This window comes from Dasypus novemcinctus, chromosome 21, assembly GCF_030445035.2.
Source record: "Dasypus novemcinctus isolate mDasNov1 chromosome 21, mDasNov1.1.hap2, whole genome shotgun sequence".
Taxonomy (NCBI): domain Eukaryota; kingdom Metazoa; phylum Chordata; class Mammalia; order Cingulata; family Dasypodidae; genus Dasypus; species Dasypus novemcinctus.
This window is the reverse complement of record NC_080693.1, coordinates 81,468,874-81,613,052: the sequence shown is the minus strand read 5'-3', so window position 1 is coordinate 81,613,052 and position 144,179 is coordinate 81,468,874. Positions and strand designations below refer to the sequence as shown.

Here is a 144,179-nt window from a genome sequence, read left to right as displayed (position 1 = left end):
AGCGGTTCCAAACTGGAAGCTCCCAGAAGTCCACTGGCAGAAGGGAGAAATGAATGGCGGTGTGTTCCCCCGGTGGGGCAACACATCACAGTGAAAGTTAGCAAACTGCGCATGGCAACACGATGACTCTCCACACCGTGCGGACCCGGAAAAGCCGGCAAAACGCCCCGGTGCCCTTAGCAGTGCAGGCAGGGCTTGGCTCTGGGGAGCGGAGCGCCTGCCCGAGAGCGATCTCACGAACCTTGCGTGCTGGTTACAGAAGCGTGTTCCCTCATGTCCACACAGAGACCTACGGGCCAGTCATTTGTTAGCTTCAGCCTGAAGTTAAAACGACCTGTTAGAACCGACTGCCCTCGTGCTGGGAGGAAGGCGCTGACCAGTAACCTCTTACGGGAGCGTTTCCGCTGCTCAGACGTGGCCCTCACAGGACGCTCTGATGTGGCATGACCCACAGAGGCTCGCCCCAGCTGGACAGCTGGAGGGCGAGTTGGGGGCAGCGTCGTTGGAGAAGGCGGCTTGCGGCCCGGGGCGCGCTGCGCCAGCACCGAGTGCCAGCCCCGGCCTCAGGTGTCCGAGGGTGCCCCATGCGCTGTTTCTTGGAGCTAGGGCCCTCTGGTCAGGGCTTAAGGGTGGTGGGGGCTGCCTCGACCTCCCTGGGGGCCCAGGAGGAGTTAGGATGCCTGGAGGAAGGCAGAAGCTGGGGGCTGGAGGTTACACCCGCCCTGGCTGGATCTGCTCTCCTCATGGGGTAGGTGTGGCCCATCTGACTTCACAGCACACACCAGCACCTTCCAGAACATTCCGTGGGCTAAGTGCTCTGCGTGGATGGACAGAGGCAGAGATGCTGGGACAGGAGGAAGACGTCACGGGGTGGCACGAAGCCTGCTCGGGCGCAGAGGGACACGAAGGGGCACCTGCTAAGATCTTGGTGGGGGGTGGGGCGCTTGAACACAACGACCTGGTGGAAAGTCCGCTGGGCTCGGGGCGCCGGGAAGGAGAGGGGCCTGGGCTCCCCCCGCCACGCAAATCCCTTGACCAATAACTTAGTGCCTGGAGGAAAAAGGGACACCACGGAGGCCGCGGGGAGCTGTGCACGCGACATTCAGAGGCAACAAAGAAGAAATCAACTTGTCCCCCGGCTCCCTCCAAGAACAGCTGTCTACTGCAAAACGGGGAGCCCGGGATCTCCTGTGTGACCAGCCGGCGAGCGCACGGTCGTGGGTGCGGCAGGGGCGGCAGCGAGGACTGAGGCAGGGGCCTTCTGGCATGGGGAGAAGGAGAGCTAAGGAGAGGCACAGAGGCAGCAGAAGGGGGCAGGGGGAGGCCCCCCAAGGGCGGCCTGGCCATGCAGCCGAGCCCGGTCACCCGGCCCTGATAAGAGCCTCACACACATGCCTTTGCCAGACCCTTCTCCTGGTGGAGGTGGGCAGCCTGGCCCATGGGCATCTCTCGCAGACCCCACCCACCCCAGCCAAGTCGAAGGCAGGCCCGTTGAGGGGAGAGGGAGAGGAGGACGGCCCCTGAGCCACTGGTGGTCTCCAGGGGGGTCTCCAAGCACACAGTGGGAACCTTCTAGAAGCGGCAGAATGTGTGCTCCTAGAGGCTCAGCCTGGGCTGGGGCTGGCACCTCTTTAGGAGCAGTCAGACCATGCAGCCTGGAGGAGGGCACAGACCAACACCTAGGGCTGCCCCCGGAAGCCGTGGTCCCCAGAGCCTGGGTGGCCCCTGCCCCATGGCCCCCTTCTCCTCTCCCGCAGCGTCTCCTGTTGGATGCTCCACCCACTGGCGAAGGCACCTGGGCACAGGCTCTGGAGAGAGAGCTCCACAGGGAGCCGAGCCCTGCACCGCCAACGCTGGCAAGAGGGGATGTGGGCAGCGACATCCGGGGAACACGTGCTCGCCGTGCTTCCCCCAGACCTGAGGATCTGGGAGGGCAGGGGGCAGGGGCAGGGGCAGGAGGAGGGGCAGGGGGCAGGGGCAGGGGCAGGAGGAAGGCCAGGGGGCAGGAGGAGGGCTGGGGGCAGGGGCAGGGGCAGGAGGAGGGGCAGGGGGCAGGAGGAGGGCTGGGGGCAGGGGCAGGAGGAGGGCCAGGGGCAGGGGCAGGGGCAGGAGGAAGGCCAGGGGGCAGGAGGAGGGCTGGGAGCAGGGGCAGGAGGAGGGCCAGGGGCAGGGGCAGGGGGCAGGGGTAGTCCCATCTTGCTCCCCTCTTGCTCCCAGGGCAGTGCTCGTCCCAAGCAGGCCCCGAAGGTCCTGGTGAAAAGTCGCGATGGTGGCAGTTCCCTCCGGCCCTGCCACTGCCCGTTCCCATTGGGGCCCCTCCACTCCCTGCACAGTGGGGCAGCCTTGGGGTGCCCTCTGAGCACAGGGCCACCTTCCCCACAGGCCAGGGGGCAGGGGTGCCCAGGACCCATTCTACTGCTAGGGCCCCACATCAATGCTTTAGTTTTCACGTCTTTTATTTAATTACTTTATTTTTTATGCACACTATCAATGGTTTATTTAACAGCCGCAGATGCCTCCATGGGCCTGGCCAGACATACAGGACCAAGCAGGCTCAGCGCAGCCTCTAAGCCTCTGGTTCAGACTCCAATCGAGTGAGCTCGCGGCGCCCTCCCTCCCAGGGCCTGTCACGATGCGGGTGCTGGAGCGGCTCGTGTCATCCATGAGTTCCACACGGACCTGCGCGTCTGTCCCTGTGAGCACCTTGGTGGCCCGGGCCAATCTGACAGGCTGCACACGACCGGTATCCTCGATGGCGTCGGTTGGGCGGGTGGTTTCTTTTAAATTAAAGTAAATTAAGACTTCTGGGAAGATGGTGGACTAGAAAGACACGGGACTGTCTTTCCCTCCAGAAAAATGGCTACAGGACAGGCTGAAGCAGCCTGGAAAAAGACCTTCTAGGGTTTAGGACACCAGGCAAAGGCTGGACACTGTCCAGGGGAGAGGGGGACAAAGGAGGGAAAGTGCAAGGACAGAACTGGGAGCTGAAACCAGGGGCTGCTGCTGCCGGCACCCCCACACACACCAAAGAGCTTCAGGATTCTCAGGCCTCTGGGCCTGCGGCTACAGACAAAGGGGGCTCCGGGGATCCACCAGCCCAGGAAAGGGGAGACACAGCCTAAGGCTGACTCTGCTTCTGACCCACAAATCTGCTCTGCTGTGTCCCAGGAGCCCTTCCAGGCCAGGGGGGAACACACCCTGGTTTGCCTTGGAGTCTGCAAGAGGCTAAAGATACACAACCCTTCCAATCTCCTCTTCTACTAACCGGGACTGATTGCTGAGGACCCAGAGGGGGGTGGAAATATTTCCTAGCCAGGGAAAGGGAGGGGGCTGCCAGAGAAGGCTGGAGAACTGTCTCTGAGAAAGTTTGAATTACGAGGCTTTTAGCCTCCAGGCAGGAAGCTCTAGCACATCGATCCTGTCTGTGTTGCAAAAAATACACTCCACCCAGGCATTGAACTGAGAGCTGCCAAAGAGCGCCATCTGCTGGCAGACCAAGGAAGTGCACCCAAGAAAATTAAAAGTAAGCAGGAGAGGCTTTTTCCACCCTCTATAGCCTCCCTCCCCAAGGCCCCAGGAACCAAGTCTACAACCAATTACTGGGTCCAGCCCCCAGATTTGAGCAATCAGCAGTATCATCCTAATAATCTAGGTTGAGCCAAGAATCAAAGAGCAGTGGTAGCACACAGCCTCCTGCCATTAAATCCCTACAAAAAGAAAGAAATTGAGCTTCTGAGCAAACTACATCCTAATCAGATGCCTAGATATCAGCAAAAAATTACGAGTTATACTAAGAAAATGGAAGACATGGTCTAAGAAAAGGAATATATCGAAGCCCCAGAAGAGATGCAGGATTTGAGAGAACTAAGTGAGTTGTGTACAAATTTTCAAAATCAAATTAATGAGTTGAAACACAATATAGTTAAAGAGATAAATGACATCAGAAAGACATTGGGAGGAGCAGACTTGGCCCAGTGTTTAGGGCTTCCATCTACCACATGGGAGGTCTGCGGTTCAAACCCAGGGCCTCCTTGTCCATTGTGAAGCTAGCCCATGTGCAGTGCTGATGCGCGCAAGGAGTGCTGTGCCACGCAGAGGAGTCCCCCGCATAGGGGAGCCCCATGCACAAGGAGTGTGCCCCATAAGGAGAGCCGCCCAGTGCGAAAGAAAGTGCAGCCTGCCTAAGAATGGCACCGCACACACGGAGAGCTGACACAAGAGGATGCAACAAAAAGAAACACAGATTCCTGTGCCACTAACAACAACAGAAGCGGACAAAGAAGAAGATGCAGCAAATAGACACAGAGAACAGACAACCGGGGTGGGGGGGAAGGATGGGAAATAAATAAATCTTTAAAAAAAATAATAAAGTAACTGTTTTTTCAAAAAAAAAAAAAATTGAGCAAGCAAAAAGAATTTGAAATCCTGAACAGAAAAGTAACAGAGCTCATAGGAATGAAAGACACAATAGGTGAGAAAAAAACACATTTGAGGCATACAACAGCAGACTCAAAATGAGAGAAGAAAGAATAATGATACTGAAGATGGAACAGCTAAAATTGAAGACAGAAAAGAATGGAAAAAAAGATGAGCAGGAGCTCAGTGTTAAATGACAACAACATACGTGTTTGGGAGTTTCAGGAGGAAAAGAAAAGGGAAAGGGGGCAGAAAGAGTATTTGAGGAAATAATAGCTGAAAATTTCCCAACTCTCATGAAAGAAATGAACTTAATGTCCAAGAAACACACCATAACCCAATCAGAATAAATCCAAATAGACCTACTCCAAGACACATACTACTCAGAATGTCAAATGTCAAAGATAAACAGAAAATTCTCAGAGCAGCAAGGGAGAAGCAAATCATTACATACAAGGGGTGCCCAGTAAGACAGTGCAGATTTCTCTTCAGAAACCACAGAGTTGAGAAGACAGTGGTGTGATACAATTAGGATACTGAAAGAGAAAAACTGCCAGCCAAGGCTTCTTTATCCAGCAAAATTGTACTTCAAATATGAAGGTGAGTATAAAACATTCACAAACAAACAGAAGCGAAGAGAGTTTGCAAAAAAGAATCCACCTTTGCAAGAAATATGAAAGGAAATCTTAGAACCTGAAAGAAAAAGACAGGAGAGACAGGCTTGGAGGAGAGTATAGAAGAAAGAATAGCAGAAAGGATAACCAAAAGAGTAAAAAGACAGGCAAAAATAAGATATGACATATGAAAATCAAAGAATAAAATGGGAGTAAACAGTGTATTTACAGTAATATTATTGAATGTGAATGGATTAAACTCCCCAATCAAAAGATATAGGCTGGCAGAATGGGTGAATAAACATGAGCCATCCATGTGCTGCTTATAAGAAACTCACCTTAGACCCAGGGATACAAACTGGCTGAAAATGAAAGGTTGGAAAAAGATACTCCACGTGAATAGTAGCCAAAAAAGAGCAGAGATAGTTTTACTAATATCAGACAAAACAGACTTTAAATGCAAAAAAGTTATGAGATACAGAAGGCGATTCTATATTAATAAAAGGGACAACTGACCAGGAAGAAATAACAGTCATAAATGTCTATGCACCTAGCCAGAGTGCCCCAAACTACATAAGACAAACTCTGGCGAAACTGAAGGGAGAAATAGACGTCACTACAATAATCGTTGAGAATTTCAACACCCCACTGACATCATTAGCTAGAAAAACTAGTTAGAAGATCAACAAGGAAACAGAGAAGTTGAACAATATGATAAACAAGTTAGACCGAACAGACATATTTGGAACACTGCATCCAAATTCAGTGGGTTATACATTGTTCTCAAGTGCCTATGGATCTTTCTCCAGGATAGACCAGTGTAGGGCACAATGCAGCTCTCAATAAATATAAAAAGACTGAAATTATACAAAGCACTTTCTCAGATCATAATGGAATGAAACTGGAAATCAATACTAGACAGGAAAAAAGTAAATTCACAAGTGTGTGGAGGCTGAACAACACACTCCTAAATAATCAGTGGGTCAAAGAAGAAACTGCAAGTGAAATCAGTAAATATACTGAGACAAATGAAAGCAAGAACACTGCTTATCAAAACCTAAGGGATACAGTGAAGGCAGTCTTGAGAGCTAAACTCAAAAGGTTTAACTGAATAGCTAGAGAAACTAGAAAAAGAACAGTAAACTAATCCCAAAGCAAGCAGAAAGAAATAATAAATATAAATAATAAAATAATAAAGATTAGAGAAGAAATAAATGAAATTGAGAACAAAAAAACAACAGAGGAAATCAACAAAACCAAAAGCTGCCTCTTCGAGATGATCAATAAAATTGACAAACCCCTAGCTAAAGGAACAAAGGAAAAAAGAGAGGAGATGCAAATAAAAACAATCAGAAATAAAAGGGGGAAAGTTATGATTGACCCCACAGAAATAAAAATAATCAAAGGGGATATTATGACACAAAATTGACAACCTAGACAACGTAGATGAAATGGACAAATTCCTAGAAATGCACAACCTTCACTGACACTACAAGAAATACAAAAACTTAACAAGCCAATCACATTTAAGGAGATTGAATCCATCATCAAAACTCTCCCAGCAAAGAAAAGTCCAGGACCAGATGGCGTCACAGGTGAATTCTACCAAGCATTTGGAAAAGAATTAACACCAATCCTGTTTAAACTCTTCCAAAAAATTGAGGAAGAGGAAAAATTACCCAGCACATTTTATGAAGCCAACTTCACCCTAATACCAAGGCCAGATAAAGATATTACAAGAAAAGAAAATTATAGACCAATCTCTCTAATGAACATAGATAAATTCTCAACAAAATTCTCAACAAAATACTTGCAAATCAAATCCAACAGTATATCAAAAGACTTAAACATCACAACCAAGTGGGATTGATTCCTGGTATGCAAGTCCAGTTCAACATAAGAAAGTCAATCAATGTAACACGCATTAACAAATTGAAGGGAAAAAAACAAGTGAATATCTCAATTGACACAGAAAAGGCATTCAACAAAATCCAGCATCCTGTTTTGATAAAAAACACTTCAAAAGACAGGAATAGAAGGAAAATTCCTCAATCTGTTAAAAGGTATATACGAAAAACACACAGTCAATATCCTACTCAATGGGAAAAGGTTGAAAGTTTTCCCTCTAAGATCCAGAACAAGACAAGGATGCCCACTGTCGTTGTTATTCAATATTGCACTAGAAGTTCTAGCTAGGACAATTAGACAAGAAAAAAACTATAGGCATCCAAATTGGAAAAGAGGGGGTAAAACTCTCACTGTTTGCAGATGACATGATTCTGTGCTTAGAAAATCCTGAAGTATTCACAACAAAGCTACTTGAACTAATAAATGAGTTCAGCAAAGTGGCAAAATACAAGATCAACATGCAAAAAATCAGTAATGTTTTTGTACTCTAGTACTGAACAATCTGAGGAGGAAATCAGGGGAAATTCCATTTTCAATAGCAACAAAAAGACTCAAATACCTAGGAATTAATTTAACCAAAGTACTGAGCCTAAATACAGAAAATACAAACAATGTTAAAAGAAATTTTAAAAGACCTAAGCAAATGGAAAGACATTCCATGTTCATAGATTGGAAGAATAAATATCATGAAGATGTCAACCTTACCCAAACTGATTTATAGACTCACTGCCAATACCAATCAAAATCCCAAAAGCTTACTTTACAGAAACAGAAAAGGCAATTAACAAATTCATTTGGAAGGGAAAGTACACCCAAATAGCCAAAAGCATTCTGAAAAGGAAGAACGATGTGGAAGGAATTTCACTGCCTGACCTTGAAACATATTACAAAGCTACAGAGGTCAAAACAGCATGATACTGGCATAAAGACAGACACATTGATCAGAGGAATAGAATTGAGAATGCGGAAATAAACCCTCACCTATATAGTCAACTTGTTTTTGACAAACTGACTAAGTTAATGTTAATGGGACAAAACAGTCTCTTCAACAAATGGTGCTGGGACAACCGGATATCTATAAGCAAAAGAATGAAAGAGGACCCCTATCTCACTCCCTATACAAGAATCAACCAAAATGGTTTCAAAGACCTAAATATAAAAGCCAGGACCATAAAAGTAATAGAAGAAAATGTAGGAAACATCTTCAAGACCTTGTGGTAGAAGGCGGTTTCTTGGACCTTATACCCAAAGCACATGCAACCAATGAAAAAATAGATAAATGGGACCTCCTCAAAATTAAACACTTTTGCACCTCATAGGACTTTCTCAAAAGGGTGAAAAAGCAGCCAACTCATTGGGAGAAAACATCTGTAAATCAAATATCTGGTAAGTGTTTAATATCCAGGATATATAAAGAGTTGTTACAGCTTGACAATAAAAAGACAAACGACCCAATTTTAAAATGGGCCAAAGACTTGAACAGACATCTGTCCAAAGAAGAAATACAAATAACAAAAAAACACGTGAAGAAATGCTCAACATCACTAGTGATTAGGGAAATGCAAATTAAAACTACAATGAGATATCATTTCATACCTATCAGAATTGCCACTATTAAAAAGGCAGAGAACTGCAAGTGTTGGAGAGGATGTGGAGAGATAGGAACACTTATTCACTGTAGGAGGGAATGCAGAATGGTACACCCCTGTGGAGGACTGTTTGGCAGTTCCTAAGGAAGTTTGAATATAGACTTGCCACGTGACCCTGCAAAACCATTACTGGATATATATACCCAGAAGAACTGAGAGCAGTGACACAAACATACATCTGCACACTGAGGTTCATAGCGGTGCTATTCACGATGGCCAAAAGCTGGAAACAACCCAGGTGTCCACCAACTGATGAACGGATAAACAAACTGTGGTCTATTCACACGATGGAATACTATGCAGCCGTAAGAAGAAATGAGGTTGTGAAGCATATGACAACATGGATGAACCTGGAGGACATTATGTTGAGTGAAGCAAGCCAGACACAAAAGACAAATACTGTATGACTGCATTACTATGAACCAAATATATTGTGTAACATATTGTATGATTCAAAAAAAAATTTATACCTATCCAGTAAAAAAATAAAAAATAAAGTAAATTAAGGTTGTCCTGGGCCCTGGACAGGCTAATGCAGATTGCAGAGCAAAGAGCCCCTGGCTGGCTGAGCTCTGCTCAGAGGGTGGCATGTGCAGACAACAGAGGCGAGAAGATGCCAGAAGGCACTCGGGGCCACCGTCCCTTCCACAGCCCCTGACCCACATCTGGGGCGTTTGCCCCAGCACGCAGTCTGCCCTGGGGTCCATGGGCTCTGTAGCTTCATGCCCATCCTCTATGGTTGAGAGAGTTTCACCCTCTTCCCATTTTCCCTCCTAAAGACGGAGGTACATTTATCATAAAACTTGGCTGATTTTAACTTGCAGTTTTTCCTGATCTCTCCTTGGTGGCTCACTGCCCTCCAAGCTGCCCCTCCCTCAGAGGGCTCAGCTTTCCCAAAGAACCTGCCTCTGGGGCGGCGGCAGGTGGGCAGGTGCGTCCAGCCTCGGGCCAGGGCACAGGGCTGGGCTCCCACATCCTCTGCAAGCCTCAATTGTCCCCAAATCCTCCTGTTTTAGGAGTACCTGGAAGTGTACAAAGCGTTCTAACAACTGATAAAATTATATAGAGAATGCCCTGGGACCCTTGGAGCTAAAAGGAAAAAAACAAAACAAAACAAACAAAAAACCCATGCCCTCCTTCCTCTTTGAACTCCCTCTTGAGTTTCCTCTTATTTTTTTAAAAAAAGATTTTTATTTTCATTTATTTCTCTCCCCATCCTCCCCCCACCCTCATTGTTTGCTCTCTTGTGTCCATTCACTGCGTGTTCTTCTGCATCTGCTTGCATTCATGGCAACACCAGGAATCTGTGTCTCTTTGTTGCATCATCTTGCTGCGTTAGTTCTGTGTGTGAGGTGCCTCTCCTGGGCAGGCTGCGCTTTTTTTGTGCAGGGCGCACTCCTTGCACGTGGGGCACACCTACGAGGGGGACGCCCCTGCGTGGCAGGGCACTCCTTGCACGCATCAGCACTGCGCGTGGGCCAGCTCCACACGGGTCAAGGAGGCCCTGGGTTTGAACCTTGGCCCTCCTACGTGGTAGGCGGACGCCCTATCAGTTGAGCCACATCCACTCCCCCCTTGAGTTTCCTCTTTAGCTTTTGAAATTTGAAATCCCCACCAAGTCGGCTCCTAGATCATTACGATTGTCCTAATACAAAATAAAGGTCGCCTGCCCTAAACCCACCCCTCTAAGGGGGAGAAACCCTTGTTCAATCAAAGGGGTCAAGCTACTTCCTTTTTGTCTATAAAAACCATTGGCGGCAGACTTGACCCAGTGGTTAGGGCATCTGCCGCTTATCCATTGGGCCAAATCTGCTTCCCCTCCACTGACACTTGAGAAGCCTGAGGCGGGGGAGGCTCTGTGGCCCCGAGGCCACCAGCAGCCGCATGTGGAGGGCTTGCCCCAGGCCGCTCCTAAGCTGTCCTCCCATCCCCACGGTCCATAATCTTATGCTTGATCAGAAAGGTACTCCTGCTGAAGGGGAAAAACACACAAGCCAAAAGGCACCCGCATACACGTCCACGCCAGCCAGGAGAAAGGAGCCCATGTCAAGCAGGTTTTTAAAGCTCCGAGGTTTTACAAGTCCAGGTTTTGGACGAACACCCCCTTCGAGGGAAGACTTCAGCCCCCGAGGGCTGGAGGAGCACCTCCCGGCGCCACATGGAGGCAGCCAGGGCTCCGGGGAGCCGCAGCTCCGAAAGCTTCAGCCCCGACGGGAGCCTGTGTCCCCGCGTGCCCCAAGACAGCGCCCAGGGAGGCAGTGCATGAGGACAAAGCCGCCACCCCTCGGCGGGCTGGAGAACGGGGGGGCTCCGCGGCTGTGGCTCTTGGGGACTGTCAGATGGCGGGTGCAGACAGGCCTTGCCCAGCGGGAGAAGCCGGGCATGGCAGCCCAACGGGCTAAGGTTGCAGCTCACCTGAGCCCGCGGGCACAGAGTCTGGGCGGCTCTGCAGGGTGTCCCCCTGCAGCTCGCTGCGTCCCGGCTGCCAGCCTCGCCACCAGAAACCCAGCAGCCTGGTTGGCGCCCAGGCCCGGCCCAGCCGCGCAGGCAGCGGCTTTCTCTCCTTCGGGTCTCTACTTTGGACATCAAGGTCAGGGCTAGTGCACGGAGCTGTATGATTTGACTGTCCCAGACAGGGTCCCGGTGACCAGGTTCTTAGCCCGCAGGCCAGGTCGGGGCCGGCAGCAGTCCAGGTACTTCTGGAAGAGGAGAGAGGAGGGTCTCGGGCAGAATGAAGGACACAGGGAGCACGTGGAGCCTCTGGGGCCAGCTGGTGTGAGCTGCTCTGCTGCCCTCAGCCCGGCCACAACCAGCGCCCGTGACCCAGAGGCCTGTGCGCCACCCCCACCCTCGCCTCCACCCCACTCATGACTAAGGTCCACGGAGGAAACCTGGGTTTCCTGTGGGTTATTTTCCTCCAAGGCAAATGAGCATGTCTAGAGCCCTGCCTAAACACAAGAGCAAAACGCTTTTTACTGTAAAATATAGCACAGATCTAGAAAAGCCACACAAGTTAGACAATCAGAAGAGAGCTGGGCCCCGCAACTCCAGAAGCACAGCGCTCCCCAGGGAGCCCCCTAAGGGACCACCGTCCTGACCTGTTGTGGCCTTCACTGCCATGCGTTTTAAAATCGTTTCAGGGAAGTGGACTTGGCCCAGTGGTTAGGGCGTCCGCCTACCACATGGGAGGTCCACAGTTCAAACCCCCGGCCTCCTTGACCCAGTACAGCTGGCCCATGCACAGTGCTGATGCACTCAAGGAGTGCCCTGCCATGCAGGGTGTCCCCCGCGTAGGGGAGCCCCATGTGTAGGGATTGCACCCTGTAAAGAGAGCCGCCCAGCGCGAAAGCAAGTGCAGCCTGCCCAGGAATGGCACCACACACGGAGAGCTGATGCTGCAAGATGACACAACTAAAAGAGACACAGATTCCCGGTGCCACTGACAAGAATACAAGCGAACACAGAAGAACACACAGTGAATGGACACAGAGAGCAGACAACTGGGGAGGGAGAAACAAATAAAAAATAAATCTTAAAAAAAAAATAAAATAAAATTGTTTCATCACCCAAATATGCATCTCTAGAGAATTCCCTAGATAATGGAGTTTAGTCTTGCCCATTTATTAAAAATTTGGTAGGTCTCTTTTACTCTGGAATTTCCCCCTCCCCCTTCCTTTCTTTTCCTTATAATTTATCCGGTGAAGCACCTCCAGCCTTCTGACCTTGAGCTTCCCCCAGTGTGGCCGATGTGGTCCTCTGTATTTCCTGCAAGTCGGCAGCTGGATCCAGAGACTGAATCAACCCCGGTGGGGTCACTTTGGCCAAACCGCAGGTCTCCGGGCGGCACACACGACCTGGCTGGCTCCACTGTGACCTGAGCGGCCGACGAGGCCTAACAACTAACACCTAACACCTGTATCCATCCCTTGGGCTTCATTTATTAGCTGGATACTTCCCCATCAGCCATGCATTCAGGAAAAGCAGGATGTCCACGTCTTTCCTTTTATTTACGAATTCTTCAAAATGATGAATTGCTTCCCTATCACCTTCCGAAGGTGACCAATGTCATACTTAAATTACTTTACAGTAAAGTGATGAGCCCGTGGACGTTGGCACGCCCGGTGGGTTTCAGTCCATGGCACTTATCACGGAAGCTCAAATGGGCTCATCCCGGCCAGGGAGAGGCTGGGCAAGGCGGCTCCTGCCACCTGCTGCCGAGGCCCCGGGGGTCCTTGCTCACTTGCTCCCTGGTATGACAAGACACCCCAGGCTCCTCTTGTACACTCCCTCCCCAGACCTGCACCTGCTGCTTCTCCAAGAAGGCCTGGTCCCTTTTAGCGAGAGACGCAGGGCGCTAGCGAGGCCAGCGGGACTCATAGCTGCTGCTTCGGGCCTTGTTTCCAGGCGTAGAAGCAGACGAGGATAAATACATAGCTAAAGACAAAAAATCTACTTTGCAAGTTCACATTAGCCCTTCCAAGCAAATTCAAGACTCTACAGCTTTTACTTAACCTCTTCTCTGCTACCTCTTTCCAAGAGAATCCTGGGCACAGGGCACCGGGGCTGCTGAAATTAGAACATCCCGTGATGACTCCTTTGTTTTCTCCCACATTTCGTACCACGCCCTCAAAATATCTCCTGGAAGGCGGCCCCCACCGTGATTACTACAAACCTGAAGCCGTTCGCCTCTAGTGTAAACTGCGGACTTTAGTTAACAACCTAATTATCACTGGTTCATCAGATTAGCCAATGACCCGCACTACGCCGATGTTAACAGCAGGGACCACTGCCTGCGAGAGGTGAGCACGCAGGCACGCTGCACCTTGCCTGAGCTTTCTGTAAACCTGCAACTGCTCTAAAAAAGAAAACAAAAACAATAGACCTGCCGAAGAAATTCTCTACGACCAATCAGCTGTGTGCTCTTAGGCGAGTTCCACGGCCTGCCTAAGCTCCACCATTTCCTTTTCTATAAAATGAAGATATTAATTTAAAAAAAATTTTTGCATATGCTCTTCCCAGTCTCCCCCCATTTAAAAAACGTTGTGCACCTCTTCAGATCACGCAGCCAGTGCAAACCGCACTTTCCCCCGGCCTTCCTTCCGCTGCCCAGCGCAGGCTCGAGGGGTTCAGCCGGGAGGCTGAAGCTGCTTCTCCAGATGCCTGGGGGGCAAAGGGGGCGCTGGTCCTGAGCTGTTGCACAATGAGAACTTTCTCTGGGCTCTTTGTACTTGAAGTCAGTTTTGCTGAATATAAAATCCTTGGCTCACTCTTTCTTTCCTTGAAAACCTAAAATAAATTGCTCCATTTCCTTCTGGCATAAAGTGTAGCTGTCAAAAAGTCTGATTTGCCCCCTCAGAAGCTGAAAGGATTTTTCGTTTTCTTTAAAGTCCAGTACTTTGGCAGAATATTTCTTGGTGTCGATCCTACTTTGGGCCTTGATATTTCAATGTTCTGCCTGTGTTGGACCTTTGCTTATCTTCAGTGTCTGTCACTTTCTCTCTTGTAATCTTTTTCTTACCCTTTGATTCATAAAATCTTCCTCTTTTTTCAAATTTCATTTCTCTTGGGGCTCTGTTGTGTTTATTCAACCTTGCTTTCCTTTTAATTTAGAATTAATTTCTGAAATGAACTTATCCTCCATTTCTAATTCTTTCTTGGGTTGTCACCTCATTTTTTGAGCCTTTTCTAATTTTGATTTATGCTTTTATTTCATGCCTTATATTATTTTCTTAATGTCTTTTAGTTCATTAAAAATAGGTTTCAGTTTTTAATCTGTTTACAGGCACGTCTTTCTGGTTTGTTTTCATTTCTCACTGTCGGTTATTCTGCTCCTTATTTTAATTTCTCATTTCATAAGCACATCATAGTGTTTGTAATTAGCAGTGCTAATATACGGGTATGACAGTGGTCAAAAAGGGAGATTGAGAATGGATTATTAGGGGGTTTGTCTGCTTTTTTGTTTTTACTATTATTACTGGAATAATGAAAATGCTGTAATAATGATTGAAGTGATGAATGCACAACTATGTGATTACACCAAATATCACTGATTTTACACTTTGGATGGATTGTATGTCTTATGAATATGTATTAATAAAAATAAATATCCACCATACCAGGGAACCGAGAGAGTCTACAACTGGTCTACAACTGTGAGCAGGGGAATCACATCCAACAGCCATGTGGGTCTAAGCCCCCTCTCGATTTAGAGGTGGAGGGGACATCACCATCCCGGGGTCCTCAGGATGGAGGAATAAAATATGGACTAGAGTGGACTTACTGGTATTCTGCTATAGAATTATTGTGACTCTAGCAATGTATCATTGATGTGGAGACAGTGGCCACAAGAGTTGCTGAGGGCAGGGAGAGGGAAGAAGAGGTGTGATATGGGGGCGTTTTTGTGACATGGGGTTGTCCTGAATGATGTGGGGACAGATGCAGGACATTGTATGTCCTGCTGTGGTCCACTAGATGGAATGGGGGAGAGTGTAGACTACAATGTAAACTGTAGTCCAGGCGGCGTAGCAGTGCTGCAAAATGTATTCACCAAATGCAATGAGTGTGCCACAATGATGAAAGAGGGTGTTGATGTGGGAGGCGTGGAGGGCGTTGGGGAGTGGGGTATATGGGAACCTCTTATATTTTTTAATGTACCATTTTGTCTGGTCTATGTATCTTTTTTTTAAAAAGGACAATAAAATTTTTTTCAAAAAAGTTTTCATAAACTTTTGGAATAAGGTGGCTTCAAGAAAGCTTTCCTAATTTCCCAGAGCCCCCTCCTCTGCTGCTCTGTGCAGCGTTCAGTTACCACGGGCAGAGCTGGCTGGCTGCCCCCTCCCCAGCTTCGGCCTGGACCTTCTCTTTCCTTCCTGTCTCGTTTCTCCCTTGCTTAATTTTTTCTTTTTCATTTCTGAGGAACCAGGTATTAAAAAGACCCTCGGCTGCCCACTGCCTTAGGTTTTGAATAACAATTCTAATAGTAAGATTGTTTAACTCACAGTCGAGAGTAAGATTTTTTTTTTTTTGGCAAACAATTTTGCTGGATAGTAATTTACCTATTTTTCTTATTAGCACAGTTGTAAGTTTACAGAAAAATCATGCAGAAAGTAGAGTTCCCTATGCCCCCCCGCCACAGTTTTCCCTATTAACATTTTGCATTAGTGTGGTACTTTTGTTATAACTAATGAAACTATTATTATAACCATGCTATTAACTTTAGCCCACTATTTACATTTAGGGTTCACTCTTCATATCGAACAGTTCTATGTTGTTTTGTTGCATTTTTTTTTAATGGTAACTTATATATAACCTAAAATTTCCCTTTTTATCCTTTTTCAAAAATGTACTTCAGTGGTGTTAATTACATTCAGAGTTATGCCTACATCACTGTCATCTGCTGTTGAAACTTTTCCATCTCCCCAGACAGAAACTCTGTATGATTTAAACATTATCCCTCTATTCTCCCTCCCACACAGCTCCTGCTAACGGGCATTCTAGTTTCTGACATTATGAATTTGCATATTCTGCTTACTGCATATAAGTGAGGTCATACAGTATTTGTCCTTTTGTGCCTGGCTTATTTCACTCAAATGACCTTCTCAAGGTTCACCCATGCTGTAGCAGGTATCAGGACTTCATTCCTTTTCATGGCTGAGTAATACTCCATTGCATGTGTGCATCAATCACATTTTGTGTATCAGTTCATCTCTTGATGGACACTTGGATTGCTTCCACCTTTGGGTGAATTATGCCGCTGTCAACATTGGTGGGCAAATATCAGTTCAGTCCCTGACTGCAATTCTTTGGGACATACACCTAGAAGTGGAACTGCCAAGTCATGTGGTAAATCTACGCTTAACTTTCTGAGGAATAACCAAACTATTTTCCATGGCAGCTGCACTGTTTTACCTTTTCACCACCAATCAACCTATTTCCCCACATCCTCACCAACACTTGCTATTTCCTGGTTTTGTTGGTTTTTTTTGTTGTTGTTTTTGAATAGTGGCCAAACTAGTGGGCGTGAGATGGCATTTTGTGCTTTTGATTTGCATTTCCCTGATGGCTAATGACATTGTACATCTTTTTGTATATTTATTGGCCATTTATATATCTCCTTTGGAGAAAGGTCTACTCAAGTCTTTTGTACAATTTTTAATTGGGATGTTTGTCTTTTTTGGTGTTAAGTTGTAGGAGTTTTTTTTTTTTTCAAGATTTATTTTTATTTATTTCTCTCCCATCCCCCTCCATTGTCTGTTCTCTTCTGTCCATTCACTGTGTGTTCTTCTGTGTCCACTCAGCGGCACCAGGAATTTGTGTCTCTTTTTTGTTGCATCTTCTTGCTGCATCAGCTCTGTGTGTGTGCGGTGCCACTCCTGGGCAGGCTGCGCTTTTTTCGCACAGGGCAGCTCTCCTTGAGGGGCACACTCCTTGCATATGGGACACCCCTACGCGGGGGGCATCCCTGCATGGGAAGGCACTCCTTGCATGCAGCAGCACTGCACATGGGCCAGCTTACCACATGGGCCAGGAGGCCCTGGGTTTGAACCTTGAACCTCCTATATGGTAGGCGGACAATCTATCAGTTGAGCCACATCCGCTTCCCTGTAGGAGTTCTTTATATATTCTGGATGCTCATCAGAAATAAGGTTTCCAAATATTTTCTCCCATTCTTTTGTCTTTTTATTTTTTTGATAAAGTCCTTTAATGCATGCAAGTGTTAAATTTTTTTTTTTTTTAAAGATTTATTTTTATTTATTTCTCTCTGCCCCGCCCCCCCCCCCCCAGTTGTCTGCTCTTTGTGTCCCTTCGCTGTGTGTTCTTCTGTGACCGCTTCTATCCTTATCAGTGGCACTGGGAATCTGTGTTTCTTTTTTGTTGCGTCATCTTGCTACATCAGCTCTCCTTGTGTGTGGCGCCATTCTTGGGCAAGCCAGACTTTCTTTCGCGCTGGGCGGCTCTCCTTATGGGGCGCATTCCTTGAGTGATGTGGCATTCCCTGTGTGCATCAGCACTGTGCATGGGCCAGCTCCACACAGGTCAACGAGGACCGGGGTTTGAACTGGGCAGCTCTCCTTACAGGGTGCACTCCTTGCGCGTGGGGCTCCCCTACGCGGGGGACACCCCTGCGTGGCACTGCACTCCTTGTGTGCATCAGCACTGCGCGTGGGCCAGCTCCACACGGGTCAAGGAGGCCCGGGGTTTGAACCACGGACCTCCCATGTGGTAGACGGACGCCCCAACCACTGGGCTGAGTCTGCTTCCCGACACATTTTGATTACTGTAGCTTTGTGATAAGTTTTTATTGTTTTTATTTATTTATTTATTTTTTTAGGTACTAGGGCTTGGGATCGAGCCTGGGATCTCGTATGTGGGAAGCCAGCACTCAACTGAGCCACATCAGCTCTCCTGAGTTGTTTTGTTTGCTTGTTGTTTGGGGTTTTTTTGTTTTGTTTTGTTTTTAGGAGGCACCAGAAACTGAACTCGGGACCTCCCATGTGGGAAGCAGATGCTCAATGGCTTAACCCACATCTGCTCCCTTTGTAGTAAGTTTTAAAATCAGAAAGTGTGATCCAACTTTGTTCTTTTTCAAGACAGTTTTGGCTATTTGGGGCCATGTAACCTTCCATGTGATTTTGATGGTTGGCTTTTCCATTTCTCTGAAGAAGTTGGCTGAAATTTTGATTGGGATTGTACTGAATCTGTGTATTGCTTTGGGTAGAATTGACATCCTAACAATATTTAGTCTTCCAATCCATGAACACAGAATGTCCTTCCATTTATTTCTTTCAGCAATATTTTGTAGTTTTCTGTGTACAAGCATCCTTGGTTAAATTTATTCCTAGATATTCGATTCTTTTACTTACTATTATAAATAGAATACTTTTTCTTGATTTTTTTCTTGATTGTACTTTAGTAGTGTATAGAAATACCACTGATTTTTGTGGATTATCTCATATTCTACTACTTTGCTCAATTTATTAGCTCTAGTAGCTTTGTTGTGGATTTTTCAGAATTTTCTGTGTATAGGATCATGTCATCTGCAAATAGGGAGAGTTTTACTTCTTCCTTTCCAATCTGAATGCCTTTTATTTCTTTTTCTTGCCTAGTTTCTCTGGGTAGAACTTACAGCACGATGTTGAGTAACAATGTTAATAGTGGGCGTCAAGGGCATCCTTGTTTCAGAGGGAAAGCTTTCGCCATCAGGTTAGCTGCAGGGTTTTCACATATGCCCTTTATCATGGCAAGGTATTTTCTACTATTCCTACTTTTCCGAGTGCTTTTATCAGGAAGCGGTGCCATATTTTGTCAAGTGGCTTTTCTGCATCAGTTGAGATGATCATGTGATTTCCTCCTTTCATTCTATTAATGTGGTGTATTATATTAAGCTCTTTTAAGAAATGTTGAACTATCCTTGTATACTTGGATAAATCATGGTGTATAATTCTTTTAATTTGCTGTTGGTTTCAGTTTGCTAGTATTTTGTTGTAGATTTTTGTATTTATAGTTATGAGGGGTATTGGTCTGTAATTTTCTTTTCTTGTGATGTCTTAGCTGGTATTAGGGTGACACTGGCCTCATAGAATGAGTTATGAAGTGTTCCTTCCTCTTGAGTTTTTTGGAGGAGCTTGAACAGGATTCGTATTCTTCCTGGAATGTTTGGTGAAATTCACCTGTGAAGCCATCTGGTCCTGGGCTTTTCTTTGTTGGGAGATTTTTTATTACTGATCCAATCTCTTTACTTTTTATTGGTCTTTTTTTTTTTAGATGTTTTCTTTCTCTCACCCCGCCCCACCCTGCTGCCCCAGTCGTCTGTTCTCTGTGTCTATTTGCTGCGTATTTGCTGCGTCTTTGTCTGCTTCTGTTGTTGTCAGCGGCATGGGAATCTGTGTTTCCTTTTGTTGCGTCATCTTGTTGTGTCAGCTCTTCATGTGGGAGGTGCCATTCTTAGGCAGGCTGCACTTTCTTTGGCGCTGGGCGGCCCTCCTTATGGGGTGCACTCCTTGCGCATGGGGCTCCCCTACGCGGGGGGCAGCCCTGCGTGGCAGGGCACTCCTTGCGCACATCAGCACTGCGCATGGGCCAGCTGCACACGGGTCAAGGAGGCCCGGGATTTGAACCGCGGACCTCCCATGTGGTAGACGGACGCCGTAACCACTGGGCCAAGTCCGCTTCCCTTTATTGGTCTTTTGAGACCTGTATCTTCTTGAGTCAGTGTAGGTAATTTGTGTGCTTCTAGGCATTTGTCCATTTCATCCATGTTATCCAGTCTGTTGGCATACAGTTATCTACAGTCTTTTCTTATAATCCTTTTTATTTCTGTGGGGCCAGTAGTATGACCCCTTTCATTCCCAATTTCAGGACTGACTCAGTTCTACCCTTGTGCCCTGTTTCTTATATGTGTTATATCCTGGTTTCAGTTACTTGGATCTTCTTTCCTTTGTCAGACTAAAGGTTTGTAGATTTTATTGACCTTTTCAAAGAACGAACATTTGGTTTTATTGAGTCTCTATTTCTTATATTCTCTATTTCATTTATCTCTGCTCTATTCTTTGTTACTTCTTTCTTTCCTTTGGCTCAGTTTGGGTTTATTTTGCTCTTCTATTCTAGTTCCTCTAAGGGTGGTTAGGTCTGTAATTTGAGCTTTCTTCTTTTTTAATGTAAGTTTTTAGAGCTATAAATTTCCCCCTGAGCACCGTTTTCACGGCATCCCATGTTTTAATATGTTGTTTTTATTTTAATTTCTCATGAGATTTCCTGATTTCCCTTTGATTTCTCTTTGACCTATTGACTAAGAGTGAGTTGTTTAACTTCCATAATTTGTGGATGTGCCAATCCTCGCTGTTATTGATTTCTAGCTTCATTCCTTTGTGGTCAAAGATACTTTGTGTAATTTCAATCTTATTAAATTTATTGAGACTTGTTTATGACCTCACATGTCGTTCATCCTGGAGAACGATTACATTCACTTGAGAATGTGTATTCTGCTGTTTTGGGAGTGTAGTGTTCTGAATGTGCCTGTTAGGTCTAGTTCACTTATACTATTATTCAAGTTCTGTTTCCTTATTAGTCTTCTGTCAAGATGATCTCTCTATTGATGAACATGGTGTATTGAAGTCTCCAACTATTATTACAGAGATGTCTATTTCTCCCTTCCATTTTGTTAATGTTTGCTTTGTGTTTTGGGAGCAATGCGGTTAGGTGAATAAATGTTTGGGATTATTACTTCTTGGTGGATTGACCCTTTTTATTAATAAATAGCATCTTTCTTTCTCTTGTAACAGTTAAACTTTGTCCAATATTAGTATAGCTGCCTCAACTCTCTGCTGGTTACTGTTTACATGGACTTTTTCCATCTTTTCCCTTGCAACCTGTGTCTTTGGGTCTAAGGTGTGTCTCTCATAACATATAGTTGGTGCTTTTTTACTCATTCTGCCAACCTGCATCTCTTCATTGGGGACTTTAATCCATTTACATTCGGTGTGATTACTGATAAGGCAGGACTTCCCTCACAGCCATTTTGTCCTGTTTCTTATGTATCTTCTATCTTTTTGTGCTTCCTCTTCTTTTGTGTATAGTTGATCTTTTGTGATGTAAACGATTGGGCCCTTTCTCATTACCTTTTCTGTACACATTTAAAACACTTTCGGGAAACGGACTTTGGCCCAGTGGTTAGGGCTTCCGTCTACCACATGGGAGGTCCGCGGTTCAAACCCCGGGCCTCCTTGACCCGTGTGGAGCTGGCCATGCGCAGCGCTGATGCGCGCAAGGAGTGCCGTGCCACGCAAGGGTGTCCCACGCGCAAGGAGTGCGCCCGTGAGGAAAGCCGCCCAGTGCCCAGCGTGAAAAGAAAGAGCAGCCTGCCCAGGAATGGCGCCGCCCACACTTCCCATGCCGCTGACGACAACAGAAGCGGACAAAGAAACAAGACGCAGCAAACAGACACAGAGAACAGAACAGACAACCGGGGGGGGGGGGGGGGGGGGGAATTAAATAAATAAATAAATCTTTAAAAAATATAAAACACTTTCTTTATGGTTGGTTACCTTGGGGTTTGTATTAAACAATCTGTCTTTAACCTACAACATAACTTCAATTGTATACAGTCTGTTCTTATATCCCTTTGCTATTCTTGTCAAACATTGCCTCTTTATAGTCTGTGTGCCCATAACATGGAAATATGATTATTTCTTATTCAATTGCATCCTACTTAGTTTTTATTCCACCCCAAGCAGGTTTTCCTTGGGGGTGAGGGGGGGGGTCCTTTCTTACAAGGGAACCCGGGAAGGGCAGTTTGGGAGTTTCTAGGGGCTAGACTGTGCCGAGCCCTTCTTTTTTTTTTTTAAAGATTTATTTATTTATTTAATTTCCCCCCCCTCCCCTGGTTGTCTGTTCTTGGTGTCTATTTGCTGCGTCTTGTTTCTTTGTCCGCTTCTGTTTGTCGTCAGCGGCACGGGAAGTGTGGGCGGCGCCATTCCTGGGCAGGCTGCTCTTTCTTTTCACGCTGGGCGGCTCTCCTCACGGGCGCACTCCTTGCGCGTGGGGCTCCCCCACACGGGGGACACCCTTGCGTGGCACGGCACTCCTTGCGCGCATCAGCGCTGCGCATGGCCAGCTCCACACGGGTCAAGGAGGCCCGGGGTTTGAACCGCGGACCTCCCATATGGTAGACAGACGCCCTAACCACTGGGCCAAAGTCCGTTTCCCTGTGCCAAGCCCTTCTGACCTTTCCACTGTGGGTCCTCTGTACTCACCCACTATGGGGATGGGCAAAATCCTTTCCTGTTCCCCTGCGTTCTCAGATTAGCTGTGATGCTTCCCACTAAGTCCCCATCGGTTCCTATCAGATTCTCCTGTTCTTGGATGTATCAGAAATCCCATTGTGTGAGCTGTGCTTTCTCCCTCACAAACACTGATGACACGTGGGTCTTTTGAGGATCATGGTTTGTCTCCAGGCACTTCTATTTTGGAGTTTGGGGGATATACTATTCCCTAGTTTTGGTGTAAATGATGCCCACAGATTTTTTGGTTTTGCAGTTGAGCTGCTCTCCTTAAGTGGGGATTTAAAGAGACTGAATTCTCAGTCCACCACCATCCTCCCAGAAACCCCTGCTTTCCAAAGCCTTAACTTATCAAACAAAACCAACGCATAATTATTTCATGGCAACGTTTTAATGAGAATGCCTCTGCTAAAACTCAGGAAACTATTTATGGTTTAGGTTTTGTCAGTGTTTTATAGTAACCAGATAGTAAAGGAGACCATACATTTAAGGAAAAGTGTATTAAAGACTCGGTGGATTAAAACAAAAGCCCGATGACCCTTGTTAGGACAGTCCACTTCACCTTGACACTTACTGTGGGCAGCAAAGAAACAGAAGGCAGCTGACAGGTGTTCACTACCCCCGCCTGTGCATCATGTTGCCCTGACTTCTACCGTGAGAATCGGACTCAAGTTAAACCACAGGCCTGACACCAGGAGGTCTCACTTGACAACAAGCACAAAGACATTACAGAGGAAAAGGAACCCAGGAAAAAGGCCCTCTCCTTCCTTCAATAACAGGCTGGCAAAGCGATCAATGAAGCAATGCAGGCGCGGCTGAGGCTGGGCATGCAGACTGCTTACCTCGCATGCTTGTGGCTGAGGTCGCTGCCCAGGATGAATCGCAGGCAGGCGGGGAATGTTCCTGCCAGATCCCCTCGGCAGGGTCTCGCCAAGGACAGACCTCGACTAGGAAGGCTCCTGATGGGGACAGAACTGGCTTCCTGGCCCCGGCAAGGCTGCAACTAGTGTCCTGCGGTGTTGCGCCTGTACCTCACCGAGACAGCTGGCATCCTGCCCTCCTGAGCTGCGCTCCGCTGCAGACACGATCCGATGGGCTGGGAAGCCAGAGCCAAGGAAACCCAGGATTCTGAAGGTCTACAGCCTGCGTGTTTTATTTTCTCTGAGGCCACTGGTTTAGAGAGATTCACATTAAAACTAAAGAAACATCCCACCAGGTGTCGCATTCTAAGGTTCGTAGTTTGGGAGGAAATATGGCACATCACAAGCACTGGGTCTCTCCTATGTAACAGCAACCGTATAGCTGTGATTCTGTTCGCAGGACGGATCCACACCCTGCAAAAACCCACTCCTGCACCAGCTAAGCCTTTTTTAGGCCTTCTGGAATGTGTAACTGGGTACTCTAGCTCCAGAATCCCATTCCTTCCATCTCCAAAGGTCCCTCTCTAGAATTTCAGTCTTCAAGGGAAAATGACGTTTCACAATAAGAAATAGACACTCTCTTTTCTTTAAACAGTTCACATTTATTATTGATAACAATAAAAAAATCTTTTAAAGACTATCAGTATTGTATTACCAAGAGTGAGGTAATATGTTTACAAAACATTTACAGATTTCGATATGCAAATAATGGATTTAGAAAGGAAAGTAAATGAGGACACCAGCAGGGGAAAAGCAAAAGATCATCAGTGCTGAGAGGAAGGGGAAATGACAGCAGCATTTTAAAAAGAGTGGCAGGGTACTAAAAGTAAAGAGACGTAATGCAAACAGCAAAATCAAATTATATACGCCCCAAACTTTCCTTACAAGGAGACTTAGGTGTTGTTTAACTCATGAGTAAACCCTGTAAGCGTTTGTGCAGCAATGTGCTTTGAACTCTTAAAGATGCATTCAGCTCTTTGGGGATAAAACAGTGCCACTTTTGAATCAATTAAAAAAAATAGATCTTCAGACTGGGGGTGGGGGAGTGGCTGCAATTCAAATAGTTCTACAAACATCTCTGGGCAGATGTGGGTTGTTGAGTGGAGTGTTTTCTTTGCAGCTGTCAGCAAAGTCGCCATCTGAGACACAGAGAAAGAGAGAAAGAAAGAAAAGAAGGGACCCTCTTCAGGTCCTTATAATTGGGAAACAAGAAGCACTGACTGGAAGCAGCACAAATGCATTACATCACCCTATCGTGCGTCCTGGAAACAAGGCTTCAGGTGCCAAAGAAGAGCTCGTCCTTCCAGAGGAAATCCGGAGCCGTGGCCCAGGAAGCCGCTCAGGGCGGCTGAGCACGGGGCTGGCCGCTGAGGGCATGGCAGACTGCACCGAGGGGCTGGCTTTCTCAGCCGCCTGCTCGGTTTCTCCCCAGCCCTCCCACACCCCCACGTGGGACGCACACACCTCCACGCAGCTCTCCTTCGCAAGGCCCCCAGCGGATACCTGAGGGTGGTTTTCCTACCACGTGGTCGAGGACCTGCGTGCCCACCACACACCCGGGTGAGAGTTGCCTGGGGCTTGCTCGGTACACATTGTTGAAAGACAGCCTCTGTCACACAGCACACAGCACATGTCTCCACCACGGAGACGAGTCCTACGAACCTCCAGGACAGATCTGCACATGACCTGCTTTCCCCACAACAAGCTGAAATGAGGGCCCATGGAAGACAGAGTGGGCTTTGTAACTCATAATCAAAACAAAAATGTAAAAATGTGAAAGGTGAAAGAATCTTATTGTGATTTGCTTCTATGAAGAATCCTTTGTTGCATGAACTAAATTTCTACTTGACCCACCCTCCGACAGCACCCACTGCCACCCACCCACCCACACATACACACACAGGTGCGCGCCCCCAATCTACGGTGAGGATGCTGCTTGGCTACAGCGCACAGTGCAACAGCCTCACACTGGCAACTGCGGCTGTTTTCAGAACGCTCTTCTGTTTTGACAGGGGCTCTGATGACTCACTGCTCCAAGGAGCAGAGGGGCAGCAGAGCTCCAGGGGCTCAGAGCAGGCATGCTGCAGGCAGAACAACGCACCAGCAGAGAAAAGAAGAGGCCCTGCCAGCTAAGCGTATGCAAAGGAGCACAAAGATTTGTAAAAGGAGAAAGAGAAAGCAACATTTGCTGAGGTCCTGAGGAGTCTCCTCAAGTCCTCCCTGATCCACTAGGACCCACTTTAGAACACTGGAGGAGTCTGGGCACCAGAAGCAGGGCTGGGTGCTCCAGATGCTGCCTCCAAATTGTTCAGATTCAAAGACTGAGACAGCGGCTGATCAGGGGAAAGGGTCCCAGCGGGCTGCCACCTGGCCAGCAGGACGTCTCGAATAACCAAGAGAGAGCAGGAGGCGGCCAGAGTCTGTGGGAAGCAGGCTGGCGGGCTTCTGCTCCCTTAGAGAGGGGGTGGGGCTCATCTGGCAGCTGACAGGAGAATCCAGTCACTAACGTACAATGAAATGAGGGGTGGAGTTTGTTGAAAACATTTTTTGCATCAACATTTGAGACAAAGTCAACCTCTTAATTGATATATAAACTATTTTTCTTTCAAGAGAGCCCTTGTGCTCTGGTTTGATTCTGTGCACACTGTATACAAAAACTATGGCTATAGAGTTAAAGGTAGGGTTAGTGAGAGTTAAAACTACCTGTCGAGATGGTTTCAGGATCAAAATGACTACATTTACCACTGGAGAGCTACTTTGCTACCTAGAGGGTGAGAGGAGGCTGCACAAGGGTCGCCGGGGGCGGGGCGGGGCGGAGCTGCTGGCAGTCCGGAGGCGGCGCGGCCATCCCCTCGGGCACTGGGCACAGGCGTCGCTGCACTACCTGGAAATCATGGAGCTGGAGTGCGACTGGCTGGAAGAGGTGGTGGCGGCGCTCAGCTGGGAAAACCCACTGTGGCTGGACTCCAGGCTGGTCATGGAGCCTCTGAAGACAGCGGAAGGAGAAGGGGTGAGGGGGCCTGCCGCGCCCTGGGAAGCAGCAGCCCCCCCGTTCCTACCCGCCGGCCCCACCGCCTGCTCAGCTCACTCCTTCCCAGGCTCGCTCCGCACCACAAAGGTGGCCCCAGGGCCGCAGCTCACACTGGAGCCAGGCACGCTCCATGTCTCCACTCGTCCACTACACACAGGCAGAGCCACTGAGCCAAGCAACCTCAGACCCATGGCAGGTGTTGGTCCTGCACAGGGCGTGGACTGCGCCGCGCGCCTTCCCCGGAGCACACGCCCACCCGCCACGAGACCGTCGCGGTGGCGAGGGCAGCCGCACCTGAAGTCCTCGGATCCGATCACTTCTGTGTAGTACATCACTTTACACTTGTGAGAAGACACCTGCAGGGAGGCCAGGACGTCGTCCACCCGGGGCAGGTTGGTGGCAGCGCACGCCGGCATGCTGTGGAACTTCCACTGCAGGATGTAGAAGCCCGGCCACCGTGTCACGTGCGAGCCCTAGGAACAAGGAAGCCGTGATAGCCAAGGAGGACTCATCTCCCAAGTCCTTGTCCTTTCTGGGCCTGACAAATGCCAAGGGTGATGTCTCCAGGTCTCACTAGTAGTTAGCAGTAATTACGTGATAAGCCAATGGGATTAAAGACCTACTATTTTGGTTCGCTCTTAGGAATCAGTTCAACAGTCTCCTGCCATCTACAGAGTGCCAACTCACGGCCCTCTGCCAGGAGCTGGGCCGGCCCTGCGGAGGGAGGACCCATGCCCGCCCTCAAGGGCTGCGCAGGGAGAACGCCCTGCACGGCCAGCGCTGGGTACGGAGCACGGCCGGGGAGGAGCACTTCATCTGGCCCTGGGCATCCACAAAAGTTCTCTGAACCAGGCAGTGTTCTCTGTGACACACTTCCAATGACCTTACTGGAGTATTCTGGGTTAAAACCATGGCATTCTGTAAAAGCTACTATTTCCATTAATTTGGAATTAAAGACTGTGGTATTTTAAAAACAGAATAAAACGCTTCAACTCTTCTTTACTCTGCTTCTTAGACCGAAGCACTGACAAGCGTGTCCCTGAAAACTAGTGGCAGCAGAATGAAGCATCTGCTGTGAAGGCCAGGACATCCGGGGAGTTCCAGCCTGAGCACAGGCCCTAGAACAACTGGCCACAATTTAAAACATGAACTGACAGCATTTTAAAATAAATTAGCACCTCTCCTAACCGTAGTTAACAGTTCCCTAAGTACTTGCTTCTCTCACTTCTATTTAGGGTGATTTTCTTTGAAGGAGACAAATGCACACGGTCAAATTATTCCTCGGGGGAGTTCTGGGTTCCCAGAGGCCTCTGTGCACATAATGCTTTTTCCTTCCTCTCCTATGCTGCTTCTGTGAAAACACTTCTAGAGAGAATGGAAGCGCTTGCAACGGAAATCATGGATGGGTCCAGACCGTGGCTTTCGTGTGAGTTCTTTCCTTCTGCAACTCCCTTGGCTTTCTGAATTGCTCTGACAGCCAAGAAACAGCACAACTAAAACTGACCCACCTAACTGCTCTGCCACAGACAACCTGCACCTTGTGAAACTGCACACAGTGTGGGCGAAGCAAAGGACAGGCTGCCTGAGCCCCAGGGACCGAGCTGCAGAGAGGTGCAGGTGTGGCTCTCACCTGCACACTTTCCCCTTCCTTGCAAATGAGCGGTGACTCCACCATGCTGTAGTCCCTGCCTGGCTGCCAAGCTTTGTCTATCAGCTGCGTGTTATTCCCTCCCGGGGAAGTGATGCTGTGCGCTCCCAGGGAGTCCTTCTTGGGAGGCTGCGGCGACCTCTTGGAGTGATAGATGTTGAAGACAATGTCCCCTTTGCACACGTCAAAATCCCAAGTGATCACTGAAGAGGCTTCCACGATCTGAATGAGAATCTGGAAAAAGGTTTCAACAACAAACCAAGGTTCATGAGCACGAAGCCCCAGCTGCGGCGGGGGCAGCAGCGCCCGGCAGGTCAGCTTCCCAACGCGGACCGCGGGGGCGGGGGCGGGGAGTGGCTATTCGTCAGCGCTCTCTTCAGACTCCTAACTGAACGACTGAGGTTCCCCACTCACTCTTCCCCTTCTTTCAACCAACAGTCCCTGCTCATGTCACATGCCAGGCCCTGTGCCCTCTGTCACCTCCTGCACACGAGCTCCCCCAACCACCTGACCCACCACACTCTGAAATACTCAGTCTTGGGTGTAAAAATGTCTGCGTGGTGTAAGAGTGTATGTAAGCGGTTTAGTAGGTCACTGCAGACCAGAGAGCCCAGGGGAGGCCCCCAGGAAGGCAAAAGCTAAGCAGCACACACAAGAAGGGAAAGAATGTTTTCCAAGCAAGGAGAGGGGCACGCGCCACGGCAGCCAGCAGAGCGAGCCAGCCCGCCCGCAGCTTCTGATGAGGGAGCAGAGGTCGGCAGCTGGAGAGGAAAGGGAGGGTGACATGGCACAGGGGCCGAGTGGCAACCTAAAAACTACACTCCATGCTGCTATGAAGTATAAAGCACTAGAGTACACTGCTAAAAGCTTCCCAGCAGGGCACAATCAAGTTATACTTCTAATAGACGACTGTGGGAGGGATGTGAGAATGCAAACCAGCTGGAAGAAGTTATGTTACCACTAAGAAGTGGAAGCCAGCCGAGCAGCAGGAGCAGGAGAGTGTGCCTCCTTCGCCCTTCCTCTCCACTGCCTGCCCCGCCCTCCGTGTGGAACCTGCTGCGCTCCTCGGTGCCTCCGCGCTCCACAAGTCCGGCTCTTTTTCAAGTAGCCTGAAGGGCTGTCTCACTACACTCCTGCCTCTTAGCACCACTAAGGTACCACTTCGGAATCCCCTTCAACAGCAGACCCAAGAAAGGACAATGGGGCATCCAAGAGCATCCGGGACACAGCTGTGGCTCTTCAGAGCAGCTTTAGACAGAGACCTCGGCCAGGCACCACCTCTTCCCGCCTTCCCAAGGTACACAGAACTCAGTCTTCATTTGAGGCACACTGCCATCCTTAAGTTATGTGTTACTTAGCCCCAGAGTGGGACTGAAGTTCTTTACCGTTTTGGTGGAGGAGACTTGGCTAAACATTCCTATAAATGCCCTGTGACTCATGTGAAACCTAAAAAGCGGCTAAATTTCTTAATGTGGGTAAGATCAATGGTTACCTAATAAAAGGCGAAGACTCAGCCTCTGCAAGTCTGTCCCCAGACATAACAAGGATAGAAAGAGCCCACCGTACACAACAATGAGACATATAGCCACTGCTTTGAAAGGTAAGAAATTAATACAAAGCATCCTCAAGACACATTTATGAAAATGTCTCTGCCTGGTCAAACCGCAGCACAGTACTCCCTTCACCTATTTGCCCTGCAAGTCCTAGGAGACGCAGCAGCAATGGCGACTGGCAGGTGGCCGTGCTGGACAGCTGCTATGGCACAAAGCAGCATGGGGCCCGCTCCCAGCCGCCCCCAGCAGCCCAGCCAACACCCTGTTTCTACAACTACCGACCTCTCCAGCCGCTGTGAGCCACAAGCCTTGCCCCAGGGGTAGCAAGAGCAAAGGCGTGATGCCACTGGGAGGCCCTCATGCTTGAGGCCACTCGTGACGCCGGAGGACACACAGAAGTACAGGAACACTCGTGCCTCAGCACCACATTGTGAGAGCAAGAAGGGAAAACAGAGATGGGCTGCCTCTTCCTTACTCCAGAAATAACCAAAACCGAGGCAAGAAAAAATAGAATATGCAACTGGCTCTATAAAACCCTTAAATAAACTAAATTCAGGAATTAATCTCCCACAAGAAAAGACTGGCTATTCCTGCTTCTGCTCAGGGTCACGAGGGCGAGGGCTGGTGCCCCTCAAGGCCCTCTGGTGAAGCACATCTATCTCCTACTCTTGAGAGAACTGCTCTTCAACGCTGACATTTACTGACATTATCAAGTGTAAAAGAAAGGAATGTAAAAACAAAGTCCAGAAAAAGTAGTTGATTCTTCTCAACTAAATCCCTAGAGACCAGCTTCTCCGGTGACAGGGGAGTGGGCTTGGATGCCCTGGGTGGCACCTCCAGCTAGAGGGGTACCTCGTGCGGGGCTCCTTTGAAGACACTGGCAGACTGGTAGATGGTTTCGGTCCAGAGCTTTAGGTCTTCGTTCTCCAGCTCCTCCGCGGTCCTGTACAGAGATTTGGGAACCAGTCCACCCTCTGGCACGTCACACTGCAAATGTAAGCATACCATTGAAAGCTGTGCAAACACAAACTAACCCTCAGAAAAGCAAACATACTGGCAAGCACCGCATCCCGATATGCTCAACTCCTTGGAGCTGGTTAGAAAGTGGAAAACATTGGCAATGTCGCAAAATATTCTGTGCTACTTAGCAAAACATTCTTTAAAAACCACTTAAATGCATGTGTTTTGCTTAGAATAAATGAGAACTTGAAGCTGATTTATTGCAGAATTCACACTAATATTCATGTGACCGGACTCAATTACTAAAGCCGGTTTATGTAAGAATTAGAAGTATTTACATCGCCCATAAAGGAAAAAAGAAGTATGTCAAGAAAAGAATCTATTCTCAACAGCTGCAGGCATTATTTTTATTATGTGCGATTATAGTCAAGATACATCATCAGTGAAGAAAGGAAGAAAGCCTTGTGTCTGACCAAAGTCAGGTGGTGGCCCAGAACACCGTCCTGTGTGGAATAAAGGAGAACTTCTTTTGGATTTGCTTGAGACTGGCTAGGCTGAATTAGAATTTGTGTATGTCATAATATTCCTAGTTGACCTTGATATAATGGCACAATACTCAAGTTCATGAAATTCAAGTACTCTCTCCATAACCAGTCTGCAGAGCAACTACTCAAGGAATAAACACAGCAGTCTTCAACTCACAGTGTGTGCGAATGGAGACATGACACAGCAATGACCTAAAGTTAGAAAATACCCAACTGACACGGCTTAAAACCCTCAGGCCGCATCACCTCTTCAACAATTCATCAGGAGCTCTTAACATCATGAATACAGCATCACGGTGGTCGCTGCGTGACAAATGCAGACATGATTGACTGGGAGTCAAGACTCCTACTCCAGCTTGTCCTTCCAATCACAATTAGAAGGGGCAATGACACTTTCATTATCATATATAATGAAAGTAGTTTATGGGTTTCTACAAACCTAACCTCATGGTTTAACCTCATGGGCAGCTGATAAGCTAATGGTCCTGTAATTTAGCTTCTTGCCAAAGTACTGCTATTATGCCTGCAATTTTCTTAAAGCAGGACTGATGAACTGAGAGCTGAACTCAAGTGCTTTCTAAATTCCTCTAACCATTTGGGAAGATTTCCCTGAAAGTGCAATTCATTAGCTAAAATATATGAGCTAAGCGCAGTGTGTACACATCACAAAAGGATAACCTTCTTACCTACTAAGGATGACTAGAGATCCTTTCCCTAGTAAGAACCAGATACGATACCACAGAAAAGTCCCAATGCCAGCTGACTTCAGCTGCTACAGTATGCCATGGACCAAACCAGACCTCGAAAGGCTTCAGTTTCCTTAACCACTGGATCGGGGAGTTGGTGCCCGTCCCCCCCCCACACACACAGGGTTAAAAGGTTCTCAAGGTCCTACCCATCTCAGAGTCCCTCATAATGGGACAGGTACCAAAGTAGAGGTGTTTGCCTGATTATCCAGCAATTCAATATATAAAAAAAAACCAAATTTACATGAAAGAATCGGACCCCTGAATATTTCCACTTTTAAAATGTTATCCTGATACTGTCAAGGAGGCAATCTTTCTGAGAATAAATACAACTCCTCTAGAACAGTTGAAAGATCTGACTCACACAAAACTGTGAAGAGAGCAAGCTACAATTATATTAGATTTTATAACAAATTCTCATTAGTATTTAACAATGACGACGTTAAACAATTACCTAGACGGTTCTATTTAGTTTAACCCTGGAATGGAGAAATGACAGCCAAAAAACAAGAACAATCTAAAACAAATACTCCGACCCAAAAATTCTGGAAATTATTCGTGCAAACCAGCCCACATGGCCTTCTCCTGTTAAGTAGTCGAATGTGCGTCAATTCACCTCAGTACATACCATGCACTCTCCACTCAGGAAATCTGGAATGATCTCTTTATCAATGTAATCCAGCAGGCCTCCAGGACCCTGATAGTCATTTCCTGCATAAATAAGGAATTTCCTTCTGGTGTTGTCATCAATGAATGGACTAACCTGTAAGTCATGGGAAAAGGCCATTTGGTCACATGTGCTATACTGTCTGATTTTCGAAGATTACAATTACAATGTGATACTGGGAGTGGGTGGGTGGCAGGGAGGAAAGGCAATCTGAGTTTAATATACTTTTCTGTAAAGTCCATCTAAATGGCATGGGGACACTTGGAAAATGTTTGCTTTTTGTTTCCCTTATAATTAGAGAAATGCTATATCCTTCCACGCTTATTTGGGTTTTTCCTCCTGCAGAAAGACGTCGGAACCCACCAGCGTCCAGAGGACAGGAAACACCCTGGGAGCCCTCAGGATGAGCAGGCGGCCCAGGGTTTCGGGATAGTTGGCTTCTACTACTTCGATGATCCGAAGCAGGGCCTTGACCCCCGGTCTCCACAGGTGGCGCATGTTCAGTCCCTCCAGATCCACCAGGCACGTCCACGAGCTGCAGGTGTGACGGACATGGGCTTTAGTCTATAGGTGGCATGATTAGCATTTTTTTCCTTTTTGATATTATAAAAGTCATTTACATCCACTTCTAAAAATACACAGTTTTTTAAAACTACAGTTTTATGAACTATATTTTTATTTCAAACGTTATTCATATAAAGCATAGAAGATCCATGTGGCAGCACCAACTGCTGAAATATCAAAGCAGCCAACAGCTGATGGACAGTGAATAAAAACTTCAGCTGTGCTCAGGGGTCCAGCAAGTGAGGCGACAATGTGCTGTCCTTACGTGCTCTGTCACCCGAGCTGCTCCACCATCAACAGGGCACGCAGCTGGCATTTTAACATGCAGTGCAGCTGTACCACAATAAGCCATTCTTCAACAAATATTTGAATTGAGCACTGTCTTAGGAGTTGAAGGCATGGCAGTGAACAGAAATTCCTCCAGATCCCTGCACACACAGAGTTACATTCTGGTGAGCCATCTGTACCCTTCTCAAATGTCAACCTCTGTGAGTTACTGCACATTTTTAAGACAGTTCACCATAATTACAAGTATGGTTTAGGAACACAGAATCTTTTTTCTCTTTTTTCCTCTTTTTTTTTTTGCAAAAATGTATTAACCATGCCTCAAACTTGCAACCTTGGGCAAATAAGGGTACTGAAGACTACCCAGATAAGTCACCCCATTCAGGCTGACATGCCAGCAATGCCAAATGCAGAAAGAAACACTAAAACCCAGCAACTGTCCCTCACGACTGATCATGTTATATTTTTATCTACCTTCTACCACTTAGAACACTATGGAAAACAGCAGACCATCAGATTTTGGTTCTAAAAAATTAACTAGAAACACTTAGCTCATATACTTAATAAGCTGGAAGAAAAAACAAAAAGGCACATCTACCTGATAGGCCGACCAAAGACTTTTGTATTTTCTTCACATCGTCTTAAACCTTCTTCATTAATAGAGAGAACCTGCACATAAAAGGGCCATAAAAATTCACCATGATTGTCTCAATGGGTGGAAACATCAGGACCAAGCTATGAAAGACACTGATATCAACAAAGCATATTACAGCTAGGCATGCAAACCACCATGGTCAGATATGTGGATTTTTTGCCACATTTATACGTGTAAAACATACAATCGACCAAGAAGAACCTTTTACTCTCCAAAGAAAACAAACACCATCATCTATGGCCAAGGTCCTGGCCATTCTAAGTAAAGTAATAGAGAAGTTGCCAGATAAACCAGGGAGGACATACTCTGTCGATGTGTCTTGAGAACAAACACATTTGGATCTGGTATAGTAGGCGAGAAGTATCTGTTGGGGGGGGAATATTTTGATACTAAATGTACCAGCCAAGAGACAGGACAGTCTTAAAGAACCCTTCTATTTGGATTAACAAACTTCTTCCCCTACAGAAATGCGTCCACATATTTCTATCTCTATGTACGTATGTGGATACATATGGATACGTACATACATATGTACAAGCACATACACACGTGTAGTGGGGGGTTAACAGAATATACAAAATGTTAACAGTGGGTAATTTAGAATAATGGGATTACGCATGTACTCTTGAAGTTTGTTTGTTTGTAAGGAGAGTATTCTTCTCTGGGGTGGGGGCATGGTAAGTGCCACAGGACCGAGGCTGCACTGGAAAGGGGTGAGGCTGGAGCCAGGCAGACAAGTCAGGTCCTGTTAATGACACTAAGAGCCTGATTCCAAAACACCAAGAGTGGTATGAAGAGGCCTCCTTGAGGGGCCTGTGGGCGTTGACATGGAACCCCCCAGGAAGTCCTCTTGAGTGATGTACTGATTCCATGGTAAAAAACATTTTATGACCTTTGTCTTCTTTTGAATTTTTCAAATATATTAATAGATTTTCCTTTCCAACTACAAAAAATAACAAATGTTGTTACAGCAGGTCAATCTACCTAAGAATGTAAAGATAAAGATAAAGATCACATAATCTCCCTCTTCCGCCCTGCTCCCACTCTCCTGGGTAATCGCTGATAAGTTTGTATATGTCTGTGCTCACAGAAATATATGCATGTATCTGTAAATATCAAAAATGAGATGATTTTAAATTTGTTTTTTTTTCTCTTCCCCTCCTCCTCCCCCGCCCTGCTGTTTTTGCTGTCTGTGTCCATTCGCGAATTACATTCTTGGGCAGGCTGCACTTTCTTTCGCACTGGGCGGCTCTCCCTCCGGGGCGCACTCCTTGCACGTGGGGCTCCCCTACACGGGGGACACCCCTGCGTGGCAGGGCACTCCTTGCGTGCATCAGTGCTGCACATGGGCCAGCTCCGCAAGGGTCAAAGAGGCCCGGGGTTTGAACCCTGGACCTCCCATGTGATAGACGGATGCCCTATCCATTGGGCCAAGTCCACTTCCCCTCAACCATTCTACTATTAATGGACATTCAGATTACTCCCTTTCTTAACATTAAAATAATGTTGCAATAAAGACCCTTTTACACTTGTCTTTCTAGTTCTGTAGGAGAGAAGCCCAAAAGTGAGATTCCTGGGTAAAAAGGTATGAATATTTTAAATTTTAATATACATTTGCCAACTAACCTTCTCAGAAGGTGATAACAAAGCACAGACTACTGGACAAGCATTAGTCCCTGCTTCTTCATACCCTAGCCAGCACTGAACACCATCAATGTTTTTAAAATTTTTACTAACCCTGAAAGATAAAAAATGGTCTTGGTCTTGTTCTGATGTTTATCTCTCCAGCTGCTCGTAAGATTGCAGTTTCCATGAATGTTACTGCCCTTTCATGTTTCCTCTTCTGTAAACTGCCTCTTTATAATCCTTATCAATTTTTCTACTGGGATGTCTTTTTCTTAAACTTGTGGGAATTCTTTTTTTTTTAGGCAGTACCAGAGATTGAACCCAGGACCTCATACATGGGAAGCAGGCACTCAATCACTTGAGTGACATATGCTCCCCTGTAGGAATTCTTTGTACTTTAGGAACACTTACTGTTTGTCCAGTAAAATACATGTTAAAAATACTCCCTTCAAGGATGACTTCTGCCCTAACTGTGGGTACAGGTATTTTACCACGGAGAAATCTTTACACATTACACAGTCAAATCCATTTTTTTCTGCTAGAGCTTCTTGGTTTCCTACCTTGCTTAAGGACCAACCCCATGCTATTTAGATCTTTCATCCTCTTGGAATTTATTGTCATACACAGTATGAGGCAGAGGTTCGATTATTTCATCTAGAAAGTTAACTATACCCGCATCAATTATGAAATATTATTTATTTTTTCTCTAGATTTATTTATTTCTCTCTCCCTTCCCCCCATTGTCTGCTCTCTCTGCCCATTCACTGTGTGTTCTTTTGTGTCTGCTTGCATTCTCATCAGGTGGCATTGGGGATCTGTGTCTCTTTTTGTTGCATCATCTTGCTGCACTAGCTCTCTGTGTGTGTGGCACCACTCCTGGATGGACTGCAGTTTCACACGGGGCAGCTCTCCTTGCACAGGGGCCACTCCTTGCATGGGGGGGCACCCTTACATGGGGGCATTCCTGCATGGGCCAGCACTCCTTATGCACAGCAGCACTGCATGTGGGCCAGCTCACCAGAGCCAGGAGGCCCTAGGTATCAAACCCTTGGACCTCCCATATGATAGGTGGATGCCCTAGCTATTGGGCCACATCTGCTTCCTTCAACTACGAAATAAAACATCATTTTCCCACTGTATTTAAATGCTAATTTAGCTTATTTTAATAGATATTAGACCTACTATCTGTTCCAACAATTTATTTATGTATTCTATGCCAACATCAGCTTTGCTCCCAACTGCTTTTATAAGTTTTATTATCAGATAAGGCAAGTTCCCAAAAAATTATTTTTCTTAAAAGACAAGAGTTGGGCAATCCTGCACATTTATTCTTCTGTAGGACCTTCAAAACTTTGTTTTTTTCCCTAAAACAAACATTAACAATGTGACTGAAATAGCATTAGATTTATATGCTCTTATAAGACAACTTTTTACACTATTATTCTTCCCATCTACGAATATTGTATGTTTCTCCATTTAACCAGTTTTCTTGGTTTTATGACATTCGATAACATTTTATATTTTCTTTATGCAACTCTTTTATCTCTAATGCTATAAAATTCTTGGATAATTTATATTTCAGACATTAATATGATTTTTTAAAATTTCCAAATATTTGTTGCTAATATAAAGAAAATCCATTCACTTTTTAACATTTACTAAACTCTTAATGACAGTTTCAATAGCACATTGGGTTTCTCTGATACACAATCTTATCCACAAAAAAGGCAATTCTGTCTTATTCCCAATGTTGAAGCCATGCTTTTCAATTTGTCTTACTGCATCAGTGAGAAGCTCCACCCAGTACTGAAAGAGAAGCTGAGAGAACACTTGCCTAATTCATTTCCATTTTAATGGAACTAGCTTTAGCATGTTACAATCACAATGTTTTCAGCATGTTGGTTTTTATTAACTCATCTTTAAAATGTTTATATGTTTTCAATTTATCCTTTTTACTTAAGTTTTTATTAGGCATGGCTACATGCTGAATTTTATCAGATTCTTCTTCAGCAGCCTGCAATGGAAATATATGGCTTTTTTTCTTTTATCTTGATATAAGGAATTACGTTTATAGAGCCAGATCATTTATATTTTCCTCTTTATAATGATTTATATTTACCACATTTTCTACAAAATAATTTTGTGTTTTTGTGTTGTTTTTTGTAACCAGAAAAATTAAGATGTTTTGAAAAAGTATTCCATAACAACTAGAATATGTCAAAATTTGTTCACATTGTGACTATGCGCTGTTAGGAAAACTTCATTGTAATATCCCAGTCGTGTTCGTGGAGAAAGACCACGGAAAGGCAGAGGAGCCGGAGGCCGTGTGGGCCGAGCACTTACATATCTCAGCAGGGCTTCCTCTCCCAGGGCCCGCACCAAGCCTTTGGTGTCCATCTGCCCGAGCCTGAGCACATACAGGGGCCGGCCGTCTGCGGGAAAGAGGGGGAAAGACTACATCAGCACCACTCCTGACATGAAGCCAAGCACACAGAGCTAAGAAACCTAAAAAGGAAATAGGCTCCATACTCTGGATGAGCGTCTCCTATCTGAGAATTTTTGTAACTTCATTTCTTAGATTAACAAAAAGTTATGGTGAAGATTTGTAAAAGGTCAGCTCTCGATGCACGCAAGGAGTGCCATGCCACACGGGTGTCCCGCATGTAGGGGAGACCCACACGCAAGGAGTATGCCCCGTATGGAGAGCCCCCTCACGCAAAAAAAGTGCAGCTGGCCCAGGGTGGCGATGCACACACCGAGAGCTGACGCAGCAAGATGACACAATAAAGAGAGACGCAGATTCCCGGTGCTGCGGACAAGAATACAAGTGGACACAGAAGAACACACAGTGAATGAACACAGAGAGCAGACAACTGAGAGGGCGGGAAAGAGAGAGAGAGAGAGAGAGAGAGAGAGATAGAAGACCAACTTTCCTCAATTCCCACCCTAAGGGCCAAGGATAAATGAGGGCTTCTTAGAAATCTTTAAATTCATACCAGCCAGTAAATTGTGGCCCTACTTCTTTATAGCCTGGCAGTCTGGCAGTCTATGGGGTGGAGCTTGAAAGGAACCTAACTCATGACATAAACTCCATGTCACCATGGGCCGTGGCACATGGGAAGGTCCTCAATGGCCAGAGTTGTGTCCTGAGACTCGTGCCACTCAGATTCAAAACACAGCAGTGGAGAGGAAACTGGCTGACAATGCTCCTGAAAAGCAACAAAGATGTGTCTTCTGTTGTTAATGGAGGATCAGTGGCTTCATCTTGACAAAGGGACCTTCTATTTATCACCTGGTAAACTTCACCTCCTTGGAGAATCTGCTTCTAGGTCTGTTTTACCTAAAGTAAAAAGTTTTTGTGCCCCAAAATTTTGTCGAAAGGCAGATTTACATGAAAAGTTTTCCCCAGCCTTTAATAAGAGACCTTTGTCAATGTCTCATTACCAATCTTTTTACTCTCATAAGAGTTGCAAATTGGAATAAATATAAATATTATATGCTTTTAGTGAAAATTAGTAAAGCTACAATTATTCCGGAAAAATATACAAGATGAAGTCAGAAAAATAAACAAATGGGAACACTTCAGTTTTGAAAGGACCTGGTCAGATGTGGACGAGGCAGCCAGGTTTATGTAATGCCCTGTGGCTTCTCTCCAATGCTGCAATTCCATTCTGTCCAGCTACCAAATCCTGACTCAGGAAATAGCATACCTTTGACAATGCAGGATTTCCTGCAAGGTGTAAATGTGAAAAGCAATCCCAATGAATTGTGTTTTAAAATTCTCATTTAAACCATTACATTTTAGACACACTACTCTCCTTGATTTATGTTTCACAAAGTAGAACCAAAGTTCTTCACTGTTTTTGGTTTTTTTTAAAGACTTATTTATTTCTCCCCCCTCCCTCCACTGACTGCTCTGTGTCCATTCACTGTGTGTTCTTCTGTGTCTGCTTATATTCTCATTAGGCGGCTCTGGGAACCGATCCTGGGACCTTCCAGAGTGGGAGAGAGGTGATCATTCTTTTCTACCACCTGAGCTCCCTGCTCTGCTGCATCTCTTATTATCTCTTCTCTGTGTCTCTTTTTGTTGTGTTATCTTGCTGTACCAGCTCTCTGCTTGGGCCAGCACTCCTACATGGGGCAGCACTCTGAGCGGGCCAGCTAGCCTTACCAGGAGGCCCTGGGTATCAAACCCTGGACCTCCTATATGGCAAATGGGAGCCCAACTGCTTGAGCCACGTCCACCTCCTCTTCACTGTTTTGCTATGGAAAAGTTGACTAAACATTTTCACAGATGTGGCAGGGGTTGAAGTCATTGAAAACCCCGTTACCAGCACTACTGGGAAAGCTCTGCCTGACGCTGCAGAGCATTTGTTTAGTAAGTCTAAACTATTTTTGGCCTTGCTCTTTATTCAGGGAAGCCAACCCAGTGATGGCCAGTAGTGTAGTCTACAGTATTTTGTTAATAGGTCTAAACTATTTTTTAGCAGTGACTTGCCCACAGACTGTATGAGTCCCTGAGGAAAATGCTCAGTCGCAGGCCCTTCCTTGGCTCCTTCATGGGGACTTCCAGGATGGTCTAGGAATGTGGCACTGGCTGTGCCACTTACAGGAGGGAGAGGAGCAGGAAAATGCAGCAACACTTGTGTCTAGTTGGGAAGTTTCTCAGTCCTCTGTGTGAGGAGGGGCGATGCACTCATAGGGCCCTACTTATTCTCTAGTCATCCCTGAGCATGTTTTTAATGACCTATCAAGACAGAAAAAGATGGAAATGCAGACATTTCCCAGGTTACCAATCACCTTTGTCATGGTGGTGCCAGCCGCCTGCATAGTAATCTTGAAGGACCTGGGGAGGGTTCCAGGTGTCGAGAATGTAGTCCACCTGGTGCTGCTTTCGCCAAGTCAAAGACTGACACATTATCTCTCTGGCTTTGTCAATATTAAAGTCCCGAGCGCGCAAGAACCGAAGAATGTGTTCATCCTTTGGGATCTAATAAAAGAAAAAGATGTTTCAAGCAATGTTAAAAGTTGCTAAGGGGGAAAAATATACAAGGTGCTGAGGGAAAAGACTTTAAAACTCCCACTTTCTAAGCTGCATTATTATGCCATCTAAAATTACTCCTTAGAAGAAAAATCCTCCTTAATGCATTAGAAAATCAGCACTATTCTGGGAACTGGATGTGGCTCAAGCAGTTGAGTGCCTGCCTACCACATGGGAGGTCCCAGGTTCAGTTCCTAGTGCCCCCTAAAGAACAGGGGCTGGCAGGTGAGCTGCTGCAACAAGATGACAACCCAACAAGTTGACGATGAACAGACACAAAAAGCAGAAAGTTAGTGCAAAAACAATGGGGGGAGGGGATAAATAAAACAAATCTTAATTTAAAAAAATATATTTAGGGAAGTGGACTTGGCTCAATGGATAGAATGTCCGCCTACCACATGGGAGGTCCGCGGTTCAAACCCCAGACCTCCTTGACCCGTGTGGAGCTGGCCCATGCGCAGTGCTGATGCGCGCAAGGAGTGCCCTGCCACGCGTAGGGGAGCCCCACTTGCAAGGAGTGCGCCCTGTTAGGAGAGCCACCCAGCGTGAAAGAAATTCCAGCCTGCCCAGGAGTGGCACCGCACATATGGAGAGGTGGCACAGAGAGATGACGCAACAAAAAGAGACACAGATTCCTGGGCCGGTGACAAGAATAGAAGCGACACAAAAGAACACACAGCAAATGGACACAGAGAGCAGACAACTGGGGGGGTGGGAGGGAACAAGAAATAAATACAAAATAAATAAATCTTTAAAAAAATACACTATATGAAAAAAATGAAGTTAAAAAACAGAAAAAAAGAAAATCAGCATTATTAATATGAAAAATATAGCATTTTGTTTTCAGCAGAGTAGAGTGAAGGCACAAAGAATTTCTTAAACATCAAATGCTTCAATTCACTTTACTCATCTATGAATTACTATGATCTGTGCGCTTTTCCGTGTTTTAAAGTATATGTTATACACATTTATATTACACTTAATTAAAAAGCAAAAACACAAAACATGTCAGCTTTGACGCTGGTGCTGGTGCTGGTGGCAGTGTGGTGGTGGCAGGGCTGGTGCTGGGCAGTGCTAACACACAGGAACCTTCTCCAGACTGCACTACTGGCCATCACTAGGTCGGCTGCCCTGACTAAAGAACGAGGTCAAAACCACGCCTGAGCCTCCTCCGGACCGAGGTCCTCCTCCACGGCCACGTTCTCACAGATGCACGCTGCTGGCTCCCGAGACACCGAGGTCCTCCTCCACGGCCACGTTCTCACAGATGCACGCTGCTGGCTCCCGAGACACCGAGGTCCTCCTCCACGGCCACGTTCTCACAGATGCACGCTGCTGGCTCCCAAGACACCGAGGGCCTCCTCCACGGCCACGCGCTCACAGATGCACGCTGCTGGCTCCCGAGACACCGAGGTCCTCCTCCACGGCCACGCGCTCACAGATGCACGCTGCTGGCTCCTGAGACACCGAGGGCCTCCTCCACGGCCACGTTCTCACAGATGCACGCTGCTGGCTCCAGAGACACCGAGGCGAGTGGGAGGACACGCCTACTCACCACCCCAAAGCATGCGGCTGACCGCTGTGGCAGCACCTTCGTTCAGGAAGCACTACACAGTTCCAGCTCACAGAAGTGATTAGGAATGTGAGTTTGGGACCCAAATAGCTTAGGTTCAAACCATGGGCCCAGCACTCATGAGCAAGCTGCTTAATTTCCCTGTGCCTCAGTTTCCTCATGTTAAATGGCAGTGAAAAATGGCACCCACCTCACAGGTCGCTTGGAAGGATTTAAAGAAGCACTGACGACTGTGTCTAGCACGTGGGAAGTACCCGACAGATGGCAGCTATTATTACTGTGGTCGTTTTCAGTAGGCCTCAAACAGTAAACAGGACTGACAGAATTTGAAGGCAGCCAACTTCATGCAATGCCTGGCCCTCTTACACTAAGTCCAGTAACTAAAGACAAACCTGCCTCTGCTTACTACCAGTCTCCATTAGTATAAGACCCACTACAAAAATCTAATTCCTTAAAAAAGCCAGAATTTCACAAAGAATCTAAAAATTAAAGCTCAATAATTTGTTTTTTTGCCTTTATTTTTTTAATGTTACATTAAAAAAATATGAGGTCCCTGTATACCCTCCACCCCCTCACCCCACTCCTCCCTCCGTAACAACCTCCTCCATCATCATGAGACATTCACTGCACTTGGTGAATACATCTCTGAGCACCGCTGCACCTCATGGTCAATGGTCCACACCACAGCCCACACTCTCCCACAGTCCACCCAGTGGGCCATGGGAGGACACACAATGTCCGGTAACTGTCCCTGCAGCACCACCCAGGACAACTCCAACCCCCGAAAATGCCCCCACATCACATCTCTTCCTCCCACTCCCTACCCCCAGCAGCCACCATGGCCACTTTCTCCACACCAATGCCACATTTTCTTCGATTACGAATCTCAATAGTTCATGAATAGAATATGAGTAAGTCCACTCTAATCCATACTCTATTCCTCCATCCTGGACCTTATAGAATGGTTGTGTCCACTCCACATCTATATCAAGAGGGAGCTTAGATTCCACATGGATGTTGGATGCAATTCTCCTGCTTTCAGTTGCAGGCACTCTTGGCTCCCTGGTGTGGTGGTTGACCTCCTTCACCTCCATGTTAAAAAGCTCAATAATTTAAATATAAATAAACCAGCTGTGAAGACCTCTCAAACCTTCTGAAAATTAAAATGTGTGACTACTTGGAACACAACATTACTCTGTAACTTGACACAAGTGCTCCTGCCCTCAACGATTTCCTGTAAAACCTAGAAAAACTGCCGCTAATTACTGATCCAAGGGCATCCTAACTGCCATGAAGGACTGAGAGGCCACCAACAAGACATACAAACTCAGCTCCTTCTAGGTTGAAGGAACACTCCCAGCTCCAGGACTCAGGAATATTCACTTTTTTTAAGGAGACACCAGAGATTGAATCTGGGACCCTGTATATGGGAAGCAGTTGCTCAACCTCCGAGCAAAATCCACTCCCCAATATTCACTCTTAACAACTATGAACAGAAAGGCTGGGACAGGTTAGGTCTCCGGCCAGTCTCCAGGTATTCCATGATTTCACACAAAGGAGAGCTCTGCACACTGAGCGGTGATTCTTACTTTGCCTTTGTGAGTTTCCTGGAGCCACTGGCGAAGTCTGATCAGGCAGCTCTCCTGTAGTGGAGTCAAGTCACCCAGGTATCTCTTGATGTAATCTGCATCTAATTTGTCTGGAATATAAGTCACACAACATTATTTGCAATTAGAAACACTGGGATTGGAAGGCTTCCAAAGTTCTACCATGCAGTGAAGTTAATGTGTGGCCCCAGAGTCTTAGAAGCAAATGGGATTATAGGGACGGCAGATTTAAACCACCCACACTTGAGAAATTCAATGACAGTCTTTAAAATCAAGCCGCTGACCAACCACAGGTAAACTTTCTGACTGAATTCTCTTTCCCTGATTACCATTCTACTTGCAGAACCTCAATACTGACCATGATCAAATGAATAAAAAGATATTTAATGACTGGTTTAATTAAGTCATATAAAGAAGTTATACATGACATAAAAACCATGAAATAAAACAAAGAAGTGGATCTACAGCTATTCTGGATAGAGCTACCCTGTTCAAGATTATAAGAAGACTTCTTTTCCATGATACTATACCATAAACTGGAAAAGTAAGAAGCAAAAGCATATATACCACAAAGAAAAAGGTGAAAAGTAAAATGTAGCCACAGACCAATTAAAATGGTTGCTACCTGGTACCTTACAAAGGCAACAAATGGCAAAGTTAAGCTGAAGAGAGAAACATGAAAAGATATATACCAATGTTTTAACTTCTGAATGGTAGAATTTTCTTACAGTTTCTTATTTTTTTGTGTTCTAACTTTTGACAAAAAAAAAGGTTTGTTCGTCTGCCCAGTAAACATAAAGGTGGCACATGACAGTGGGCTCAGGGGCCAGCCTACTGGGGTGGTCCCAGCTCTGCCCTAACCGGCTGTGGGAGTGAGCCAGTCACTCACTCTCTGGGAGTCAGTTCACCTGTGTGTAACATGAGAGTAATAAATGTCTCCTACCTCAAAGGAGCCATCATGAAATGCGTGACTGTCCCTACAGGGCTTAGAGCAGTGCCTGGCACATACTTGGCATAAAAAGTGTCTGAGGAAGATGATGATACAGTAATTGTATGTTAGAAGGATTAACTGCTGCCTTAATGTTCCCTAAAGATAATTTCAACTAAAACAAACGAAAAACATTTCCTGGTCTCACTAAAAGAATAACTTTTAATATAAACTTCCCTGCCTATTAAAAAAGAAATTCTATGTTTTTTTCATTCTAAGAAAAAAATAAAATGAATGTGTTATATAAGCTAGAGGACAGGAGCAAGAACGATAAGACCAATGTGTTTCTTTGTGGAATCTCTAAAGGCCCAAAGGAAAGAAGAGAAGGTAAGAGAGAGAAAACGACTCCATATACTCGACTAGTTGTGCTGTAAGAACAAAGCATCTTTCAGACTCACCATCAGGGGTCCCCACCACCAGCTCAGGGACTGCAGCGGAGTTGCTGAAGGCCTCACAGCTCAACCCTTCGTCCAGGGCAGCATCTGGGGTGACCGCAGCCATGGACGCCGCTTGTTTCTTGCATGATGAAGACGTCTCTGGGGAGGGCGTGATGGAAGGTGGAGTCCAGCGGGGCACAAAGGTTATGCCTTCTTCTTCTAACTGACGAAGATAATACTCGATTATCTCCTTTCCCTGTAAAACAAACCAATGTTAGGATTAGTATGTATACAATATGCAAATTATTGATTCCTCAAGGTTTTAAAAAATTTAAATCAAATCTACATTGCTACAGAATAAATAGGAAAAAAGTCAACTGCCTTGATCTTTTGTATTCCTTAATTTTTTCCTTAATATTTCCTCTTCTCTAAAGATCCAGGAAACAGTATCTAAAGAGAAAGAATTTTTATATGACTAATTTAAAACACCGATTCACCCGATTTGTACTCAATAAGTGCTTTATATCTCAATCTAAATTGCTTCCAATACAACACCCTGAAAATAAAGCAAGCCTTCCAACAGCACTCCACAGTCCTGCACTGATACATTTCAAAAAAAAATCTCCAGCAGGGATGAGCAACAGCATTAAGAATGAGAGTCCCCAGGCAACAAAGTTGGTAACCCACTAGCCAGGGAGCCCCGAGAGCCCAGAGAGCAAGTATTTCGTCAGTACAATAGCACCTCTATCAGCAGACCCACGGGCAGAACCGGGGGCTTTAAGCCAGCTGCTACTGCCTCACCCCAACTTTAACCTTTCCCAGTAATTCAAGCAGAGAACGCCAAGGCCAGGAGCTCCATACTCCTGCTTGCCTCCCTTGGCATCTGACATTGTCTGTACCCCATCTCCTCCCTCCACTCCCAGGATACAAGATGCTAGAAGGACAAAGCAAGTGGCTAGGAATCCCTGACTAGCTCCTTCCCATCTTCCAGAAAGACTGCCAACTCAGATCACCTCAGAGACTCCTCTTCACCCTTTTCCATAAAATCCCAAGACAGACTCACTTTTTTAATGTTGCTAGTATATTGCTTCATTGCAATTTTTTCCACTGTGCTTTCAAAACCAAAGAAAGACTTAATATCTAAACTTGCAGACTGTTCAAAACAGGTCCAGTCTTCATTTTCAGGGTGAACCTGCAGATACAAGAAAAAGTATTCCCATTAATTATACTGACAACTGAGACTACTAGTAACCAGAAGGAAACATTTATTAACGATGTTATCATCACAAAAATAGCAGATGGAAAAATTAGAGAGGTTCAAAATCATGAAGGGTCCAAATAATATTCTCAAAATATGCTACAAAATGACTACAAAGGAGAGCTTCATTTTTGGTTCATTCCTTCAACTTATTGAGTACTGCTTGACAAGCACTGATCTCCATCATCAACAAAACACAGGTTCCTGCCTCGTGAAGTTACAGTCTAGCAGGGGAAGACAGTCACTGTATGTCCAACCACATAGTGGTTGGACAATGAGTGCTGTGGAAAAATGGAAAGGCAGAGCAGGGTTAGAAGGATGGGGAGGGGGTGTCTGCAGGTTGCAGAACTCAATAGTGATCAGTGCTGGCATCATAGAGAAGGGGAAATTTGGGAAAAGACAGAAGGGGGCCAGGGAGGGAGTCTAGCCAGTATCTGGGGAGGAGTGTTTCCAGCAGAGTGAGCACTTACAGCCAAGGTTCTTGGGGGAAGGGGTCCACATGATCAGACAGTAGGAGGGTCATGCAGTTGTGCACAATGGAGGAGGCACAGGAGAGCTGGGTTAAGAGAGAACACAGGGCCCTGTGAGGCTCAGAGGGCTCTGGGCTTTTACTAGAGTGAAATGTGGATACACTGCAGGGTTTCTAGCCTTGAGAGACATATCTGACATATTTTATTTTATTAAAGATTTTATTTATGTATTTCTCCCTACCCCCTTTGTTCACACTTGCTGTGCCTGCTCATCTAGTTTCTTTAGGAGGCACCTGGAACCGAACCCAGGAATTTCAATATGGGAGGGAAGAGACTTATCACTTGAGCCACTCTGTTCCCTGATTTTGTGGTATCTCTCACTGTGTTTTTCTCCTTGTATCTCCTGATGCGTTATCTTGTTGCATCAGCTTGCCATGCCTGCCTGTCACGACAGCTTGCTGTCTTCTTCAGGAGGCACTTTCAGGAACCAAACCAAGGACCTCCCATATGGTAGGCGGGCGCGCAATCACTTGAGCCACATCCGCTTCCCCTGACATATTTTAAATGAATCACTTTAGTTTCAGTGTTGAGAATATATTGTAGGATGATAAAAGGAGAAGCAGAGAGACTATTAAGAGGCTAGTCTAATAATCTAGTAATAAAAATATCTTGAAACAGGGTGGTAAAATGAACAGGGTAAAACAAAGATGGTGAAAGAGATAACTGCTCTTAGTTCTAATCAAAACGGTAAACAATATCTTGGGTACTTCAGTATATATTTCTAGAGTGTTAAGACTGGGACCAGAAAAGAAGTGACATAGTAAAGCAATATTAAAAAATATATCACCTTATGTAGCAATTTGATACGGTTTATGAATTCCAAAAACAGATACTGGATTATGTTTGTAAACTGGTCTGTACCTGGGCACGATTAAACTATGATTAGGGCTTTGATTGGGCCATGTCAGTAGGATGTTGAGTCCCTGCCCCCTTGGTGGGTGAGGACTCACAGTTAAACTACATGGCAAAGCAGAGGAGTTAGTTGGAGTTTTGATGTTGGAGTTTTGGTGCTGGAGTCTTGAGCTGGAGCCCCAGAAAGTAAGCACACAGAAGAGCTTGGTCATGAGGAAAGAGAGAAGGCCTCGGGAAGAGAAACAAGCCATTCACCTAATAGCCTACAGCTGGCCTTGTGGCGATAACAGAGCAGCTGAGGCCAGAGACAGACAAGCCCCGGGAAGAGAGGAACCCAGGAAGCCTGAGCCCTTACATATGTTGGCAGCCATCTTGCTCCAACACAGGGCAATAAACTTTGGTGAAGGAGGTAACTTGTGACTTACGCCTGGTAACTGTAAGCTTCTACCCCAATAAATACCTTTTATAGAAACTAACCAATTTCTGGTATTTTGTATCAGCATCCCTTTGGCTGAACTAATATATCTTATCACTAGGCTACTTTGCCACAACAAAGCAATCCAGTCTGAGCATAGAGAGATTGAGAAGTGAAGAATCTTCACCTGTCTGTTTTTTCTTTAAAAAAATGAAAATGCTCTAATAATGATTGAAGTAATGAATGCACAACTATGTGATTATACCAAATATACTGATTGTACACTTTGGGTGAATGGTATGCTTTATTAACATGTACCAATAAAATTGATTCATTAAAAAAAAAAAAGCAACCCAATCCCAATCTGCAATGAACCACCCCTGCCACTCTCCTCATCTGAAATAAGTGACAGTATTTGATGAAGAACTGCCCTCTAAGGCTAAGAACTACTTTGCTTCAAATCATGGCCAAACAATTCTTGGAAGCAACTTATCAGCACGTCTCTCACTGCATGCCAAATACTCACGGTGTAGCAGCAGTGCTCATTAATGATGACCCGATTAGAAAACGTTTCATTATGGGCCTCTATATGCAGAGTGCGGTCCCGAGAATTCAGTGAGTTTTTCTGGACAAAATAAACATAGTCAACTCCTGCAATCTGTACAGAAATAAAGAGAAAAAGGGTTTATTAAGAAAACCCACTTGCAAGAAAAGCTATAGGTATTTTGGTTTGGGGGGAGTTGCCTTTTAAGTGTCTCTGGTTACCTTTTTCAGCAGTCTGGGTGCATCTATGTCCAGTTTGCAGCGCCGCTCAATAACGTGAACAGCCCCATCTTCACTCTTGAATTCATTCACGGTGTCACTATCCACAAACATCGGAATCAAAGGACAAGTCGGAAACCTCCTTTCATAGGCCTGTATATGAATGAATTTTAAAAAAGAGAGAAACTGAAAAAAGATACAATCTGATAGTTTGTCATTGATATTCTCTGTGGAACAATATGTATATATATGGAAAGGCAAAGGAATTACAATAGCTAAAACAATTTTTAAAAAGGAAAACAGGAGAAAGGGTGCAGGGTTTGAAATACAGCGGATGATGTGGACCACAACAAAGCACCACAGCAGAGGAGCCCTGGATTTTACGAGGCTCAGCCAGGATGACCGAATTTCCGTGAAAAAGAGAAACAACCCAGACTCTGAGGCAGAGTACAGTGTGCTCACAATCAACATTTAAATATGATATTGGGAGATGTGGAAGAAACTGTGACCGCAATAGAAACTGATGAAGAAACATGAAAAGAGATAGCTAAATCAACAAAATGGAATATTCCCATGCCTTCTGTACGAGGCGATGGATGGTGTTGTACTAGTTGCCCCTCCACTGAGAGTTGGCTGAAATAAAAGAATTTGTCCTGTGTGAAAAGTAGGGGACTCTGTACTGTTACCTCTTTAAATACCAAAGACAGTGAAAGAAGTCTGTGTAAATTTTGATATTAAGAAATAACCAAGTATCCTTCATGATTTGTAGATAACTCGCAAATTTTTAAGCTAAACAGTATTTTTATTTTTTGCAACCTTACAAAAACATGTAATTTAAAAAATGTAATCACAAGATGCAGAGCTCTTTTTCAGGATTTGATATGCTCTGTTATTTTTTTAGACAATTTCTGATTTTTTTTCTCTTCAAATTAAATCTGACTTTTCCTTTTAAAAAAAAAGGAAAATAAATTGGGAAGAATCATGTTACCTGAAATTAGGGTTTACTCTATAGTTACAGTAATCAAGACTGAGTGGCACTGGCAGAGGGACAGACACACAGATCAATGGGACAGAAAAGGGACACAAGAAAGAGACCCACACAAACATGCCCAACCAATTTTTGAAAAAGGTGCAAAAGCTATTCAATGGAGGAATGATAGCTTTTTCAAAAACTAGTGCTGGAGTAATTAGACATTCACAGGTAAAAAAAGAAAAGAGAAAAAGAAATTAACCTCAATCTAAGTAAGTGTCACACCTTATACAAAAATTAAACTCAATCACGGACTTAGAAGTAAAACACAAAACTGTAAAGCTTTTAGGAAAAAAAATAGGAGAAAATATTTGTAGTCTAGGGCTAGTCAAAGAGTTCTGAGACTTGACACCAAAATCACAAAACATAAAAGGAAAAGTATGGGAAACGGACTTGGCCCAGTGGTTAGGGCGTCCGTCTACCACATGGGAGGTCCGCGGTTCAAATCCCGGGCCTCCTTGATCTGTGTGGAGCTGGCCTATGTGCAGTGCTGATGCGCGCAAGGAGTGCACCACCACCCCCACGTAGAGAAGCCCCACGCGCAAGGAGTGCACCCGTAAGAAGACGCCCGGCTCGAAAGAAAGTGCAGCCTGCCCAGGAATGGCGCCGCCGCACACTTCCTGTGCCGCTGACGACAACAGAAGCAAGCGGACAAAAGAAACAAGACGCAGAGAAACAGTCACAGAGAACAGACAACCGGGGGAGCGGGGAAATTAAATAAATAAATCTTTTTAAAAATAAATAAAAGGAAAAGTAGATAAAATAGACTTTATCAAAATTAAAAACTTTGGCTCTGTTAAAGTTAAAAGGACTTCAAAAAGAAAAGCTAGGGGGAAGCAGATGTGGCTCAGGCAACTGCTCCCACCTACCACACGGGAGGTCTGGGTTCAGTTCCCAGTGCCTCCTGGAGAGGATGAGCAAGCCAGTGAGCTGATGAAGAAAGGTGACACAACAGGATGACAGAGGAGACAATGCAACCAAGAGATCCAGAGAGGAAACAAAATGGGAGGCGCAGCAAAATGGGGAGAGGAGGTGGCTCAGGCGATCCGCTTCCCTCCTGCATGGGAGATCCCAGGGTCAGCTCCTGGTGCCTCCTAGAGAGAGAAGACAGCACAGAGCAAACGTCACAGCGAATGCAAACAACAAGGAGGTGGGGAGAAATAAGTAAATAAGATAAATCTTTTTTAAAAAAAGAGAAAAGCTATGGACTGGGAAAAAATATTTGCAAACTGCATATATGACAAAAACGTATATCTATAATCTATAAAGAACTCTCAAAATAAAACAACTAAAAAACCCAGGTATAAAGTGGGCAAAAGATATGAATGGACACTTCACCAAAGAGAATATATAGATGGCAGATAAGCCCACACAAAGATGCTCATTAAACTAGCCAGTACCCATCAGGAAAAGGCAAATGAAAACCACAAGGAGTATCACTAATACACCTATTAGAATGGCTAAAATTAAAAACTGTCACCATACCAACGCTGGCAGGGACACAGAAACCAGATCACTCATACATGGCTGGCAGGAATAAAAAATGGAACGACTGCTCTGGAAAAGAGTTTGGCAGTCTCTGAAAGTCAACTATCATACTACCCAGCATTGGCACTCACGGCATTTATCCTCAAGAAACGAAGACTTATGCCCCCACAAATACCTGTAGATGAATGCTCACCGCAGGTTTACTCATAAGAGTTCCAAACTAGAAACAACCCAGATGTCCTTCTACTAGTGACTGGTTGAACAAACTGTGGTCCACCCAGACCATGGGATACTGCTTGCACTAGAAAGGAATGGCCCACAACGGCTTGGCTGGCTCTCCAGAATGACATGCTGAGTGAAAAAAGCCTAAAAGCTTCTGTGCTACAAAAAATTACTGAAATGGCCAATGGATTAGTGGTTGCCGGAGGTCAAGGAAGGGTAAGGGCAGGAAGGAAGTAGGTGTGGCGATAAAAGTGCAACAAGAGGGCCATTTTAGATTGACTGTATCGTTTTCACTATCCTGTTTGTCATATTTACTGGTTTAGCAGGATGTTACCATTGGGGAAATGGGAAAAGGGCACATGGGATCTCTCTGTGGTATTTTCATAACTAAAGGTGAATCTATAATCTCAAAATAAAAACTTTAATTAAAAAAATAAAAGATTGACTATATAATGCATTAAAACTCTTAGAGAGGAGCGGATGTAGCTCAGTGGTTGAGTGCCTGCTTCCCATTCACAAGGTCCTGGGTTCAATCCCTGGTACCTCCTAAAACAAAACAAACAAAAAAACACTTCCTTATAATATGAACTGGAGTGAACTTGCTGGTATTCTACTATAGACCTGTAGTGACTCTAGCAATGGAAGAAATTGTAGCATTGATGTGGAGACAGTGGCCACGGGAGTGCTGAGGGCAGGGAGAGGGAGGAAGAGGTGTGATAGGGGCCATTTTCGGGACTTGGAGTCGTCCTGAATGACACTGCAGGGACAGATGCAGGACACTGTATATCCTGTCAAAACCCACTAGATGGACTGGGGAAGAGTGTGAACTACAATGGAAACTACGGTCCATGCAGTGTGGCAGTGCTCCAGGATGTATTCCCCAAATGCAATGAGTGTGCCTTACTGATGAAAGGGGAAGTTGAGGGAAGTAGATGTGACTTAAAAAGAAAAGAAAGGGGATGCTGATGTGGGAGGAGCGGGGGTGGGGTGGGGAGTGGGATATATGGGAACCTCCTAGGTTTTATTTTTTAAAGATTTATTTATTTTTATTTCTTTCTCTCCTCTTTCCCTCCCTACCGTTGTCTGCTCTCTGTGTCCATTCGCTGTGTGTTCTTCTGTGTCCACTTGCATTCCTGGCAGCACAGGGAATCTGTGTCTCTTTTAGTGGTGTCATCTTGCTGCGTCAGCTCTCCGTGTGTGCTGCGCCACACCTGGGCAAGCTGTGCTTTTTTCACGCGAGGCGGCTCTTTGTGGGGCGCACTCCTTGTATGTAGGGGCCTCCCCTACGCAGGGGACACCCCTGCATGGCACGGCACTCCTTGCACACATCAGCACTGAGTGTGGGCCAGCTAACTACATGGGTCAGGAGGCCCTGGGTTTGAACCCTAGACATCCCATGTGGTAGGTGGATGCTCTATCAGTTGAGCCGAATCTGCTTTCCCCTACATTTTTTACAGTAACATTTTATGTGATCTATTTATCTTTTTTTAAAAAGACAATAAAAATTTAAAAACCTACAAAAAAAAAGGTCCTAAAATAAAAATTTTCTTAAAACAAACAAACAAAATACCTCTTGGAAATCACACCTGAAATCTAGATTTAGCTTGCTCTGTGCAATCCACAAAGATTACTGAACTAAGACGTTGTTGAATGCACACTAAAACATAAGCCACCCAGCGCTCAGGAGAGCACGACCACGGGACACTGAGCTCGAAGGCTGGGAGCAGGGGTGTGAAAAAGGAAGCCCAAGACGCTCGCTGGCCCTGGCAGTTCTGCTCCCACCACGGGGAAGGGGCTGGAAGGAGGTACTTAGATTCAGATGCCCCTCCTATATTTTATCTTTTCATTTTTAGTCTAGTAACATATATACAACCTAAAATTTATTCTTTTAACCACATTCATATACATAATTCTGAAGTGCCTGGGGGAGGGGGGACATCTATGACTTCCACCTTAACAGGTTTAAGAAAATAACTTACAGTGTTAAAAACACTAATGAAAATAGCACAATTGCTGTACTTTCACTCTCACAAGGGGCAAGTCGTCCTGGAGCACCATCATACTGAAAACCCTGCCTTTCACGGAGAAGCTCCCTGACGTCCACCTGCTCGACCACCTGAATACAGGCTTCACTTGTATCACAGAAGCTACCCTGAAGACCCCCAGCACCGTGCAGTGGCCCACCAGGGCAGTCACTTCAAGTCTGCTCACAGCAGCCTGCGTTTCCGCACGCGGGTCTCGTCTTCCCTCCGCAGCGCTGCGATCGGGAGCGCTGGTGCCGAGCTCCCCTGCCTGCTTACAAGGCACGGTGCTAGGCAGCAGAACACGAGGGGGCAAAAGAGAGGGGAAGCAGCACGTCAGCAGGGGAGACGTGAACAGGACGCAGGGCAAAAAGGACCCGCCAGCGTGGAGGGACAGAGGCTTGGGAGAGGCCTCACCAGGGAGGAGGTACTTACGCTGGACCTCAAAGCACAGCAAGGCTAGTTTACAGGCCGCGATGCTGGGCAGAGCACTCCAGAGGAGCTCCTGCAACGGGGGACGAGGGGCTAACGGTCCAGACGCCGAGAGCCCGGCTGGCCACAGCTGGCGCTCCCCCAGCAGAGGGGAGAGGGCAGCACGCATCAGTCAGGTGTGCAGAAAATGGACCGGAGCGCGCGTGCGGGTCAGGACCGGGGAGGCTAACCCTCATGCAGTGACTTCCCGCATCTGCGGGTTAAAATGTTTTTACTCTGGCAGTTGAAAACACATTCTTCCACGTTTATCTATTTCCCTCTCCTCGCAAAGACAGTCTGAGTTCCATCACTGCCACAGTCTTGATAAATCACACATTACATGCTTTTTTTTTCCTCACGAGAAAGGCTTTATTTATGATTATTCCTAAATATTTGCTTCTTAATGCATATTATAATAAAAAAGCATTTAAGAAGTTGATTCAGTGGCTCAGATCATACCAAAGGTCAGTCACATGAGGCTCTAATAATTTTTTTAGCATTAAGTACCAAACACAAGTACAACTAGTTCTAAACAAAAATTGCCGATTATCACTTTTTGTACAACGACAGTGAAAACTGTCTAAAGTGCCTTTTTAAAAATTGGACTCTATTCAAGGGAAAAAAAGCTGGCTTTGTACATTCTAGCACTATGAAGTACCAAGAAATTGAGAATACAAGAACTTCAAACAAACAAAATTGCTAACTCACAGTGAGGGAAGAGACAACAGGTAAACACTGACCAAGAAACAGCCTAAGCTGTTTAAGTATCTGAGTTAGACTATTTTCAAAATACCCACGACTTCCTTTAAATTCTTTTTTTTTTCCTTTAAATTCTTGAGAAGTTGTCAGCATAAGACATTACCCACACAGCTTCCCCTTGAATTTAAAATATACTAAAAATTTTCCATTCCCTGTAAAAGTACCCATCCGTGGAAACTCATGTCTGCAGTCACCCAATTTTATCCTGGTTTACCCCAACCTCACGACATTTAAGGCATCCAGGGTAAAGAGCGACTAACGCCGGGACTCAGTATATGCCTCTCCAAAGCTCTGCCAGTGGAAAAAGGGGTCAGTAAGCATGTCCACTCCTCCCTCTGCTGCCTCCTCTGAATCCTGTCATCGTGCTTCCACATGTGTCACTCAGCCCCAGAGCAGAGACAAGCCCATTTCTCCTTGTATCTCCAGGACTTAGCCAGTACCTGGAACAAAGCCGCTACTCAATAAACATTCTTTTAAATTACAGAATAAACGCTCACTAAATAAACAAATGAATCCAGCCTTTTGTTTCTGTGTTCCCTGTTCCCTCACCATGACTTATCTTTCAGAGATATGTAAGGTTAATAAATTCTGCAGCTTGTTAGCAGATAAAACCATAGCTTCTTAGAGGGTTATGGAAAAGGAATTGCTTGTAGATACCAGTACTCCGGCTTTTCAGCATAAACTACAATCTATATAAGTATCTACAAGGCATGTTAACAGCCCCTGAAAAACAGGAGCATTCTAATTCTATAAAGAACATTATTATATGCCCTCGTTCTAGCCACCAGAGGGGATTAGAAATGATAACACCTCAGCAGCAATGAGCAAACTTGGCAACCAGATTTTGATATCTAAATAACATTCAGTACCAAAAAGGAATCAGGATTCCTTGGAGAATGGCTGATTACAAGTCTGGTACAAGGAAAGTTCAAAATGAGTGAAACATTTTTTTTACCAGAAAACAAGGAAGTGCTCAGTGCCTGACAGGGACATGTTGACAGTAAGGCACAGGCCACCGCCTGGAGGGTTCCTCCAGCCCATTCTGGTGTGAACACCAGAAGGAAACAAAAAGAAGAAGAAAGATGGAAAGATTATAAACCACAGTGAAAGTCAAGACTGGGTCAGGGTGGGGTGGGGTGGGGGGAGGGGGTGGGTAGCTTTACAAAAAAATGCCCATTAGTGACAAAGAAGGAATGAAAGATCAGAAAAATTACCACTTTGCAACAACCAAGGTAAAATAACTGACTGGGTCAAGGATCATCAATTGGTGCTAAAACCACAGTAAAGACTGTTAGAATACCAAAATCTCAAATTATCGTTCTTCAGATTATTGGTTACAAAGGGACAAAGGGCATTTATAATGGAAAGATCCTACAGGAGCTGCCCTAACCAAAGGATCCAACTTAGGATCAATGGTGGGACAATCTGACAATCTAGTATGATGAACACAAGACCTCAGTGGACATCTTAACAGAAATGCTTAACCTGAAAGTAATCCTGAGGACACAATCAGATAAATCCAAATTTTGGAACATTTACAAACAACTGGCCTGGACTCTAATAAAAGAAAAAAAAAATCAGTGTCTTGGAGAAAACCTATAATTTGTAGTGTTTTTTGCAAATAACCAATGAAGTACTACGTTGTCACATTTTATATTCCCAAAGCCCTAGCCCCCCGTGGAGGGTGGCACCAGGTCTGCAGTGTGGGGACTGGCACCCTTCTCTGGCAGGCCCTGCTCAGTTCCAACTCACTACGGCTCTGAGGAGATGCAGGCCCAGAGGGGTCCAGCAAGAGGAAGCTCAAATAAGCCAGCAACCTGGATTTTTATGTGAAACTTCCCTATTTTTAAAATTTTAAAGCCTTATTTGGGCCAAAGAGCCCATGTCAAGCAGGCACTCAATTTTTATCTCTGTGCCAAGTCTCTAGGTAAGAACGTATAGGGAGAAGCCCATTTTTCGACTCTCACCAGGTTCAAATCAACGGGCGATAAAAGAAGCATCACTTTCCAAATGCCTGTGTTTCTTGCCTTTTTTTTTTTGCAAACTATCTGCCATTTGTATGTAGACATTTCCTAATCATACCCAACATTCGTCAAATACGAAAATCAAGAAGGGCCGAACAAAAGGAAATCTTCCAGAAGTAATTTCTTCAGAGAAGGAGAAATGTTCTTTGATGACTCCCTTCTAAAGGAAAAAATTATTTTTGTAAGAGAAAAAAAAAACAACATATTTTTGTTTAACATATCAGTTGTTTCAACAGTAAAAACAAAACCAGGGCCTTACCAACTTGCCACTGAAAGGAAAGCTGCCTTTTGGGTAAGTTGGCTTTCTCCTCCTTTCCTACACCCACTCTTCCTCTTTCAAGAGACTTCTGAGCCTGCAATTTGGGAACTTGACAACAGCACTTTGTTTTTAACCAAACTCTGAATGCAATTTTGACATATTAAAAGCTAGTACTGTGCTCCAGAAAATCATATTTTAGTGAAGGCGTTTCAACTTGGGAATTAATGCACTTAACACCATATTCTGCCAGGAAAAGCTCTTGAAGAGAAATCCCATTTAAAGATCCTACTGTTCAACTGAACTAGATTAATACCCAATTGAGCCAACAAGCCAGCAGCTTCCCTGTAACAGCCTGGATAAATCTGATCATCAAACTCGTTTACAAACAGATCTGGTTTTACACTGGGAAGATCAGCAAGTGAAAAAATTAACTATAGTGGAGTGGGTGCAGCTCTGTGGTTGAGTGCAGACTTCGCATGCACAAGGTCCCAGGTTCAATCCCCAGTACCTCCCAAGATAAAACAAAGCAAAAAACACCTAACTATAGTTTAAGGCCCTCTTAGAGGTTGCCAGGGCTCAAAGAAACAAATAATATTCCATATATCAAGAAAATGTGGCAAACTGACCAACTGTCCAAAGTCCCTCAGGCTTGTAGTGTTTTAATTCATTAACCATCAAAAGAGCAGGCAGGAGGTGAGTCATTGTCAAATGAGCTAGACTGACAACACAATCGCTTAAGATATTCAGGGAAAGTCACTTCAGGTCAGGATGGCTAAAGGCTTTCTTCAGTAATGCCCACAGGGTCTGAAAATCTGACAGCTTTAGAGAAGTAGCCCAGAGAGCAGGGAACAATTCTGGTGGGAGGAACAGGAGCAAAAGGGAACCAAGCAACGATGGACTCCTGGCAACACTTTCAGAACTGTTGACAAAATGTCAGTTCACTCAGAAGCTGGCTCGACACAGGGTCTGGCCATGAAAAGCTCCAGGTGCCATGGTCTGCTGATGAAAGCCAAAAGATGTCAACATCTAAGCTAATTCTTGATATTAAAAGTGACAATTACCCAGAGACCCTGAGGGTTCCACCAGTGTACCTTATCACAGTTCAGCCCTTTGTGGGCGCTGCATCCCACTTCTTATTTCTATCACAGACTAAGAAAGCACCCAGGCATCAAAGTATATGCTATTTGTGAATAGTTGTGTTCACACTTAATAAAGGATTTATAAAAACTTAAAATTCTAAAAACATGAACCCCTTTAAGAAAAATTATAACCCAGTGAGTTATGGCCCACATGGGTCGCTCAAACACTTGAGGCACCCACAAGAGCTGGATTCACCGAAGCCATTCTCCTCTACCACCACCAGTCTCCAGGGGGACCAATAAATTAAGTCCTAATAGCAACCTGGAATACCCAATGGTAAAACCAAACAAGGAAACATCATAAAGACTACACTGAAACTGGGAAGAAATAGGCAAAAATTTGATAGACATCCAAGCCATTCCCTTCTAAGCTCAAAAACGTTTCGAGTTTAAATTATTAACTTCATCTAAGAAAATCTCCAATTCCATGGTCCTAATAAAACACTCTTTCCAGAGGTAATTTTGACTCCATCTGTGGTACTCTAAGGTCTAAAGAAGGGGCATCTAAGAGCATGACAGAGGCCAAAGTAACCCAATAAAAAAGGCTGAGGTGCTCTTCCAGGGCCTTCTCGTGAAAGCGTGGTTGTTCTGAGGAACACTGCGGATGCTGAGGGAGCAGACGGTGAATGTGCTACTCATGTAGCATGCACCAAAACGTCGGCAATTCCAAGCACATTTTAGACCAGGAACACATTCCTTTCACCCTCCCTCTCTCCTACGCCCACTGAAATTTCAGTTTATCACACAATGGTATAAACCAGTTATATTTACTTTTGATAAATGAGCCTTTCAATATATATTCCACTACACAACAGAAAAGGAATTAGTCAAACACAGGTAAGAAATGTGAGGAATTTTGCCTCTACATATCATAGTTTCTATCATTCATATACTCACTCCTTTGCTCCAGGAGTTAAAAACATGAAATATTTTTTATATAGGATAAGAGAAAAAAACTTTAGAATTTCTTTTGAAGTTCAAATATTTTCTTTAAGGAAATAGCACAATAACCCAGGGCACTGATGCCAATCCTGGTGCTGGACCTGCATCAAAGAGACTTCCCTATTTCCAGTAAGTGTTTGCCTCTCTGCCCTCCAGCCTGCACTGACCCCCACCCAGCCCTCCTTTCCTCTAACACCTGCATATGACTTCACTGGCTGCAAACTATAAGGCAATTCTAAAGGAACCAGGAAAACTCAGCCACACTTTAGCAGACTGCATGTGTGAAATGCTTTAATTATACAGAAAGGTCAGTATCTGACTTATCTATGCTATTTTTAAATTGTCTCAAAATCAAAACAAAACAAAACAAAAAACCCTATACTAGTAGGTTTTTCTTCTGACCTCTTAAAATAATTTGGGTTATTGATACTCAAATTGTGCTTGCAGCTCTGATTAACAAGTAGGATGGAACTGCTCCCCACGAAAATGAAAAACAATGGTCTCTTCCTGAAGGGCAAAAGAACTGTGACTAAATAAGGTTTCATCCATTTTAAGATTTTCTGCCATAACTTCTTCCTAACCCTTTGGATTGGGGGGGGGGGGGGACGGGAATCAGCAAGCAAAGGAGTGGGTAGCAAAGGAAGCAAGCAAATCTGAGCAAAACCTGCAACCACATGCCAGGGCCTAATTTGACAGCTTTGTGTCCCCTCCTCCCAAGATACCCCACCAAGAGATCATCAGCTTGTGGTTGTAAAAACACACAGGTGGCAGGACATGGCTTGCCCACCCCTGACTTAAAGAGATCAAGTGTAACAGTTAACTATTTTCTCACAAAAATTCAAAAGTTATTTTAAATTCCAATCAGTCAAAACTGTAAAGGACAAAAAATATTAAATAAAATAAAACGGATATAAAGCCAATGGATCTCACCCTATTATATTTCTATCTAACTAAAGTGTTTTCTCTATTACACAGAAAGGACTAAACTACACAGCAAGGCCCAGCAAATGCCCATCTAACTTACATGACCAAATTGAACTACACACACTTCAGCCCAAAAAGAAGTGGGTGGGAGAAAAGAATGGAGGGAACCAATTTGAATAGTGAGCACACTGGCCATTCCACTCAATCAACAGGTGCTCCAGACCTGGCTATCCCAACAGCAGCCACTAACTATACAAGGCTATATCCCATACAGAAGCCACTAACCACAAGGCTATTTAAAGTTAAATGTCGGGAAGCGAACTTGGCCCAATGGTTAGGGCGTCCGCCTACCACATGGGAGGTCCTTGGTTCAAACCCTGGGCCTCCTTGACCCGTGTGGAGCTGGCCCATGCGCAGCGCTGATGCATGCAAGGAGTGCCACGCCACACAGGGGTGTCCCTCGCGCAGGGGAGCCCCACGCACAAGGAGTGTGCCCCATAAGGAGAGCCGCCCAGCGCGAAAGTGCAGCCTGCCCAAGAATGGTGCCTCACACATGGAGAGCTGACACAGCAAGATGACGCAACAAAAAGAGACACAGATTCCCAGTGCTGCTGATAAGGATAGAAGCGGTCACAGAAGAACACACAGTGAATGGACACAGAGAGCAGACACTGGGGGGGGGGGGGGGCGGAGGGGGAGGGAGAAAAATAAATAAAACATAAAAAAATAAAAATAAAAAAAATAAAAAATAAAAAAAAAAATAAATAAAAAAAAAATATAAAAAAAAAAATAAAAAATAAAAATAAAGTTAAATATAATTATAATTTATAAATAACACTAAAATTCAGTTCCTCAGCCTCACTAGCCACATTCCAAGGTCAAGAAGTTGCTCTGATATTCTCGGCTGACTCAAAACAAATAACTTAATTTTATAATAACATTTTGACCCAACAACACATCTTTGTTCTAGCTGTCCTTAGAATTTCTGTAGGCCCATGATGGTAGATGTCCTAATAAGTCTTATAATAAATTTCTTCTCCCCCATGAAACCCAGAAGGACCCAAGAGTCATTCCTATTTATTAGATAAACTAATTATTTCAGTATGAGATTCAACTCGGCTCTATTATTTAAAGCCTGCTGTCTAGACACAGAATGGGTAGATGCACAATCAAGGGTTATATACCCAGTCCAAAAATGTCAGGCATCAGAAAAGGGAGGGAATTTTTTTAAACAACAGCCAGCCTCTGAAATCACAGCAATCTTTGGGCTGAGGGTAAATGCCAGTTTTAAGGACAACTTCCTAAGACAGCTCAAAGAGGCCATTCTGAAGAGATGCTGGAAGCAGAGGCAATGTTTTCAGGCCCTAGACCCCTCCCTGGCCCGGAAGCTTGAAGCTTTGAAAGCAGCCCTGAGTGCAACGTCCTCTGGTTCACCCCCTCCAGCCAGCTTCATTCCTCCCCTAATTTGGTCCTAAGATTTGCAGATCTGGTTTTGTTTTCTGCCCAGAATATAACATTAGTAACTATCTTTTGCTCCTATTTTGTTTTGTTTTTGCTGACAACCTGAAAAGATCCCTTTGTTTTTAGTTTATAAATACTGACTGAGATTTTCAAATAAACCATAGGCTTTACTCTTGACTCTAAAAGATCCAAAAATCATAGAAAAATACTGTGGAATCAAAAAGTATCATCTTTTTTCATGCCAAAATATTCTGCTGCAATATATAAAGATAAACTAATTGCAGTCTACCTACCCAATGGGGCATTTCTCAGCAATAAAAATGAATGAACTACTGATGCACATAATAACATGGATAAATCCTAAATCATCATGCTGAGTGAAGAAGGCTGGCAAAAAAAGAGTATATACAATTCCATTTGTGTAAAATTCTAGAAAAAATTCACTACCTTACAGTGATGGAAAGCAGAGCAGTGGGGGTAGAAGTGAGTCAGGGGTGGCAAAGAGAAAGGAATTGCAACAGAACATGAGGAACTTTGGGAGGGGTGATGGAGTTTGTGTTTTATCTTAATTGTGGTGATGGGTTCATAGGTATATAGATATGTCAGAACTGATCCAGGGAAGTGGATGTAGCTCAGTGGTTGAGCCTGCTTCCTATGCACAAGGTCCCGGGTTCAATGCCTGTACCACCTAAAAAAAAAAAAAAAAAAAAAAAAAAACTGATCCAACTGTATACTTCAAAATGGACAGCTTTCCATTTGTCATTTACATCTCAGGAAAGCTATCGATAATGCATACAGTAAGGTCCAGGGTCTCCTGATGAAGAAGCCTGACTTGCCACCACTCAGCACAGAGCAGGGGAACCTCAGGGCGCTTGAAAGGGAATGTGGCGGGAAAGGTACCAGGGAACCCCAGGGCCAAGGGCAGAACCGTACTGACTGTTCATGCTCTAACAGAAAGAAAAAGACAAACCGCATGCTGGAAAGCAGCCTTTAGGAGATCCTCGAGAAACCTGCACCATCGTTCACTGAACAAGCAGTGCAGGAGCACAAGGCCAGACCCTCTCTGGAAGGGCTGAACCCCAGCACCCAACGCGGAGCACATCCGGAGAGCACAGCGCCAAGCCAGCACCCACAGCCCACGACGCAGGCCGTTAGTGTTTCCCGGAGATGAACCCGATTAGCAGGCATCACATTTCTATGAATCAAGTGTTCCTCCCCATTCTAGAAATAAGGAAATAGAGACTGAGAGGGGTTAAACGAATTTCCCAGCCTTTGAACCCAGGTCTGGCCCCCAGTCCCCCCCAGATAGAGTCAATAAAATGCTATTTCAGAAAAGAAAAATCATTTTTAAAAAATCCTACTCCAGAGCACAAGCTTTGGCAGAGGAAGGCCTGGAGTCAAATACCAGTTCCACTATTAGACGCTGCTCTTGGGCAGGTTACTTAATATTGTTGAGTCTTAATTTCTTCACCTTCAATTCACAAGGTTGTTGGAAGATTAAGTAAGAAAACATAAAATCTCTGGCAGGCCCTGACATTGAATAAATATAACACTCAATTGTTCCATGCTGCATATGAACTTCTCAAAGGGGAACAGTCATTTGACACTAAATAAAGATACTGCCACTTCATGAACCAATAGTTCATGAACCAACTTGGCTCTGCACAAAAAAAGGAGGACATCTTAATACACTAGTTTGTCATTTGACACAAATCTTTTCTACTATACTTTGAAAATATACCCAAAAAAATCCATGTGTTCATCAGACAAAAATGATAAACAGCTGCCCTGCGACTCTAGAAACATAAGACGTAAATCTCATGAGGCTTTATTGGAAACCAAATATTTTATTATAATTAGCCAACTAATAAAAAGGAACTGAGTTTAAATAATATCACACAGGTCTCCTTCCTTCTGTAAGGCAAAGAAAAAGCCAACAAAAGACAAATCTAGAAATCACCTTATTTCAATTTAGGCAATGAAAGTAAAATGCCCCAATTCTAAGACAAGAAATACATGGATTTAGTTAGGCATATGCTTCATTAATAGCTAAATAGACTGTATGCAGTTGCTGCAAGCAGAAAACAGGGCCCTGAAGATAAACTTTACAGTAACTGGGAAGAGAACTTTCATAAAAAGGGAGGAAGAGGAGGTACTGAACAATCAGAGGTTCTCTGAAAAGGATTCCAGTTACAGGTAGCCCTGACTCAGGACTGATGCTAATGGAATTAATATTTTCCACAGCACAAAGAAACACAATATACTTGGAAGAGAAAGGGCTCAAGTCGGGAAACTAATCACTCTGCTCCCACTGGGGCCTGCATCAACGTAAACATTAGACTCTTGTTCCCGCAGTCCAGGGAGAGGTGTCTACTGTTTTTGGCACAAAAGCCTTCTCTGGATGATCTTGCATAATTACCAACTAAAGATAAGACACTGGCAGGATTGACGGCCTTTGTCTGACTATTTTAAACTCAGGTGCTCTACTTTCCATCCATTCCCCCATCACCACCCACCCAGCTACCTTGTGTGCGATTCAAGCTACCTACCAGTGTGCTGTCCCTCCTCTCCTAGAGCACCGGCATTTTAGACTAAAATGTAAACCAGGGAGGCAACCAGGGCTTCAGAAATTGGAAACAATTTTTGTTAAAGAAAACTGACCGTTAGCCACCAGAGATGGAGTGGGTAAAGAAAAATGTTTTAACCCAGCAGAGAAACGGATAAGAGACTCTGAAGTAGGGGGCATCACGGTGGTGGAGGCGAAAAGGAGAGGTCTCCCCTCAACGAAGATTAATTTTATTTATTTCTCACGCGCCCCGCCCCCCACCCCGTTGTTTATACTCGCCATTTGCTCTCTGTGTCTGTTCATTGTGTACTTTTTAAGAGGCACCTGTAATCGAACCCAACACCTCCCATGTGGGAGGGAGGCAGCCAACAGCTTGAGCCACCTCTGCTCCCAAGGAGAGGTCTTTTAAAGCCAACGCTGCTAGCTGCTTCTGCCCAGGAACTGGGAAAGCCAGGATGGAGCTCTGCAGGCTCACCCGTGAGAGCCGGGTTTGCCCAGGAAGTGAGTGTCATGTGCGCTGGAGACACAGCCTGCTGGGTTTATGGGAGGCATCTGGGGACTGCACTCCCGGCCGGCCTGCACCTCTGTCAGCAGGCCAGGAAGCCAGGCCAGGGATTGCTTGACGAGCTATTTCAATCTCGGTTTCCTCATTTGTAAAGTGGGAGCAAAGAAGAGCCTACCCCACCAAATAAGAGGAAGCAATATCTGAGACTGTGACACCCCCAAAATACCAGCTGTTGGTCTGGGACCTCGTAAGTGGTCTTTACCTGTCGTGCACATGGGGGCTGGTCACAGGGTCCTGTCTGCCACCAGGAGCCCAGGCTCAACTCAGGCCCAGCAGTGATGTCATCTCATTGGCCCGTGCCTGGTACACGGCCACAACATCTTTCAGAGAAATTATTTTAGAAGGTTGAAACTTTCTTAGTTCAAAACATAGCAGAGTTGTAATTGAGGATCTTAACATCATTTATAAAGCACTTAACATTCTCATCATGAAAAAGAAAATACGACCAGGAGAATTCACAAACAAAGACATTTTTTTAAAGTAGAGCGACAGGGCTGAGCCCACATGCATCCAGGCGTTACTTCTCACAGATCTGTCTAGGTTCAGGGATCCGAGCTCTCCCTGGAGAAGTTCGGGCCCTGACATCCCTATTTTCCTCTCTCGTCCTCACCAGTCAATATCAACCATAATTAAAAGACTGTCAAAGGACTATCGCTACTTATTAGTGTTTAAAGTACTTGAGCCAACAAACCACTCATGTTAAGCACACACGGGAAAATATAAGAATGTTTATTTTACCCCTTAACCTCGAGTTTTCAACAAAACTCAATTTAAGGACATGGCCATTTTGGATTCATGAAGGTAGAGCAAAATCTCTATGAGTTAGAGAAATGATTAAACTTGAGTAATGTACAAGCGCCTTTTAAAAGTGAAAAGTTTTCTTTGACCTTTACTATTGACATCAGTTTTTATTATTATATTATAATGTTACTTAAATATGTCAAACTAGGTAAAAGCTCACATAATTACAAAATCAAAGCAGATTTACAAATGAAACTAACAACACAATTGAAAGGAACAACACAATTGAAACGAACAACATAGATGTGATGGGAAGGCTGACAGTTTGTTGAAAGCAAATTCCCCCTCCAACAGGCTCATGGGCCTCAAAGGGCCAGCACAGCTGCTCTCAGGCCAGGCAGGCCCACCCAGCAAGCTGGGTGACTCACACTGCTCCCACCACTTTTCTCTATTTAAATCTTTATTGGTGCAGCTCTCTGTGAAGTAATTTGGCCTACACTTTGCTCAAACACAGGATTTACATTATTAAGTCCAACCCTTTTCTTTTTGCATTTGCTTTCAACCCTGAAAATAGTATTATTTGCTATCCACAAAGTAAACACAAAAGCAAGCCACTCTGAAATGTCTAAGGGTACTTGGCTAGAAATTTGAACTCAAAGGGATCTCAGATAATTCATTTGTTTTTTAACTATCAAAATAAAAGCACAGAATTAACCAATTCCCATCAGAGAATTAAAGGACACTAGTTTGAAAACATAAAGGTATACACACCTTTAAGTAGATCCCTATACTTAAGATATTTTATCTGTTAACAAATCGTGAAGGTGAAATGCTTCACATGCCATAATGACTTAAGACCTTGGCAAACAAGAAGGTCTGAGCACCAAGAGAGGTTTCACTTAGTTTGTCATGTACTGAATTTTGTATTGAAAGCAGTCACATGAGGCTGAAAAGATCTGATGGAATCCAAAACAGAGGATTTCCAAAATCTATTCCTAATCCATAAATTTCTGTCTACTCAAGAGCAACCTAAGTATAAATGTATCTGAGACAACAAAATAGCAGCTTTGCATATTCCTCCTCAAATCTAGTTGCCTTTGGCAGAGTGCTGTTTTACTTTCCAGAGTGTAGAAAATGAATTTGTGGATCAGAAAGCATTTGGTATTCCAGGGAATTGCAGCTGTCAGCTTTTAAAGACGCCATATGTTTGTCCACATAAGAGAATGCAATGAGCTATGGAAATATGATCTGGTTTAAGAGTCAGCAGGCGGGTAGTATGAGTTGGTTTAATCCATCAGGAAAATAGCTATCATATATTATTTATCAAATGCCCAAACTACAAGTATAAGTATCACAGACTTTGAAGTGTTCACGATTTAAATCACACTGGGAAAAACAAAGAAAAGAAAAGTAGGCCTAATGCTGAGGCTCAAACATTAACAACTGGACAGGGTGGCCAAGAGCACTCCCATCTCCCCCACCACGTCCACCCCGTAGCAGGCACGCACCATTCCCAGAAAGGGATCAGCTGACAGTTCACTGCTCTGCTCTCCCTACACCTGCTTTTCAGATGCTATTCTACTCAGAAACCCATAGCAATGGCAATCATGAGATGTAAAAGTATATTTTGACTAGGTGTAATAAAATCCAGTGTCAGATTTCTCAAGGAACTTTTGTTTTTTATCTGGAATCTAGCAAATACAAAATACAAAAAATATCCCTAGAAACATATACAATTACTTTTGGTTGATACAATAGTAAAAAACTAGACTTTAAAAATATACAGAATAAATCTACTCTCCTTGAAAATTAGCAAATAAAATCATTCAAATAATCAAATTAAGACAAGTTCAAGGAAGCACATGCTTGTTAACTTTGGTATCACTAAATAAACTCAAGAACAGCAGTCTGGAGAAGCTCATAAAGCAAACAATCTCCCTCTAGTAAATGTCAAATCCTTCAAAAGAAAGTATAATTTAATAAAAGAGTCTCTGTTACACTGCCTGTTAAAGGATCTATGCCTTTGGAAATTTTTAAATTAAAAAAATATATATATATAACTGAAACCAACTTCCTTTTCTTCTTACTCAATTTCCTGCAAATTCAAATTAGGAGATCTAAACCAGTCCTTCTCAAGCTTGAGCATGCATCAGCATCATCTGGAGGGCTTGTTAAAACAGACTACTTCTCCCCACCTGCAGAGCTACAGGTTCCTTAGAGAATCAGAATTAAAATTGTTAGAATTTGCATTCCAAATCCAATTTGTTTTAAATTTAAAATGATAATAAGTGTTTGGGGAAGAGCTTTCTAAATATCTATAACATAAATCCTGCAAAACAATCAAGCTCTAAAATTAATTTACTTTTTGAAATATGTACCTTGTAACTTTAAGTTCTGGCCTCGGTTTTTAATATATACAAACAGGCATTAAACTAGGAAAAGAGAAAAAAAAACAGGTGTTACAATTAGGAACAACTAATGCAAAGGGTTCTTAACCTTTTTTGTTCCACAGACCCCTTTGCCAGTCAGGTAAAAACCATGGACCCCTTACTAAGTCCATATTATACAGTGTATTATTTAATAAATATATCACACCCAAGCCAACACATCCCCACAAGAAAACTGTTTTTTCTGAATTTCAATTCAAGCTCACAGACCCCTTGCTAAGAACCCCTAACCTAATGTGACAGAACATATTCATTAAGGAAAAAAGAATAAGTGACCTCTCAGTTGCAGAGATCGCAAAAAGAAAATTTGATTACCATCCTATCAGGGTCAAGAATTTTACCTGAAAATGAATTCTATGCTCTGTAGAAAAACCAAAGAAATGGGATTTTCATTATACTTGGTATTCATCACTAGTGGAGAAAAACCACTAGTGATACAGAAACCAGGACGTGATTGTCAGTCAATTTTAGTAATTATAAGCTTCAGTTCACTGAACATAAACTCTATTTTACTCACAAAACATGATTTGCACCAGATTCCTTCAAAATACACTACCACCAACCAAAAGAATATGTTCAAATATGACCTTTTCTCAAAATTTTCATTTCCTTTTGTGCAGCAAAAGACATGATCAAGAAAATGAAAAGAAAACCTACAGGATGGGAAAAAAATAGTTTAAAATCATGAATATGATAAAGGTTTAATATCTTGAATATAAAAATTATTCTAACAACTCAACAAAAAGGCAATCCAATTAAAAAATAGGCAAAGGGCTCGACTGGACATTTCTCCAAAGATAAACAAATGGCCAATAAGCACAATGAAAAGATGTTCAAAATCAGTCATTAGGGAATTCCAATCAAAACCACTTCATACCTACTAAAATGGGTATTATTTTACATTATGAAAAGCAAGTGTTAGCAGGAATGTACAGAATGTAAAATGGTGCAGCTACTGTGTGAAACAGTTTGGCGGTTCCTCAAAAAGTTACAGAACTACTGCACGATCCAGTAATCCCACTCCTAGGTATAGTCCCAAAATAAGTGAAAATGGGGACTTGGACAGAGACTTGTACACCGATGTTGACTGCAGCAATATTTTCAATAGCCAAAGGTGTAAATAACCCGAGTGTCTAGCAACAGATAAACAAAATGTGGTCTATTCATAAAATGGAATATTATTCAGTTACAAAAAGGAATGAAGTTCTGATACATGCTATAACATGGATGAAACGTGAAACCTTACGCTACATGAAATAAATCAGATGCAAAAGATAAATATCTAGAACTACCAAATTCATAGACAAAAAGTAGATTAAAAGTTACTAGGGGTTGAAGAAAGGGGGAATGGTGCATTATCATTTAATGCGTCCAGAGTTTCTGTTGAGGTAATGACAAAGTTTTAGTAAGGGACCATTTAGTAATGGTATGAGCACAACACTGTAAACGTAATTAAAGCCATTAAATCATACATTTAAAAATGGTTACAATGGCAAATTGTATGTTATATATATGTTACCACAACTAAAAAAAAGATTCAATTAAAATTTCTTTTTGTTACCAAATGTAGAAGTAACACAGGACTACATTCCCAGACTCACTTACTATTCATTAAACAAACATATTTTTGAGGGCTTAACAGATGCTCATGATAAAAAGCAAAATAACTTTACTCCCACCTTCGAGATGCTCACAGTGGGAGGGGAAGTAGACAAGCAGACTGGCCATGGCTAGGTGGGGTGACAAGTGAGGTGACAGAGGGCCCTGTAGCGGTCGTCAGAGCACAGGGAAGGAATTCCTACTCAGAGCAAGTGAATCTTGTAGGGGACCAGTCAGTTAGCCAGGTAAGAACGAGGGTTAAAAATATTCCAGGTAAGTATGTACAGGCACAAGGGGATGAAAAATACAGTACAGTTAGGAAACTGAAAGTAATTCAAGACCGTGGAGTATACGTGAGAGCCTCTCATGGGGAGCAGGTGAGGGACAGGGGCACCACTGAAGAACCTGGGGCAGGGAGGCCAAAGGGAAGCCTGGGATTCTGTGGTGGTACCATTTGCCAAAGAAACTCAGGAAGAAAGATCAAGCTTCTGAGTAGCATTTTACTGACTTGGCTTTCACTAGTTTGGTTTTTGGGGTGTAGTGCGTGCGTACATGTGTGCATTTCTTGTTGGAGTGTGTGTTCTTAGGGAGGCAGGAGGAGGGGTGAGTTGAGTTTCAGATGCAGTGAACCTGCCTTGGCTAGTCAAATGGCTGCTGGCTAGGAGTCTAGGCTGAAGATGAAGCTTGAGATCTTGTGTTTGTAAGTGACAGGTGCCCAGGAAGAGACGTTTCTAAAACAGCATTAGCTTCTAATTAAACCAATACCTATGATGGCCAGAAAACAGAAAATATGCAACTGGGGATCCCAGAGTAGCAAAATAAATAACAGGGGGGAGGAAGAGGATGGGCTCATCTGTTCTAAGATAGCAAGGAGGAAGAGAAGAGAAGGGGAACGAAGAATGAGAAGAAGGCAGGCCAGAGACCTGAGGGCAGAGGAGAACTAAGCATGGAGCCACAGAATCAAATGCAAGACGGTTCCCAACTGCATGTGTATGGAGAATTCAAAGGGGCCTGGTGCTCCACAGCAGAAACAGGGCTGGAGGGTCTACGACACAGCATGTCTCGGAAGGAAAAACCCATTTGTTCACATAATAAACTCCTACTTGTAAGGCTTATGATAAAGCTAGGATACAGTACATATAAAGGACACATGGCAATTATAGAGTGATACATGATTAGATTTACACAAAGACTTTTGTTTTAACAGGCTAGTAGTCCTCATACCAAATTGAACCTTTCTTGAGAATTAAATTATATGCTTTCTGTCACAAGCAGAATTATTTCACTAGAGATATAAAAAACTGTCCTACTCTCGGACAGTTAAGAATCAAGAAAGAAGATTCAATGATAATACTTGCCTAACAAAGACATCTCTGCAGGAACCATGCCACCCCCACCCCAGCCTGCCATCCCTACCCAGGGCTCTAATGACAGAAGCCCAGACAGAGAGTGACTGACCAGCACCCCCTCGTCAGCCTGGAGCTGGGCCTCGGCCAAGCACTGGCTCAGGTGCTACACAGAAACCCTCTCCTTCACACCCTGCCAGCAAATTAAGTCCTCGTCCACTTAACTGCTTTCTACAAGAAATACCAGGACCAATTCAGTGGGTCAAAAAGTCACGATAAATAGAAAGACTTAGTTGAGACTGAGAAAAAATATTTGGCATTTTTATTTGCAGCTCAGAATTACCTGTGACAATCAAAGAGACAAAAGGAAGCATCCTTCTGAAGCATCAGCTTCAGTCTCCATCAGCAAATGTCCATCAGAACATGCTAACCATGGCTGGACTCGCCAAGTTTAGGGCTGCACCTTCTCCTTGCGCCTATCTGCTGTTATGAACTGAGCCACCAACGGTTAAGGTAATTTTATAGGACAAAAAACCCAGAGTTTCTCTAACAAATCAAAGACTTGAAGGGAAACAAAAGGGAAGGGGAATGGAAACTTTAAGAAAATAAGGAAGACTCTAAAGCCATGGCCAGACACAAGGTAAAGATCTTGGTTTTCTTTGAAGTAGAATCCAAACAAATTATTTTTGAAGTTTTTATACAATTGGGACAATCTGAACATGGATTCAGTGTCAGACGACATTTAGGAATCCTTAGCAATGTTGTTAGGTGTGATAATGACAGGTTGGTTATGTTTAAAAAAGAAGGTCTTTAATGTTACAGGTACATGCTGAAGTATCTATGGCTAAATTAACAAGACGTGTGTATGAAATCTGCCTTAAATACCCAGGGGAAAAAAGTGGGGGTGGGGGAATAGACAAAACAAGATTGGCAAAATGTGGCTAATATTGCAGCTGGGCGATGAGTATAAGGGGCATTTATTCTGCTATCCTCTCCACTTGTTTCTGCTTGAAAGTGTCCATACCAGATTTTGGTTTTGTTTTGTTTCTTACAAAAACAGTCAAGGTAAATCAGAGAGGCAATAACCTGAACTTGATCCAGCTTTATTTCTCCTTGAAATATTTTTCTACTGCACCACAGCTTTCCTCAAGCTAGCACATTAAAAATAATTCAGAATATTTAATGTTTGGGAAGAGTAGGAGTGAGAGAAGGGAAAAATGCCTGCATCTGTACAAAGTAGCTTTTAATGAAAGCAGACTATAATTGTCAATTTTCAAAACCAAGTAAATTTGACTAATTACACCCTAGCCTTTATTAAATCAGACAGGACTCACACTATGGCATTCAAAAACATCCCCCCACTAAGTATCAACCAGGATCCTAAATATGCCATCTGAGAAAGTGAACATTTTCTTCCACTCCCAGACTTGAACAAAATTGGGTTTTAAGACAGTTACCCCAACATGTAAACAGCCTGTTCATTCTGAATAAAAATGAGCTCTGTTGCATATTAAGCTGCTTGAAGATGTACCAATACCTCTGTTAAGGAAAAGGATATATTTCAATATCACTCAAACCACAGAAATCTGGAAACCAGTGTCAGAAATACAAACACTCGAAGGATGAATTCCAGAATCAGAGAAAGAAGAAATGCTTTAAGAGAAAAAATGAAAGATCGGATGAAAATATTTTACAGTGACTAAAATAATATGGAGGGAAGCAGACTTGGCTCAATAGATAGAGCATTCACCTACCACATGGAAGGTTCACGGTTCAAACCCAGGGCCTCCTTGACCCGTGTGGAGCTGGCCCACATGCAGTGCTGATATGCGTAAGGAGTGCCATGCCACACAGGGGTGTCCCCCGTGTAGGGGAGCCCCACGCGCAAGGAGTGCACCCCATAAGGAGAGCCGCTCAGCGTGAAAGAAAGTCCAGCCTGCCCAGGAGTGGCGCCGCACACACGGAGAGCTGATACAGCAAAATAACGCCAACAACAACAAAAAAGAGAGACACAGATTCCCACTGACACTGACAAGGATACAAGTGGACACAGAAGAACACACAGAGAATGGACACAGAGAACAAACCACTGGGGCTGGGGGTGGGGAGGAAGGGGTGAGAAATAAATAAAAAATAAATCTTTAAAAAATAATAACAATAATATGGAAAACCTGATATGAATGAGATTTTTAGATCAAAGAAAGAAATCAGAGTTGGGGGGAAAAAGGGATAGATAGTTCAAAATATTTTTAGACAAGACAGAGACGTGTGCTTCTCTGCTCTAATCAAGCAGAGGAACAATCTGGAAACAGTTGAACATGGGACAAGCATTTGTCCCAAAGCCCTCTCCTCAGAAGGCTCTCTCTCAAGTTTCTGCACACCTTACTCCAAAAAGGCCAGATTCGATTTAACCGAGAGTAGGTAGCCTCACTCTGTATTAAGTCTATCCTGTTTCCCTATACTTCCCCCTAGCTATTTTGACATATGAAATCTGACTGGATGAAATAAAGCTTAAATGCAATTACAAATGCTTATTTGACTTATCAGGTTTAAACACTGTCATATAAAGTCACTGACATATATATAATCTGACTCATTTCACCTCTATCTGGAGGTAGGAAAAGGGCTGGTATCAGAAAGGGGTGGAAGGCAAGACATGGACTTCCCCATCCGCCCTTCTGAATCCCAACACATCCTCACACCAGCCTTACGCTGGTCACCCCCTGAGCTTGTAAAGCTAGGTCCTGAGCTTTCAGGGCCAGGATTCACACCTCATCCCCAGACAAATCTCTTTCCTTCCTTTCATCCTCTCTTTTAGTGGGAGGACATCACAAACCTGAGAGGAAAGGGAAAAGGGCCTAAAACACAAAAATGAAATGAACAAGCAAGAATAAAACGGGAGACTGAGGAGAGCAAGAACAAATTTTGCCATGGTAGCTCATGTAACAATGACAGCAGTCTGGCAAATCACTGTTTTCAGCCTGCAAAAGTACTCAAACCACTATCGTGATGTTGGCCAGCATGACTGCGTAATTTAGGACTATGTAAAAAAAAAAAAATTACTTAGCCAACTTCATCACCAAAGGGCTTTGCTCCTAGAAGTACTGGTCAAGGGCATCCTCTCTATGGAAAAAAAAGAGACCGCCTGACTAAAGGGATCACCGAACAACATCGCAGATCTGAATTTCCATCAAACCCATTTACCAGGTCCTTCAGACTCAAGTTTATGTGAACAAGTAGAAACCTTTGTGAGTGCCTATTACATGGTTAGCAGGGACATTGGAGGGAGACGAGAGGAATAACAGACAAGTCACTGTCCTTGAGGAACATGCAAAACAGATGGAGGGCAACCCTCAGGTACCTCTGAGAATAAAAGAAACTCTAAGATTAAGAAAGGACCAGAGAATGGGGAGAGAAACATGAATGAAAGTTGCTCCCAACTCTGGAGTTATGACAGAAGTGGGACAGACCTGGGTCTCAAAAGATGAATGAGGGAAGCAGATGTGGCTCAAGTGATAAGGCCTCCACCTACCATATGGGAGGACCCAGGTTTGATCCCTGGGGCCTCCTTATGAAAAAGAAGAGAAAGCACGTGGCAAGCCTGCACGTCTGCAAGTCTGCATGGCGAGCCGAGTGCCCATGCAGTGAACCAAGTCCCATGCGGCGAGCTGAGTGCCCACATGGTGAGCTAAGTGCCCATGCTGAGTACCCACACGGCGAGCTAAGTGCCCATGTGGTTAGCCAAGTGCCCACACAGTGAAACAAGTGCCCACAAGGCAAGCTGAGTGCCCACATAAGTGCCTGTGTGGCGAGTCAAGTGCCTGTGTGGTGAGCCAAGTGCCCGTATAAGTACATATATGGTGAGCCAGTGCCTGCGCAGCAAGCCAGTACCCGTATGGCGAGTTGAATGCCAGCTGAGTGCCCATCTAAGTGTTTACATGGTGAGCCAGTGCCCATGGGGCAAGTCAGAGACCGTGTGGTGAGCCAAGTGCCTATGCAGTAAGTCAAGTGCCCGTGCAGTGAGCCAGTGCCCGTGCAAGTGAGTCACGCTGCAAGATGATGATGCAACAAAAGAGACGAAGGGGAGAGTCAAGGCAAAGCGTAGCAGAGACCAGGAACTGAGACGGTACAATTGACAGGGAACCTCTCTTCACATCAGGAGGTCCCCAGATCAAATCCCAGTGAATCCTAGAGGAGGAAGACAAGAAGAGAAGACAAAAAAAAAAAAAAAAAGAAATAGGTACAGAAGATCACACAGTGAATGGACACAGAGAGCAAAAACAGCAGGTCGGGGGAAGGGGAAGAAAATGCTAACTTTTACTTAGTAGTTAATGAAAATAAATGTCATTAAAAAAGAAAAAGATGAATGAGATCTAAAGAGACAGACAAGAAAAGGCAAACATTTAAGGCAAGGTTAAGTAAGTATCATAAGAAAAATGGGGACAGTGGGGACAGGAAAAGGAACTGTACGTAGCCAACCAGGATAGTATGAAAATGGATTTCAAGGCTCAGGTTGGGAAGTTTGCATAATTTGTGAAATAAGATTAAACAGAGTATGACACAGCTATGAAAGTCTTGAAGAAAAAACGAAGGCATTTAGAAATGCTCTAACAGATCACAGGAAATCACTTAGAAGACTGACAAGATGGAAAGAGTGCCTACTAGTAGAATGCAGGTTGACCTAAAGGAAAAAAACGCCGTAAAGTATGAAAACAAACAAGTCAACTCCTGTGCTATCCCTCCAAAGAGGGGAGGCCTTAGGCTAGAACGACGGTGATGACTGGGAGAGAAAAGGGATGGAAACGCATGACATCGAGAGGCACAATCTAAGGGCTGTGTCTGCTGAGGGGACACAGATGACAAGGGGGGACCGCAGGAGAAGGAGAACGCCACTGAGAGAAACGGGGAAACTGCGGATGAGGCCAGGAAAGGCCCAGGTAGAATGGGGACTGGATGGGATATGATTTCTGGGATGTTGCGGCAAGCCTGTGTTCCAGCGAATCAGAAAGGCAGCGAAAGGATCAGGGCCCAGGCTGCCGCCTCCCGACCGCCCTACGGAGGCTATTCCAGAGCCCTACGGAGGCTATTCCAGAGCCCTACGGAGGCTATTCCAGAGCCGCGTGGCCGCGCAGGCTTCTCCTTCTCCTTCTCTGACCACAGTAAGAACGCCCTGCCCCCTGCCGCTTCGCACCCGCACCGCCCCCTACGTGGAACTTCTGTTCATTTGCACGGCATTTATTTTTCCTTTGTATCCTTTATTAAGAGGCCATTAACATCAGGAAAGAAAGCTGCACTTGAAATTGCTCAAGTTTTAAAACTTGTATTTTATCACAGAAATTTCAAAATGAAACATTCCAACCCAACCATTTCCAATGTGCACCTCCCATTCCTGGTTCCTGCTCTGGGGGACCACATCTTCTGCCCACATGGGACCAGAAACCCTTCCAGGCCCAATCAGCGCGAGTCCTTCGCTGATTAATTTCTCCTCCACAAGCCAGGCAGAAGAGCCCCAAGAAATGTTTCTGGCTGTGCCTTGAAAGAGTTGAAGACATCGTCCTGGACAGGAACCTTCATAAAAAGCTTCGAGGAGGTGCGGTGTATGGGAGGGAGCATGGCATGACAGAAAGAACACTCAACTCCAGAATCAGAAGACCTTGACCACTAGCTGATCTGTGTAGGCGTTAACTTCTCTGAGTCTCAGATTCCTTGCCCTCAAAAGGGGAGCTGGGCTAAGGTGATTTCTGCAACTCACCGAAGCTGGAACATTATGTTTCTAGGTTAATATCTAACAAGGGAACACCCATGAAATCTCACAACTGCCTATTAAAAAATCTACATTCCAATTCTGCTTATTTAAGTACCACTTTGAATTCAAGTGAGTTAATGCGAGGACTAGCATGATTTCTTGCTGCAACCAGAAGGACCCCAAAACGAATGGCCAGTTTCTATCAAATCAGCCAAAATGCAATTAAGGTATTTGATACCCCCTGAGTACCTATTACCCTGAGCACTTTCTACCTACACTTTCCTGGCAATATGAATCACAATAAAACCCTAGGCTAAAATAAACAAGCAAACAGGGCATTAAGTTGAGTGAGCAGCAGTTTCTCCAACCGTGTTCCTCCTCACAGGACCCTTGTAAATTAGGATTTGGAGCCTCCGTCCAATGACCTCATGCCTATACCCGCCAAACACACGACACTGTCATGGACTGTGGTTCCTGAAGTGTAGCTTCTCATAAATACTTAGGGTGAAGCTATTCGTTCTATTCTCGCCTTAACTGTATACCTCCTTCCTCATTCTGAATGATGACCTGAAAAGGACATTTTCAGAGTAACTCTCTTACACTCTTGTTTTACCTCAATAGGTAAAATGTAAAGCAAGGTACACACTGAGGATTTTTCTGTCCTACAATTAACAGTCAGAAAAGGGGGTAAATGACACCACACAAAAATCACTAAAGGTAACTAATTCTGGAAGGAAAAAGGCAACAAAGATTTCATTTCCAGATTAAACAGTATTTCCTAACAACACGGAAGTAAACCACCCAGTCACACCGCGTCACACAGGATTGCCTTTCTGCCTCCCCCACTCCCCACCCCCACCCCCCCACCTAGGCCACTAAGGGATAGGACAAGGGTTAGGCAGAGGCCCCGGGAGGGTCAGCACCCACTGGCTGGATCCCCGGGGTGGGAGTGGGGGTGTGGAAACGAACAAGACCAAATTTCTCTCAAGAAAGGTGATAAGACTTGGTCACTTAGAAACTGAACGAACGAAACCTGAATGTTGAGCTGGGGTCAGGGGGCTTCAGCCAACTGCAAAAGCTCCTGTGACCTGAGGCCACAGGGCACGGAAAACTAAGTGTCAGCGCAGGCAGCCAGGAGAGGTGGGAGGGAAGGGCCCTGGCCCAGGGAGCCAGGCAGTCACAGGAGGCCAAGTTAACCGGCACCTGCTGCCAACCCCTGCCCCGGGGCCTGGAATCACACCCTACCCCCCACCCCCCCCCAGTGCCTGCTCCCCAAGCTTAGCCTCCCCGCAGCAGAGCTCAGCCTACCGCAGCAGAAAGGCCAGGATTTCTGTGCAGAGTGTCCTGTCACACCACGTGTCCCCCTAATCGACCCCCTAAACTAGCTGCAGCGAAGCTTTGCAAACTAGCCCACACAGCCTGCGAATCAGATGATACTTCACATTATGATATTACGACCAACAGGCCTTTCTGAGAACACATTAACTCTTTAGTCCTAGTCATACTTTGTTCAAAGGAAATACAGAACTAAAAAACAATCCTCCATCCCTATCCCCCACCGTACCCCACCCCGCAGAAAAACTTCACGCCTGACAGAAGGTGCACAAGGGAACTTTCTGGACTGACAGATGAAAACGTTCTCCATCTTGATAGTGACATGGTCCCGAGTAGATGCTTTTGTCACAACTGATCAAAAGGTACCCCTAACGTGACCATTTCATTATATGTAAACTGTACTTCAACTAAGGAGAAAAAAAACCCACCACCTCTCTAAATTTAAATTGTTCCCTTGAGAGAACTTGCATTTTTATGCTGTCTTTCAAAATTTTATTGATCTGGATAAATCTCACAAACATAATGCTGACCAGAAGAAGCCAGATGCAAAAGAGCACATTCCAGTCCTGAGTTTCTATTTATACAAAGAACAGAAATAGGAAAGATTCCCCCCCAGTGTCAGAAGTCAGGGTAGTGGCTGCCTTTGAGAGGGCTGGGAGCAGGGTCCCGGGGGGACTTCTTGCTGGGCTGGCACTGGGAACAGGGTGTGTGCCCTTTGAAGTATGCTCCCCAGGGCAGGGAAGGGGTTAGGAAGGATGGAAAAGGGGAAGGGATCCCCAATATTGATCTAAAGCTGACTAGAAAACGGGGTGTGTATCTGTTTGCTTGTTTTACATCTAGTGAAATGCTTATTTTCAGTCAAACTTTTCAGATAAATAACAAAGAAATTTAAAATTTTAGTTAGCTCATCTGTGGAATTCTAATTTGACTCATGAATTTGATATAAGGAGGGAACTCATTTCAACAGTTGTGTGAATAATAAGAGTTAGACTCCATCCTGTAAGGTTCAGTTCTAAAACAACCTAAAGCGAATCCACCCAAAACCACAGTACCCTTCCAAAGAAACAGGAGAGGGAAGAAACTATACTTCAAATCCCTTTTCTATTTTAGCAACAACAAAAAGTAAAACCCAGAGAGAGAAGTATTAGTGAGCTACTTCTGTGTTTTCCAAGGGAGAATTAACTAAAATTTATACATTACTCTAACACACATTTTTAAAAAGCAAACGTGAAGATTTTTATTTTCAGAGGCTTAAACTTTGAAAACATTTTAAGCACTCTAAATAAGATTCACAGCGTACAAGCAGAATATGTAAATGTGGAGTGATGGAGACAACAAAACAGACATAAATGTACATACAGATCATCACATTTTAATAAAAAGAAGCTAAAGAGTAAGCTGAAATATGAAGTACTTACAGCCATAATTAATTCAAAGGGGTATTTATACACCCTCACTGGTGACTGGTATTTTTGCACCATGATTGTAATATAATAGCAATCCTCTCACACCTGCAAAACAGAACAAATGTAATAAATGCCACTGTTTGGGGGTGGGGAAGTCTGTGTTTACATATCACTGCAAAAATGGAAGTGTAGGAAGGGAACTCAATAGGTAATAACTCTATGCACACAAAATTTCAAAAGATGACACAACACAAAGGCAGGGAGAGCAAGAAGAGGGAAGAAAAGGTGCAGAGAGACCCAGTGCAAAGAAGGGCACTGGTCTGAGGACCAAGGACCCAGCCTCAGCTCTGCCATCCCTGCTGCTGCTGGTCCCACTTCCCCATCCCCATCTCAGACCCTCAAAAGTGCCTGCGCTGGATTAGGTGACCTCCCCGTTCTTTTCCGATATGAAATGTTATGATTTGATTATACCTTTAAACAACGGAATTAGTTCTTGAATGATTTTCTCTTCAATAATGTCTACTAGGAGCCAAATAAAAATGTCTACAGTACACCTGGGGATGCACAAATATAAAAGTGGGGAAAAAAAACTACTGTATTTCAAATTACGGAATATCTCAAAACCAGCTAAAAGGAAACTTTTATCTAACCCTGTTTTCCAACTACTTACACTACAATTTCAGGCACTTGTCTGCCCATGACAACGATGCCAAGCACTCTGGCTGAAAAGGTTCAGCTGACATCTCCAGTTTAAATAGTTGTAATATTTGCAAGTAACCAATGAAACCCTCTATCTTAATTCATATGCCAAGGAATTCGTCTGCCAGGTACATAATCCCACTCTAGTTTAAGGGCTCACTCCAAGCCTATGTAGATTGTTCTGAAATCATGCTTTTATTTGTAATCCTCTGTGGGACTATTTACTTCCCTGTATAAAAGTGAGGGAAAAATAAATAAATCCAATGAACCTATCTGTCCTGCCAAGGATAATCACAGGAATTTATTTTATGTAAGAATGTGGTGAGAGGATATTCAAAAGTACAAAACTCAGTGACTTCAAGGAGCCCAAAGTCTAGCTGGACAAGAAAAAAATTTACAAAGTATCTTTTATCTCAGAAAACTCCTATTTCTATTATTACATTTAATAGGTCTGGAATTTTCTCTGTTTTCTTTATGATGCCTGTCAGAAGGCACCGATTATGGCGGAAAACAGCACCATGGGACAGTCTGAAAACTGTTAATAACTCTGGGTGACCTCAGGCAAGTCACTAACTTCTCTGGGACTCCATTTCAGCTCAGAGATTTGGAGTGAGATGATCTTGAAAGATGAAAAAATCATGAGAATCAAAGCTAAACTCCTGAATTCTCTTCCAACTTCCATTTGAAGCCTTTGTTTAATCTTGATTCTGTGATTGAATCACAGAATCCTGGTGCACCGGGACCACAGTTTTGCATACCTTCCAATGCTGGTACACAGCATTTCTATCTTTTCAAGATTTAATTGGGAAGATAGTAACCACTTTTAGGGTATCTCCCTGACCAAGGGAGGGTGATTACTGGGTATAAAAAAGGGGGGAGGGAGCTTGCAAAAAAGGAAGAATACTCGTTTACATCCACGGAGGATTCCACTGCCTGGAAGATCCCAGAGTGACTACACTACAGAACCTGCAGGTTCACAAGTTTCTGAACTCCTGCCAATTCCCGGCTTCGGATGCTCTGGTCCAGACAACCGTCCTACGCGGGAATCCGGTGTTACAATGGCCAAGTGGCATCCTGGACTGGGCTGCCTCTATTGCATGACAATCGGCGTTTAAAACTGAGCCAATGGCCAGACCCAGCAAATACATCCCGAGCGGGCTCAAGGGGTGGCCGGGCATCCGGGATCGAGCAAGAGGGGTCCAGGGTGGCTCGTCCCGACTGGACTCCCCATCCCAATTCCCGGTCCGGGGTAGGGGGACCCCCGAGGGCCCGCGACTGGCTCCGGACTCTAAACTCTGTTTCCCGCAGTAAGGGGCTCCGGGGAGTGGGGAGACGGGCGGTGGGGGAGGGACGGGGGGAAGGGGTGACTAGTAAAGTCGGAGGAGCGAGGGGCGACGAAGGGGCGGGGGCCGCGCGGCCCGAGGGTGGGGCGGCGGGAGGAGGACCCGCTCCCCGCGTGGGGCCCGCGGGGGCGGCCCAGGGGCCGGGGGCGGGTCGGCGCAGGACGGGGAGAGCGGCCTGAGAGTCCCAGCCGGAGCCGGACCCCCGCCGGCGGCCGGGGACCCGGGGGGCGCGCACGGGGGCCCGCCGCGGGGACGCGCGCATACCTCTTGTCAGAAAGGCCGGGCCGGGGACGCGGGGCGGCGGGGGGCGCTCATGCCAGCGACTCGCCGGTGCCGTCGCCGTTCCACTGCTCGGGCGGCCGCCGCTCGACCGCCGGTTCCGGGGAGTGGGCTGAGTGGGGGCGGGAGCAAGGAGGGGCGCGGCGAGGGCACGAGTGGTTGTTACGGGTGACGGGGAGGGCGGGGCCCCGGAGCCGGAAGAGGCGCGCGTGCGCGAGCGGGCGGAGGCGGGGGCGAGCCACGGTTGCCAAGGAGGGGGAAGGGGGTGACAACCCGGGCCGGGCCCAAATGCGCAGGCGCGGAATCCAGCTCAGCGGGCGGAGGCGGAGTTCGGAGAAGGCGTCGGTCCTGGCGCCAGGCTGGCCTCGCCCAGGCGCCTGTGGCTCCTCCTAGTTCTTGCGTGCCAGGGGGCGGGCCGCGCGCGGGGGCGGGGCTCGGCGAGGGTGGGGCGAGGCGCCAAAGGGCTCGGGAGGCGGCCCTGAGGCGGGAACGCGGGCGGCGAGCGAAGCGAGGACCCTCGTAGCCTCCTTCGCTGCGGTCCCGGGGACGCGGGCTCGACGGGCTGCCGAGGCCTTACCCCTGGTCCGCTCTAGAGGTTCCTCCCCGTGCTTCCTCATTTTCTGTTGACTGCTCAGAAGCAGGCTTCCCCCTCCAGTGCCCTGACCGCATTCTCCCCGAGTGAGGGGGATGAGGCAAACGCCAGGGCTGGGCGGCCGGGGGCGTGGGCTGGGAGGACCCTGCGGCAGCTTCCTCGTCCAGACGTGTCAGGAGAGCCCGACTGCGGTCCAGCTAAGACAGGAGCCCAGCGTCTGCCCATTAGAAAAAGGAGGTGGTCCTCAGAGGGGCTGCTGAGTGGCTCTCGCGTTAAAGAGAGCAGCAGCTCCAGCTCCAATTTTAAAATGAAAGCATGAGGCACACTGAGGCGTTGGGGGTTCTTAAGAGGAGCCAATGGCTAGAGAGGGACGCCACGCACATCCGACCCCACAGCAAAACCGGCTTCTTAGCCAACATACAATTTCTCCATCCATGTCACTGTTGTTCCGTTCACATTAGTCACCTTGGGTAGCTATACATTTATTCCACTGATGCTGCCCTTGCACACAACACTTTTGAAACTTTTGGAATTTCCTTCAGGGTCAGTTTACCAGTCACACAAGAAAATGATTCATTGCTTGACCACACCTGGTTTTTTATTGTGTTTTTTTTTTTGGTTTGGTTTGGTTTTTTAAAATTATTTTTATTTATTTTTTAAAAATACTTTGATACAATATAGAGGACTCCCATATGCCCCACTCCCCACACTTCCCACTTTTCCCACATTAACAACTTTTTTCATTAGTGTGGTGCATTCACTGCAATGACCACATTTTGGAACATTGCCGCAGCATGGATTATACTTTACATTGTAGTTTACACTCCCTTTCACCCAGTTCTGTGTGTTATGGCAGAATATATAGTGGCCTGTATTTGTCATTGCAATGTCATTTAGGACAATTCCAAGTCCTGAAAATGCCCCAATATTATACCTCTTTTTCCCTCTTCCTGCCTTCAGCAACTCCAGTGGCCACTGTCTCTACATCAACGATGTAATTTCTTCCATTGCTAGAATCACAATAAGTCTATAGTAGAATACCAATAAGTCCACTGTAGCAGTCTGATATTATTGATGAATTCCAAAAAGAAATATTGGATTATTTTTGTAAACTAATCTTTTCTTCTGGGCATATTAGATTATATTGGATTCAGAGGTTTACTTGATTAAGTAATTATGTAAACCTCTTGTGCCAGTAGGACGTTGAATCCCCACCCTTTGGTGGGTGGGGTCTCACAGATAAGAGGCATGGCAAAGGAGTTGAGGGTTTTTGATGTTCGAGTTTAATGCTGAAGCCTTAAGCTGGAGCCCCACGAAGAGAGGAACCCTGAACCCAGAGAGAAGCAAGACCTGAGCCCAGAGGAACCCAGGAAGCCTGAACCCTCGCAGACGTTGGCAGCCATCTTACTCCAACACGTGAAAATAAACTTTGGTGAGGGAAGTAACTTATGCTTATGACCTGGTATCTGTAAGCTCCTACTCCAAATAAATACCCTTTATAAAAACCAACCAATTTCTGGTTTTGCATCAGCACCCCTTTGGCTGACTAATACATCCATGCTAGTTCATATTTTATTCCCCATTCCTGAGGATTCTGGGATGATGATACCCACTCCACCTCTAATTGAGAAGGTTTTGTTTTTGTTTTTGTTTTTGTTTTTTATCAAACCGTGCTTTTCCAGCTTGATCACCCTCATCCACTGGACTCGGCTCTGTCTAGTTTTTGCCAGTTTGTAGAAATCACACACCCTTTCAAAAGATGCTTTGAAAAAGAGACAACTCGGGTATGATGAGCCTCCTATCTGATGGAAATGCCTATAAAACGGTCTTGCTAAAAAAAATTGACCTGAGCTTATAAACCTCAAGATGTAATGACCAATTTATAGGAAATACAGAAAAGCAGAGGAACATGTTAAATGACACGTGGGAAAACAAGCAGCAAAGTACAGACCATGAGAAATGCTATAAGACAAGCGTATTCTTTATCAAATAAGTTGCAAAGGAAAAAAGAGAAAGGGAGGAAAGATTTATAGATTAAAAGAGATTGGGGAGGGAAGTGGGAGTAGCTCTGTGATTTGAGCACCCGCTTCCCATGTAAGAGGTACTGGTTTCAATCCCCAGTACCTCATAAAAAATACATAAGATCGGTCCTAAATTGCTCATTGCTCATTGTACTATTCTATCAACTTTTTTATACGTTTGAAATTATACATAATAAAAAACTTTTACCAAAAAAGATGGTTTGTCACCACCAAAGATGACAAATCAAAAGGCAATTACAAAAAGAAGTATTCTAAAACATCTCAAAAATGGCAGTATGATTAGGATACAAATTTTCAAGGCAAATAATTTGAAGAAAACAACACTCGTTTAGATTGTATAAATTATGGTATATTTCTTTTTTTTTTTTCCAAATCAGTTCTATTGGGCAGATGTCCAAAGTCTGCAAGAATCTCTACCAAGCAACCTGCTACAGACTTAAACGAAAAGATCTGATCCCTGTTCTTTGAGCACATGCCACAGAGCCCTTCTTATGTCTTATTAGACACGTGAGGCCCACAGAGGTGAGTATGGCATGGAGGGGGAAGTGCATCGGGGTTGGGGCTTCCAGTGACCAAAACCCAAACCAGAATTGTCCTGAGAGGAAGACTTTTATGGGCCTCTCATGTGACTGAAGTCCACGTCCATGATCACTATCAAAAGACCACCAGGTTAACCTACCGGTGACCCGAAGCCAGGATGACCAAACCACCTGCAGTGGAGGAAAGCACCGCCTTGAACAGAGCCTTACTGAAGACACTCTTGGTGTGCCAGAAAGGGAGGTCCAGGGGGATATTTCAGGGTCTGGGAATCTTGGCTCAGGTGTTCGAGGCAGGCATCTCATGCAGGGATCTGGGCAGGATTGGGCCAAGTTGGTGATGTGATAGTTTAGGCCTGGTAGGCACAGAAAGCACGACATCTTGATGAGTAACAGTTGTTTGCTGAGTAATCCATTTGCCCAGGTGAGCCATCTATCATCCTGAGAAGGGGGTTGTCCATCAAAAGATCAATCTTCTATCAGATTAAATTATTTTTCACGAATTTCCTGAAGTAAATGGTGAAGTTATTTATTGGTTTACAGTCTTATCTTCCTGAGTCAGAATTTCCTGGGTCATCCTCGTGCATTGCTGGTGAGAAGGTAAAATGGTGCAGCTACTGGGGAAAACTATTTGGAGGTTCCTCAAAAAGTTAAACATAGAATTACCCTATGGAATCCCAGGTCCACAAGATGGAGGAATAGAGTATGGATTAGAGTGGACTTACTGGTGTTCTGTTGGGGAGCTATCATGATTACTAAGGGAAGAAATTGTAGTAGTGATGTGGAGAGGGTGGCCACGGTGGCTGCTGATGGTTGGGAGAGGGAAGAAGAGATATGGTGTGGGGGCATTTTCAGGATTTGGAGTTGTCCTAGGTGGTGCTGCAGGGACAGATGCTGGATGTTGTGTGTCCTGTCGTGGCCCACTGGGTGGACTGGGGGAGAGTGTGGACTACAATGTGGACCACTGTCCATGTGCTGCAGCAGTTCTCCAGAATGTATTCGCCGGGTGCAGTGGATGTGCTGCAATGATGGAAGAGTTTGTTGATGAGGGTGGGGTGGGGTGGGGGTTATATGGGGACCTCATATACTTTGAATTTAACATTTAAAAGAAAATAAAGAAAAAAATGGAAAAAAAAGAAAAAGAATTACCCTATGGCCTGGCAATTCTACTCCTACGTATATATCCAAAAAGATTGAAAACAAGGACTCAGATCCTTGTACACCAATGCTCATAGCAGCACTATTCTCAAGAGCCAAAAGGCAGAAACAACCCAGGTGTCCATCAAATATGAGTAGATGTCTCCTCATACAATGGAATACTATTCTGCCATTAAAAAGAATGAAGTTATGATACATGCCACCATATAGATGAGACTTGAAAACACTTCTACTGAAAGAAACCAAACATAAAAGGACAAATATTGTGTGATTCCATTTATATGAAAGATATCTAGAATAAGCAAAGTCATAGAAGAAGAAAGTAGATTAGAGATTACCAGGTTCAGGTAGGGAGAGGGGAAGGGAAGGGGAGTTATGACTTAATGGGTACAAAGTTTCTGTTTGGGATGATGGAAAAGTTTTGATAATGAACGGTGGTGATGGTGGCACAAAATTTGAATACAACCACTGGCACTGAACTGTGCATTAAAAATGGTTACTATGGTTTAATGGCAAGTGTATATGTCACCATATATGTTCACATACTGGCTGAGCCCTGAATCTCAGCAGAGTTGCAGCCAACACCTACTCTCCCGTTCACTGAACTCACCCAGGACAACTAACAAAAGGATGATGATGGACAACACCCATTCCAAAAAACAGAGAGTATCTACAACTGCAAGCAAGACAGTTCCATCTATCTGTCCCATGGGCTCTAAGCCCCCTTTCAATTGGAAGCAGAGTGGGCTTCCCCATCCCAACATCCTCAAGACTGAGGAATGAACAAATGTTAAGGGGGTAATGCAACTATGGACCACAGTAGACTTATTATTATTCTAGTAATAGAAGAACTTGTAACATTGATATAAAGACAGTGGTCACCAGAGGTTCTGAGGGGAGGGAGAGGGAAAAATATCTGCAATATGGGGCATTTTGGGGACATTGGAATTGTTCTGCAGGATATTGCATTGACAAATACAGGCCATTATATATTTTGTCAAAACCTATAAAATTGTGCAGTGCAAAGTGTAAACTATAATGTAAACTATAGGCCATGGTCAGTAGCAATGCTTCAGTATGTGCTCCTCAATTGTAATAAATGTACTCCACTAAGGAAAGATGTTGTTGACGTGGAAAAGTGTGGGAGGGGGAGGGGAGGGGGTATATGGGAATCTGTTGTGGGAAGCTGGCTTACCTGTTCCCTATTTGTTGCACTTGTCCCCAATTATTGTAAATGTTGCTGTGCTGATGAGGAACAGCTGCTTTGAAGTTCCTAATAAATATGATGTGGAAACTAGGGTCCAGGCTCTCAGTTCCAGAAGCTGTGAGTTCCCTGGTCCCATCTCTACTCCTCTCTTGGGTCTCTCTCTCTGTCCTTTTATTTCTCTAAGTTCTACACTGCCTTCCCTTCAAGCCAACTTATCGCTGAAGTGATTGCAGCAGGAATCCCCTATATTTTCAATGTAACTTTTATGTAATCTAAAACATCTTTTAAAATGGATAAATGAATGAATGAATGATTTCCTGGATCCGATAGAAAGCTATGTGGTCTCATTTCTCATCATCCGGGACTCATCCTCTTGCTGCTTTGCCATCAACACAATGTGTGGGAAGAAAGGGGGAGAAGATCCAGCCTCCTCTGAATCATTTTGCGCTTGCCCCTGCCTTAATGAGCACGCCCCCCGCCTGACTGCTGTCACCCCACTTGGCCTGGACAGACGTCCTGAGGATGGAGACTGGGATTCCCAAGTCCCAGCCTCCATAGCAATGCCCACTGGTGCCCTCGGGGTGCTCAGCTGGGTCCCTGTTCGGCGCCTGGCCTGAAGCTGCTGCTCCTGGGTTTGGCCGCCTCTGGCTGACTGTCACGGTGCAGCGTCCACAGCCTGTTCACACACGCGTGGCCCCCCCACTGGCTCATTGCCTCTTCCCTTTTCCTGGTATCTCAGACCACACTTCTCTGTTGCTCCACTGCGATATTTGGAGTCATCTTGAGAAAAGCTTGGGGGACTTGGTAACACCAGTAGGGTTGGGGGCATAGATCAGGGGGAGGGTCCCTGCAGGAAAAACAATGGGAGGTAGGAGACAGCCTTAGCTAAAACATCAGCCTCCAGAGCCCAACCTCTTCCTACCACAGCAAAAGAAGCAAGAGATCAATCCGAGCAATCCCTTTGAACATTACAGAGACTCAGGTTCAATTCATGATCTAGGCTGTGCCGAGAGATCCACTGGTACTTCTCAGTGTGATGCCACCCCCTGGCAGTGTGCTTTTTACTTTGGTCAGTGTTACGGGACCTGTCAGAGGCCGCTTCTGGAAGAGGCCACTTTCTCATTTGGTAGTAAAAAGGTAAAAGATGCCCTTGCAAGGTATATTAGTCAGCCAAAGGGGTGCTGATGCCAGAAATCAGTTGGTTTTTATAAAGGATACTTATTTGGAGTAGAAGCTTACAGATACCAGGTCACAAAGCACAAGTTACTTCCCCCACCAAAGTCTACCTCCACGTGTTGGAGCAAGATGGCCACCAACGTCTGCCAGGGTTCAGGCTTCCTGGGTTCCTCTCCTCCCAGGGCTTGTCTCTTTCTGGGTTCAGGGTCCCTCTCTTTCCTTCGTGTACTCACTTCCCTGGGCTCCAGCTCAAGACTTCAGCATCAAACTCCAACATCAAAACTCCAACATTAAAAACCCCCAACTCTGTCCTTTGCCATGTCTTTTATTGGTGAGTCCCCACCCACCAGTGGGCAGAGACTCAACGCCCTACAGGCACAAGAAGTTTACATAATTACTTAATCAAGTAAACCTCTGAATCCAATATAATCTAATATGCCCAGAGGAAAAGACCAATTTACAAACATAATCCAATATTTCTTTTTGGAATTCATCAGTAATATCAAACTGCTACACAAGGCATGGTGAAGTTTCCTGACATGGGCCATTGGGCAAAGTTTTCAATCTGGAAAAGTACAGAAAATGTAGGTTACCCTGCAGGCACAGTTTCCTAATCAAACTCTCCCAATAATCCAGTGGCCTTGAGCTAACACCACTTCATCATTCCCAGCCTGGGAAAACTTCAGGCCAAGAAGCCAGGTCTGCAAAAGTTATCATCTGACCTTATACATTCCTATAATATTTCACTTCAGTATGGAGAAACAAGACTCCCTCTCACTTAAGCGGCTTCCCTACCTAAAAGCCTTCCTTCTGCCAGTCTACTCTTCCTGCTGCTGGCAAAATACTCTTTCAAAAACACAAATAAAACACAAACTCACATCTGCACTCAACAACTACATCATTAACAGACTTACATTTACACATCAAAGCCTACCATTCAAGAACTCTATAAATCATGTTTCCAACTTGCCCTTGTCCAGAATGATTTTATTTTCATTTCCACTTTATTTGTTCATTTATTCATTCATTCCTTTGTTAATTCAACAAAACATTTATTTAACCCCTTAATAAACCAGGCATTATGGCAAGCACTAGTGAGTAGGAGGCTATGCTATATTAAAGCGGGATTTTCCTTCAAGGTGCTCAGTCCACTCTGAAGGCTGCTTGAATAGTTAAAACACAGCTTACTTACTGGAGCAGCTCGTTACTGCTCCTTCCGAAGCTCTACCTGGTCACCGCTCTTTTCTCCACCTGCCACTGCACTTTGTACCTCCATTATTAGACGTGCATCTTCAATTCGATTGACTGTAAAAGAATCCGACTGTCTCTCCCATCAGACTGTAAGTTGCCTGTGGGCAGCCCATATCCTGCTCGTGTTTTTCTACCTTTCCTAGCACCTGGCATTTATCAGAAACCCATTAAATATTGAGGGTTGGGTTGAACTGAATACGACTTGGTCTAGGCCATTATTCTGAGTGCATTACCTGCCTCGCCCCCTCTTGCCGACTGAGCGGAAGCATCCTGGGGGAGACGCCCTCAGTCCCCCTGCCGTAGGCAGCTGTTCTATACCCCGTGTCAGCAAACAAGAGCACCAAGTCTAGGAAAACAGGCAGCTAAGGCGGAGAATTGCTGCGAGGGACCCTGGGACATGTGGCATGCTTCTGATGAGATTTAAGACGACAAAGGATGACCAGAGGCCTTTCAGCTTCCAGCTCAGAGAAATAAAAATAGCCAACCCAATCATATTTCTTTTTGGCCTGTTTGTTGCACAAAACACAGCCCTGGCTTCCGCCTGTTTTGCAGCAGCTGTGTGGCACTTTCATATGCCAAATCCGGCCTTAGCGGAGCAAGCCCAGCAATTAGTCCCCAGACGGCGCAGCTGCCAATCACACAGCTGGGGGTGGGGGGGGTGGGGGGGGTGGGGCTGTCCCTGCCTGGTTTCAATTGGCCTCGTGGAAGGCATGGAAACCTAACCCGTGCCAGACCAAGGACCACAGATCAAGGGACACACCGGTGGGAATAAAGAGCAGAGCTTCTTAAATAGTTAAGGCCATTTTCCCAAGGCTAAATATGGAAAAGAAATTCCTCCTCCCACTTCAGTTCTATGGGCAAAGATCAGACCCCATAGAGAAGAGGCAGACAAGGGCCCTTAGGGTCCAGCACTCCCCTCCTCTCTTCTGACACAGTGGAGGAGAGGGTCTGCCCACCCCACCACCCCCATCGCCCCCTCCGAATCTCCAGTCATCCCTCGCCTCCACGCCCACTTTGGCCTGGCCTGGGCGCCTGATTGAGCTGCATCAGCACCTTTTAAGGTTTATTTCTACTACAAGGAAAAATAAATTTAATTGCACGTGCATGGAATCCGGTGTCAACAAAACTTACCTCCCAGCGTTGCTAAGCTTGGATGAAAAAATGTTCTGTGGATGGCCAGGCTCTAGGTCAGAGCTACCTAGGGACCTTCATTCCTCTCCTGCCTTCCCTCTGGTTGCCTGCCAGCATCCTCTTCTATTTGCTTAGATAGGTCCATCCCTAACTGAAATTGCCCCCACACAAAAAACAATGTGAAGGGCACTTACCGAAAGAACAGTCGTTACCTTGAATGGCCCCAGGCACACACGCTGGAACAATCCAGGGGTCTTTCTGGTAAAATACATTCTATCATTTCAAGCTACGCAAGTTCCAAACGATGGCCAGCGTCAGGCAACACGCAGTCATCTGGCCTAGCTGGGCACAGCGGTCTCCGCACCCTCCAAGACGAACGCACACCTGCTCCTCAAAGGACTCTGCCACCCCCCACCCCCCAGTACCAAGCTCAGGCCAAGGCCAGCCGCCAGCTGCCTCTAGGCCCTTAGCTCTGAAATGGGCCAAGCCAAGCACCCGGCTGAGCTTTCTCCTTGCCCCAGGGAGGTTTTCACCGTGCACTGCTCCGGAGTTAGAAAACAAGCTCCTGTGAGAGGGAAGGGGCCCGCGCGGCTGCTTGCTCACCTCTCACGCCCGTGCACGGTTTCGGGGAGACTCGTGAAGAAAGGGCCTGGCAGGCCCGGTGGCCTGACGCGCCAACCCCGCTGCCCCCTAAGGCCAAGGCCGGCCGGTTCTGCCCTCACAGGCCCCGGACTGCGAAAGGGCCAGCGAACAACGACACTGCTGTCCTCGGCGGCAGAGGCTGGCCTTGTGGGAACGCCATCACGTGCACCTGGACAAAAGGTCGACTGGCCTGACATGGCCGGGCACACAAAGGGCTTCTGTGGAGCAGGCCTCCGGGCAGTTCTGGGAAAGCTTCCAAGGCCACTGGAGCTGGAACCTGAGCTCATCCCACACTCGGGGAGACTGAGGTACAAGAGGCCTGGCGGTTTCATCTCTGTTGGTAATTCAGAACCTCGGTGCCCGCTCACGGTTCCTCTCTCCCTGTGTGACATTTTTAAATGATACCCTGCTCTCCAGGGTTGGTGACCCATCCCTCTGAGAACAAGGAGAGCTTCCTCTATTGTGTACCAACTGCATCAGGCCTGGGATGTCAGCACTGACTTTCATAAAGCCCCACTTTACAGATGGGGACACCAAGGTAAAAACGGGTAAATGACCTCAGGACAGAGAATTTGATCCTAATGCTGTTTGACTCCAGCACCCCGGGGGTGGGAGGAGGGCGGGGTTCTGTTGCAACAAGTTCTCTTGGTTTAACTCACAGGTTTTATTTTTTTATTTTTATTTTTTAAAGCTTTATTTACTCATTTATTCCCCCCCATTCCTCGTTGTTTTGTACTTGCCATCCGTTCTCTGTACATTCTTCTGTGTCTGTCCGTCTTCTCTTTAGGCAGCACCAGGAACCGATGCTGAGACCTTCTGGAGAGGAAAGAGACGCTCAATCTCTTGTACCACCTCAGCTCCCTGGTCTGCTCTGTCTCTTATTCTCTCTCCTCTGTGTCTCTTTTCATTGTGTCATCTTGCTGTTCCAGCTCTCTGTGTGGGCCACTACCCCATGTGGGCCAGCACTCCTGCGTGGGCCAGCACTCCATGCGGGCCAGCTCACCGTGCAGGCCAGCTTGCTTTTCAGCAGGAGGCCCCAGGAATTGAACCCTGCATCTCCTATATGGTAGACGGGAGCCCAATCACTTGAGGCACATCTGCTTCCCAACTCACAGTTTTTTTCTCTTTGTTCTTTCACCCAGTCTACTAGTTTCAGGATTTGTAAGCCCAAATGTCAGGGGGGAAAACCAGTCTCCCATAAGCATAGAAGGCATGTGATGTGACCCGGTGGCATCTGGCGCAAGAAGGCCTGGGTGATTACCCCATGGTGTGGATGCCTGAGCAGCCTTGGTCAGCAGGCAAACCAAGAACATAATTTGTGAAAAGACAGCCTACAGAATAGGAGAAAATATTTGCAAACTAAATATTTGATTAAAAGTTTATTACCCGGATTTTATATATATATATGTACTCCTTCAATTCAACCACAAAAACACAACCCAATTAAAAAATGAGCCAAGAGAACTTGACTTGATAGACATTTCTCCAAAGAAGATATGTGTGTGTGTATATATATATATATACACACACACACATATTTATATATGGCCAATAAGCATATGAAAAGATGCACAAAATCATTAACCATCAGGGAAATGCAAATCAAAAACCACAGTGGGAAGTGGATGTGGCTCAACTGATAGAGCTTCTGCCTACCATATGGGAGGACTTGGGTTCAATCCCTGGGGCCTCCTGGTGAAAAAGGAGAAGAGAAAGTGAGCCCACATGGCAAGCCAGTGCCCACGCAAGTGCCCACGTGGTGAGCCAGTGCCTGCATGAGTGCCTGTGTGGGGAGCCAGTGCCCCGTGCAAGTGAGTCTCGCAGCACTATGATGACACATCAAAAGAGAGACAAGGGGAGAGTCAAGGTGAAGCACAGTAGAAATCAGGAACTGAGGTGGCACAATCAACAGGGAACCTCTCTCGCCATCAGAGGTCTCCAGGATCTAATCCCGGTGAATCCTAGAGGAGAAAGACGAGAAGAGAAGACAACACAGACAGCAAAAACAGCAGGGCGGGAGGAGGGGAAGGGGGGGTGATAAGTAAATAAATCTTCAAAAAAAAAAAAACACAGTGAGACAAATGCTAAAATGTGAAAATAGCCCAAGTGTCCATCAACCAATGAATGAACAAACAAAATGGAGTATATACATACAAAAGAATACTATTTAACTGTAAGAAGAAATGAAATTTGGACACATATGACGACATAGATGAACCTAGAAGATATGTTGAGTGAAATAAACCAGACATGAAAAGACAAACATTTATGGTCTCACTAATATGAACTAAATACGATGTGTAAAACCATGGAGGTAAACTATAGAGTATAGGTTACTAGGAAATGAGAATGGGAGTTGATGCTTAATGTATGTTACATTGTTAATAAGGTTAATTGTAGAAGAGTGGAAATGAATAAAGTTGAGAGTAACGCATTATAACAAGTATAACTAATGCTGCTGATTTTTTTTTTAAGATTTATTTATTTTTAATTGATTTCTTTCCCCTTCCTCCCCCACCCCCATTGTCTGCTGTCTGTGTCCATTTGTTGTGTATTCTTCTGTATCTGGTAGTACCCATCAGCGGCACGGGAATCTGTGTCTCATTGTTGCGTCATCTTGCTGCGTCACCTCTCCGTGTGTGTGGCGCCACTCCTGGGCAGGCTGCACTTTTTTCGCTCAGGGCGGTTCTCCTTGCAGGGTGCACTCCTTGCACGTGGGGCTCCCTTATGCGGGGGACACCCCTGCGTGGCACGGCACTCCATGCGTGCATCAGCACTGTGTGTGGGCCAGCTCACCACACGGGCCAGGAGGCCCTGGGTTTGAATCCTGGACCTCCCATGTGGTAGGCGGGCACTCTTATCAGTTGAACGAAATCTGCTTCCCACACTGCTGATTTATAATGTGATTATGGCTGAAGGGGGTAGTCTGTGGACATAAATGTCAAGTGAAAGGAAACTAGAGAATAATATGGAGAATGTATAACCTAGTGATTTGGGTGGTGGATGAAGATTGTGGTTAATAGGACAAATTAAGAATGCTCTTCTTTTAAAGTACTAAGAATATGGTGATACACGGGAAAATTACAACTAACGTAACTTTTTGACAATAATTAACAGTAATACTGTGATATCTTGCAGCAGTGGCAAGAAGATATTTCAATACTAAAGGACAACAACAGGGAGGCATAAGGGGGCATGGGACTTTTCCTTTGGGAGTAATAAAATGTTCTAAAATTGACTGAGGTGAAGACTGCACAACTCTGTGATGAATGTACACTTTGAAGAGACTGTATAAAGCATGGACTGTGTAACACAGGGAATCCAGGGGTGGGTGATGGACTGTGCTTAACAGAACAAACATGAGAATGTTTTCTCCTGAATTATAACAAATATAAAATACTAATACAGGGTGTTCATAATTGGTTGGGTTAGGGGGAAAATGCACCAAATGTAATATATGGGTTATAGTTTGTAGTAATATTTTGATGATGCTCTTTCATAGTTTGTAACAAATGTTTCACAACAATGCAAGGTGGTAGGGAGATGTATGGGAGCTTTATGTGATGATGGCATGTTTTATAAATTCACAAGTTTTACTTCCATTATTGCTTATGTATGTTCATATATTACTGATATACCTCAGTAACATTTTATTTAAAAAAAAACAGTGAGATACTATCTCACACCTATTAGAATGGGTATTATTTAAAGAATGGAAAATAACTAGTGTTGGCGAGCATATGGAGAAATAGAAAGACATGTGATTTGCTGGTGGAATTATAAAATGGCACAGCTGCTATGGAAAACAGTTTGTCAGTTCCTCAAAAAGTTCAACAGAGAACTACCATATAACTTGGCAATCTTACTACACGATATACACTCAAAAGAATTGAAAGCAGGGACTTGAACAGATATTTGTACGATGTTCATAGCAGCATTATTCACAGTAGCTGGAAGATAGAAACAACCGAAATATCTGTCAGTCGATGAGTGGGTAAACAAATGTGGTATATATATACAATAGAATAGTATTAAGCAAAAAAAAAGAATGACAACATGGATGAAACTTGAAGATATCATGTATGAAATGAGGTAGATACAAAAAGACAAATATTGTGTGACCTCACTGATACGAAATAATTAGAATATGAAAATTCACAGAGCCAGGGTGGGCATAGGAAATGGGGAGTTAACGCAGGATTTCTATTTGGGGTGATGGAAAAGTTTTGGTGATGGATGGTGGTGAAGGTAGCACAATGTTGTAAATGTCACACCGTTGAAATGTATACTTGAAAGTGATTGAAATGGGAAATTTTAATTCATATATATGTTACCAGAATAAAATTTTTTAAAAAACCATAGAACTGTACCCCTCAAACTGAATTTAATGTAAACTATGGACTAGTATAATTATAATAATATTGTGTCATCGATTATAACAAAGGTACCATACTAATGCTGTGCTAATATTAGGGGAAAACTGTCATGAGGGAGGATGTAATATGGGAACGTTGTACTTTCTGTATGATTTTTCTGTAAACCTACAACTGCTCTACTAAAAATATATTTAAAAAGATTAAGTCCTGATACATGCCACAGCGTGGATGAACTTTGATAACATCATGTTGAGTGAAACTAGCTAGATACGAAAGGGCAAACATTATATGATCTCCCTGATATGAAATAACTAGAATAGCCAAACTCATAGATACAGAAATCAGAGCACAGGTTACCAGGGCAGGGGTGGGGCAAGGAATGGGGAATTAATGCTTAATGGGTTCAGAGTTACTCTTTGAGGTGATAGAAAATTTTGGAACAGATGATGGTGGTGGCAGCACAACATTGTGATGTAATTACCACCACTGAATTGTATACTTGAAGTGGTTAAAATGGGAGAGTTTAATGTTGCATACATGGTAGCACAATAGCATTTTTGAAAAGAAAGAACATGTATTTGGCCTTAATATATTTCATATGGCCCCTGAATAGCAGCCGTCTTGACGTGGCTCATAAATTCTTTTAACGGCAAGTGGCGATAACCTGTAAAACATACTAAAGTTCTATTTATTCTTCCATCTGATCAGTTTCCTGAGATTTATAATAACAGTTCCTGACTGCCTAGCACAGTGGGTGGGGGTAGAAATGAACCTGCAAACTTTGAAATCCAGGGCTTGGTTCAAAATGTAGAATGCCGGAATGAAAATAAAGATACTGTTAACTTTGGAAAAATAATATGTTTTTGGTTTTTCAAAAAATCCATACTCTAATGTCCACAGCAAAGGCTGCTCGGTTAGTGTGCATCTCGATACAAAGTAAAGCTTACCCTCTGTTGGAAGATCAATCAACTGTCTTAATTGTTGTGCCCCTTGCTTTCAAGAGTTAAACAACTGTGCAACAAGCTGAACAAATAAATGATTTCCCCTCCGTAACCAGTTAGGACCTGTTGAAAGAACCACTGAGAGTAACTGGAGGTGCTTGGAAATGGCTCGTGCTCACGCCAGACCTCAGGCGTGCGGTGCCAGGATCCCAGGCGCCTTTCAAGACCATGCCATTGACCTTGGCCAAGTCTTAAGGAAGACTGAAGCCCGCATCAGATATGTCCAAGGCAATTGCCCCTTTCCATCACTGGAGACAAAACTTCACTTTTAGTCAAGACGAGCATATTAAGCCAAGAAGCCCCGCCCAGCAGCCTGGCCGGGGAGACCCACGTGATATACCACCTGAGGAAATCCGGGCCCCACACCTGCCTGCTGGGAACCGTTCCACTGCTGATGTCCCCGGAGATAAAACAATAACCTGAAGCGGGAGCAGGACAGGGCTTTTTGTTGGTGGTTATGCCGTGATTATTTTCCATTAGGAGCAGAAAGCTTTTAGAACCCTCAACACAGCTCATGCCAAAGCCCTCAACTACGGCTCTGATGCAACGAGCGCGATTTTTTTTTTACATGTTCAAAATGTATGTAATATTTTAAATTACAAAATAATACGTGCCAGAGCAAATGTTGCTGACTGCCTACCTGGCATCCATTTCCCCGCTTCTCCCTTCCCCGGGCCCCTGCTTTGTTCGGACAGCCAGCCCCCTCCAGGGGACGTGGGCCCTTCCCCCAGCTCCAGCAGGTAAACTGAGTCCAAGGCGGCTGTAGCAATCACCTCGATCTTCCCTGGGGATGATTTAGGAGTGAGCATGTGACCCAGCTGGACTAATGAGCCTAGAGGGAAAGTTAGGGTAGGGGGAGGTGGGGAGGAAAGAAAGTTCTGGGAAGGGTTTCACAAAAGAAAATTTTTTTAGGCGAAATTCATGTAACATAAAATCGACTATATTAAAGAGAACAATTCAGTGGCATTTGGTAGGTTCACAGTCTCAAAACATTTTCATTACCAGCGAAGAAAACTCCGCACCCATCAAGCGGTGACAGTCCCCCTTTCGTCTCCCCAGGACCTGGCGACCACCTATCTGCTCTTTGTCATGTGGATGTGCCTATCCTGGCCATTTCGTCTAAGGGGAATCCTACACCAGGTGACCAGCTGTGCCTGACTTCTCTCACTCAGCGTCTCGGCTTCAAGGCTCATGCGTGTCCTAGAGCATATCGGGACTTCACTCCTTTTCATGGCTGCATAATATGCCATTGTGAGTATTGGCCACATTGCACTCATCCACTGATGGGCATTTGAGGAGGGTGCTGCTACATCCACACTCTTAAAAGGATACACCAAAAAAAAGTGGGTCCGCGTTTCTGCTTGGGGGCACTGTTTGCCTGCCCTGACTCTGGGCCTGTCCAGCTGGTGTGTGCCCACGGGAGAACCAGCCGCCGGTGGAGGGGCTGCCGAGGCCACTGAGGGGAGAGGTGGAAGAAGCCAAGCGGGGCTGGGGTGGCCCTCCTTCTGCCAGGCTGCCGGGCATGTGAATAACAAATGTCCTCGCTCATCGTGCATTCCAGCAGAGTCAGGGATTTCTGCTCCTTGTAGCTAACAGCAACAGGCACACGTCCATTTGAGAAATACATTTAAATGCAGAAAAGTGTGAAGAAAGAATAAAACCGTCTGTAATTTCATCCACCAACAACCACGGCTTACATTTTGTTGCTCTGCTGTTTCTCTCCAGCCACTGCTTTGGTGGCTCAAATTGTGGTATAAGATTACAGGTCACTGAACTAGCATAGTCGAAGGCAGTAAATACATTGCCTCTTAGTGGTAGACTTTGCAGTTCGTCATCTGTTCTGGAATTTCCCCCCACTCGCTCAGGGTTTTTCTAAGGTATGGACCGTCCCAAACTAATGAATGCCCATGACACTGATCAGCCCGTCCAAAGTAAGCCGTAGGGTTCCTCCAGCCCGCTGGACCTCTGGGCCCTGGGGATGGGAAGCCAAAGGGAGAAAGGCGCTCCCCCTCCTTTCTGCAGGCAGGGCTGGACTGGGCAGCGTGGAGAGAACGCATGCACATAGGAACTGGGTTCGAATTCCTGCTTCCCCGTTACTAGCCGTATGACCTTGGACTGTGTGACCTTAACCATTCTGAACCTATTTCCTCATCTGTAAAATGGGAATAATAACGCCTGACAGAATTGTAAGGGTTAGAGGTAATGCACATGGTACGGCCTCAGTAAATGGTAGCCACCATTCAAGAATATTTTTGCCAGCTTCCCATAACCCTTTCCAGATCCTTCTACCACTTTCCAGTGTTGCTTCCCCCACCCCCTGCTGCCTTGGCTCATTCCATCATAGCCAAGCGGTTCTTCGTTGCAGACGACACGATCCGCTCTAGCTGGTTTCAACCGAAGGGAATGACGAAGGGGCCCGGGGAGCCCGTGGAGCTGCGGGAGCGGGCAGAGGCTCAGGGGCTCAGCAGGCTTCCAGGAACAGCCGGCTCCCTGGACCACACCGAGGAACCGGCTCCGCCAGGGGGCCGCCACCTCCCCGGGAGGAGGAAGCGGCCAAGTCACGACGGCGCCGCCCTGGCTCGCGTCCCAGAACCGTGCGCCCTCTGCCACCGTCCGTGCCAACGACAAAAGAGATGCCCTGCTGCCGACTTGTTCTTCCCAGAACGCAGTGCTGAGTCGAAGCCTCCGGCGGGGCCGTGTGCTTGGCTGAATCTGAACCCTGCACTTGCCCCCCGCCGTCTCCACTTCCCTGTTGGAAAGGTGAGACGGTGCGATGCACACGGCATCTCCTGCCTGACGGAGGGATGACCCCCACCCACCTCGGGCCTCCCTCCCCGAGAGTCCCCGGAAGCCCCGCAGGCTCTGGCCGCTGTAACCGTGAACCCTGTCCACCCGAGCACAGCTTGTTCCCGGAAAAGAGCGCGTGTCCAGACATTTTCCCAAAACCTGCATGCAAGCTTTGGCCCTTGCCCACCATTGGTCCCCAGACCCGTACAGCTAAAGGGCAGTTGCCAGAGGTGCGGACTTCCTTGAGTGAACTTCCTGCTGTCTGTGCGTATAAGTTCCCCTAATAAATGCTTACCAACTGATCGCCCTGGGGTGCAGTCCTCTTTCTTTGGAATCTCAGCAGGCCCCGTTGTGGGGTGGTTTGGGGCAGTCCTGCCTGGGTTCCCCCCATTTCATCTTTTGGGGTGAGTCCTGTTGCTGGGTCAGTGAGAAGAAGCAGAGACTGACAGTTTGGAGAAGGTCAGAATGAATAGAGATGGTTCAAAACTTGGGGGACAGGGAAGCAGCTGTGGCTCAAGCAATTGGGCTCCTGTCTACCACATGGGAGGTCCAGGGTTTGATTCCTGGGGCCTGCGTGGTGAGCTGGCCTGCACAGGAGTGCTGACCCGTGCAGTGAGCTGGCCCATGTGGCGAGCTGGCCTGAGCAGAGAGCTGACCCACGTGGAGTGCTGGCCCACGCAGGAGTGCTGGCCCAAGTGGAAAGCTGGCGCAGCAAGATGACGCAACAAAAAGAGACACAGAGGAGAGACAATAAGAGATACAACAGACCAGGGAGCTAAGGTGGCACAAGAATTTGAGCACCTCTCTCCCACTCCAGAAGGTCCCAGGATCGGTTCCCAGTGGTGCCTAAAGAGAATACAAAGAGACACAGAAGAACTCACAACGAGTGGACACAGAGAGCAGACAATGGGAGGTGTGGGATGTGGAGATAAATAAATAAATAAATCTTAAAAAAAAACAAAACTTGGGGGGCAGCTTCGGATTATAGATGCGTTCCTGCTTGGGGAGGGGACCAAGGACACATCCGGGGAAGGCTGTGCCTCGGTCCCTATCTACCCAAGCGGTGTGATATGCTTAAGGCACATCCATAGCTGAGCTCAGCTGGGAGCCTCGCAGGGCACATGTCTGATGGGCCCTTTGTATGGCCAGATGTTTTACATGTTTAAGAAAATGAAATCTTCAGCTGATGAACTCTCAGGCAGTATAACAAATGAGCTGAAGTTGTTTTTGGTGCAACAAAAGAAAAGATCTTTAATACGGGCACATCCAGCCTGAGAAAAGTCCCCAAGGTCAGATTCCTAAAAGTATTCTGGATTTCTTAAACTGCTGCCTTCTCTCTCTCTCTCTCTCTGGGTTGGAACGTGTCTGCAAAGGCTCTAATTTTCCTAATAGCTATCACAGGCTTTGCCGTAAGAGCTTGCTCCTGGGTGGGTGGAGCCAGTGGGTGTAAACACAAGTTGGCTTATGCAATCCAGGGCTTACTTACATAATACAAGGGTGCCCTGCTAGAGTTTAAGGGCCCTTCAAGACAAGCCAGACTGCAGCCCTCTTCTTACGGATGAAGACATTATTAATTACCTGCGATTGTCAGTGATTCTTGGCATTCACTCGGCATAAATGACTTCATCAAATCCAAACTCTTTCACCCTGCAGGAGGATAAAAGAAATTTTGCTTGTCCTGCCAGGAGCTGGATTTGACAACAGCCCAGGGTGTTTTCTGATGGGGAAGTCAGCTCCTTTGTGAGGTTCTTCTCCAGCCTGCACTTCTCTTGAACTTTCTTCCCGCGGGGACCATGAGACTTGAGACTCATCCTTCCCATTCCAGAAAGAAGCATATAATCATTCCAGGGTAGGGCAGACGCCTGGAATTCATTCATAATCCCTAAGAAAGATAGCCTGCTGACTTTCTAGGCTTTATTTTCCTTCCTCCATCACTGCACAGGGAGGTTCATTTTCCTGTAGGTTAAACCGGCTCTGGGGGCCTTTGCTTAGGAAGACGGCAAAGCCGTGACCATCCTCGTCACGTTGAAGGTGGGGGAGGGTGACTGGAAGGTTCTAGTTCTTTCTTTCCTGTTTTAAGCCTCCTGGGATCACCTTGCCAGTCAAAGCCTCTGTTCCCTGCATAATAACATAGGAACGCTGCACAGAGGGGGTGCTAATGGCAGCTAAATATAACCCGTGGCTTCTAGGTACACCCTGCATGCCTGCACATTGGAACAATTACGGGAAGGAGGCTTCTGCATAATTATAACCTTGATTTAGGAAAGCGCGATCTTCTCTGTCAGGGGCTGACACGCTCCTTACACGAAATGGCATTCCTGACCCGGCAGCTGAAAATGCTCTGTACTTTGTCACTGGTGGACTCGGTGGCGCCTGGGAAAAGTGTCCATCGTCACTTGGAATGCGCTGGGCTCCGGGCGGAGATTAAGAGGCTGCATTATGAGTCACATTCCTTCCTCCTCCGTCCCTTGTAATTAGGGTGACAGGTCCCGATGGCCCCCAGCAGCCTCCTTCCGATGCTGGTTGACTCGGGGTAATTGTCAGTAATGCCCCTTTTCACCCCGCCCCCCCCCCCGTTGGGCAAGACATTATAAAATTACCTAATTCATAATCCCTGAGAAGGAGGGAGACAAAGCCTAGGTAGCCGAGGCTTTGAGGTTGAAGGAAGAGTAGAGGAAAGCAACCTTTCCAAATCCTTCCAGGACGCTGCCTGCAGGGCCAACCCTAATGGTTTTGACCAGCCACATAGCCCGGCTATCGCGGAACTGGGATGACCAATGTCAGCCAGGTGGCCGAGTTGGCCAACTTAGCATATCCCAATTGGAGAAATCAAAATACTCCTGCCATCCAGTTCAGCCCAGTGTAAGCCAAGTGGGCGAGTTGGCCAACTAAGAATATCCAGATTGGGAAAATCAAATTATTCCTGCCACCCAGTTGAGCCCAAAGCTGACCAAGATGAAATGCTGGCTTGCCCTTGGCCTCCAAGCCACAGGCCCCACGGTCCTGGGCTCAAGAGAACGTCAATGCCAGCTACGTGTAGAGAGGCCCGGCCATCTGTCGGCCAGCCTTGTTTTCTGGTTCCTCTCCCCATGCTGGGTCTGATCAAGCCGCCCTGTAAAAGGTCACATCCTCCCTGCCATTCTACACAGATTCGCACCTGCAGCCACGAGAAGGAGGAGGGAATCTGAAGGAGGGAGGGATCGTTTTAAGGGCTTTCAAGATCTGAAGACTCCAAAGTTAAAGCGTTGCCCCCAACTCCATTATACTGAAGGTCTTTCTCACCCCTCGGCCCTACAGGACAGGGGCAGGGTCGGGGAGCCTGGGTTTTCTTTAGCCATTCACCGACGACGGGCCACCCACACCGGGAAAATTCTCACCTAGGCTTGGTCTATAATTCATCATTTCTGTCTAAAAGCTACAGAGCATGTCGATCACTGTTAGGCTGTCAAAACAGCCATTGATGTTGCCTATAAGACTAGCTTATTAGGGCTTTTCACACCACCCATCTTTTGCAAAGATGCCTTTGCTGGTGCAAAGTGCCTTTTTGCACCAGCATCCAATGCAGAGGATAAAGAATTGAAACTGTTGGGTAGATGGCACTCAGCTAGAGAGAGTCAATTTCGGTAAGTGAAAAGGATGCTTAAGATTTAATTTCATAAAGATGGGGTGTAGGCCTGGGATCACCGTCCAAAACTCCCTCCTGTCACAGCCCAATCCCGCATCACATACGCAGCAGGGTGAGTTCTACGCGGGTTACTGCGTGTCTCTGCAAGGGAGCGCCTTGGAGGACTGGAAAGAGGTTGTGGGAAAGTCTGAAAGGCCAAGATTGACCATGCTGCTACTGATATATATATATATATATATATATATATATATATATGTCTTCAAATTCTAAAGCAAAAGCCCTGATTGTTTTTTAGCAGATTCATGCCTGTGCTAGTTCTCTGCTTGTAAAGCACAATACGAAAACAATGACAAAATATGAAGCCTTCAATTTGCTCTGCCTCGGAACCAAGGCCGCAGATGGGGCTACTCAAAGAGGACTTCCAGTGACCCGAGAGCACTTCTCCCTCCTCCAGAATTTCAACCCAGTCTCTTCCCACCTGGGGGGTCGCTTCTCCCCCCTTCTGCCCTTGGGAATCCTGACCCTCCTTCCACTGTTTAGAGCCTCCGTGTGATGGGCAGGTCCAAGGGTCACCCCTGGTTTTGCTCAAACCCTTCCTCTAGCACTCCTAACACCCGGTCCCACCTCGTAAATCCTCAGTCTCCAAAGCAGGGGCCCCAAAATGCCTGTTAAACCCACATGAGTTTTCATCAGGTTTCAAATACGAAAGAGCCCATTTGTTTTCCGTTCCTTTCTCTTAATTTTCTTTTCCCACACAATGAAACAACTTCAAAGCAGGCTGGGATAAAGAATATCTTAACTATAAATGTTCTGGCTTTCTTCTGCCAAGTACTCTCAGATACTTGGAAAACATCTCCCACGACCTCTCCCAGCGCTGATTTTGTTCCTTTTCATTTAGGGAACAGCGCTTTGTTTCCTGTGTTCTGAAAGGAACCGCGCACGCTGCTTTGGTTCCAGCAGCTCGGGGTAGTTGGAGCAGCGAACCTCTCTTGCTGGAGTTGAGCATTAGCAAAGGACTGTGGTCACCAAGAGTGGGGACCCCATTGGCCCCCCCACGGCCAGGAAAGGTCAGGTCCCCTAAAGGGCCTGGAAGGAGTGGTCCCCTTGATGACAATTCCCTGCCCAAACTTAGCTGACAAAAGCCAACTGAAAAGGCAGGGAGCTTTAACCAAATGAGACGGCTGTAGGACTATTTGCAACCTAAATGCCGAGGTGACTGGGTGAATGGTCAGACCCAGGAAGAAACCGGAAGGAGGGCAGTTTTTTGGAGTGAGTAATGAAAACAAGTGACTGAAGAAAGATGAAAGAAGAAAATAACTGCAGCCAGGAACTGAGAAGAGACCCGTGTGCCTGCAGGTTATGGCTGCAGAAAATGCTTTTGGGACTTCATAGGGTGTTTTAAGTTTGTGCCTGACCTTCAAGCAGGGGGTGGGGAGGGAAGGGCTTCAGATACGTCCTCGATACTCAACTGTTTGTCCCAGATATCCAGGAGGCCGCACAAACAGCATTGTAAAAAGATCTTGCTCAAGATGGAGACGGCCGGCTCCCACCCCTGTCTCTTCTCGCCCACCCCGCACGCCCCCGGGCGACTCTGGCTGGTTCTGTTTGCACCAGCATTTAGCAGGCAGAATCTCTCTCCTTGGACGGGGAGGCGGGCGCCAGGGAAGTATTTTAGGACGATGAGTAGGATAAGTGCTGCGTTTTTAGCACAGCTCACGCAGTGGAAATAATCAGAACTAACAAGTCCTGTTAACTCTCTCGCTCCACTGCTGACAGGGGACGTTTGCTCCAAAGTCAGTGACAGCCGCCCCCCGGGGGCCTCGATGGCCCCGCTGCTGGGCTGGAGTGTGTTGGTGGCTCCAGGTGTGGTCAGCCTGTGACCCCAGGGAAGGAGGGCTGGCTGGGGAGGCAAAGGGTTAAGATGGAAGGAAGGGTGTCTTCTCCGCTGGAGCTTCCGTGGGTTGACGTAGCGTTGACCTCTCAGAAACATAGGCCAGGTGGCCAGGAAACTTTGCGGGTGAAAAGAAGAAGCTTCTTGGTATCGCTGGCCTGTTACCAGTTCTCTGTTCCCAAAATATGATTCACGCGTGTCGCAGACTTCTTAAATTCTGTGGTAAAGCATCTTTTTATGTAGAAATTTGAATTTTAAAGCTTGATCAAAACTTTCAGGAGAAAAGCTGTTCTTGTGGGGAAGAAGATTGCACTGCCTTCCTGAAAAGGGCAGAAGAATTTCTAAGGACAGTGGTGACATGTGACCACCAGGTCTTTTGCCCAGGGCTTAAGTGTTGTCTTTCTCCCCTGAGATGCCTCCCTCATCTGTTTGCTCATTGTTTCTGCTTGTCATCTGCCCGTTGTTTGCTCGTTGGCTGTTTGTTTTTTCTTTAGGAGGCACTGGGAACTGAACCCAGGACCTCCCATGTGGGAGGCAGGTGACCAACTCCTTGAGCTACATCTGTTCCCTGCTCATTTTTTGTTTTGCTTGGTTTTTTTTTTTCTTTCTTTTTTTGCTCAGTGTCTACCTATTGTCTGCTTGTTGTTTGTTTGTCTTCTTTAGGAGGCACTGGGAACCAAACCCAGGACCTTCCATGTGTTAGGTGGGCACCCAACTGCTTGAGTCACATCCACTCCCCTTAAGTGCTATTGAATTCATCTTTTTTTTTTTTAATTCATCTTTTTAAATGTTCAGGCACACCATTTGCTGCTCAGGGAGATAGATGGACCACACCTTACTAAGATTCCATCAATCGAGGTAACAGATTTACTTTTTCATATTTCAAAAGTATTATGTGGGTTCCCAGGGAAAGCTCTGAAAATACAGATCAGAAAGTAGCAGTAGGAAATCCTGCCATTTAGATGTTATCATTCTTACCTTTTTATGGTATACCTGCGGTAGGCAGAAAACTGCCTCCCACCCTCACCCTCCACCCCAGATGCCCGCCTCGTAATGTGGGAACCTGTGGACTTGTTAGGTTATATGGCAAAGGGGCATGAAGATGGCAGGTGGAATTAAGGCTGCTGATGGCTGACTTTAAAATAGGGAGCGTATCTTGGGTTCTCCAGGTGGGCCCAGTGAAATCACTGCAGTCATCTTACATCCTTAAAGGTGGAGAGGACGGCAAAAGAGGTCAGGGCAGCGTGCTGTGTGAAAGGCTCAGTGAAGGAAGGTGCTGTGAGCCAAAGCAGCTGGAAAAGGACCAGAAAGGTTTCCTTCCAGAGCCTCCAGAAGGAGCACGGCCTGCCTATAGTTTGATGTTAGTCCTGCAAGACGTGACACCCATGCCAGACTTCTAAGCTCCAGGACTGTAAGATAATATGTGTGCGTGTTTAGGTCACTAAATTTCTGGTAATTTGTTATAGCAGCAAGAACAAACTCCTATAATGCCCTTCCAGGTCTTTTCTTTGTATATGTTTTTTTTCGAGATTTATTTTTTATTTATTTCTCCCCTACCCGTTCCCCCTTTGTCTGCTCTCTCTGTCCATTCACTGTGTGTTTTTCTGTGTCTGCTTGTCTTCTCATTAGGCGGCTCCAGGACTGATCCTGGGACCTTCTGGAGTGGGAGAGAGGTGATTATTCTCTTGTACCACTGCATCTCCCTGTTTTGCTACGTTGTCTTCTTTTCTCTCCTCTGTGTCTCTTGTTGCGTCATCTTGCTGCACCAGCTCTCTGTGTCGGCCAGCACTCCTGCGCTGGGTGACATTCCCGTGTGGGCCGGCACTCCACACAGGCCAGCTCACCTTCACCAGGAGGCCCTGGGCATCAAACCCTGGACCTCCTAGATGGTAGATGGGAGCCCAATTGGTTGAGCCACATCCATTTCCCTGCACATGTTTTTTTAAACAGAAAGGGACCATAGAGTATATAATACTTTGAATAAGCTTTTATTGCAGTAAATGTGCAAACAGAAAGCACACATCGTGTACAGCTGGACCATCCCAAAGATAAAACACTGGTGTGACCTCAACCCCCATCGAGGCCTGGACCGTGACGTGCTTCCAGAAGCCCCCATCCCAGGCCCAGCCAACCCCTCCCCAAAGGGCATTTTACCTCGATTTCTAACATCAGTTTGCCTGTCCTTGAACTTTATAAAAGAAACCATATAACATATACATAAAATGTTTTCTTTTGTTGAGTTATAATTTACATAAAGTGAAGTGCGTAAGTCTTGGATCTATTTGGCTCCATGAGTTTTCACCTATGCACACACCCAATTAAGGTCAAGAGCATGTCCCCAAAGCTCCCTCGTGCTCTTTCCCAGACAATATCCCTGTAGTAGTCAGCCAAAGGGGTGCTGATTTAAAACACCAGAAATCCATTGGCTTTTCTAAAGGGTATTTATTTGGGGTAGGAGCTTACAGGTACCAGGCCATAAAATGCTCTATGTTTACTTGTCTACCAAACTCTATTTTCACATGTTGGAGCAAGATGGCTGCTGATGTCTGTGAGGGTTCAGGCTTCCTGGGTTCCTCCCTTCCAGGATCTTGCTTCTCTCTGGGCCCGGGTCCTCTGTTTTCTCCACAAAGCCAGCTGTAGACTATCAGGCAAACAGCTCTATCTCTCTCCCTGGGGTCTCTGGTGTGTCTAAGGAGCCATCTCTGTTCCTCTGTGTTCTTCTCCTGGCTCCAGCTTAAGGCTTCAGCATCAAACTCCAACATCAAAAACCCTCAACTCTGTCTTTTGCCGTGCCTTTTATCTGTGTGTCCCCACCCACCAAAGGGTAGGGACTCCACACCCTAATGACGTGGCCCAATCAAAGCCCTAATCATAACTTAATCATGTCCAGGTACAGACCAGATTATAAACCTAATCCAATATCTATCTTTGGAATTCATAACCATATCAAACTGCTACAATCCTCCTCCCCCAAATTACCATTTTTCCAACCCCAATCCCCATAATGACTTTTGCCTAATGTTGGACTTTGTACAAAGGAATCACACAGTGTGCACACTCTTTTGAAACCCATTTTTTCCTCACTTATCAGAATATCATAAGCATTTTTCCAAAGGTATATATAGTGAGAAAACAATTTTAAAGGCTGAATGATATTCTACTGGGCAGATGTACCATACTTTATTTAATCAATTTCCCCTTTCTTTTTCTGGATGTTTCCAGTTTTTGGCTGATTTTGAGGATAAAACATAAAAAATGCACCAGGCTTCTTTAATTAATAGGGGTAGGTTTGCTGGTGATAAAACTCCACGTGCTTTCAGGCTTCTGGCTGCCCCCGCGGACATCAGGTTAACCCAGGGCAAGAGGCTCTTCCCAGAACCACTTCCAAAATTAATCTCTGCAAGTTCCAGCACCTGCTGGAAACAATTGTTTTCTTACAGTCCCAGGACTGCTTGTCACTTCCCTCCCTGCAACCCAGCAACCAAGAACGTATTTCCTCTCCGGAGCTCAGTCGACCAGGCTAATCATTGCTAAGAGCTTCGTGTACCCGGGCAGGAACTCTTCTTGTGTGCCCCTTGGAAGACAAAGAATGTTCCTCAGTGAAAATCAAGTAAACAAGGCAACGCCTCTATTCTGGGTAACATGACAAAAGTTAAAAGCAAAGCAGTTTCCCTGCAGTCGTTTCTAAGGAAGAGCTGTTTGCACAGAAAGTACAGAATTAAGAAGCACAGGGGAGCCAAGTATATTCCAAGGAAAATGTTTGTGAGCCCACAACTGTGACACCCTTTAAAAGAAAAAAGTGCATATTGGGATATTGGCATTTTGTGCATTTAGTTAAGGCAAAATAAAAGCTGCTAAATTATAATGAGGCTGGCAACCCTTTGAAGGCTGGGCATTAGTAGCTGCTAAGTACTTGATGGTTATTTTGCTCCTTTTAGACATATGTGGACAGTATATACTTCTAATGTCAGGTGTGAAACTAAAAGCAACAGAATTATTTATCAGTTCATTCTCCTTCAGAGGGAGACAGTTTAAAAACCCGATTGTATGCCCTTTGCCACTCAACCACCGGAATTTTTTCCCTCTGAAGATCACAGTTTGAACAGAAAAATTATCCAGAATATAAAACGGCACGTGTGTGTACACAATAATCTTAGAAAAATGGCATCCCAGCCGTCTGGCCCCCAGCTTAATTCCATTTCCCTGGGGGAAGGAGCCACAAGTCAAGCCAAGCCCTCGCCCTTCCAGAGGATTCTCCCTGTGCACAGCCCAGAACACAGCACTTCCCACCGACCTGAACTGGACATTGGTGACGGTGCTTAAGCAGCAGGTGGGAACACTGGATGAGGGCCATCCCAGCTCTGCGACAACGAGGAGCCACTTTATCACGAGAAGATTTAGTTGAACATATTTACCCAATGGGCTGGAAAAAAAGTGGTGTGTACGAGAAAGTGTGTGTGTGTGTATATATGCTGAAGGTAACCTAACAATGACCTAAATTGTCCTGTTCAGAGATGGCGGAATGAAAAGGGTTGGCAAAATCCCCTGTCTGTGTGTTCAGGGGGTTGCTCCTAAAGCTGGTATGTTCCACGTAAAGCTGAAAGAGCAACTCTAGCACCTGCACGGGTAAAGCCTTGAGACATTCTCTGTAAAATAAACCTGCACTGTTAGTATTTTTAATTTAGTAAGAAAGTCAAGGATGTCCTTTCGATTTCTGGGAATCAAATCCCTTGGTGTGAGGTCAGGATTCCCATGTGCACTGTGCGGGTCTTCTGAGCCTCCCACTGTGTGTGGGGCTTGAGGTCTTCTGAGCCTCCCACTGTGTGTGGGGCTTGAGGTCTTCTGAGCTGCCCACTGTGTGTGGGGCTTGGGGGTTCTGACCTGGTCTGCAGGCCTCTGCTTCTCTTTTCTCTCTCCTAATCTTCTTGGACTTTCTCAAGGTCTTTCTTTCACCTTCGGTCTCCTCTGTCTTCATTAACCAGACATAGCATAGGATGGAAATATACAATGGACATTGTATTAATTTTAATATTTTTATGATTGCTCTTGTTGGTTTAAAACCAGATGGGAGAAGTAGACGTGGCTCAACTGATACAGAGCATCCGTCTACCATATGGAGGGTCCAGGGTTCAAACCCAGGGCCTCCTGACCTGTGTGGTGAGCTGGCCCATACGCAGTGCTGATGCGCACAAGGAGTGCCGTGCCACACAGGGGCGTCCCCACATAGGGGTCCCCCACATGCAAGGAGTATGCCCTGTAAGGAGAGCCGCCCTACATGAAAAAAGCGCAGCCTGCCCAGGAGTGACGCTGCACACACGGAGAGCTGAAACAGCAAGATGACACAACGAAAAAGAGACAGTTTCCCAGTACTGCCGGATAATGCAAGCAGAGGCAGAAGAACACACGGCAAATGGACACAGAAAGCAGACAACAGGAGGGAAGGAGAGAGAAATAAATAAAAAATAAATCTTAAAAAACAACAACAACAACAACAAAAAAACCCCAGATGGATATGGTATTTTTTGGTTCACATCATGATTGTCCAGGCTCCAAGCCCCTCCACCCTCGTCTGACCTCAGCGTTGCTTGACTTCAGCAAGTGACCGGCCTCCCGGTGCCTGTTTCATTTCCTTCCTCATAAACGGTGAGAATAACCACACCCGCCTCAGCAGCAGATTAAAGCAGAAAAAGGAAAGCGCTGAGACCAGAGTCGGGCCTAGGTTAAGAGGTTCAGAAGGGAGGCGGATGTGGTTCAAGACTGGGCTCCCGTCTACCACATGGGAAGTCCGGGGTTTGATTCCTGGGGCCTCCTGGGGAAGGCAAGCTGGCCTGCATGGCGAGCTGGCCCAAGGCGGGTGCTGGCCTGAGAGCTGAGCTGGTGCAGCAAGATGACGCAACAGAAAGAGACACAGAGGAGAGGCAGACACAGCAGACAAGAAGCTGGGCTGGCGCAAGAGACTGAGCGCCTCTCTCCCACTCCAGAAGGTCCCAGGATTGGTTCCCAGTGTGGCCTAAAGAGAAGACAAGCAGACACAGAAGAACACATAGCAAATGGACACAGAGAGCAGACAAGAGGGGGGAGAAAACAAATGTTTTTTTTAAAAAAAAAAAAAGAGGTCCAGAACGGAAGTTGTTACTTTCTTTGTGGCTTTTTTCCCCTGGGGGCCTGGAGGGGTTGGTTGACTAAATAAGGCTGTTTCCTCCCAGCAGTGGTCAGTAGGCTCCTGAACCAGCACTTCAGCTATTCCTCGAGGGCGAACCCCACACCCTGGGGTGTCCCTGAACTCTCAGGTGGCTCGCAAGTACTATGGCACCCAAGGAGCCTGGGGGCTGGATATAAACAGGGAGAGGGGAGCGGACCGGGAGGGGAGGGTGCCGGGAGGAGGAGCCAGGGCCTCTCCTAACTCTTGAACCTGCCCAGTAATTCCAATTCCCCCTTATGTGGGAGGGAGGGAAGCGGAGGGTGACGTCCTCGATTGGTAGTAAAATTGGGTGAGAGTCAGGCAGAGGCTTCCAGCCCTATGCTGAAACTTGACCCTCATGTCATCATCGCAAGGTTAATCTCAACGCTTTCTAAAAATATGGGCGAATGGGAAATAGCATTTAATGGCAAGGAGACCTAAGTATAATTTTTCACAGACCTACTACGTGCCAGGTATCTTGCAGATGTTGCTTCTTGGAATTCTCGCCACCCGCGTGGTGGGCATCGCCCTCATCTTACCCGGGGGTGGGGTGGACGAGGGGGTGGGCTCAGGGAGGGCAGTGCCTGCCAAGGCCCCGGGCTCGCCGTCGCCTTCTTGTTCACGCACACTGCCCGCGAGCTCGGGCCCTGGGCGAAGCGCTGGGAACGCAGGGTGCGCAGTCACCACCACCGGGCTGAACTTCTAGTTGAAGGGAGTCAAAAAAAAAAAAGGAAACAAGCAAAATGGGGCCTTCAGGCAGGAGCTCTGCTCTGCCCTCCGGGGCAGTGATGATGGGGTTTCTACTTCGGGTTGTGGGGAGAGGCCGCACTGGTGGTACCCAAGCAGAGAGCTAATAACAGGAAGCAGCAGGCTTGGGAAGGGGAGGGGAGGGCATTCCAGGTGGGGAAGAAGCACGGGCAAAGGCCCTGAGGCAGGGCACAGCTGGACCCAAACTCAGTGCCGCTGACTCCAAAGTCCTTTGTATTCAGAGGCCTCTGCACACCTGTCACCCCAGGAAAACCAGGCCTTTTTGCTGAGAAGTGTCAAATAAAATACACGTGTGGATTTAGTAAGGAGAGACTTTATAGGAAAGATTTATTGCAAGAGGGAAGGGAAGGGGTACAAAAGGGAAAATGGGCTGTTCTAAGCTTGGCAAGGGCCTCAAGGTTTAGGCAAAATGATGTTATTTTAAGAGGAGTAAACAAAACAAGAAAGAAGCTGGCGTAGGGAAGCGGGCAGAAGGGGAAATCAAGGCGGCCAGCCTGGTCTCGGGGGAGCCAGTAGGGAGGGCCTGTGCTGGCTCAGGCTGGGTGGCCCACGTTCTGGGGCCAGGGAGGAGAGCTGACAAGCAGCTCCCAGCTGACCAGTGGAGACAAGCTGTTCAGCTGCTCTGGGAATTGGGAATCCTGTCACGGGAAATGGGAGGCACCTGTCAGTCTTATTTGAGTCTGAACCTGAAGTCACTGAAACTGTTTCCCAAACACAAAGAAGGGGCAACGGATGTGGCTCAAGTGGCTGAGCGCCTGCTTCCCATGTGGGAGGTCCCAGAAGTGGCTGAGCGCCTGCTTCCCATGTGGGAGGTCCCAGAAGTGGCTGAGCGCCTGCTTCCCATGTGGGAGGTCCCAGAAGTGGCTGAGCGCCTGCTTCCCATGTGGGAGGTCCCAGAAGTGGCTGAGCGCCAGCTTCCCATGTGGGAGGTCCCAGAAGTGGCTGAGCGCCTGCTTCCTGCACTTGAGCTCCTGGCCAAACCCAAGTCCCTGTACCTAAAAAAAAAAAAAGGGTGTGTGTGTGTGTGTCTTTGGGGTCTCCTGGGCACTGCTGTTTTCTAGAAGCTCAGGGTTCAGGCAGAAATCAACATTTCCAGCCCACCCCTTTCATTCAAGATAGAGGGTCATAAACCTGCTGAGCGGGCGAAGCAGGGTCTAAGACATATTCTCCCACTCAAAGTCCTTTTCAGCCTAGTGACGACGCCAACAGAAGCACTCTCTGATCAAATTCTTGAAATGCAATTTAGGCTTTCACGGAAGTAGGATTGCCAGATCAAATTCCAGACAGCCAGTTATATTTTCAATTTCAGATTAAAAAAATTATTTTTGTGAACAAGTATGTCTCAGGATATATTGGGGACATACTTATACTAAAAAATTTATTTGTTGTTTTTCTGAAATCCAAACCTAACTGGGTATCCTGAAGTTTTTTTTTTTCCTTTTGCTAAATTTGACAACCTGACACTGAAAGGATATCTCGTAATTAATCTTTTTTTTTCCTTATCCCCCCACCCCCATTGTCCGCTCTCTGTGTCCATTCGCTGTGTGCTCTTCTGTGTCTGTTGTATTCTCATTAGGTGGCTCCAGGAACCCATCCTGGGACCTTCTGGAGTGGGAGAGAGGTGATCATTCTCTTGTGCCTCCTCAGCTCCCTAGTTCACTGTGTCTCATATTGTCTCTTCTCTGCGTCTCTCTCTTTGTTGTTGTTGTGTCATCTTGTGCGTCAGTTCTCTGTGTGGGTGGCACGACTCCTGGGCGGGCTGCACTCCTTGCGTGGAGGCCACTTCTTGCACTAGGGGCACCACTGTGCGGGGCGACACTCCTTGTACATGGCAGCACTCCACGTGGGCCAGCTTGCCACACAGCCAGGAGGCCCTGGGTATTGTACCCTGGACCTCCCATGTGGTAGGCGGATGTTCTATCCATTGAGCCATATCCGCTTCCCTCAAAATTACTCTTTAAAAACCCTTCTTGGGAAGCGGATGTGGCCCAGTGGTTACGGCGTCCATCTACCACATGGGAGGTCCGCGGTTCAAACCCCGGGCCTCCTTGACCCGTGTGGAGCTGGCCCATGCGCAGTGCTGATGCACGCAGGGGGTGCCGTGCCATGCAGGGGTGTCCCCCATGTAGGGAAGCCCCACGTGCAAGAAGTGTGCCCCGTAAGGAGAGCCGCTCAGTGTGAAAAAAAGTGCAGCCTGCCCAGGAATGGCGCCGCACACACGGAGAGCTGACACAGCAAGATGATGCAACAAAAAGAAACACAGATTCCCGTGCCGCTGATAAGGATGGAAGCTGTCACAGAAGAACACACAGCGAGTGGATACAGAGAGCAGACAACTGGGGGGAGGGGAGAGAGAGAGAAGGGGAGAGAGAAAAATAAATCTTTAAAAAAAAAGTTAGGGGAAAAAAAAAGAATTCTAGTGTAATACTGTTCCTAGGCGCTCCACACAGAAGGTAACTCTTCAGCGGTAATAGACACGTAGTGTGCCTCCAGCCTTAGTGAGCAAACAGCAAGGGGTTCCACCCCGGCCTCTTGCTGCCCCTGTGTAAATGAGCACCTCAAAACCCCTAAGGGGACACGGAAGTCCAGGGCCACAGCCACAAGCAGGTGGTACCCTAAGAGAGGAAGGTGGTTTCAAGGAAGACAGCCACGTGTCATAAACACTGCCGGTGACTGCCACCGTGTGTGGCGTACCAAGGAGGCTGCACCTAACTCCCAGAGGGAAAGGCAAAAGGTGCCTGGCCCTGCCGGCCCTCTCGCCCAGCAGCTTCACGGGGAGCTAGGGACAGGGGCAGAACTCCAGGCTCCAGCCCAGACTGCTGAGTCAGGAGCTGCATTTTGTCAAGACCCCAGGGGACTCAGTGGCACATCAGGACTTGGGAAGCAGTGAAGGAGGCAGCCATTTCACCTGAGTTCTCACCCACAGGTGCGAGTAGAGGGGCTTCCTTGACCGAGTTATTTAACCAAGACAGTTACTGTATCGAGGCCAAAAAAGGGGCTAAAGAATAAACTTAATCTGAACCAGGCTTGGGATAGAATCCCGCCCCGGCCCCCTGCTTTTTTTTTTTTTGCCTGATAAAATTCACAACCTCTTTCTGGAAAGATACTGGCACTCCTAGTAAAATTTGTAAGCAATTTTCAGTTTCTTTTTCATCTTAGCAATTTTTAAAATGAACTTTAATGGTTTTGTGTTCTCCTCTGGAAAACCTGTTATCTACCCACCCAGTTAACCATCAATTAACTAGTGATCCTTTGTGTATATTTATCCTAATAATGATAATACAACCTTTATATTTTCTTATAAAATGGCCCTTCCTAAAAATGAATTTCTGAATTGGCCTATTAGGGGCCTTTCCCTTTGCACACAAAATTGTAGTAAAACTTTTGACATACTTATAACTACACTGAGAAGTTTCTTTAACTCATCCAAGGGAAAAACTGGAACTGCAGATTATTCACTGACATTGACCTAGTGTTAAATTATGCTGAGAGGCAACCAGAAAACGTGGGAAGAATTAGCCAGTGGTTCCAAGACAGTTAAGCAAAAGAAAAAGCAAGGAAACTAAAGGGGGAAAAATCAGGGAAAGCAAATAGAAATGCAAGGTTAGTAAATTGATGCTGGCTGGTGAATAATTTTTTGTATGTGCAGAATAGTGTAAACACTGCAGGCTGTTTTTTTTAAAAAAAATTATACCATAATTGTGTTGTGAAGCAGAGGGGAGGAAGGTGAACGTTCACGCCAAACCTATCAGATGGCAAGTCGGCAAGTCAATAGGTAAGGTTTTAAATGATCAAAACGAGCAGTACAAGGGCACTATTCAGAAATAGGGAGATAGAGAAACTGGAAGCAAGAGCTAAACAAACTGAAAATGCCTGCCTCTCAGGAGCAGAGTCACGCGAAGTGGGAGCGGTGGAGCAGGTTCATGTAAAAAGCCTTTTAATTCTCTTATTTTTTAAACCGAGTGTATGTAGAGCTTTAATAAAACATTAAAAACAAAAAGAAACACCAAGCAGTATTTACCACATCTAAAATGATTCATCAGAATAAGCAAATTCTTTCTTTCCTTTTGACTTCTTCATATCTCACTTTTATCTTCAAGTCCCCAATTAACTTTCAAAACAAACAGGGTACACTAGTAAAGGGAACGGAATCTACCTTAGGACTGACCGGGGCTTTGTCCATAGCCCATTTTGATGTAAGATGGCATCCAGGTAAAATTTTCAAATAAGCACATAGGGCAGAAATTTAACTTTAAGAAATCTACTCGACGATAAAAATGAGCCAATGCACCGAGGGTGGAATATGGCTTAGAGGTTCTGGCGGAAGTTGATTATTAAAAATTCAAGTCTTTGTTGTATTAACAAGGGATCAGTGGTTGAAAGTGCATGTCTTATTTTAACTCACTATGATAGCGGTTCTTAACCTTTTTTGTTCCACAGACCCCTTTGCCAGTTAGGTGATAACCACAGACCCCTTACTAAGTCCACACTATACTGTGCATTATTAAATAAATAGATCATACCCCCACCGGCATGTCCCCACAAGAATACTGATTTTTTGAATTTCACTTCGAACTCATGGTCCCCTTGTTAAGAACCCTGTGCTGCGATGATGTAACGTTTTGCTGATGGCAGCGCTCCTTGTCAAGCACCATTATGTAACCTCAGCTGACAGGCTCCAGAGAAGTGTCACCTTCCAACGACTTACACTGATCCACTTTCATTTGCAGTGAAAGAACTGGTCTTACCGACCAAAGCGGATTAATTGTTGTACTTATCTTTTGTCAACAGAGTAACTTGTAACATTAATATTAAAAAATAAGATAAAGAGCTGTTTTTCTGCTATAACTGCATAATTGATCTGGGGAAAAAAACATATATCAGAAAGAGGAAGTGTTTAAAATGCTTTCATTATGTGTTCCACGTAAAAACATAGGCTTCTACCTTGTCAAGATTAGAGAGAAATGGACTAGTCTTGAAAATAATTTTAACAGTGACTTAAATGAAATATACCTTCTCTGTTGAAAAACCAAGTAAGTGGAGGGCACACACCCTGGAAGGACCAGCCTGGAGGTGGAAACAAGCAAGAAATGATTCCAAAACAAAGAGCTGAGTTAGAGGCCTGCGCAGGCAGAGGCAAATCCGCTCGGGGGGCAGCCGGCCCAGCAGGGTGCCAGGCCAGTGTGGGGGGCACCTGGAACCCTCCCGTTATCTCCAACCTTCTTGCTGTTATCAGTTATCCCGCAACTTTACAGTTCAACAGGAGACAAGGGGAGCCGAGGGGCGCCCTCTGCACAGTGCAGGGATTGTCGCAGCCGCCAGGTCGGTTTGCACAGGAACCGAACACTTTCAGGGTAAAGTACAGGGAAAAACGCCGTCCGCAGAAGGGAGAGGAGGGAGACGTGAGCTCCTGCCTCGCCCACGTGCCTACAGGCCCTGCGAGGCTGGCGGGGCCCTTCCAGCCCCGGCTCACCACCCTTCTCTCGACTCAGACTCCACGGGCCCGGCTGCCATCAGGCCGGCTGCTCCTCTGCCTGGAACACGCGTCCTGCGTGTGAGTGTTGCCAGATTTCCTCTAGGTTCTTGGCTGTTACTAAAAAGGAATTTTAAGTACATGCCAGTTTAGTTAGGCCAGTAGTTTATTAAGAAAATGAGAGAAAATAACAGATTACGGGTCCCAGGTGTACCTGCAGGGTGGTCCAGGCAGAGAGGAAAAGGGCTGAAAAGGGCTAAAAGGGCTGATTTACTGACTACCAGGCCCCATTACAGACTACACTCCCAGGTCTACTCGGGTGCTGGTACAGACAGGGAGAGAAAAGGCATAACAGGCAAGAAGGGAAAAAGGGTCAATTTAGTTTCTGTGCTTGCTTTTTTTTCCCCCCAAAGAAAACAGACTTTATTGCTCAGAAATTAAAAATATAAGTATTAAACATGTCTTTTCTAAATAATTTATTACTGAGATAAGGTTATCGGTATCAAAGTAATTTTCTCTTCTATTCATGTCTTCTTGGCCAATTCATATTTCCTTCCCAAGATCGCTGCATGCCACACTTGAGGCTAAGAAGAATTTCTGAATACCACGGCTAGGGACCCGAATATTGATCTGCAGCTACCTGAATGTTGTAACTTTAGGCACTTCTTATAGTTGTGCTTTTTCAGCCATTCTTTTTTTGGAAAACATTTAGCATTATGGCCTTCATACTTCTTTAAAACTCAGGCTTTGCTGCACGGTATCAGAGGTCCCTGGGCCCCCCAGCCTCGTGGCTGACAGGCCCTCCTGCACTTCCCTCTCTTGGCTGCAAAAGTGGGCTTGATTTTTAAACCATTAATTACGGCCTCCCACTTGCTAATTTCAGGGAGGAGCCCCAGTTGTTTGCTGTTTTGATTGCTTACCCCGCCCGTCGATTGCCCCGGTGGCCCAATGGCAAGGGACCTTGAGACCATCCAGGGCTTCTCCTGATCCTGGAGGAAATCCCCTTCCGCGTGGGGGTTCTTCCAGCTACCACCTTGTCAGGTCTCCATGGCCATGTGTTTCACAGCCGTGCTTTTCTGCCAGGTCGCAGATGTACTTTTTGTTCCCTAAACTAGCCTGCCTTATTAGGACTTTGCCAAAGGCACTTCCTGTCCACCCTACCCAAAGCAGCAACCCCACCCCCCTTCCTTCAGAGCCCCCCCCACCCCCCGCATTGCTTTATTTATTTTTTCTCTTGGCACTCACCGCCTGACACCCCACGTATTCTACTGATTTCTCTTCTGTCTCCCCCACACTAGGAGCTGGGCTCCGTGAGGGCAGAGCTTCGTCTGTCCTGTCCCCGCTGCAGCCGAATGCTGACAACAGGGCCTGAGCAGCAGTGCATGCCCGACGGAACGTTGGCTCAACCTGCCAGAGGCGGTGAACCAGGTTCCTACACCGGAGCATGCACAGGGCCCCACTTAAGATGACACTTCCAGAATTACACCAATTCAGTAGCACTTTTCTAACGGGTAACAATCAGTAACAATGCTGGCTTTGCTGAGGGCCTGTCATTTCAAGCACAAGCAATGTTCTGGCCAAACATCCTCTTTTTTTTTTTTTTTGCTGCCAGATGCCTTTTTCCTTATTACTAGGTCAAACTGCTCGATGGTCAATGGCACATGTTTGAATGTTCTCCACCAGTTTCTGAAACAAGTAAGATTACATAAAAGACAGTGATCTCTAAAGAGTGTAAAAGGCCTGCATTTCAGTTCAGGGCAACAAAAAGGGCAAGTAGTAACCAAAGGAGATGAGACTGTTGACTTAGTCAATGACATAATTGTAATGAAGTTGCAAACATGAAAACAGCTTAAATGTATTTTTTTAATAAAAGCCCCTAAACACCTCAATTATTTTTCTTAAATGTTAATTAAGCAACTACTATGCCACTTCGTTTACTCGCTTGACTCTCATGACCGTATAAGGTAGGCTTATTGACATTGTATAGATGAAGATTCTTAAAAGTAATCATTTCTTTTATGAAACTATATAGAAAAGTATGAATGTAGTCTTAATTTCTAAATACGGTCATGCTGTATTCATTATGTTAAATGTACAGGAAAGAAGCTGGGAGCCTTAGGTTATTAAAATTCTAATAACAAAAATGTGCTGAAAGATAACTGAAACAATGCTTATCTTTTAATTGTCTTTAAAAACAGACATATTTCTAAGCCCATAAAACCATCATCTTCTGGGACTGCCAATACCCGTGTGTGTTGCGCCGAGTTCCTTCACAGTGCGTGAACCCACCTGCTGCCCCGGGTGTGGGCCTGTCGTGAAGATGCCTCTGAGTGCTGGTTCCCAAGCCCGGCGCACCGCCCTGTGCCGCCCTGTGCCGCAGTGGGTTTGGTTCAGCCGGTGCATTCCAGGACAAACACTTCCCAGGAACATTCCTAAGAGCCCAACCCTGCAAGGCCAACTTCTGCATAACTTTCTGGTGAACTAAGGTCTTGGCCATGTTACCAAAAAAACCCCACCACCTCCCAAAACCCTTATTCCAAGTCACTAAAGAGCCCACGGTCTGGTGATGGATTAGACATCCTCTAGTGGACAAAGAGAGAAGTTCAAAATATGAACTTGCTAACACTACTCTCTAGGTCGATTTTTATACTTTCTCAAACCTGGCCTTCTGTGCCCCACAGCATTTTTTTTTTAATTAGAGAAGTTGTGGGTTGACAGAAAAATCATGCATAAAATACAGGATTCCCATATACCACCCTATTATTAACATTTTGCATTTGTTACAATTGATAAAAGCACATTTTTATGATTGTAATGACTATAATCAACTTAGGATTCACTGTTTGTGTAGATATGTGCATTTTTAGACAATTTTTATTCCATTACCATATATACAACCTAACATTTCCCCTTTTAACCACATTGTATATAGTGCAGTGTTGTTAATTACAATTATGATGTTGTGCTACCATCACTACCATCATCACCAAACATTTCCATCTTTCCAAACAGGCCCTCTGTACATTTTAAACTCTCTAGTCCCTATGCCCCATTCCCTGGTAACCTACAGCCTAGGTCCTGACGCTATGAATTTGCTTATTCTAAAATATTTCCTATCAGTGAGATGATACAATATTTGTCCTTTTGTGTCTGGTTCATTTCACTTAACATGATGTCTTCAAGGTTCATCCATGTTTTCACAAGTATCAGACCTTTATTCCTTTTATGGCTGAATAATATTCCATTGTATGTATACACCATTTTATTTATCCATTCATCGGCTGATGGGCACTTGGGTTGTTTCCATCTTCTGACAATTGTGACCAATGCTGCTGTGAACGCCAATGTGTAAATATCTGTTGGGGTCCCTGCTTTCAATTCTTTTGGGTATATACCTCACAGCGGGATTGCCGGGTCATAAGATAACTCTACACTTAACTTTCTCAGGAACCACCAAACTGCCTCGCACAGCAGCCCCTCAGCAATTTCTTAGCTTTTAAAAATGACTTCCTATAAGAAAAGACCACACATTTCATTCCTTCTTGCTACTCTTAAAGGACCATCTCTTGGAAGGTCTGGACTCCTGCCTGTTTCAACCCCTATTTACGGCATCCGTAGGACCAAAAACTCAAGTGCCAAGGCCAACCCACCATACACCACAGCTTATTTTAACTACTTGTTGCCTGGGCTTTAAAAAATCTCTTGCACATTTGTGGGCATGTCTCCATTTTCCAGAACACAAACCTCTGGAGGGCAGAGGTGGGTCTAACTTTCCTGAGCCTTGGGAACGAGTCTCACCACAGCCTGGAGTCAGGCTTCCTGCGTGGGAAGGGCCCTTCGGGGGACAGGCGGCCCCAACCCAGCGCCGAGCGGTGAACGGGAGGCCGGCATGATGCACAAGACCATCTCCCGTGTGGGGAAAACAAGTCCACTGCTCCAGGAAGCCACCCTTATGGGGAGGTGCCTGCAGGGGCCTCCTCACCAGCACCCAACTCCCTGCAGCTACTCAAGCCCCCTGCATGTCAAAGAAGATACTGCGCAGGGGAGGGGCCCCGAGCAGAGGGGAGGGCAGATGCGAGGAACCCGTGGGGTTGCAGTGTTTCCCCCCAGTCTCAGACAGGACATGCCTCTTGGGAAGGCGAGGCTTGGGGGGAAGGCGAGCCATCGAGCAAGGCCACCCTCCCTTAGGAAAGCACCAAGGCCAGCCTCACTTCCCTATTCCTGGCATACTCTCGCAGCTCTAAGGAAGTCCAGACCCGCTGGAGTGGATACATGGCACACCCAGGCACCTGCACGGGGAGGATGGAGGAGTCAAGGGTGACAAAGCAGGGGAAAGCACTCGCTAGAGAGAAAGGCTCCAAGAGGAATGGCTGGCATTCTAGCACCCTCTGCGCCTTCACGTAAAGGCGTCGTATCATCTAGAAGGGACGAGGGTACAAGTCTTTCAGTGAAACCCCCAGCTCATAGCTGAACCCAGACATGAAGCCACATGATCATTTGAACAGACGTATGTGTTGCGAAACAAGGCAGGAGCCCACGGCCACCCTGGAGAAGCAAACATTTTGCCTACAGGGAAAACACTAAGCACAAGAATGAGTCAGTAACTGATTACTTTTCATGATATGTCATATTTTAACACAATGTATTAAATTAGGCAATTAATAGATTTCTCCTCTGAAGACAAGCATGTAGAGAGGATACAGCTTGGGTCGAACGTCCTTACTTTCCACTTTTGAAAAGGGTAACCTAAAAGTATAAAACAATCAGGAGCTCGGAAAAGCTCCGAAGGGCCCGCTCTTGCTTGGGTGACATGGAGTTGCAAAGAGCACCCCTGGAGACCCCACTGCAGCACCCTAGAGAGCATGACTAGAAATTCTGCTGAAATGCTCTGCAAGTCAGAGGAAGAACCTAAAGGGCAAGAACAACTACACAGCCAACGTGCCCAGGTCTCCCTGGCCCCAGGCCCTGCTCCCGAGTGTGCCGTGCAAATTGCTCCTTTCATCCTCACAGGCTCCCATCTGTGTGCCGTTGGCCCATTTTACGAAAAAAGAAACCAAAAAGTGAAAGAAGGATGCAGTCTGCCTGAGGCACACAGAGGGCGGGGGTGGGCCTGGGGTCTGCTGCCCAGCGCCCACTCTTCAGGCAGCGGGGAGTCTGGGTTCTGCCACGCAGTGCCACGGGCGGCGAGGTCCTGCCTGGGTCTCGTGAGCAAAGGCGCTGCTGTCCTCCTGGAACTTCCCGTGGTGGCTGTGCCAGCCCCACCTCTGTGCCCTACTTCTCAATTACCATAAAGCCCACCAAAGGCTGTCCTTGCGGTACTGAAATCGCATTCCTGGCTTCTGACAAACATTGGTGGGACCAGATCCTCCTGGATGTGACTGGACAAGAGGGCTGGGGGAGGGCTGTGAGGTCAAGAGTTTCAAGCACGTCCAGAAAAATGAATAAAGAAAGGAGGGGCAGGAGGTGGCGTGGGGATAGCAGGTGTAGAGGTTTGATATAATTTATGAATTCCAAAATGAAATATTGGATTATGTTTGTAATCTGGTCTGTACCTGGGCATGACTGGGCTATGGTTAGAGCGTGCAGTCCCCACCCAGTCCCCACCCCTTGGTGGGAGGAGACTCACAGATAAAGGGCACAGCAAAGGACAGAGTTGGAGCTTTTGATGCAGGGATTTCTGATGTTAGTTTGATGCTGAAGACCCAGGAAGAAAGGGCCCCGAGAAAAGAGAAGCCAGCCCCAGAAGGAACCTTGAAGCCAGAGTAAAGTAAGCCCCAGGAATGTAGGAACGTAGGAACCCAGGAAGCCTGAACCCTTACAGACGTCAGCAGTCATCTTGTTCCAAATACTTTGGTGAGGGAAGTAACTTCTGCTTTTTGGCTTGGTATCTGTAAGCTCCTACCCCATATAAATACCCTCTATAACGCCCAGCAGATTTCTGGTATTTTGCATCAGCACCCCTTTGGCTGACTAATACACACGGCTAGGACTGAAGTCCAAGATAACCTTTCTTCACCTCATAAAGAACATTCAGCGGGCAAAGGGCGTAACAGGCTAACGCACTTAAGGAAAACAGACATTCTTTCAAGTATTATTTCTGATTTACGAAACAGAGGAAGCAAGCGGATGCGTAAAGAAACTGTGATGCCTGTGACCGGGCGACTGCACACGTTCTCGGTTATATTGACACAGGATGGCCGACGTGGGCAGCATCGATATGATCGCCTTGTTGGGTAAAAGGGTACAAAGGGAACAGGGAACAATGGTGGAAAGATAAAAGACCCAATTGTGACAAGTTTAGAAATGCATGAACCACACATGCAGCTAGCATGCAACAGCCAGATTCTCCTAACGACACGCAGAGCCTCCACAAGCTACAACGCACGCTGGCAGTGGCACGTTGCGTTCTGTTCCACGGGCAGTGTTGCTGTAGAGCATGTGCTTTTCCAAAGTCATAAACAATCCTAGTACAACTGCTCAATCTTCTCTCAATTTTCTGGGTAGACTCCTTCCCTGGGCAATTCCATATATAATAAACCTGTGCAAAATAGTTGGTGCTTTTAAAGAGCTGGGCCTAGAACCTAGCTGTTTCACGTGCTTTTTTAAAAACAGGAATAAATGATGAAATGCTCAAAAGACCAGTGGGACTTGGGAGGACTCTCTGCTGTGGGGGCCTGCCCTGGCCTACTGTACACCCGGCGTCTCTGGCCCACCCGTTAAACGCGAGTACCATCCCCAATCTTTGTAACATAAAAAAAGCGTGAGCATGTGGTGTTTCTGAGCTTGCTGAGCACCTCTGGGTCAGGGCTGGAGGGGCTGCGCTGTGGGTACAGGTGTTGGCAGCCCACAGGGCACACAACCAAGCCATCACGGTCCCAAGGGCCCCCAGGCCAGGAGCAGCTCACCCCCGCAGGGGACAAGCAGTGCTCTTGGTGACATGTGGACCTGGGCCTGCAGCAGAGTCAGCACAGGATTAGGAAAGCCGAGCTGGGCAGTGGCCGGCAGCCGCTAGTGACAACGCAGCACAGAGCGGCCAGTCCTGTGGTCAGCCGTCCCGAGGGAAGTGCACCTTCTGAACCAGGACAACACCCTGAGCGTGCCAGCCACTCCATTTGCCATCAGACGAACACAGAGGTGGTCACCTCCTGGCGGACCCCACAATTTCTGCACAGTTCACCTTACTTAATGTGAACAAGAGCCTCCGAGGACTTGCACTTCCTACCTGACCTGTGAGAGGGACTCTGAGGTCACCACCTTCTAAAGAGATAGGAGGAGCTCGGTGGACCCTGCGCCCCCCGGGGAGAGGCTCCACACGGGGACACAGCCACCGCTGCCGCCGAGGCGGCATCACGTGCTGCACAGAAACCACGAAGTCACCTTGGTGTTGGAGTCCTTTTAATTCCATTCACATAAACAAGGGTCTCAAGCAGGTCAGCATTCAAAAAGTATGTGCTGAGGAATTAAACCAAACAAACCTGGAAGGTCCTAAGCCATAAAATGTGCACTTCAGGCACATAAAGCCAGGCAGAGGAGCCGATGTGGCTCAGTGGTTGAGCACTGGCTTCCAGCATAGACGGTCCCGAGTTCAATCACTGGTCCCAGTATCTCAAAAAAAAAAAAAAAAACCAAACAAAAAAACCCTATGAAACCAGGCAGAAACACGATCAGCAGATTTTCATCCAGCCCCCACACAAAAATCTTCCAGAAAAGTGACCTGCAAAGAAATTACACTTCATCAGTGTTTATTCTATTTTTATTTTAGTAGGAATTTTTAATCTGTATATTCAGAAAAATTTAAACTGTTAACACCGTGAAACAACTCTCTCTAATCTAAATTCGACCTTCTGCTTGGAATATGATGGAGAAGGAGCCCGAGGATTCCGCCTCTGTGGTGACTCCGCTTCTGTCCGCCCCCACCCTTCCAGGTCTGTAAGCGCTGCTCTAACTTCAGCCACAGAGGCCTCCTAACCCATCTCTCTCCAGCCCACAACCTACCCTGCATCCCACCACCCACCACGTCCTTAGATGCAGCTTCTGCCTTCCTGGCTAGCGGGTCATGATAAAGCCAAACTCTGATATCCAAAGCCCCATAACCCAACACCAACCTGTACTTCCTACTTTATCTCCTTTCTCTTTGCACGAAGCGCTTGCTCTCCCCAGTACAGCCTCAACTCATGAGCCCCCCTTGGCCTCCCAAGCACTTTCATGCTTCCTCCCTTGCCACCTGCTTCATGCACTGGAAACAGTCTTTCCTTCCTCCCACAACCATCACATCCCAATAGATCCTGTTCCTTCCTGTTGTTCCACAGCATTATTTCAACATCTGTTTCTCTAGCTCATAAGCTCCTTTCCACCAGGGAACTTTTCTTTATGTTCTCTCCAAAACATCTGGCATTAATGTTTTGCACACTGTAGGTACTTAAGATACTTAAATGTGGTGACAACATCACATCTCAGTCTCTGCTGACAACAAAACCCGCAGAAGCAAAGACCCGAGAAGCACACTCTATGAGGACAAAAGTCTCATTCTCTATAACTGCCCCAGAAACCCAAGCTAACCCAGTCAAGGGCCTCTAACTGCTCTGCTCTTCTACAACCCTCTCAATTAAACTTCAGTGCTGTGAAGGAGAAGGCGAAACTACAACCCAGAAAATAAACTTTAAGCATTTCAGTTACACCTGTGTTTGAGACCCTGCGCCAGAGAACCCGCAGCAATCATGAGGAAGGAATATGCCCAAAGCAAAACCTGCCTCGGCCTCAATCCAAGAAGGGATTAAAAAGCAAGAGATGAAAAAGAGCACCTGTGCGCCAGGAGCCCGACCAAGGTGCCACCACACCCCCTCCTCCCGGACCAGCACTGTCCAGCACTGCAGCCGCTGACCACAAATGGCTATTTAATGTAAATTTTAGTTCCTCAGCTGCACTAGCAACAACACAAAGTGTTCAATGGTCACATAGGGCTATTGTATTGGACAGCACAGATACAAAACATTTCCACTGTCGCACGAAGTGCGATGGATAGCACTGTTCTGTACATAGCCATCTTTTGAAATGACAGGTCTTAGTGTATCTCCTCTCATTTAAAACCCATAATGGCTTCGTACTTTCTTAGGACAAAGACTGAAATCCTTCCACAAGCCTCAAGGTCCCGTGTGGTCTGGTTTCTCCCCACCTTTTCCGTTTCACTCCCTTCCTTTCTGGGCTAGAACAGGCTTTCAGGTCCCCCACCAGCCACAGGTGCTAGGTCGCTGGATCTTTGGACATATGGCCTCCTGATCTTCCCAGTGAATCCCTGATCATCCTTTGGGATTCAACTCAAGAGAACCATCCTCAGGGAAGTCTTCCAGTCTTAATCAGGCTCCTTTTGATCTATATACTCACAGGATTATGTTTATTTCCTTTAAAGCATTCACCTCAGTTTTAATCAGACCCTCTTTAGTGTGTGCATCTCTGCAACTCTAGCACTTAGCACTGTACCTGATCAAAGTATCAACAAATATTTGATGAATGAAACAAAGTACATCAACAGTATTTATACAGTTTTGAAAACTACATGCTCTTATTAACTATAACAATTTTCTTCCAGCAAAGGTCCTGTTTGCAGTATCATACATGATCATCAAACTGCTGCTAGAATGCTCACACCTGTTACTGCAAATTCAAAACCCAGGAAAGAATTCTCCTGGGGATTTACTTTAGGTCAGGGTCAGGCTGTCTGGTACAAGGCTGCGCCTACAATCGCGCAGGTTCAACCACACAGCAGCCTTTCCCCAGACCATCTGCCTTAGGGCACTTTATGTCCATGCCTGACATACCTGAATCCCCCAGGCTGTCACTCCGAACGCTCTCCATCCACAAGGAACAGGAAGAATTAATATCCGCCTGCCTTCATGGAAACGCCAGAGGCTGGATACTCCTGATTTTCTCTGGAAACCCTGGGGGGGAAGTGATACCGCACGCTCTTTGAGAATAAAAGTCTCACTCGCTAACAGAAACCTAAGTTAACCAAGTCAAGGGCCTCCAACCGCCGCGCCTCCCCGACAACCCTCCCAATCCCACTTCTGGGCCTGCGTTCGGACCCAGTTCCCCTGGCCTCCCTCCACCCCCGCCCCTCTGCAACGCGCAGAGCGGTCCCTTCAGTCGCGGACGCCGCCTTGAGGATCTGGGGAGGGTCTCGAGTCTCTGGGATCCCGAGACGGCGGCTGAGCCGTCTCCCCCGCGCCAGGCAGAGCTCGGCTCCCGCCCCAAAGCCGCAGGCTGGGCCGCACCAGCCCGCAGAGCGCGGGAGAAGCCGGCCGCACAGCTCCCGGAACGACAGAACACGCGCGCCCCGCCTCCCACCCTCCTTAGCTGAGGCAGCTCCGCACACGCACTTCCGCCGGAAGTGAGGCCCTACCATAGAGACGGCAGGTAGAAGGTCGCGGCGGCTTGGGACGCGAGTCCTCCAGGCGCTCTTAAAGGGCCGCCGCGGGCGCCATGGTGGTCCCTCGGCACGCGCCCGGGTCGGGCGCCGGTCTCCGCTTTGCTACTCACTGTGTGGCTTTGACCTGACGGGATCTGTTTCTCCGTATTTGAGAGAAAGGGGCTGGCCTGAGTGCCAACATCTTTTTTTAGCAGCCAGCCCCCTGCTAGCTGCAAGGTTGTTGGGAAGCACAGCACTTAGAGCCGAGAAGCGGGCGATGCCCTGCGGGCCCGGGGTGGGCTCCCGGGCCTTCGAGTACCCCTCCCGGAGGCCCCCAGAGCTCGGGTGGATCCCTCAGGCCCACAGAGCAGAGGCTAAAGCCGTGGGGCCGCCTCTGGGGCGCTGTCCAGCTCTAAGGCCCTATGGCCCTGGGGCGGACACGGCCGTCAAGGCGAACCCTGGGTCAAGTCAGACACGCTTCTAGGGCGCTGGGGCAGCAGAGGATTTAGAGGAAAGACAGGTATTAGGCCCAGACGCTCAACGGATTCCAAGCTGGATAACCCCAGGAGAGCCGGCAGCATGTTGTAATCAGCTGTGGAATGCCAAAGATAGAGTTCTGAAAGCCACGGGAGGACCTGGTCACTGGACAAGGGAGCCTCGAAAAGACTAAAATGCCTGTTTCTCATTGTAAACTGTGGTGGCAAAGAGGTGGGAGGACGTATATAAAGTACAGAATGCAGAAAAAAAAAATTGCCAGCTAAGAATTCTGTCTGGCAAAACTGTCTTTCAAAACTAAGGGAGAGATTAAGGCATTCCCAGATACACCGCAGCTGAGGGAGTCGGACACCAGGCCTTGGAGAGGCTGAAGAGTCCTGCAGGTTGAAAGGAAGGGGCAACAGACAATACACAACAGAGGGAAGCTGCAGGAAGAAATAAAGATCTCCAGTGAGAATACGGACAGGGGAGGGGAGTGGCGGGGCGGGGAAGCAAGGGGAATTAAATACAGTAAAATATAACATGATCCTGAATGGGTTCCAGCAAGGGAGGAGAAAAGGCTCAAAGGGACATTACTGGAACATATGAAAAAAAATTGGAATATAGACTTTAAGCTTTAGATAAAGATTAAGTAACTTGAACTTGATAACTGCACTTAAGTGAATGTCCTTGATCTTAGGAAAAGTACACGGAAGTGTTAAATGTACTTTAACACTTAATGTTCAAGGAGCATGATGTATACAACTTATACTCACGTTTTCAGAAAATGAATAGGTACATAGGTAGAATTATATAGCGAGTTTGGCAAAATGTCAAAATTGGTGGATCTGGGTGTCTGGGGGGAGGGGGCAGTAGGTGGGGGTACGTTGGAATTCTCTCTATGAGGATTGTGCTATTTTGTAACTGTCCTGTAAGATTGAAAGTAGTTCAAAACAAAAAAAAATTTTAAGTACCCAGTGTCAGAAACATGACAAGGCAACCTCCAATCTACCTTCTGTTTCTATGAATGTGCCTATTCTGGACATTTCATTTTAAAGCAGCCGTAGAATATCTGTCCCTCTGCGTCTGGCTTCTTTCACTCGGCATAACGATTCCAAGCTTTGTCATGTTGTAGGATGGATCAGAACTTGATTCCTTTTTATGGCTGAGTAAAGCCCCCTTGTGACAGGACTTTTAAAGTTGTATCCACATCGGTGGGACTATGGAAGAGCCTGCCGTATTTGGGGCAAATGGTGACTTGTTGAGAGTTGGCATAAGGAAGGCAAGAAGTGCTTGACTTCTGCTTTCTTTTTGGCAAAGAACACGGCCTGAGCAGTCAGAAGAGCCACTGCACGTCTTCAGAAGTCTCCCACATGCCAGAGCTGCCCAGGCAGACAGGTGCAAGGCCTGTCCTGCCCCAGTGGGTCTCCTTCTCGGGACACAGGTTCTCACTGGGCCCCGGCCCAGGGTTCTGCCAGCGGCCCCTCCTGAGGGAGGCTGTCCTCGCCACTTCCCCTGGCTGCCCTGTTTCCACTTCCTCGCTTCATCCTCCTGCTGGCATCTGGCCTCCTCTTTCAGGAGCCTCCAGGAGCACCTTGAGCCAGGCTGCAGCCTTGCAGGAACCGGCGAGAGACACCCAAGTTGATTTAGCTAAGGTAAAGCAAAGTTACTGGTACATGAATCCGATGTGTTTGGGGGTGGAGCAGCCGCAGGCACTAGGGAACCCCCTCGAAGGGTGCTGCGGGGTCTCTCCAGCTCTGGCCTCCGCTCTCGCCTTGCGTCCAGGCGGTGGAGGGAGGGGTGAGGCGCTGAGGGGGAGGAGAGCACGGCCACCGGGACCCGGGTCTTCCCAAGGTCTCCCTTAGGGTCAAGAATGAAACTCCAGAGAAGAGCTCTGATCGCTTAGCCTGGCTCCCTCTCGCCCCTATGGTGTGTAGAAGAAACCTTCTGGTTCCACACACTCCACCTGAGATCAGGTCATTCCAAAGAAAGCTAGACAGAGCAAGAAATAATCATAATTTTTTAAAAAACCAGACATGTTATATACATTGCACTGTAATGCAAAACAAATGAAAATAACATCCATTCACCAATCTTTTGATCTAAAGCTAAGGCCTTTTTTAAAAAAGTGTAATTCTATCTTTCTAGTAAGATCTTAAAGATAGTTGCAAAGTAATCGGAGAGCAAATTCATCTAGACTTTTATGACTCCCCTGAGTTTTCAGCTGCCTTGCTCACACCGAACTCCACACTAAATTGTTTTAGCTGTATTGATTTCGTAGCATTGAACCTAGGTGTTTTCATTTGGGAGTGGGTGGGTAGGAGCAACAGCTCTCTTTTGTTTTACCCCATTTCATCCGTTTACATACTATTTACTTAAATCATGCAATTAAATAAGTTCAACCGACAGAAACGGGATTGGGAACGGCGCAACGACTTTTGGGAGGCCTTCTGCTCACCTGGCTGAAGTCTCGGCCTCGAGTGTTCCCCGGGCCTAGGGCACCAGGCCGCGTGGGGGGCATCGGGCCAGGCAGTGGGCGTCGTTAGGGGACTTCCACAGCAGTGTTTTGTCACCCCGCCCCCAGCATCCCCTGGAGTGGGGCAGGGGCTTTGCCAGAGGAAGCCCAGGTAATGCTCCTGTGAGGGAAGGTGGGCTGTGGGCTCATCTTCGTCCCCTGGTGGTGGCTTGTGGTCGTCCCTCTGACCGCAGGTTGGGTCAGAAGCAAATCAGACCCAGCCGGGCCAAGCTGCCCCCAGGCTTCTCCCGCCCCTGCCTGAAAGCCTGCACTGCCTCCCTGTGGCCGCAGGGGGAAGTCCAAACCGTTGCTCTCCCTCCCGCTTTTCTGTTTCTACTTCACTGGTTTAAAAAACAAGCATCACCCACAAATGACAGGTTCACTGCCACAAGTTCAACAACAGAGAGGCATGTAAAGAAATAAAAAATATGTTTAAAAAATGAGAGGCATGTAAAGAAAGCCTTAGCCTCCTTTCCCGCTCCAGGCCACCTGGAGGTAACCAGATAACCAGTCAGGGCTCCCCGGAGAAGCAGAATCAACAGCTTTTGTATGTCTATAAAGAGATTTATTGTAAGGAATTGACCACACAGCTGTGGGGCTGGCCGGTCTGGATTCCACGGGGCAGGCTGCGGCGGGAAATTGCAGTAAGCGTCGGCGACGAAGTCTCGAGGCAGGATTCCCTCTGACCCCCGGAACTCTCAGTTCTCTCCCCAAGACGCCAGCGGACTGGATGGGGCCCACCCACTTTACGGAGGGTCCTCTCCTCTCCTTACGCCCACTGGGCCCAGCTGCTGAGCACACTACCGACCACACAGACACAGCCACTTGGCCAGACCACTGGGCCGGGAGCCTGGCAAGCCGAGGGGCAAAGCGAAGCCCCCTGGTGCCATGCATGTTCTCACCTGTGTGGTACTGCTCCGCCCCGGACACCCTCCAGAGCCTCTTTCATCTGAGCTTCTGTTTTAGCACCTTTGCTCCCCATAAGGATGGCCACTCACGCTGCTTGGGCCAGCTCAGCCAGTTCAGCTCTGGTCCCAGCTGACAGCTTCCTCTGCCACCTTTTAGCACTGACTCTCTGCTGCCCCATCATGCCACCTAGAGTTAGTTCTGGCTCATCTTTTTATGAGCACGTCTGGTCTCCCCATTGAGTAGGACTTAGCAAGTTGCCCTGGATCTGGCCCCTCTCTCTATAAAGCCAGAGGCCTTCTGAGGAAGACAAGCTTTGCAGTGAAAGGCTTTGCCCTCGTGCCTCTACCCCAAGCCGAGAGATGGGGTGGTACCCCAGGAGAGCCTGCCAGCCTTGGGGAGGGGCTGCAGGAAGCAGAGTGGCATCCCTTTCCCGGGCAGAGGCTGGCTGACCCTGCTGTCCAGCCTGGTGCCGCTGCCAGAGAGGAGATGGTAAGAGAGTTCTAGGGGGAGCTGAAGGTCACGGGCACTTGAGTGTAGAGCCCGGTCCTTGCTTTCTGCTGGACAATCCCGAGGCCAGAAGCTTCTGCAGTTGCCCTCATCTTCGAGGCAGAGAGTGGTGTAGTGGTCTGGGGTTAAAAGGATGGGTGCTGAGGTCGGCTGAATGATGGCTCTCCTGAGAGGCACCTGCTTGGGTCCCTGGGTGCTGCGAATGCTTTAGCTTTACCTTACACAGGCTCTGCCTTTCCCAGGGCTGTGTAACAAGGCACTGCAAACCGGCTGGTCTAGAACAACAGACATTTATTCTTTCACAGCTCTGGAGGCCACAAGTCCAAAGTCAAGTTGTGGACAAGGCTTGTTGCTTCTGCAGGCTCTGATGGAGGACCTTCTCTGGCCCCTCTCCTGGCCTCTGGTGACTGCCACCATTCCTGGTGCCTCTGGATCTGGAGCTGCCACTCCAGTTTTTGCCTCTGTCATCACGTGGCCTTGTCTCCATGTGTCTTTGTGTCCAGATTTCCCTCTTCCTATAATGACCCCAGTCACTGGATCAAGTCCCACCCTAATCTAGTATGACCTCGTCTTAACCTATTACATCCGGGTTTCAGTCTCCTAGCCACCAAAGCAGCTACCATGCGCCGAACTGCCTATGAAGTTGGAAGTTTAATCTGGCTGCGACTGAGTTTTTGGTTTTATTTTACTTTTGTTATTTATTTGGTTCTTCTAACCATTTTATTATGGGAATCAAAGAATATTCCCAGATGGAGGGAAAGGAGTATATTGTAGCCACCTGTACCCATCACCCAGATTCAGTAAACAGCAGTTCTTTTGCCAAACTTCTCTAGTCCTCCCTTTGCTTTTTTCCTAGAGTATTTAAAAGCAAATTCTAGACCTCACCTACATACTTCACTGTACCTCTCTGTCTTAGCACCCCGGCTGCTGTGACAAATACCATGTGATGTGTTGACTTAAACAAGGGGCATTTATTGGCTCGCGGTGTGGCGGCTGGAAGGCTTCTTCCTTCCCGGGCCGGCAGCCATGGCTTCCAGCTCCTCCCCGCAATTTTCTCCTCCGCGTCCAATGTCCTTTGTTTATAGGACCCATTGGATGAAGGCCCTCCCTCGTTCAGCGTGGGCACAACTTAACTGATGATAATGTCTTCAAAGATCCTGTTTGCACCCTCAGGACGAGGCTTGGGATCTAAGCGTGCCTCTTGTGGGGGACGTGGTTTAAGCCCCAACCATTTCTAACAGAGAAATTTCTAATTTCTTAAGCAATGCACCTACTGTCAGGGGGGCATCAGTTAAGCACCATTATCACATGTCACAAAATTCCTGAACATTATCTAATAAGCCATTCATAGTCCAAGATCTCCCTAGTGATCTCAAAAATGTCTTTTTACAGTTGTTTTTGGTCAAAACAGAACCCAAACAAGGTCTTCACATCGCATCAAGCTGATGTAGCTCTTCAGTTTCTGTTTTTTCTTTTCGTGTCATAGATTCATTAAAAACAACCACCACAACAAAACTGGGCCATTTGTCCTGTAGAATGCACCACATTCCGGATTTCACTGATTGCTTCCTCATGCAGTTATTTAACTTGTCTTCTTTCCCACCATGTTTCCTGCAACCTCGTATTTAGATCTAGAGCAGAGTTTATCAAGGCGGGACGATGGGGACGATCTTGACCCCCTGGAACATTTAGCAATGTCTGGAGACAGTTTAACTTGAAGGTGCTACTGGTTTTTAGTAGGTAGAGCCCTGGGGTGCCAGCACCTAGGGCAGGTCCCAGTGCAGAGAGTTACCCAGCTCCACACCAACAGTGCTGCGGCTGGGACCTACTGGAAAGGAGTAAGTGGTGTCTTGGGCTGCCAGGCTGCTATGACAAATCCACGCAGTGGGGTGGCTTCAACAACAAGCATTTATCAGCTCATGGTTTTGAGCCCAGAAAAAAATCCCAAATCAAGATAACGGCAAACTTGCTTTTTCCCGAAAATCTGTAGTGATCTGGTGCTGGCTGCCGGCGAGCCTTGGGGTTCCTGGCTTGTTTCTCTGCCTCTTGTCATGTGGCGATGTCCTCTCCTTTCTCTTCCGGCTCTGCTGATTTTGGTGTCTGGCTCCTTCCGTGGCTTTCTCTTTATAGCACCTCCAGCTAGATAGAGGCCCACCTGGTTCACTTGGCCACACCTTACCTAAAAATGCCATCTTCACAAGGTTCACACCCACAGGACGCGGAGTAAGAAGGTGTCTGTGTCGCGACATGTTCCAACCCCCCATGGTGGATTCACGGACTGGGTGTTAATAACCAAAAGTGACCAGAAATTGAGGGCCTCTGCCCGAGCTGTCACTCATGAACTGGGAGACAGACAAGGGGCAGGGTGTGGCTGAAAACCACGAGTGGGAAAAAAATATTCCACGGTTACTGCCCCTGGGGGCGAGTCCAGACCCCGACCCCCTAGCCCACCTCCTCACGTGCCTTCTGCTGCTCCCATTGGAGGAGTTCCTCCTGGCCAGGCATCGCTCTGTCCCCCTGTCCCCCTGTCCCTGTGTCCCCCACTCTAGGCTGCCTCCCAACACACCTTTCTCCAGCTGCCATTTAAAAAAAAACTTTCGCTCCCCCTGCCCCCCCGTTGTCTGCTCTCTGTGTCCATTCACTGTGTGTTCTTCTGTGACCACTTCTATCCTTATCGGCAGCACCGGGAATCTGTGTTTCTTTTTGATGTGTCATCTTGTTGTGTCAGCTCTCCATGTGTGCGGCGCCACTCCTGGGCAGGCTGCACTTTCTTTCGCACTGGGCAGCTCTCCCTACAGGGCACACTCCTTGCGCGTGGGGCTCCCCTACGCAGGGACACCCCTGTATGACAGGGCACTCCTTGCATGCATCAGCACTGCACATGGGCCAGCTCCACACGGGTCAAGGAGGCCTGGGGTTTGAACCACAGACCTCCCATGTGGTAGGCAGACACCTTATCCATTGGGCTGAGTCCGCGTCCCTCCAGCTGCCATTTTGCTTATTACAAAAGTATTACCTGTATATGGAGAAAATCTGGAAAACACAAAAACATACAAACCAGGAAAATTAAAAGCCTCTGTTAACCCTACTCCCCAACACTGTTTCATCTGGTGTTAACATTTTGTTTGGACGTTTATGTTCAGTATTTCATTATTTTCTGGTCATTTGTGATCTTGAGCTTCCTGAGAGCAGGAAAGCCAAGCTGAGTGTTGTTTGTGTCACAGCAGGGCATGGTGTGCATGGGTGGCATGGATCCCGGGGCAGTAACCATGGACTCGGGGGTTGAGGGAACTCTAGCCCCCTCATTGGTTTCCATCGGGCATTCCTAAATCCCCCAAATGGATACACAATATTAGTGCAAAGAGTGTGCTTGCTGTGCAAATGCAAATTCAAGGTACATTCCCTAGTCCTCATTTCCTTATAGTCCCCCAAACTCTCTGTGTTAGTGCTTCCCAAACCACCCTCTGGTTCAGTGATTCTCTAGAAGGATCCACAGAACTCAGCAAAGCTGCTATTCTCACAATTACAGGTGTTTTTTTCATCTTTAATAATCTTTAATTCAAGTGTAAAAGTGTAATACAAGGCATTTGTAGGGCTAGGGATTTGTTCTTTTAAAAACAAGGATGGGGGAATGCAACAGAATGATCGTTCCACTTTTTCATCAGTAACTTGCAAGGAAGGGATAGATCCTAGGGCCATAAAACATCTATTTAGCCAAAACCTATTCTTTCTCCCCTACCAATAATTCTGACACACATTTCATAATCTTTTTTTTTTTTTTTAATGAGGTACTGGGAATTGAACCCAGGATCTCATACATGGAAAGAAGGTGCTCAACCACTGAGCCACATTTGCTCCCCAATGAAAGTTGGTTTTTTTGTTTGTTTTGTTTTTAGGAGGTACCAGGGATCAAATCCAGGACCCTGTACATGGGAAGCAGGCACTCAGCCACTTAAACTACATCTGCTCCCATTCCATAAACTTAGCGCACATTTCTGAATAAAGATTTACAGTTCAGCTTTGCTTACATAACCATTCAAAAATATTTAGCACCATTTTGCTTCCTATAATGCCAAACAAATAAAATCATGAAATGCTTCGATATGCATTTCTTCTTTTTAAAACAAGAGGGTAGTTATTTATAGAAAGCAATACTTAATCTCCAAATACATTTGCCAGAAATGGCATATGCCATTCAAAGGACACTCTCACGCTTTCAACAAAGTGGAATGCCTAGCCTAATGTGCATAGAAGCATGAGCGGCAAGCTGAAGATCAATATCACAACTGTTTTTCTGTCTGTTTGAAGCACAGGGAAAAAAAAAAGGTATATTTTGGGAATTCAGTGACATAAGGCACGCTGCCAAAACTTGAAGGACATTATACAATTAAAAAAAAAAAAAAAAGGAAAACAGTTCTCCTGTTTCAAACACTGCATTACATAATTTTACATGCCCAGACAGATCATTCTCAAATATAAACTGTTAACTTCCATAAGAAGGTATTCGCTTTCTTACTGAAATGCAATAATTTATAATGTTGGTATCTAAACAAGGAAAAGGCAACACAAACTGGAATGAGGGCTGATCTCACGTCTGGAATCCGTTGTTCTTGTTTGTTTGGGCCCTCCTGGGGTTCAGGCCCGTTCCTCCAGGACCCGGCCCGCCCGCCGGCCCTGCACCTTGCCACCTGGAGCACGTGGTCTGCGTGTCGCCTCCGTCGTGGTGCCGCTCATGGTGCTGGACCTCCAGACTGGCTTCCCAGCCTACGCCACCACCGCCACCTAGAGGTGGACATTTCCGGCCTCCTGAACCACAGGGCTCTCCCATGTTCATCGCTCCTCCACCACCCATTCTCACGTATTTCTCTTGGCTCCAGGAAGCCACCTGGCTGTAGATTTCCTCTCTTGGTGTCTCATTTGTTCTTCCAAACGACAAGTTATCATCTCTTCCTCCCTTCTATGTCATTCCTCCTCTTGCCTCAGTTGCATTTCTTTGTGTTTCTGCATTTCCTGGTTGTGAACTTCTTTCATGCTTCTTCCCTCTTCCTGGCGTCTCATCAGATCCTGGAGCAAAAGATTTGCCTGATGCTCATGACAGACCTCTTTCATCTCACTTTCCAATTTGTCCTTTGCATCTTTCATGTCTTTTCTCAACTTGTTCCCTTTGCAGTCTTTCATTTCAACCAAGGACTTCCATCACTGAGAATGTTCACGCTCAAACGTGCTGTGCTGGGCAAAACAGGGAGAGGTTTCTCTCTCCTTTTGACACATTGGACTCTCCTGTGCAAAGTTTTTCAGGAAGACCATCTTCCTCATCTAATTGTTCAAGAGGAGTTGCTGCCAGTAAGAAAATGCCTTCACTGCATCTTTCAGATGTTTTCCTTGCTGCTGGTTTACAAGCAAATTCAAAGATGCCTTTCCCTGTAGATCTTCCACAATTACCCACAACTACAGCAGCCCTTTCAATAGGCCAGTCTGGCTCATGGCTTCTTCCAAAAGTTCACTGGCAACATTAGGAGAAAGATTGTGAATGGAAAGGGCAGCAGCCTGTGTGGCAAAGTGAACCCGAAGCCGACTCCCTCTCATGGGTGCATCAAGTTCAGCTTTGGCAATTTCCACCAAGGCTCTAGATTCAAGTTTAGTAAATCCAAATCCTTTGCCTTTGTTGATAAAAAACTTCTCCTGGTTCTCCATATCTAGTAGGCAGTCTTTGGAATTCATCCCCTGCGATATCAGCAGGTAGATGACGGATGAACAATTGACAGTGCTACGTGTAAGTAAGTTTTCTCGCCAGGTCCTCAAGGAAGACAGGTTGGCTTTAACTCCCTTGGAAGTGGAGATCTTGTCTTCACTGCGGCTGCCTGGTCTGTGCCTGGGGGACCCTGGTGGTGCTGCTGGTCCCCTGCAGGGCTCCCCACCACCTCAGTGCAGTGACTTGAGGTGGCCACCACGAGTGCTTAGGCCCAGGCCACTGCCGGGCATTTGCCCCCTTTGGAGCTGCTGGGTCCTGGGCCCAGGCCTCGTATGGGTAGAGACAGTGGGACCCCAGTGTGAGGAGAGTGGTCAGGACCCCACTATGGCTGCGTGGGTGGAAGGGCCCCGGGTGGAGCCGAGGTGACTGCAGGTGGTGGAGTCTGAGGGCTCCTGGCCCTGGACGGGCCCCAGAGGTCTGGGGAGTGGCGTTGCCTCCTCTGGGAGCAGGGTGGGGTCCCCAGGGAATGATGGGCTTAGCCCTGCGGCAGTGGCGGGGCTGCTGCTGCTGGTGGTGCAGAGCTGGTGGTGGGATTGGGGGATTGGGACCCCCCCTGGCCTGGGCCGGGAGGCATGGGTCCCACGGGAATGGTTTGTTACAGTGTAAGGATACAGATTAAAACCAGGAGAGGTAAAAGGCGCATGGCACAGAGTCCAGGAGAGACCAGGTGCTAGTTTCCCGCTGTCCTCTCCTCGGGAAGTTATACAGACAGCACGTGTAACGACACGCATAAAACGTGGTCAAGCAGGGATGGCCTCGCGAGCCTTGGTGTTTTTGGTTTCTTGGCTGCTGAAACGGACCATGCGATGGGTTGGCTGAACAGTAGGAATTTATTGGTTCATGGTTCCAGACACTATCAGGCTGGCCTCCTCCTGGGGAGGGGTCTTCTGGCTGGCCAGGAGGCTTTGGGGTTCCTTACCTTTTTTGTCACATGGCATGCCCATGGTGGCCTCTTCTCTTTTCTCTTCCTGGTTCCATAGACTTCCAGCTTCTGGCTGCCCTCCTGTGGCTTCCTATCCCGTGTCCAATTTTGGGGGCTTCTGAGGACCCCAGCCCTGCTGGATAAAGGCCCCCCTCCTCCAGTCTGCACCCCCCTCAACTCCCAGTGCCCTCACAGGTCCTCTTCCCAGACGGTCCACACCCACAGCCCCGGGGCTTCTTGTGGGAGGCGTGAGTCCACCCCCAACACTTGGTATCTGGGATTTTAGCGGGGGCTGCTCACGTGGGCAATGCGTGTCCGCCTGACTGGCCTCACTCAGTCTCCAGCCCCTTCAGAGGTCCAGCTGGCCCTGTGCAGCCCCAGACCCCACGGTAAATCATGCCATAGCACAGACCATGGGGAGGGCACCTGCGGTAAACTAAGACCCTCCTGTCAGGCAGGATGTGCAGAAGGCTTAGGGGTTGCTCCCCACTAGCTGGGCAGGGGCCAGTCCTCTCATTGGAATGTGCAGGGTTTGCACATCCCAGCCTGCTGAGTTCACCCTTTACTGCATAGCCTCCTCCACGGAAACGCCAGCCTACTGCCCAGTGAGGGACAGCGACGCAAGCCTGGATTTGGGTGGGCAGGGAGTTGCCTCTTCCTAGCTCTATGGATTCCAGTTCTTATACTCTCTAATGATTATTATTATTTTTTGAGGTACTGGGGCCTGGGATTGAACCTGGGACTCTTATGTGGGGAGCCAGAGCTCAACCATTGAGCCACATCAGTTCCCCTGAGTTGGTTGTTTCATTTGTTTTTAGGAGGCACTGGGGATCGAACCCAGGACCTCCCATGTGGGAAGCAGGTGCTCAACCACTTGAGCCACATCCACTCCCCTTCACTCTCTAATTTGTTTCCTGTCAGAAATGGAAATACAATACAGAATTGGTTGGGAAATACAATACAGAATGGGTTGCCAAAAATCTAAGATAATAGTAGCTTATAAAAGATAGAATTCTTTGTTTTCTTACATAAAAGAAGTAAGGAGGGAGACAGCTCAGGCCGTGTGCCTGCTCTGTAGCTTTAGGAAGCCAGACTCCTGCTGTTTGGTTTTCCACCAACCTAAGCATGTTGCCTCAGGGCCCAGGATGGCTGCTTGAGCTCCGTCCAGTGTATCTTTGTCTCCTTCCTCCTTCCTGCCGCTTCCCCCCCACTAAAAGGAGACTGTTCCTCCTTTGTCACTGGCCACAATCTAGTCACCTGGTCACACTTACCTCCAAGGGGTTTGAAAAATGTAGCCTTTTAACCGGATGCCCCTCTTATCAAAAAGGGAAGATGGCTTTTAGGAGGTGGTTCCCGTGTCAACTGCACATGCTCTGCAGGGGGCGGGGAGGACTTGGGCGAGAGAACCAGGCACCCGCAGGTCTCAGGGAGGGACTTTTGCGGCGGGGGTCGAGTGTTTCTCTGTGTTTTGTTTTTTTTTGAAGATTTATTTATTTATTTCTCTTCCCCTCCCCCTGCCCAGTTGTCTGTTCTCTGTGTCTATTTGCTGCGTGTTCTTCTTTGTCCGTTTCTGTTGTCAGCGGCACTGGGAATCTGTGTTTCTTTTTGTTGCATCATCTTGTTGTGTCAGCTCTCCGTGTGTGTGTGGCGCCATTCCTGGGCAGGCTGCACTTTCTTTCATGCTGGGCGGCTCTCCTTACGGGGTGCACTCCTTGCGCGTGGGGCTCCCCTACGCGGGGGACACCCCTGCGTGGCAGGGCACTCCTTGCGCGCATCAGCACTGCGCATGGGCCAGCTCCACACGGGTCAAGGAGGCCCGGGGTTTGAACCACGGCCCTCCCATGTGGTAGATGGATGCCCTAACCACTAAGACAAGTCTGCTTCCCTCTCTGTCTTTCTTTTCAGAGCATCCCCTCGGAAGGCTGAACACATTTACGTGAACGTGCTCAGGGACTTTGTAGGTTGGGAGTGAGCAACCGATTCATAAGACACTTTCCTGCGTTTAACAGCCAACCCCTTTACACAATGACACAGCTTAGAAATGCCGCGGTTAGGAGGAAATAGTCCCAGAGCACTTGGAGTACTGCCTCGTGGCTGGCTGAGTAATTGCCACTCATCTTTTTATTTTTTAAATAGAGGAGTTATATGTTTACAGAAAAAGTATACATAAAATACAGAGTTCCCATATACCACCCTAATGGTAACACCTTGCATTAATGTGGTACATTTGTTGCAATAGATGAAAGCACATTTTTATAATTGTACTATTAATTCTAGGCCATGGTTTACTTTAGGATTCACTGTGTTGTACCGTCCTATGGAGTTTTTTAAAAAATTTATTCTAGTATCATGCATACAGCCTAAATTTTTTCCTTTTAGCTATATTCAAATGTTTAATTCAGGGCTATTAATTACCTTCACAATGTTGTGCTGCCATCACCACCATCAATTACCAAAACTATTTTTAAGATTTTATTTTTAAAAAATTTCTCTCTCCCCTTCCTCCACCCCGTTGTCTGCTCTCTGTGTCCTTTTGCTCTGTGTGTTCTTCAGTGTCTGCTTGGATTCTTGTCAGTGGCACCGGAAATCTGTGTCTCTTCTTTTGTTGCATCATCTTGCAGAATCAGCTCTCTGTGCGTGCAGCGCCACACCTAGGCAGGCTGCCCTTTTTTTCCGCACAGAATGGCTCTCCTTATAGGGCGCACTCCTTGTGCATGGGGCTTCCCTATGCGGGGGACACCCCCGCGTGGCACAGCACTCCTTGCACACATCAGCACTCCTTGTGCACATCAGCACTGCGCGTGGACCAGCTCACCACCCGGGTCAGGAGGCCCTGGGTTTGAACCCTGGACCTCCCATGTGGTAGGCGGATGCTCTATCACTTGAGCCAAATCTGCCTCCCAATTACCAAAAAAAACTCTGTATAATTTAAGCCTCAACTCCCCATTCCCTGCTCCCACCTCATCCCCTGGTAAACTACATTCTAGTTTTTGACTCTATGAATTTCTTTATTCTAATTATTTCAAATCAGTAAGATCATACAATATTTGTCCTTTTGTGTGTATCTTGTTTTATTCAACATGAAGTCTTCAAAGTTTGTCTACATTATTGATTGTATCAGAACTCCATTCTTTTTTTACAGCTGAATAGTATTTCATTATGTGTATAGATCACGTTTTGTTTATCCATTCGTCAGTTGATGACATTTGGATTGCCCCCATCTTTTGGCAATTGTGAATAATACTGCTATGAACATCAGTGTGCAAATATCCATTCAAGTCCCTGCTTTCAGCTCTTTTGGGTATATACCTAGAAGTGGGCTTGCCGGGCCATGTGGTATTTCTATACTTAGTTTTCTGAAGCACCATCAAATTGTCTTCTGCAGCTGCACCATTCTATATTTCCATCAACAAGGAGTGAATGTTCCTATTTCTCCACATCCCTCTCCCACACTTGTAACTTTACCTTTTTAAAATAGCAGCCAGTCTGGTGGTTGTGAAATGGCTTCTCATTGTGGGTTTGATTTGCATTTTCCTATGGGTTTTTCCTATCAAAATGATGTTGAGCATCTTTTTAGAGCTCTTTGGCCATTTGTGTATCTTTGAATAAGTGTCTATTCAAGCCTTTTGCCCATTTTTAAATTGGGTCGTTTGTCTTTTTGTTGTTGATGCAGGATTTCTGTGTGGGTTCTGACCCACTGATCTTACCCAGGACTCCCCACCCCCTTTCAGTCTAGTGACTCAGAGACACCCAGGAGGAGCTGGCAAAGCTGTCGTTGCTCTGAGGGGCTCTGGGTGTCCTCTTTTAGGGGCCAAGGGGCTGGGTCACACCCAGCAGACGGTGGTAAGGGCCCCCTGTACCCACCCGCAGGGCACCTGCTTGGGTCAGCGGAGTCTTGGGTTCAAATGCTACAGCAGCATGGGTGAGCAGGCGCCTTTTTCCTGACACTCCAGCACATTTCCCCTTCCTGGGGAGGAGAGCATCCTTCCCTGGCCTCGCAGAGCTGGTCCTCAGCCGCACTGCTGCCAACCCTCATTGTCATCAGCATCATCGCAGGTAAGCACTTAAATTGAGCCAAAAGTCTTATAGGGAAGTGGATGTGGCTCAAGCAATTGGGCTCCCATCTACCATATGGAAGGTCCAGGGTTTGATTCCCGGGGTGTCCCGGTGAAGGCAAGCTGGCCCGCACAGCAGGCTGGCCTGAGTGGAGTGCTGACCCAAGCAGAGAGCTGGCGCAGCAAGATAACACAACAAAAAAGAGACACGGAGGAGAGACAATAAGAGACACAGCAGACCAGGGAGCTGAGGTGGTGCAAGAGATTGAGCGCCTCTCTCCCACTCCAGAAGGTCCCAGGATTGGTTCCTGGTGCCGCCTAAAGAGAAGACAAACAGACACAGAAGAACATACAGAAAATGGACACAGAGAGCAGACAGCAAGTGCAATACAACAAGAGGTGGGGGGAGAAATAAATAAAATATTTTTTAAAAAGTCTTATATGTGCTCTCCTGTTTTGTCCATAACAACAATCATATAAAGCAGGTACTATCATTGTCATGTCCATTTTTCAGATGTTGAACATGGGCCTAGAAATTAGGACCACAAGGCTGGCAGATGGCAGAGCCAGAATTTGACCCCAGAGAGTGTGACTACAGCGCAGGGGCTTGTAACACTCCACTCCACAGCAACGCTGAGCTCCTCTCCAGAGCCTTCCAAAGAGGGTTGCTAGATTTCATAAAACAAATCAGAATGCCCTGGTAAATTTGGATTTCAGATAAACAGTGAATAATTTTTTTTAATAAGTATGTCCCAAATATTGCATGGGGCATAGTTATACTAAAAAAAAATTTTGTTGTTGTTGTTGTTTATCTGAAATTCAAATTTAACCAGCAATTCTGTTTTGTTGGCAACCCTAATTCCAAGGCAAAAGCCACCGTCCTGTGCCCTCTGCACTGCTCTGCAAGAGGATGTGGCTGGGGCTAGGTCAGGCGTGAGGCCTGATCTGTACGTCCAGGGTGGAGGCAAGGATTTCCTCAGGGTCCCCGTGGCTTGGGACCCCATTTCAGGGCACAGGCTGGTCCAT

At 46.4% G+C, this 144,179-nt stretch overlaps 1 protein-coding gene, 1 long non-coding RNA gene, 1 other non-coding gene and 1 pseudogene across 9 annotated transcripts; all 4 read right to left on the bottom strand.

Annotated features, from left to right (window-relative positions):
• Positions 1 to 23,866: 23,866 nt before the first annotated feature.
• On the bottom strand, positions 23,867 to 91,698 carry SEC14L1 (SEC14 like lipid binding 1). 7 transcript variants are annotated; one of them, XM_058284793.2, is made up of 18 exons: positions 91,477 to 91,631; positions 81,766 to 82,589; positions 79,472 to 79,564; positions 48,972 to 49,121; positions 48,733 to 48,864; positions 46,215 to 46,343; positions 45,173 to 45,407; positions 43,769 to 43,878; positions 40,366 to 40,555; positions 37,909 to 37,997; positions 33,883 to 33,953; positions 32,799 to 32,970; positions 32,397 to 32,531; positions 30,370 to 30,504; positions 27,947 to 28,198; positions 26,611 to 26,789; positions 26,170 to 26,271; positions 23,867 to 24,424 (listed from the first exon to the last, which is right to left on the bottom strand). In XM_058284793.2, the coding sequence occupies exons 3-18, from the start codon at positions 79,532 to 79,534 to the stop codon at positions 24,409 to 24,411; spliced, it is 2,160 nt and encodes a 719-aa protein (XP_058140776.1). In that variant the 5' UTR covers positions 79,535 to 79,564; positions 81,766 to 82,589; positions 91,477 to 91,631; the 3' UTR covers positions 23,867 to 24,408. The 7 variants fall into 7 exon arrangements, with proteins under 7 accessions (XP_058140776.1, XP_071066927.1, XP_058140777.1 ...); XM_071210826.1 differs by lacking the exon at positions 81,766 to 82,589 and adding an exon at positions 67,959 to 68,012 and having other exon boundaries at positions 91,477 to 91,618; XM_058284794.2 differs by having other exon boundaries at positions 91,068 to 91,509.
• Positions 91,699 to 124,995: 33,297 nt separating this feature from the next.
• On the bottom strand, positions 124,996 to 127,988 carry LOC105747347 (uncharacterized). The gene is made up of 2 exons (XR_002799108.2): positions 127,433 to 127,988; positions 124,996 to 125,331 (listed from the first exon to the last, which is right to left on the bottom strand). It is a non-coding gene; the product is annotated as an uncharacterized lncRNA (long non-coding RNA).
• LOC111767246 (small Cajal body-specific RNA 16) lies at positions 127,210 to 127,396 on the bottom strand. The gene has a single exon (XR_002799116.1). It is a non-coding gene; the product is annotated as a small Cajal body-specific RNA 16 (non-coding RNA).
• A 9,024-nt stretch (positions 127,989 to 137,012) lies between the features above and the next one.
• LOC101429244 (splicing factor, proline- and glutamine-rich pseudogene) lies at positions 137,013 to 139,120 on the bottom strand (annotated as a pseudogene).
• Positions 139,121 to 144,179: the final 5,059 nt, after the last annotated feature.

Coding starts and splice junctions, on each gene's coding strand:
- SEC14L1 (XM_058284795.2), bottom strand. CDS start 79,534: ATGGTGCAAAAATACCAGTCACCAGTGAGGGTGTATAAATACCCCTTT. Junction 40,556..43,768: donor AGGAAACTCACAAAGGCAAA/GTAAGAATCACC, acceptor TTCTTTTATTAG/ATCCCAAAGGATGAACACAT. Junction 32,971..33,882: donor GTCTTTGGTCGGCCTATCAG/GTAGATGTGCCT, acceptor TCACACCTGCAG/CTCGTGGACGTGCCTGGTGG.